At 36.3% G+C, this 144,179-nt stretch overlaps 4 protein-coding genes and 1 pseudogene across 4 annotated transcripts; 2 read left to right on the top strand and 3 right to left on the bottom strand.

Annotated features, from left to right (window-relative positions):
- Window positions 1-19,633: 19,633 nt before the first annotated feature.
- On the top strand, window positions 19,634-20,856 carry LOC149900381 (uncharacterized). The gene is made up of 2 exons (XM_090113232.1): window positions 19,634-19,774; window positions 19,872-20,856. Exon 2 carries the CDS (start codon window positions 19,878-19,880, stop codon window positions 20,547-20,549), a length of 672 nt encoding a protein of 223 aa, XP_089969358.1. The 5' UTR covers window positions 19,634-19,774; window positions 19,872-19,877; the 3' UTR covers window positions 20,550-20,856.
- A 24,397-nt stretch (window positions 20,857-45,253) lies between these two features.
- Window positions 45,254-46,243, bottom strand: LOC149900380 (uncharacterized). Its single transcript, XM_090112893.1, has one exon. The coding sequence runs from the start codon at window positions 46,149-46,151 to the stop codon at window positions 45,387-45,389; it is 765 nt and encodes a 254-aa protein (XP_089969019.1). The 5' UTR covers window positions 46,152-46,243; the 3' UTR covers window positions 45,254-45,386.
- Window positions 46,244-65,427: 19,184 nt separating this feature from the next.
- Window positions 65,428-66,375, bottom strand: LOC149900379 (solute carrier family 25 member 3 pseudogene; annotated as a pseudogene).
- A 1,695-nt stretch (window positions 66,376-68,070) lies between these two features.
- Window positions 68,071-69,570, top strand: LOC149900378 (uncharacterized). Its single transcript, XM_090113381.1, has one exon. The coding sequence runs from the start codon at window positions 68,071-68,073 to the stop codon at window positions 69,568-69,570; it is 1,500 nt and encodes a 499-aa protein (XP_089969507.1).
- Window positions 69,571-73,734: 4,164 nt separating this feature from the next.
- LOC149900377 (fibrillin-1-like) lies at window positions 73,735-143,898 on the bottom strand. The gene is made up of 54 exons (XM_090113063.1): window positions 143,772-143,898; window positions 129,918-130,072; window positions 126,881-126,963; window positions 121,193-121,309; window positions 120,463-120,567; window positions 119,967-120,074; window positions 117,700-117,878; window positions 117,075-117,236; window positions 116,618-116,705; window positions 114,641-114,796; window positions 113,991-114,153; window positions 113,313-113,450; window positions 112,388-112,504; window positions 111,804-112,020; window positions 110,957-111,167; window positions 110,493-110,597; window positions 109,898-110,157; window positions 109,389-109,503; window positions 108,332-108,439; window positions 107,444-107,613; window positions 106,822-106,954; window positions 106,318-106,479; window positions 105,551-105,873; window positions 105,040-105,190; window positions 104,096-104,248; window positions 103,586-103,766; window positions 101,152-101,344; window positions 100,424-100,597; window positions 99,846-100,012; window positions 99,180-99,319; window positions 98,746-98,862; window positions 98,242-98,388; window positions 97,864-97,980; window positions 97,448-97,551; window positions 96,603-96,861; window positions 95,803-96,127; window positions 95,301-95,418; window positions 94,965-95,080; window positions 93,610-93,779; window positions 92,673-92,874; window positions 92,187-92,306; window positions 91,588-91,745; window positions 91,253-91,353; window positions 90,626-90,865; window positions 89,815-90,034; window positions 89,212-89,385; window positions 88,593-88,701; window positions 87,870-88,097; window positions 77,692-77,984; window positions 77,191-77,397; window positions 76,689-76,843; window positions 76,214-76,444; window positions 75,630-75,720; window positions 73,735-75,448 (listed from the first exon to the last, which is right to left on the bottom strand). Exons 1-54 carry the CDS (start codon window positions 143,772-143,774, stop codon window positions 75,087-75,089), a joined length of 8,901 nt encoding a protein of 2,966 aa, XP_089969189.1. The 5' UTR covers window positions 143,775-143,898; the 3' UTR covers window positions 73,735-75,086.
- Between the last annotated feature and the right edge of the window lie 281 nt (window positions 143,899-144,179).

Genomic DNA, 144,179 nt, shown 5'->3' with positions numbered 1-144,179 from the left:
TTATTTAATTTTTTGTGTGTTATTTTATTGTGGATCGATGGCCAAATTCAATTTGTTGTTTGTTGCTTTAAAGGGTCATAGAACTAAGGGAGTAATCTCAAATTAACTTTTATATAATGTTTAAAAAAATATAAAGGTCTGTTCTATTCTATTATACACTAAACAAATTAACAAAATGCTTAATGAAATATGGTGATGAAATATCTGATCATAACTAGCGATCTAAAACATTATTTTTTTCTAATTATAACTCAATTCTAACAGAGAAGCCTTAAAAATATCGGACACTTAAGTGATGTCTGACCTATTTTCGTGTTGTTTTCTATTATTTAGGGAATCCAAGACTTAACTTTTGCCCCGTTTACATCGTGATAGATACTAATATGTTCTTTACTATATTAATATTCATATCTATTAGCATTCATACGTTAAAAAAACTTGTCACCTGCATGTTGTAATACTTTCATTATGATTGATCACTAAAGTAATCCTATCAAGATACTGAAAAATAGAGTGGTGATTATAGTCACTCGATACGTATTATAATATATATAATTAATTATTTAATTGAAAAATAATATAATTAATAATTGATCATTGTTCATGTTCTGCTGCGTAACTAAATTATAATACAACCAGTTTTAGACCACGGCTTCGGCCTTTTGGTTAAAAGAGATTCACCTGCTTCATACCTAACTGCCTCCAGGCACAAAAATCATATCGTAAGATCACTCCGTTGCGACGTGAAAAAAAAAAATAAACAATCATACACGCTCTTATCGTTTCATGCAAAGAAACAATTAATTTTCTCATATTATCACCCTAGCTCGTAATAAACTAGCTTATTTAAGCCAGTACTAAAACCAGTGTAAAGCGAGCACCTCCGAAAATAAGAAAAAATTGTGACACAAAAAGTTAAATTAATCTGAGCGTTCCCACTTTCTAGAAGTTTTAATAAAAATGTTCGCAAACAAGCGACACGTTGCAAAGGAAATGGGATCCAGCTGAGTAAATACGGGACTAAATGTGTATCAGCCTTTATAACTATTTTAATTGACTCAAAACGAGTTCACTTATAACTTATTCTATTTCATATAATGTTTCTAGTTTTCGAAATACAGCGACGAACGAAAACGAGAAAAACAGTTTACAAAATTTACTACTTTATTTCGATGTTTCAAACGCTGTTTGTTTAATGTTTTTATTTAAACTACGACGCTCATTTTGGGCAATGTTATGTTCACGTAGTTTCAGTCAAATCGGTGAAATGTGAATGCAAATAACGGAGGAAACCCGAATTTATTTTATCAGGAATGAATGGTCTTTACATCTTAATATATTAAAATAATTTGGAAAATCCAAAAGTGCACGCCTCATAATTTTTTTTAATAAATATTTATTAATTATTATTTTTGTTTATTTAATAACAATTAAACCACATCGAATCAGACCCTGAAAAATGAAAGGGTTCTATTCCTGAGCATACTCAAGCGTAAGAGAAAAAAAAAGACTCGATTAGTAAAGTATTTCGGTCGCTATCGTGTTAACAAGAAAAAGGATCCGCACATACAGACACACGGACGTCCAAGACAGAACTTTTTTAAACTGTTTTTTAACTAGTTTAAATAACAAAAATGACATCAAAAATATCATGAACGTTAAAAATAGTGTTTTTTCTTAATATGTGTGTGTATGTATTATCTTACAAGTGCAATGTATGATACATAAAGACATTTTAAGTTTGAAAAATCAGATGTTTTGCGCGAAGTGACAGTAGTACCCACCTCAACGCTTCGCTTATGAGGCGTGCAAAATGTAAACAGTGAAACATAGAGTTTCGTCCTTTTTTTTAAGTCGGCTGAAGCCTGAATGTATTTATAAACAAAGATTTGAGATATGATTTTATAATGTGTAAATTCTTATATTCTAATATAATGTATAAATATTTGAATTAATTCTAAATCTTGTTACTGAGTCATTAATTTAATAAACGTTAAATGAAATATCTCTCATCAAGTTACGCCTAACTTTTTAAGCTCATTGCTATAGCAACTATAGTTCCTAAATGTATTTATTTTTATATAACAATATCTAACTTTAATAGAATTATCGGGACTTTACATCAATTGGAAACAGAATCTATTTATAAGTTTTATGTGACGGTACTGACAACCATATTTTATATTAGCTGCGCTCCGCGGTTTCACCCGCGTGGCTCCGCTCCTGTTGGTCTCAGCGTGATCATATTATATAGCCTATAGCCTTCCTCAATGAATGGGCTATCTAACACCCAAATAATTTTTCAAATCGGACCAGTAGTTACTGAGATTAGCGCGTTCAAACAAACAAACTCTTCAGCTTAGAGTTTAGTATAGATTAATGCTGAAATGTGTTTTACATTAAATTATATAATAAGCGAGCGAAGTCACTAATACAATCCTCATTCCAGAACACACTCGAGAAATGTACCAAAAATGTATTATGCAAAAAATTACACATTTCCACATACGTCAGTGATATGTACATCATCTTAATTCGTTCTCATGAATAGTATAATGCAAGTCTGTCACACGGCAGCGATGTGCCAGCCCGTGAGTCACCAAAATGGGGACTAGGTAATCCGCTCGCACATTAGCATTGCTAATCAAATTATATACTCTAGAGAACCGCTTGTAAAATAACTTAGCTCTTGACGTTTGCTCTGCATCTCTATGAACTGCAAATGTATAATTGTACGTGCATTTAATTGCATGCTGGAGCCTGTTTTGTTGGAGTAGTATCCTGATCAGTATCTAGTTTAAAGAGATATTTAGTATTTTATGTAGATCTTTTGTAAGGAATATTCCTTTATTAGGTCACTGTCCCTAAGAATTCCAACCAATACCCGCGGCCCCATCATTAAAGCGGCTCGACGGAACACAGTGGGGTTTTAGTCGGTAAGAATCCGACATAACCCACGGCTCTTTCCCCGGGGGCAGTGGGTATCTTTGGAAGATTTCCCCACTATAAAAAAAGGTCAATGTCCCTTCAATGGGAGCAAAACTGAGCCCTATTGTTGCAAGTTATATATCCGATCGCATAACAATACGTTTTTAAATTTATATTATAATGGATTTTCAGCTTAAAATTTCAATTTATCCGTATTGAATTATGAATATGTTTGAACCAAAACATTCAGTATATTTTGCTCGGAGAGTGAGTAAAGTAATCGATTCTATCAGCCTGCGAGAGTAAATGGAAAAAGATTATAGCTTTGTAGCCTTTTGAAGCTATCTGTAACCAAAATTCAGTATTTATAAACTTTGCTAAAATCACCTTAATATTGTTATCAAATAGTTTTGGTAGTGAAAGTCTAAATGTAATATTTCAATGACATGTTAAGTGAAAATAGTAAATCTACTCGCAAATTAAAAATTATAAGTCTGAGAGAAAAGTTTAATCTATTTTTTATTTTTCATGAGTACGTTACATCTCAATATTATATTTGGATATACCCACGCGTTTTGCGTAAGAAAAACATAAATATTTTATTTTCTGTATGTCATGGTGAGACACTCCCTTACATTAACGATCCGTTAAAAGAATTAGCAGCGTGTTAAACTAACTAACAGAGCATGGTGAAACTGGGTCTTAAATGGCTAAATATTTTATTCAGTTTTCTGTCAAGAATGATCGACTCATGTTCACGCGAGTACCTATTTATGATTTATTTTAGTCCTTTAGCATCTCTTTACAATTACTTTGTTTATTATAATTACTAAGAAGATATATAAAAGTAGTAGTTAGTAAGTAGCCTTGCCTTATACGTTAGTTTATCGGGTTAATTATTATTAATATCAATAGGGTACACAAAATAAAAGTTTCTTATAGTTTGGAGCCATTTTCTTTCATGTAACATAATTTCTTATTCATTTTTTGAAAATGTTAACTTATACTCATATAAATCGATGTTTGGCCATCACCATATTATAAGCATAAGAATCTCTAAATTTACCGCAATTAGTATAGGATTATACTACGTTATGAGAATTCTAAGCTGTGGGAGGGGCGTTAAAAGCATCGGTCTATGTCCTTTGAACTTATTATTATTCCCCAATGACATGGTAGTTAATTTATATGAACTGTAAGTGATGATTAAGAATGATTTATCTAGCCACGAGATAGTAAAACAATATGTTATATCAATCGATTGGTTTACAGAATTTGTTCATCGTGGTTGAGTTGCTACAGGTGTCTACGGTTCTACGGTCTACGATCTACGGAGCTACGAATTTACAATATCTACGCTTACATGAAATCCAGATTTAAATTAAATTAAAAATAGAACAAATTAAAATATGATATAAGATTAACGAAAAGAAAGCATTATAATAATGTATTCCCTCAATTGTACGTTTGTTATACAAACTTCGTTCGTTCGTTCCCAAAATCCTACCTTGAAGCGAATTGTCATAGATTTGTACACAATTGAGAACAAAAACAATTCTACCGCATCAAGTTAACTGCGTATTTGTATTGACAAGTAAATATTTGTCGGAATCCGCGATTTGCTCTCAAAGCTCTCGGTAATAATGTATCGGATCTTTTTATTCATATCGAATACTCGAGGGAAAACATGTTAAGGGGAGGTATTCAATGTTTTACGATTGTCCGCCCTTTGTTTTATGAATTTTATTGTTTTTGTGTGCTGTAATAGATTTATGATGTAAGCGAATGAATTTACTAAGTTGTCGGACAAAAAATACACTAATTTTAATAGACATGGTAAAATAAATACATATGTTTGAATAGTCTTGTTTTATTATGCTCGATTAGGAGCACAGAAACTCTACATGTGTCTTTTTGCCTTCATGAACGTAGAAGCGCCATAACATAATATCTAAAAACATGTTTCGTTAAAAGTATTTATTTAAACCATCCCTTAATAGTTTTCTGGTAAAAACAATGCAGTTATTATTTCTTACAGGTTTTATAAGCTTAATCTAGAGCTTAATCATAACAAATCTATCTTATTATGTTTTGCTGTAATAATTTTAAAACTTAAATAGAAATAACTATGAAATCAAATTTCAAAACGTTCGTCAAACGTTTGTACAACTTGAAGTTAGATTGATTATTATTTCACTTAATGGTTTTATTCAACATTTAACACTTGGAAATATTTATATTTTCGTAGCTTCAAATGGAATGTTTTAATAACTTTAGTTACTAAGTCACACCGAGTAAGTTATTTTAAATTATTTAGTACTATTTGTATTGACGTAGTTATTATTTGTGACTAAATTACTGAAAGCAGTTTAATTCAATACAGTTCTTGATAAATATAAAGATTAATGAAGTTATAGTACATGGCTTGGCCTTAACCAGGTTAGTTAATAGAATATTATTAGATGTAGAACAAACATTAATGTAGTGCCTTTGGATATCAGTTACCTTGTTAAATATATTGAGCTCGGCGTAAACAAAACTATACCAAATTAAATTATTGATATGCTTAATATTATGTAGCCCTTATTAAAAGGGCTTAAGTATCACTTTTGATTAACAGAGTAATTTTGACGTGATTGTTTTAGTTGAATGGTTTGTAAACATATCAATATTAGTTTTAGGACACACTAAGATGTATAAAATAAGAAAATATAGGTACTATTATATTTTATTGTAAGTTTTTTGTAAGTTCTAGATATTAGCGTATCGTTTGCCCGTGAACACGTAACTACTATTAAGTAGCTAAAAATGTTAAACTTTAAAAGAAGAATACTCGTCGACACTTTACCTACTTTAAAAATAAGAGTCGAAATTCCATTAAATATTGATGTAAACTTAAAAAAATCCACTGTATTTCCTTTAATTTGATAAACAATAATATAATTGCTGTAAAGAAAATATTCACCAATTTTAGTCAAAAACTTTCAACCAACTAGCATTTTATTTTACCAATCTATATCGAAGAAGTAAAATATAAAGTAAATGCACCGTTTAAACTCACACCTAGGCCGAGAGACAACAACCGGAAATTGTAAACTACATATTTATTAATTTCAATAAAACCAACTCGCTTAAAAAATCTACTTAAATTAATCCAATAAGGATGTTTGGTCAACTCCAATTCTTTCATGTGGATGTATTCCTTTAAATTATTAATAATAATTATTTATAGTGATACTATAAAGAACTCAGGGATCCCGTACATATCCAACGGTGAATTCATTCTAAGAATTTTTAAATCGATCTTGTGATTTGTATGTTCAAACAAACAAACTCCATGCGCTCGTTTCTGTTTCGCCATACCAAAGCGTGCGCATATCACACCTTACTTGAATAGCCAGAAAATCCTCAAGATGGCGGGTCGTAGGCAGTTACATTTAGCAGGTCTGGTACATAAGCTGGTGCACACGGGGGCTCCTGTCTACCTCTATAAAAAACTAACATGGACTCAAGAGTACCATACGAAAAATACACGAGGTAGAAGCAACAATGCCTTAATCATACCGAAACACCACACGTCAGGTTTTAAGGGTGGATTCAAGTATTCTGCTTCAAAGATCTGGAACGACCTTCCACCACCCTTAAAGCTTAGTATGTCTTATGTATCATTCAAGTGTAAATACAAAAGGATACTCTTGAACAAACAGACAGCAGAATCAACACGCAGGTAAAACAAATTATTGATTACAAATATTCCCATCCATATACATACACATATATATATATTTTTTTTTTCATTCATAAATAAATACACATACATGCCCATTGCCCACATATCTATCTATCTGAATTATTTTTAATATCTATGTAAGTATATCTATATCTATATTGTTTATTTTATAATATTTATATGCATATATTATATGTACAATATGTAGACGTATTTATAAATTTTTACTGTTATTGGTAGGAACAGTTGTGGATGTAATTTTTTTTTAATTTTATAATTAGTATTTATGTAAATGTAGGATCTCGGAAAATACGCGGGCAGACTGAAAATCAGCGCTGTTCGGGTGTTAGCCCACAGCATGGCTGAGTCTGTTCCGATTGCCTAATATATTGTGTTTACTTTTAAGTTAAGATAGTCTAAGTTTTTTGTTGGCAATAAAGCTTTTTTTCTTTCTTTCTTTTTCATATCCATTATATATTTAACGCGTTATCGGTTCACTTTTTGAGCTTCAGTATATTACTTATGTATAGGAAACCTGAAGCCAAGCGTATCGATTATTGTACCTGTTTTCAGAGCGTATTATAGTAAACAACATTGCTTTGAGGTGAACATTCTCGAATCGAGATATTATAATAATTACGCAAATAGTCCAGTTCCGGATAAATTGAACTATAATATGAAAAAGATATATTTTTGTTATTTTATTTTAATACCTATAATTATTTGTATTAATAGTTTTTTTAATTAAAACCAAGGCTTACCAGTTCGCTTACTAAATATCTATTTGACAGGGAAAATTATTTTACCAATTAAATGACTGATAATAATGAGTATCCTGACCAATATGGATCGATTCGATTCTAAATTTCCAAAACTGATTTTACGAACATGTAATGTAACAATATAAGATAATATTCAAATAAAAAAAAAACCTACACAAAAATGTTCATCGTCTCCTGGTCTATAATTCCCTCAACAGATTTTCGATTTGTGAAGTTTAAAATTGCGCTAACTGGCAGCCATAGCGCAGGAGAACGATTTAATATTTTGTTCCAAAGACTCCATGTAAGTTTTCTTCAAGTCGACTCTAACTATGGCGCAGGTGCTTTTAGACATTTTAAATTCCTTTAATCTAAGCTGTAGATAAATTTTTATGTTTAAACTAGTTGAGTTTAACTATAGTTCCGTTTAAGTATTATTACTGAACTTTAAAGTGAATTGCTAAACAGTTCGTAACTTAGGTTATTGAGTCCCGTTTTTATAAGTTTCGTTGTGCTTTTTGTTATTTTCAAAGTTGGGATTAATTTTAACACTGAACTACTTTTGATGCATTCTACAAAGGATTAAAGATCACAATGAATAATTTTAATTAATATAATGATATAAATATTTAGATTTGTGAGTAAAATTCACCCACGCATTGCATTCCTGTGTGTCCTTTTGGTATTTTTTAAGTAAATTAAAAATTAACTTCTTCATGATCCAAGTAAAAGTACAACACTAACCATAACACCAACTTCAAAGGACGTGACCTTAAGCTATTTCCCTGTACATAAATAACAGAAACAATTGAATGCGGAACACGGTTAGAATCCCTGAAAATATCGCAGCGACCCAACACGTAATTATCAGGTAGATATTGGCTTTTTCATTACTCCGATACGCGCACAATTTCTATTAAGATTAGAATGGCTCTAATATTCCGTGAATACCCGACCCGGGCTTGATTTACATACGTTTATTTGTTATGCTCGTTATTTTATTTCCTGTTAAAATAAATAGCTTTATCCGGCTTTTATCAAAATATATTATCATCAATTTGTTACGTGGCTGAGCTTAATCCTAGTTTTGCATTTATAACTATCAATGGAGAATTAAATACTAACTTTATGCGTAGTATCATATTATGAATTTTTAAACAATATATTTTGTTTTTATTTTAATTCGACTGCGTTTTATGTACTTAAAACTACAGGTATAATATTATCTTCTCAAGATTGTTGACAAGCTCGGTTGATATATTTGGAAGTTCAATATTTTTACATGAGCATACAACTTTTTTTTGCTATTTTGATGGACGTGACTACACTAATTATCTCTGCCTAAACTACATAACTACTCGTTTTCTTATCAAACTTTATCAACTTAAACAGCTCTCACCAAAAAATCGATTTCTCCTATAACCTCAAAATTTGTATCACCTTATCTGATAAACGGGTTCGAAATGAATACATTAATATCATTAAATCCATCAGTGATTTCGCAAGTACCATTATCGGAGTTCATCCATCTATTTATCATGAACCAGTTTTTAACCGCACAAGCTAATTCAGGGCAATGTAAATCGGTGGTCGCGATCAGCTGACATGTCACTTCGCACCGTAATCGCGTCTGTTAATTTCCCGACCTATATAAAATACGTGGGAATCTGTCCTCTGGATTTTAGGTGACAGCATTGTGGTGTAAAACCTATGAGTTTAACTAAACGTTGGTTATTTTGTATCAATTTTGTAGTGTCACTGCAGAGATTGATTGAACTTATTGGCTTTAAACGTTATTTACATTTTGATGGTCACAATAATTTTTATAATCACCTTCTTATTAACGATCACCTCTAAAGCGCGTCACACACGGTGAAGATACTATAATATTTTATCTTAAGATACTGTTATATTTTATATTACAGTATCTTAACGCTTCCGGTATCAGCGTTCGGACCATCATTTTTCTTTTTGACATTGCGTACTAAGGCTCCTGTAGAACCGCCATCCTGTTACAAATGACCCACAAAATTTCGCGTCATTTGTAACAGGATGGCGGTTCTACAGGAGTACGCTTACGCTTTTGATGACACTAACAAACTACGGGGTCAAACCAGGTTACAGGTTACAAGCAGGGTTCGAAGCCAGTACCAAATCATTACCCACTACACCAGGCTCCAGTTTTCCATCTGGCAACCAAAATTGCCGCACAATAACGCCTGATTGATCGAGCAATTGTACGAAATTCGAAGCACTGATTAATAGTTAAACGTTGCGTAACAATCAAGTGTTGGATGATTCAAGTGAACATTGACATGGAGGAAATAAGATTTTACGGCCGACTGTTTAATATTTACGTTGACGAGGTTTTCGATTACCGCTTCTTTTAACTCTGGTCCAATTATTGCATGAAGCCATGTGACAAAAGTGAAGGGAATGTTAAACGAATTTGTATTGAGCCTTGTTCTGCGTAATCGAGTATTTAATAAAAGTGTTCATATATTGAAGGATTACTATCATCGATATGTATAGACACGGTAAAATTTAATAGGCCGATGATTTAAAAATAAGCATATCAAATTTACATGAATTATCAACTTGAAAGTTTGAATACAATGACATATATTATAATATAAATAATATTAAGTACCTAATGCTTGTATGTTAGTTGATTGCAGCATTGAAAGCTTTATTATTCTCATTTATTTTGTGTTCCTTAGGATAAGTCTTTCATTTCCTCCCACGGGAAAAAATATAAATGCTGCTGTTCTATAAATAATATATGAACTTTTACCCAACTTTACGTCTTTGTATTGCTTTAACCATTATCCTCTATTAATATGTTAGGTATTAGAGATTAGGCATTACAATCTTATAAATCACTAGCGGTCCGCCCCGGCTTCGCCCGTGGTACATATTTACGTTTTCTCGACATAAAAACCATCCTCGTACTTCAAGGAATATAATAAAAAAAGAATTATCGAAATCGGTTCAGCCGTTCTCGAGTTATGCGCTTACCAACACATTTTGCGATTCATTTTTATATATAAGAAGAAGATTAAGTAGTTGTGATATCTTGAGCATTAAACATGTATGGATAGATATTATCATCTAATACATGAGACATGTTAGAATTTCTATGTATGTAATTATAAAAAAATAATTTATTTATTGCACACTTAATTATTATCGCTCCAGCTCCACACGGGATTATTTTAATAAGTTATTAAAATTTTAGTAAATAAAACTATCCAAATGGAGAAAAATCAGTTATTGTTATTGCTTTTCCTTAAAATAATATTCTATCTATTTTTACGAGAAAGAATTGAGCATTTCATTTTAATCAATCAATAATTTTCATTCATAAATTTCAATGTGTAACAATTTAACCTAAATTTGCTTCATATAAATATCTTTTGTAACAGCAAATAGATTATTAGAACTATCATACAATTAATAAGAATTCACATTAAAAGAAGAAAATATAAATGAAATAATATTAAAATTGTACCAACTGAAAAATATAATATAATTACAGAAATATTTTCACAGTGCAGAGCGTCTGAAGCAATATAAAACAAGGGACGCTTTATTTCGACATTTGTCGCGTATAAATCACAATTTGAAAGAACTATGGCGGTGCTCTGCCAAGAACGTTGCGAGTTGAGTGTTTTCATACAAGTGCAATATAGGGATTTATGTTTTGAACCGGCCCGTTACACTCAAGATAAAGGGATCTTCTATATATTAAAAATGAATCGCAAGATGTGTTGGTAAGCGCAAAACATAAGCGTGCGGCTAAACTGTTTTCGTTAATTATTTTTTTATAATATTCCTTCAAGTACCTCGTACTCGTACCTCGTACCTCGGGTGAAGCCGGGAAGGACCGCTATTTTCATATAAAAAAATTTCGTTCATGATTACATATCCAATAAATTATAAAAGTATGCCCCGCTATTAAGATTATTTAATAATTCAATCATATTTTAATGTATTTGTCATTTAAGCATGTAAAATGCTCAAAGAATACAAAGCTCTTAATACGAAAGCACATAATTTTATTCATTAAAACTATTTGGGTCACATGCCATAAAGATAATCAAGGTCGTACGGTTCATATAACTTTTCCAATGCGTGCGAAACTCAATACATGTCAAAGTCAATGTCTAACTTAATTTCAACAACTTTGAACCGTTGTAAAAACTTATTAACAAAAGGCAAATTTTTCACTGTAATATTGACTGTCAACATCTTCTCCCGATCTTAGCAACATTAAATATAGCAAAAAATCTATCGATTTATGATTATACATGTAAATCTTGCAACAAATCGCCGCGTTTTCAATCCCATTAACACCCCGTATGTTTCTAAGCAACCTGGCCGCGCTCGCATCGCCGATGTTGATATGAACTTTATATTCCTTACATTTACATAACCTATTTTATGAGAGACATTGTTTCCTGCGCTTATGTGTCGCTTCTTATTGCATTATGTGCGCTACATATCATCATTATGTAATTTTAATTTTGCTGAGTATATTCTCTTTGATAGACATTGTTGTTGAAATGTTCACCACAAGTAGAGCCTGTAGTTGCATAAATAGATATCACAATTGTATATTTTTATTTATAACTAGCGGTCCGCCCCGGCTTCGCCCGTGGTACATGTTTACGTTTTCTCTACATAAGAACCATCCTCGTACTTCAAGGAATATAATAAAAAAAGAATTATCGAAATCGGTTCAGCCGTTCTCGAGTTATGCGCTTACCAACACATTTTGCGATTCATTTTTATATATAAGAAGATTATAACGCATGTTAGGAATAACACTTACAAGGTTTCATCAGCGGTATAACCCGCGGGCAGAGATAAGTATTTCGTGTTATGCTAGTACATAAGCTGCAATGTGTGTGCATCATCAAATTATCCATACTAATATTATAAATGCGAAAGTAACTCTGTCTGTCTGTCTGTTACTCAATTACGCCTTAACTACTGAACCAATTTGCATGAAATTTGGTATAGAGATATTTTGATACCCGAGAAAGGACATAGGATAGGTTTTATCCCGGAAATCCTACGGGAACGGGTTTTTCTTTGAAAACGCGGGCGAAGCCGCGGGCGGAAAGCTAGTTATAAAATATATTAATGTACGTTAATGATACGTTAAACAATAGAAACCGTAATATCTTCAAAGTAACAAGATTCCTATTTATATTGTGTTCTATTATCTGCGCTTCAATTTAATTGTTTGCTTTTGTTTTTATAGCGGAAATTATCTTTATCATAAAATTTGTTAGAATAGGTATACTGGAATCTTTACGTCTTATTATATTATGTACGAAGAAAGTTCTATCAAAAGTCAATCATGAATAAAAACATCCAGAAAGAAAATGTATAAAAGTGTGTTCTGTCAAATCAATATATGAATATTATTGTTTAGAAAAGGTTGATTGAATATTATACTATCATATCTCACACCTTCACCTTCTTTCTATTTTGAGAATATTCACCCACTCTTATCGCAAAATAATATTAAGTATAATCTGAATACAGTTTAACACAAATGCCATACAAATACAACGGAAAAATCACAAAACGCGCGACGCGGAAAAGCTCAAATCTTCGCACCTCCAATATTACGCCGCAATTAAATTAAAAATTCACTATGAAGCTTATAAAAACGCAGAACGCACCCATGTCAACAAGAGACGGCCATAATCCGTCCGGGAACGTCATAAAATGTCCGAAATCGTTTATTCATTGCCACATCAAGGGCCCTTATTAAAATTCTATTCGTTTCCCCGGTATATTATCGTGGTCCGCCATGTGGGCTTACCATGTTATTAGTTATTATACATAGATGTTGGGAATCCGTAGGTTTTTTAACGGCCATCTTGCCTATGAGAGTATGAACACAGATATAACAATATACTTTACTAAAGTACAGTCTTTGGCCTTTACATGTATAGTATTAAAAGCTACTCATTCCGGCTCTACTGAAATTTGGGGACTGAATAAACTTTCAATAGCTCTAGAATTACGATTAAAGCTTAAAGGCTACAGCACTACAGGCTATAACTGAGATAAAGTAAAAAGAGTGTCATTATTTTAGTTTGTCAGTTATATTAAGCTATTGCATAGCTTCTATGGGCCTTGAGCGCGGGGACCGATTCCAGAAATTCCGTAACGATAAAAATCTCACGCTTCCACCTCCGACGGGCGCGGAGGTGTGACTTGAAGGAAGAGCATGCAATAGCTTTACCGCGGCAGTCCCCGAATGCCACACGTCTTTTTATTTTTTGAAGTGAAAACTTCTTTAGCGGCGTTGGGTATAAAATCTTATACTCGCGTCAGGACACGTGACCTGATCGAAAAAGCGTAAGACGGATGGATATCAAACATGCTCAACGTTAATAATCAAGTTTTCACTTCTGCCGGCACTCCCGGAGTGCAACCCGTCTTTTTTTTAATTCGACAGCACTCTACCACATCTCAACTTGTAATGGAAATCATTGTGGGACATGGACTCATTAATGTTATATATCTAAAATAATGCAGCATTTAGTTTTCATACGTTTGTATCAAGAACCTTAATACCATAAGTTCTATTCACCCTTACATCTTACTTTTATTACCAATGTCGTCGTTTTTCTATACTTTATGACCAGATAGGTTTGGTGCGTGACTCCAATGATTATTCTGAAGGTTTTATAACGATGCAAACAGAAAATTAGGCTATAGCTTATTGTAACAAAATCATTTTTGAAATAGTGTTAATAATAATTGTAATTGTACATACATTTATTTACTTCTAATTGTATATATTTTATTACCAAAACGTTTATACCTACAGTTTGAGGCAATATAAAACATTAAAATTGAATACAAAAAAGCAATTATTTTTATCAGTCTCGAAGTAAGTTATTCAAAATGATTACAATAACTGTGTATTTCTTATATATTACTAGCGGTCCGCCCCGGCTTCGCCCGTGGTACATTTTTACGTTTTCTCTACATAATAACCATCCTCGTACTTCAAGGAATATAATAAAAAAAGAATTATCGAAATCGGTTCAGCCGTTCTCGAGTTATGCGCTTACCAACACATTTTGCGATTCATTTTTATATATAAGAATAACGATTTCCAAAACGAATGACAAAAGAGCTATTATTTAAATACTCCAAATACCATAGACCTAACGTCCGTACAGACCAGCCAAGTGAGTCGAAAACCACATAGAGCTATAAGCCGGGATACGTTAGAGAAGTCAAACAGACGCCGCCACAAAGGGCTGCATGTTCCTCGCTTGTGTCATTATTTATATGGCTTACTTAATGATCTAAGCTTTAAAGGATTGGGCTATGAATTTTAAATATAATATTGCTTAGATTTATTTAAGACTTTGTTTAATTTGGATTTTCTTACGCTTTGCTTGCTGGAATTCAGTTCATATGTTATCAATTAATCTAATATTATCAATTAATTAATCACCAATTCAATAACTATTACATACTAGATTTCCACCCGCGGCTTCGCCCGCGTTTTCAAAGGAAAACCCGCATAGTTCCCGTTCCCGTGGGATTTCCGGGATAAAACCTATCCTATGTGTTAATCCAAGTTACCCTCTATATGTGTGCTAAATTTCATTGTAATCGGTTCAGTAGTTTTTACGCGAAAGAGTAACAAACATCCATACATCCATACATCCATACAAACTTTCGCCTTTATAATATATAGAAGATTAAGATTATAATATAATCATTATTTGAAGCGCCTTTTTTTATTCCAAACATTTGCTTTATCCCATTTTCCCTCTTCAGTTTAGAATTTATCAACGTGATTCTGAAACTTACATAAACTTTTCAAGGTACGTGCAGTGGTCCAAATTCTGTTACAAAAATTTTATGCTTATTCACTAATAATATCGTATTTGATATCGCAAGCTAAAACCTCTGGCTTGCGATCCTCGGTATCTCAATAGATTCCACGTGTAGCGAGCTCGATAAGCAAATAGGGTATTATTTCGTGAAAAATCTCCACCAGGACTAGCCTACCTGTAGGGTCATTAATCATGAGCTCGAACATTTGTCTTTATTAGCCAGCTTCTACCAGCGATCCTGGATAATGGGATGAAATTCAGACCTTATTAGATGTACCCGTAATCTGCTTTTTTTATTAATGAAAAAAACGGACGCAAGTTTTATAAGTGAAAAAGAAATCATATGGTAAAAAATAATAAAAATTAAAAAGACCTATGTGAACACTGTGATTAACACGAATTCATTCATTTGCGTTTACTCTACAAGTAAAACTATTATATTTAATTAATGAAAAATAAAAACTCAAACTATGTAAAAAGTAGCATATGAAAATGAAAACTAGTGAAAGACCCAAAAAATAAACGATAATACCACAATCACCAAGCTCGATCGTTCGTAACGGATTTAAAAATATAATACAATACAATCACCGTAACACCAGCTAATAAATAATAATAATACAGAAATAGCACAGAGCCAAAACCACTATATTTAAATAATTGTAAATGTTTCGGGGCATTCGTACCGATATCACGATGAAGCGCGGTTTTGTGTCGGTAACTTCGTTCGCACGTTTTCCGGGGCCAAATCAAATTTACAGCCTTGCCGACCTGAATAGCACAGTATTTTGACAAAGGAAATGCCTTTTTTTAATCTCCTCAAAAGAGCCGAGTCTATTCCCGGGTCCATTTTTAAAGAGAAATGGTTTTGAAAATCCCTTTATGGCGTGTGCGGAGCGTTATGTGTTTGTGTGTTTGCCGTAACGAATATAATCCGATTGTATGCTTTTTTGTTATTTCTAGTTACGTGAAAACTGTTAGCTTTATTTTATACTAGATTTTTTTGTATTAATTTTATGTGTGAGTATTTTTCATCTATCTTCTATTTAGTGAAGATAAACCTTACCATTTACCTAAAATTTAACTGATGTCGTCATAGACCCATCACAGAGTGTGTAGGTACGACACAAAATTTTAATCTTAGTTTTAACTAAAACTTGTAAATATCTCATATTATCACACTTTCTGGCTAATCTAAACGTTTCCCTTATTGCTCATAGGTACTACAAACCATAAAAACACATACACATGGTCTCACAAAATTGCGGAGTCGTCCCAAATTTAATAATATTTCTGATCTCGTTATCTTATAGGTTACCTCAATTATTTGCTAGGAAAGCCGCTTAACGATGATAAAATATTAACATACAAACATACAATGATCCCGAAATCAAACTCATATAATATATTTCATTATTTACTTGTGGCGAACCAAGTTTGATTTCCTATAAATAAAGCCAATAAACCCGAAGTATTGGAAGCGGGACAAGTTATAAGAAATATCGACGTATTAAAAGAAATATAAAACTTTCAAATAGCATAAATCATTAATAAAATAAACTATTTTTTAATGTAATTGCATCTACATCTACTTTCAAAACAAAAAATATTTATTCTTGAACAAAAATAAAACAAAATATGAATTTTCATAAACAACGGAAATGTTTTATTAATTCATTTGTTACAAAAAAAACACAACAGATAAAAAGTATACTTTTACTTGTTAATAATGTCTTCCACATTTTCCTTATTTGTTAAAATAAATTAATGAGGCGTAATAATACACAAATAACAATGATTTAAATAAAAAAGACGATCGCCTTCATCATGAAGCACCACACAGGCTAAACGCTGCCTACAGCCCGCGGCAAGGACTCATTGTTAACAGCGACAAATACAATTACACACACAGACACACACATATACATGCATACACACACGATAGTAACTTTTATCTATTTCAAGTATCCGGTAAGTATAATGGAACTTCAGGAAATATACTTATGAAAGAGAATTACTGTAATCGTATGAAATTATCGATACAAATACACCTAATGTTTTACCATAACATAACTAAACATAACGATGTTTTTATTTTACGCGAGTATTATACATTTAGAAATTAAAGACTTTTTAACGGATTTTAAACGCGATTTATTGATTGAATGACCGTCAAGACGTATAACATCTCAGTCTCCCCGTGACCACGCTCGCTGTAAAGTGTTCGAAACGTCGGGAAAATAAAAGAATGAATAAATCGCGTTTAAAATCCGTTAAAAAGTCATTAATTTCTAAACATAACGAATTAAAATTATACCTATATACCCTTTACATACTTCTTAATTATTGTCGTTTAAATATAACACGTCAAAATGCTTAGAAATCATATTTTAATAGAGTCCCAAAAGAAATCTTGCTTTCGTGTAACAAATTCACAGATTTACCTCCTGAAGGCCATTCTGAACAAATTTTTCAGGTGAATTATTTCGTTTGGGTACTGTTAAACACAGATTTATCAAGCACAACGTATCAATATAATATGTAACATATACGGGTTATCAGGATTTTAAGAAAATTGGATGATGAGCAAACAAGATGTATCATTCAGGCCCACACGAGGGGGAGGATGGCGTCATCGCGTAAAGCATCTATGTTACCAATGTTTCATAACTTTTCTATACGGATATAGAGTTTCTGGAAACATTCTGATGGCTTTTTCTTTTGAAGCACAAGTGAGAACATGACATGGATATTTTGAATTGCTGAGAAATAATTATTTTCCTATAACTTTGTAATATTCAAATAATAAAGAAGGTTCTTTCGTGCGAGTTTCGTGTGAGTTGAAAGAAAATTATTCCTGGTATTTTGCTGAGAAGCTTATGATTATTTCCAATATTATTGAACCACTGTCGTACATAAAATGGACAAATAAATTTATTTCATTTCATTTCATTTTCATTTAATTGTATTAGAGGTATTAAGCGAGCGACGCTTCGCTTTGTGTCAATTATTAATACTTTCTTTGATCCGTCCTAATAGGACTTAAAATTAAAATTGAATTAAAATTGTAACAAATAAAAAACATAATAACATTGTTGTTAAATGCTATTTATTTTATTTTATTTTTTGTACACAATAAAAAAAACGTGTTCAAGTTCACAAACACTAACTTAAAGCTCAAATAAAAGTTCACTCATTTTAACCAACCTCTAACCATCTAATCCGCCATACAAATCCACCACTTTCCACGAACGAAACCATTACACTTTCAACAGCTGTATTAACAAACCCTTAAACAATAGTCACTTCTAGAGCAAATAATTCAGTGTTCGCTTGTATGCGAGTCACGTGCGGCGGTCTGGCTGACGGATTGCCGGCGGGCCCGCGGCATTCCGGGCTGCAAGCTTGAGAATCCAACATTTTTGTACTGTGGAGAGCCGAATCTATTTACACTTCCTCACCTATCATTGGAACATGGATTTTTTACATAGTGCAGTATTTTATAGGGATATTGTAGGGGGTTCACTTTGTACTGCAAGAAAAGGAGAGGATTGTATGAAATGTATTTTCAGTCATGAAGTAGACGTTATCGTTTAGAAAATGTTAAATTTTAAATAACCGCTTTTTTGAAATCACAGTTAACACAAGAAATGGATTTCAAAATCTATGTGATAGATAAGTATGTACTTTTTAAACAAATAAATAAATAATTAAGCACTCGTTTACTAATTTAGAATTTTAAAAAAAAAATTAAAAAAAGCTGTCCCGGCAAACGTTGTTCTGCCTTACTCTTATCACTTAGAGGTATGAAAAATAGATGTTGGCCTATTCTCAGACCTACCCGATATCCACAGAAAATTTCAAGAGAATCGATCCAGCCATTTTGGAGTATAGGGACATAGGAATTTTATATATTAGATTGTAAATGTTTGGCTTGAATTCAATCATTTCCCACATGTGAATCAACAGAATTTCAAACTGATTGGAGACCAAATATAACAAAGCTGACTTAACAAAATAAAGTGAGTATATCTCAGAATAAAAGTCATATTGGAACATCTGGCGACCACCAATATCTTAGGAAGTTCCGAAGGTACATGTTTTTCCCTTTCGCAATTTGCCGAGCCCGATGTTGTATTTATTATTATTTGTTTTCAATTGCAAAGTAATCTACGTCTGCAGCTGCTGAGACGCTGCTTCGAAATATTAAACGCGACGTCGATTCTCTTATTGTCGCTTTGATTAAACTGCACTTGAGTTTTAGGTGCCGTTTAATCGGTATTATTGTAATCGTTGTATTGTATTGTTAACCTTTAACTAGTGACGCGGAGTCTCACAGGCGTCGCGTGTTTTACAAATTCTCAGAATTGGTCACTTCCCCCCGCCTGCCGCGACCCCGCTTCTCAGTAGCCTCTATTTTAGTGCTAAAACGATCGGGGAACGAGGCGGACTTGTCGTCGGTTGTAAAACACGTGAGTAAAAACACTTACAAAATCTAAAGGAGTCTGTCAGGCTAAATGTCCCTAGTTGTCATACAAATGTTTTTTAAACCATTTTTTTGTTTTTCAGTGCAAAATGGCGGAAAATCAGAGGAAACGTAAATTGTCTGCCACAAATTCACTGGCTTATGTGGGTACAATGAAAAAAAATATCACGTTTCACGATTTCACGAAAGAAAAGACCCTGTGCTCGTACGTACCCAAAAAAAATAGAACTGTGATATTTGTGTCTTCAATGCATCACAACAACGAAGTTGATGAGGATACTAAAAAGCCTGAAATTATTCTTTATTACAATGCAACCAAAGGTGGTGTAGACGAAGCTGATAAAAAGTGCTCCAATTATTCCAGCAGCCGCCGAACGAGAAGGTGGCCAATGGTTTTATTCTACCGCATTATTGATTTGAGCGGCATGAACGCCTATATATTATACAACATGTATCAACCTAAGGTTGCCGATAGAGGTGATTTTTTGAAGTCATTAGCCCGTTCGCTAGTGATACCACATATGCAAAGACGTGTCATCAGCAGTCAATTACCAAGGGAGTTACGACTAGTGATAAAGCGAGTTCTGGGGGATGATATGATCGAAGAAGGTGACCAAAGTCATGAGCCAAGTCAGGGTAAACGAAGAGCATGTAGGGTTTGTCCACCTAAACTACACAGAATGACAATTTACACGTGTGTCGGGTGTTCTAATCCCGTTTGCTTGCAATGTTCTCGCCCCCTGTGCAAAAATTGCCAGTGATTTATATAAAGTTGAGCGGTTGTCAAATTTTTTATATTTTTGTTTTCAGAAGTGCTGTTTTGTTCTTTCGTTTCTTTATTGATTAGATTTTAAGTAAAAAATGTTAAATTTCAAATGTTACTTGTGTTTTGTCAATTAAAATGCTAAAATGGAGATCTCAAGTCAATTAAGGCTGAATAGTACTAGATAGAGTTAATGACTGTTTTTTCTTTAATTTTATAATAAAAGCTGATTGTATTTAGTTTTGTGTCTTTTATTACATACCGATGGTTAAATATCAACACAATTTTGATACGTACATATTACATTTTATGCCTAAAATTGACTTTGAAAGTAGTAGTCTGTCAGACGTCATGTCCCGTATAGTGTTATACATTTTTCACGTCACTGGTTAAAGGTTAACAGCTTAATGTTTATTCACACATAAAAAGTACTCCTATTATTTATTTTATGATAATGTAGGTAATGACATAAAATGGTTTAGGAGTCCATTTTGATTTTAGTTTTGTAGTTTTGTCAACTTCACTAAGTATATCATTAAACTGACGTATTAAACATGAATTACAGCATAAAATATCTTCACAATAATAAAATCTGCTAATACAACAAATAATCGAGTAGTATGTGCTGATGAATGATGTATATTACCAAAGTAATAAAATCTTTAATTTCCGACATAGCTTTACAAATCAGTATTTATGACATGTTGACAATAGCAACGGTTCAGTGGTTTCAATTAAAAAAGCTTATCTTAACGCTAGTAGGCTAGTCGGTCCCGGAGTTATGGCCATCGTAAAACCAAAGTTGGATGAGGAACACGCATCGTCAGCTTTCTGGCCCACTGATTTTTTCTAAGATCTGGGTTAGACGGTGTTGCTGAAAATGAAAAACAAAGGGAGATATTTCGTATACATTGTAGCAACGACTGATAATAATTGTACATAGTAAAGTTTGATAGTGGACGAATAATAAAGATTGTACCATTTTTGTTTCCGCTCATGACTTTACCTGTGTTGTTGAACACTTAACAAATTAAATACTAAATCATTCCTCAAGAACCACGCTATCTATTGGTGAAAACAAAAAACAAACATGAAGATCTATTAAGTAGTTTTTGAGTTTATCACGAACAAACAGAATAGAAACAGACGAAGCGTAGGATTTTATTTTTATGAATTCTGTGAAAGTGTGTATCATATTTTTGTTTTTAAGATATGTGTTTAAAACCTGATTTTAAATTAACCACTGCAGTTTCTAACGTTAAAACAATAACCAGAATAGCATGTAAATTTAATTCTCCAAAATTAAATCTCTACATTTAAATACACTAACCGTTTCCGAGGAAGTTAGTTGCAGTCATAATCTAATTCAGTATAACTTCATTGTAACCGTTCCTTTATTAGCAATTGGGCGGTTTTCCAAATTGGCTAGTGTGCTTTATCATGCCGGATCGTCGCCATTTTCTTTTTTCCTTACTCATTCGGGTGTCGCGACTTTATAGCACATCATAAGTCGGGAGAATCTTCTTAGAGTTATAGTTCTGGAATTACTAGCGAGTGTCTGTTGAGATTAGAGAGAGGATATATTTTTATGATTATTGTAATATGAAGTGGATTGTGTAAGAAGATGAATTTTAGAAATTGAACACTTTTGAACACTTTACAGTTCCCAGTTTAATCATATTTAATTGAATAGGAAGGTCCCTTCTTACATATAATTCTTCATTTTTAAGCACGCTAGGGTGTGAAAATAGCAGTCCACGTTGACAAGAATTGTGGATCCACAAGGGTATACTGATTTCTTCAATTCAACAATTACAAATTTAATTTGTATTATTATTTATTGCTGAACGGAAGTTACCGTTAAAATATTCAAAAAGCGTTCAAATGTAAATTACTATTATTCAACCGTAAACTGTTGCGGTCATAAAACAAATACAAGGAAATAATTAACATATTCGAATTACTTGTTTTATTACTGCTCCGTAAATATCAAACATGCTTTATCCAATGAAGTAAATTCAGCACAAATACAGAATCCCCACGGCTCGGTAATCCGACGCCGCGCGATCGAATAATAGACTACAGGCCCATGTTGAAAAAATTATGGGTCATTTGACCCACCACCTGACCTATCTAGAATGATATAAGAGTATAAAATAATAAGATTCAGCACTATGACGTCACTCGTAAGCTGTCCAACTGAGTGCAGATGAGAATTCGAAAGTTCAGGTAGAAATTTTCTCCCCTTGTCTCCATGATTTTTGTACGGCGTTGCGGAATAATGGCTTAAAAGCAGTATAGAAATAGTATGACACAGATGCCGTACAAAAATGGTGGTCCACAAAGTCGGAATTTATTTTTATTTTTCGACAGTTGCCGGGGTAAATTTGGTCATTTGATTTTGTACGGCATCTGTGTCATACTATTTCTATACTACTTTTAATCAATTATTCCGCAACGCCGTACAAAAATCATGGAGACAAGGGGAGAAAATCTCTACCTGAACCTTCGAATTCTCACCTGCACTCAGGTGGACAGCTTACAAGTGACGTCATAGTGCTGAATATTATTATTTTATGCTCTTATATCGTTCTAGATAGGTCACCTGGTGGGTCAAATGACCCATAATTTTTTCAACACGGGCCTGTAGTCTATAACCGATAAATAAGAATTTGCAAAAAATTCTTCAGAAGAAAATATAACTTTGCGAATATTATCTGCTTTTATTCCTCTTTAAGTAATGTTTATTGGAATTGAGTGCGTAGATAGACTTGTTATGGCGAGCCATATTTCTTGTAGCATTTGAGGTCCGAAATATTATGTATAGATATCTGCATAAGTTAAATGTTTCTTTTGCGTTCAATAAAAAAGTAAATACATTGTAATTGTATTGTAGTAGTAAATAATTGTAAATAATTGTAGTCCTTTAAATACAATTAAAATCAATATCTCATAGCAACAGTTTGTATCTTACGTTGTTGGAAGAAATTGAATGAGATAAAACTTTCCTACATTATTTTGTACTAGCAACCCGCCCCGGCTTCGCACGGGTGCAATGGCGGCCGGCCGGTACCGCCGCAAAAGCTACGTCCCGCAATTTTTAAATCTGTAATATCTTCGAAAATATTCACTTAAATCATACAGTGTAAAGGGCCATATAGATCTATATTAAACTAGCAGTCCGCCCCGGCTTCGCCCGTGGTACATATTTACGTTTTCTCTACGTAAGAACCATCCTCGTACTTCAAGGAATATAATAAAAAAATAATTATCGAAATCGGTTCAGCCGTTCTCGAGTTATGCGCTTACCAACAAATTTTGCGATTCATTTTTATATATAAGATGAACAATGTATTCAAGGTATTTAATTAGTTAAGGATTAATGCTGTATTGGTTAAAATCGCTTCGAAATATCCATAATAGAAAGACATATACCATCATGGACTTTTCTGTAGATCTTTTCAATGTGTACAATACTTAGTACATTATTTTGATAAAATTCGTAGGGTTCAGCCTGCGTTTGCAATGTAAGCGGAAAAAATGTAATTATTTACGACATCACATTAGAAATCTCAAAAATACTTCTCCACTATTTAATGGATGTTATTATACATGTAAACCTTCCTCTTGAATCACTCTATCTATTAAAAAAAACTGCATCAAAATCCGTTGCGTAGTTTCAAAGATTTAAGCATACAAAGGGACTAGGGACACAGAAAGCGACATGTTAGTGAACTTAGCAGATCATTTTTAACAGATCAAAAAAAAAATGTGAGTTCTTATCGCGTGCAGTTGAGTTCTACAGTTCCTGATACTTTATAGAAATAGTTCTGGCGTTTTTACCTTAAAAACGACATTTGAAAAAATGATCTGCCAACTTCCCGTAGCAGATCATTTTTAGCAGATCCAAAAAAAATGTGAGTTCTTATCGCGTGCAGTTGAGTTCTACAGTTCCTGATACTTTTTAGAAATAGTTCTGGCGTTTTTACCTTAACAAACGACATTTGAAAAAACCCGACCTGGACCCGGCTTAACGTGATGCTAAGACGTAATGCTACGACGTGATGCTACGACGTGATGCTACGACGTGATGCTACGGCGTGATGCTACGCTGTGATGCTACGGCGTGATGCTACGGCGTAATGCTACGGCATGTGTTACGGTGTGATGCTACGGCGTGATGCTACGGTGTGATGCTACGGTGTGATGCTACGGCATGATGCTACGGCATGATGCTACGGCTTGATGCTACGGCATGATGCTACGGCGTGATGCTACGGCATGATGCTACGGCGTGATGCTACGGCGTGAAGCTACGGCGTAATGCTACGGCGCGATGCTACGACATGATGCTACGGCATGATGCTACGGCATGATGCTACGGCATGATACTACAGCGTGATGCTACGGCGTGATGCTACGGCATGATGCTACGGCATGATGCTACGGCATGATGCTATGGCATGGTGCTACGGCGTGATGAAATATGACATAAATAAATTTTCTAGTGTTTCATTTTACGCGAGTATTTCTAAAATGTATCAGGAACTGTAGAACTCAACTGCACGCGATAAGAACTCACATTTTTTTTTGATCTGCTAAAAATGATCTGCTACGGGAAGTTGGCAGATCATTTTTTCAAATGTCGTTTTTTAAGGTAAAAACGCCAGAACTATTTCTAAAAAGTACACAGAAATAGTAACTGGAAATAGTAATAGTAATGTTATAAGCAAGAAGTTTCATTCCTTTAATTTAAGTGAAAATAATAATAAGTTTTTATATAGGTATCACATATCTTTAGGTAACTCACGATTCCACTATAAAGAGACACATTTTCTCCAAAAATTTCTTCTGGACCATGGGCATAATTCGGAAGTAATGAAAGAACTTTCTCCATTAATTTTTTTCTAACCTTAACACGGAAAATTTTGTACATTTCCTTGCGTTGAGATATCTGATAGCCTCAAGGGAGGCTTCGCTTACACCGAACAAGAGTTTTAATATATTACGAATTTATTTATATATATTATATTCATTACTAATTCTATTTGAATAACTTATAACATAAGAAACACGTTAATATTATGTAGTAATTAAGCAGTTGTATCTGTGTATATCAATTATCAGCAAAGCCACGGGCAAGAGTTAGTATATCTATAACTTTTGAGTTATTCTATTAAAATATATACTGCAACACTATCAAGTTTAGTCAAATCTTTAAGTGGTGGTAGTGCTGATAGCGCATCTGACAAACACATAGACTTTGTCATTTCAATCATCGTTATGCATATAATTTTACCTGATCCATGACTAGTGAGGTTAATTTCAATATAACTAGATTAATGATACTAAAAAAATATTTTATTTTCTACAATTTTTCAGTCGTTTATAGGTATTAGTTTCTAAAATAATAAGCAAGCAAAATTCCAAAGTGGATTAGCCACTTCATTTTTCGCAAGGAAAGCCATCCATCATTTTTACACTCTCTCTTTACTATCACTCATAATTATGCCCAAATATAAACTGACGTAAATAGATAAAAATAGCATCTTAATTTGAAACTAAATAATATGCAATTACGTGTATTCAATTGTTCAATCAACTGAAATAAAAAGTATCCAACCGTCTATAAAATTTGATCTCTCAAAATTGCTATCAAAAGCAACGTTAAAAAGATTTTCTGCATAGACTGGATAATAATTTAATACGTGCTAATTGTTCATTAACTATATTATTGAGATTTTTCTTATCTTTCAAAAGCTAAAGCATTGATATCGCTTCATCCCCAGTAATTGGTAATTTGAGCTAGAGGCGATCACTTACAATCAATTTCCTAAAGATATTTTCCTTGTAGCCTTTTTTTGTAGTAAATGGAACAAAATATTTACGTAAAAAATAGATAAATGATTAATCAAGGTACTTAATTATAATACACCATTATTCTGAAGCAAGCCCTATAAACCCCAAAAGGTATCGTTTTTAAGCGTATAATTTGATTATTGTAAGATTATTTTCTCATAATAAAAAACATAACAATTCCATGATTAGTTACTACTCTGGCAAAGGCTAGATATTATAATGTGAAAATGAATATTACGGAAATCAAACCACCATTCAATTGCGTTCAATTTATTTCAAAACACAACATAAAAAACGTTCAAAATATATAATAAAAGCTTATTCTAATAACGATTTTAATTTAACAAGCAAACGTTTAGATAGCGCCTTCATTTAAGATACTATCTTTGATATAATAAATAGGTTACTTCACGAAGTAGCCCTGGAGCCCATTAAGGGGCCCATAAAAATACTTCGACCCATATTTATAAGTCTATTGGAATTTCATTAGCGCTGTAGGGCGTGGAGGTCGCTGCGGATTTGAGTATGTTGAATTTTTAATGAAAACTTTCATTTTATACACTCTTCTTAAGTAATAATGAGTAAGAGTTGATCCGATTTGTGAGAAATATTTATGTATTTGTAATGGCCTTATTTATCGGCAGTAAACAATAGTTATAGTAACAAATGCAGTTTAAGCCGCTCAGAAATAATCTTACTAGTTCGGAAATAATTTTCAAAATCGGCACGACAGTTCCACAGATTCACTTTTATAATTAATAAACTCACAAGTACAAGTTAACTAACTTTGTGAATTTGTATTCAAAAATTTTCCCGCTTCACAATATCAGCATAGATACTATTACCGTAAAGAACCGATTTGTTCGTATCTATTTTAGTTCGAAAGAATATTACTTCCAACAATTGTTAGTAAAAGTCAAGATTAAAAATAAGACAAGCAAGGGGAGTATTCAATGAGATTGCGAAGAACAAGTGAAAGCAAATGTTGTCGGAACGTTCCCGGGATTAGAGTCGTTCCAATCTCAACCTTTTCTTGCACTTGGGAAAATATTAAAAGCAAAATTTCAAACAAGAATAGATAGAAGAAAGTACGACAATTCGCGTATTAACTGTTACAGGCAGAGACTGTAGCGTTTAAGCGATTTCTGTTATTGACAATAAACACGGTGTTATAGTTAATTTGGAAATAGTTAAATGAGACTGATAATAAATCTTTATCGTGTGTGATGTATTCAAGACTTTATTTACAAAATAAATTTGAATACAGATTTATTTCCATGAAGTCAGAAAACAGTTGAGAAAACCATTTACTCAGGCTCATCTTATATAGAGGTTAATTATTTTGACAATAGTCATGGGTATATACAGGTTTTATATTAATGTAGCTTTATATCTTATATATAAAAATGAATCGCAAAATGTGTTGGTAAGCGCATAACTCGAGAACGGCTGAACCGATTTCGATAATTCTTTTTTTATTATATTCCTAGAGAAAACGTAAACATGTACCACGGGCGAAGCCGGGGCGGACCGCTAGTTTTAAATAGAGATAAAGTTTATGTGTGAAATATAAAATAATCTATGTAAAACTGGCCATGTTTATTAAAAATATTTATAAATTCCGCATGGAATCCCATTGTAATATTGACTTTCCATGTAATTTTCCACTACACAAAACATATTAGTGTATCTAAATTTACAAAGCACATAGACAAAGCAGCGAGTCAATACATGCACATATAGACGCTCAGCTAAAAATAGAATCCTCTGAATGGAAACCATGTCTCTGCGGAAGTAATTAAAATGGTTGTTTGAAGGATATTTTCAGCACTCATTATCTCGATTTAAACACATCTGTTGAAAGTCTTTTTTTTTTTTTTTTTTTTTTTTTTATATTATTGGAGGGCAAACGAGCAGACGCAATGCCTGATGTTAATAGCGAAGTGCGTCGCCCATAGACGTCCACAACGTAAGTTGTGAGTGTTGCCTACCAAAGATGGGAATGGGATGGGATAAAAAAGGAACAAAGAGATGGGAGGGGCTGTCCGTGAATTAAGAGGCGGCTTGCTTTCGGCCTTTGAGAAACTGATATGTTCTTTTCTTAAAAGTCCCCAAGTCATAGTTCCTCGGGAACACAGCTGATGGTAGATTGTTCCAAAGCTTACATGTCCGTGGAAGAAAGCTACGGTTGAAACGTACTGTTGTGCTGCGCCAACCATCCAGGTGGTGAGGATGGAATAAGTTTTTGTGGCGGGATGTGCGATGGTGGAATTGAGCTGCCGGAATAAGGTCAAAAAGTTCCTCGGCGCACTCCCCGTGGTACATTCGGTAAAATATGGCAAGACTCCCTAAGTCCCTTCTTAAAGAGAGAGGGTCGAGCCTTTCGGTTAGCCTGTGGTCGTTGATAATTCGAGTTGCTCGACGTTGAATGCGGTCAAGTGGAAGAAGATGGCAGTTTGGGGCGCCAGCCCATAGATGAGAGCAGTACTCCAAGTGGGGTCGCACCTGCGCTTTATATAGCAACAGCAAGTGATTTGGCTCGAAGTACTCTCTCGATCTATTGAGCACACCCAACTTTTTAGAGGCCAGTTTTGCTTTTTCTTCCAAATGACCACGAAATTGGACGTCACTCGAAATATCAACGCCAAGGATACCGATGTAGGGCGAAATACTGAGGGTAGTGCCCTGAAAGCGAGGTGCAGTGCTAAAAGGAGACTTTTTTGCCGAAAACGCGCAGACTTGTGTTTTCTTGGGGTTGAACTTCACGAGGTTTAGTCTACCCCATTCCGAGACCTGTTCCAGGGAAGTCTCAATAGAAGAGACAAGGCTCATTCGATTCTCATCTATAGTTTCCTTGAGGGATTTTGCATGGCCGGAGTAACTCGCATCCACCGTGCTGTCATCCGCATAGCAATGTATGTTGCTGGTATGCAACATATCATTGATGTGCAGGAGGAACAGCGTAGGTGATAGCACGCAGCCTTGGGGTACACCAGCATTTATCGGTAGAAGTGAGGAGCATGAACCGTCTACAACGACCTGGATGCTCCTGCCAGCGAGAAAGCTAGCGACCCATTCGCACAGTCCCCCAGGTAGTCCGTAGGATGGAAGTTTTGAGATAAGTGCCTTGTGCCAGACCCGATCGAAGGCCTTGGCAATGTCCAAACTTATAGCTAACGCCTCCCCCTTGCTCTCGACTGCTTCCGCCCATTTGTGGGTTAAGTAGATGAGGAGGTCTCCAGCAGAACGACCGTGTCGAAAGCCATATTGGCGATCGTTTAATAACTGTTTTTCCTCTAAATAACCCAGGAGCTGGCAGTTTATAATTCCTTCCATTATTTTGGAGAGTATAGAGGTTATGGCGATAGGTCTATAGTTTCCCGGATCTGTGCGATCGCCTTTTTTTGGGATCGGGTGCACCAAGGCAATCTTCCATGAGTTCGGAAAGATACGCTTTGAATACGAGAGCCGAAACAGGCGTGTCAGAATTGGTGTAAGTTCCGGTGCGCACGTTTTCAGCACAGAAGGGGAAATGCCATCAAGCCCACTCGATTTAGAGGTGTCCAAGGAGAGGAGTGCTTTTCGTACAGCTTTTTGCGTAAACCGGATTTCCGACATCGAAGAGTTACACCTTGGGATGGAGGGCGGTGAGAAGCCTTTGTCATCCAGATTAGAGTTCGCTGCGAAAATGGAGCCCAAGAGGTCAGCCTTGTCTTTTGCAGAGTGAGCCAGAGTGTCATCTTTTCTGCGCATGGGTGGATAAGAAGACCGACTAAAGTTATTTTGGATAGCCTTAGCCAGCGACCAAAAAGCCCGGGTTCCTGATGGAAGTTTAGCAAGTTTCTGCCCAAGCCTATTAATATAACCAGCCTTCGCCATGGCTATCTCCTTTTTGTAAGCCCGGGAAGCGGAGTTGTACTGTTTTTTTAAAGTTGTAGTGTTAGGATCAGATGCCGACTGCGCCTGAGCCCAAGCTTGGAATTGTTCCTGTTTGCGATGGGATGCTTTCATGCAGGAGCGGTTAAACCAGGGCTTAGTTTTGCCACCAACGGGAACTACAGAGGATGGAATGAAAAGTTCCATACCCTGCAGAACCACATCGGCAACAGAATTGGCGCAGACGTTCGGATCATCCGTCGAAAAGCAAACTCGACCCCATGGGTAAGACGCGAAGAATGCACGCATCCCATCCCAGTCGGCTGATTTAAAATGCCAAACACGGCGGCAGGCTGCCTGTTCTTGCCGATGGACGATGCTGACGGGAACTTCACTGCGGATCAAGCAATGGTCGGACGATCCGAATGGTGCACCAACGGATACCTGATAGTTACCAGGGTGAGTGGTCAGCAGCAAGTCCAGTAAAGAGGGGCTGTGTTCGTCAATGTCAGGTATACGTGTGGGTGCGGAGACCAGTTGTGTGAGACCATATGACAATGCGAAGTTATATGCTGTCCTCCCTGCGTGATCGGTTACCCGAGATCCAAGCCAGTCTGAGTGGTGAGCATTAAAATCACCCAGCACAATTAGTTCACAAGATGGAAATTGCTGCAATAGCCTATCGGACATCCTCTGGACATGTTCAAAGAGTTGTTCAGTGGCGATATTTCCGCTGTAGGATCTGTAAAGGCAAGCATATATACGGGGATGATCCCTAAATTCAGTATGCAGCCAGATAATGGACAGACCCTTAGCTTCGTGTGTACAGAGACGTCGGCAGCAAATGTCGTTCCTAACATACACACAGACACCAGCGCGTGGAACGAAAGCATGTTCGAGTTTGTAGCTAGGATATGTAAGATAAGCCGTGTCTAGAGGAGAGGAAATCTGAGTTTCTGTTAGAAAGAATAATGCCGGCTTAGCTGTTTCAAGGTGGTGATGAACAGCATTTAAGTTGCTGTGAAGGCCTCGGATATTGCAAAAATCCACGGACAGCGTGTATGATGATGTTTTGCGTCTAATGTTCTTACCCCTAGATGTAAGAGAGTGCGGATTTATGCCCGCCCCAGAGTACGACGGGCTGCCACAGCGCAGACGCTGTGGGAGGGATTCTCCTGCACAGTTTGTGCCGGTACCCTCCTGGGGTAAACAACCTAATAAAGCCGCTTGCATTTTTATTGTAATATTAAGTTCGGATAATTTGAGGGAAAAAGGATTTGGAAAGGATTGGGTGAAAGGACGGGTATGGGAAGGGATTAAGGAAAATGAAAGGAGAGGATGGGAAGGGGAATAGGAAGGGAAATGGGCCTCCGGACCCCTCACTCACCGTACGAAACGCGACAGTAAACTGTCACTATAACGCCGATATTCTGTGAGGGTGTGGTAACTTCCCCGGTGCGAGCGTGGCCCAATTTATGCAAAAGCTTGCTCGACTCCCACTAAAAAATATTATATAATAAAGTCTGGGAAATTACAGCTGCAGAGGTTAATTTTCCATTGAATTACGATATGCTGGTTCCATGAATCTACGAATTAAGGTAACATTTTGCATATAATTGATTTTATGGAGGCAAATGCTTCATTGGGTCACGCTCGCGTACGATCATCAACGATTGATTTTAAAATGAATGCAATGTGCAATTAAGCTACTATTAGCTATGTAATGGCACAGATAATATAATACTAAGTAATGGTTAATTATTAGAGTGACTAGTGGGTATGGGTTAACAACGCGTTAAAAATGTAAATTCATTAATCATTACAATTCTCAGTTGCTAATCCGTTAAACCGATGGAAGCTATTCCTTACTGGAATTAATACTTCTTTAAGATATCATGGTCAGATATCAGGCGGTTTCTTGAGCATAACAGCATTTATAAAGCACTGTCATAACCTAGCCCCAATCAGTCAGCAAAATACATTCCATGCAACGAAACAGCTCAAAACAAACAGGATTAACCTCACAAACACAGCTCCAAATGTCTGTAATTAAAGCTGCACCGTCCACCGTCCATCCTGCACATAAGCCACCACGAAGCGAATTACTTACGTGCCTCAAACAGGAAACAAAACCATTGCAATTGAAAGGACATGACGCAGGAATCGCAACTCCCAACGTATTATAATCCTGAATGGAACAAGTGTGAAGACACGCAAAATGTCGAATGGTATAGGGCTGCCACTTTGAAGTTATAATAATATTTTTATTGACAATAATTTCATTTAGCAATATATTCAACTTATAATATTGTACCAGAAACTAAAAATGACTATTGCTTAGATTATTAAACTTTATTTTGATTTAATAATATTATTTTAAAATGAACCTTAGCAGCCAGAATGTGTTAATGTAAAAAATATGACATGTTAAAAAAGACTCCATATTAAATTTTTATAAAAGCAAGCTACATTTCTAAAAACAAGTAGGTACACTTGATGATTCATCGTGCGTTTTGAAGTATAGCATCACGTGTAAAAATTAAATGTTTATCGTCATATTTACGTGATACTACATACCTATATACTTAGCTTTTTTTCTTTGTTATCTGAAAGTTATTCTCTTTAAATTATTTTGTATCAATGCAGCATTAACAAGTCGATTAAAATCAAATCAAATCAAAGCTGTTTGTGTTATATCAAACATATTAATAGCAAGAACACTATCAGCAGGTTTTTTGCTATAAACATAGAACAGAACACGTACTTTCTTACTAAAACGTGCGGTTCATTCAACGTCACGATGTTCAAATTATACCCCAGGTACAAAACTATCTCGTAATCCGTTGGTTCAACCCTGGAACAAAAAGTAGTGCACTTTAACCGTCCGTTAAAAGGTTCTGTGACATTCCGTATTCACTAGTTACTGGCAACTGACAATTTTATTGCAAAGACTTTGTGTAATGGCTTTTCAGTTAACTGACGTAAAAATTCTTAAAATGCGACTTATGTTTAATGTACCTACATTTTATAAATGTTTTGGAATATTATGTATTAACGTAACTTAGTTGTGTCCTACTTTTTAAAGCGAAGTTTTAGGCCGCATAGGTTTAATTTTAGGTTTTACACTGTACCTTAACTTCCTGAAATTAATAGAGATATATACCCGAAATATGCATAATAATTATACTTACACGTTTTGTTAGAAACTTTTGTAAAGACCATCAGTAAATATACAATGATATTGAATCTTCGCAAGAAATCGAAATGTTCCAGCCTCCCTAATGGCTAACGAGATTTAATAAAACTTGAAATAATTTAGGTTTATTATAAAAGTTATCTTGTTACGGGCTTAATTTTAATGATATTACTCTTAGAGACTACGAAAATGAAAATTCTTCTGGATTATTGCTTATGTTTGTTTGAAATATTATCATTATTAGAATATGTATTATTGCACGCTAAAAAAATATAATTAGACAGAATACATTTATAGTTTAATGACTGACCGGTTTAAGAAGGGATGAACCTTAGGGATGAACATACTTGTATTTTCATTTAGTAATAATACAAAAGCAAATTATTCTAAACTGTCTCTAAATGTAAAATCGTAAAACAGAAAAGAGCGTAAAATGTAAATGGTAATGGGTATTCATTTGAAAGTTCCTCCATCATTAGCTACAAAAAGTGTCACTATAAAACCTTACCCTACCTACTAGAAACACTGATATTTAATTAACTGCATTATCAAAATCCATACCTAAATTTTCACATTCCAAACTGCAAAACAAAATCAGTTTAATTCACACTATGTTAACTCGCAAACTGCATCCAAAATGGATTAAAACGTAAAATTTAAAGGCGTATTCAGGACGTGGCCTCATTAGGACTACTGAGATGCGACGGTGCTAACGGCCCCATTCGCTAATTACTCGAGTAATATTTAAAACATTTACATCACATTCAAAGTGAATAACTCGTATAACTCGGAACACGGTTAACTAGTATTTTAATGCGATTTTGTTTGCCAATTTTCAGTGATGATGAACGTTTAGGTATTGGCACGTATTGGAATCGTAATCTGGACTGAGGAAGTCTCACTTATTGTGCTATATTGTGATTGATATTACATTTATTTTTATAATGTCGATATTCCAACTGCTCTAATTGCTAGCTGTGTTCGATATCTTATAAAGTCTACCAATCTGCATTTCACCAACATAGTGCCTAATACCTAAGCCTATGGGTAGATAAGCTTAAATAATAAGGTCTCTTATGGTCTATAATTAAAATATGCCTGCATGATATTATGATGATAATGTAAATTCTACATTACAAACTATGCATCACGAAGAAAGAATTTTTCATATTGTTCCCTCTTGATGTTGAAGAAATGTTTAGTAATATTAAATTGACGTACATTCGTATACTTTCAAAAGCCTTTCCATTCCTACATTTTGCTCGACTAATAACTGTAGTCTAGTATTACTCAATGCCATACAACAATGTTTATTACATGCGTTGTAATAAAAACGTTTAGAATAAAATATGTAAGATATTTTTATGAAGAACTTCTAGTATTTATATATAAGAAGCAATTTATGTATAGCAAAATAAAAAAAGCAACCTGCGGTTGTTATTTACTAAGAATTATGATTTCAACTTCAGAATGACGAAAATTTTATACTGTTAAAACTTCATAATCGTCAAGTGCAAGTTAAATAAATTTAATTATCAATTCGCAAATTGATTGTCAATGAAAGATCCAGATCGAACTTATTGAACAATAAAAACCTCGCATTCACTGAACAATAAAATTTTAACTATCATTAAAGCGAGACGATCATAAACTATTCCAGTTTACTTTGATTAATGACTTGATTTCAATTGAATAAATTATATTCGTTTCAACTTGAGACAACCTTAATGTATTTACAATCCATTAGCGGAGAGTTGTTTCATTGGAATTTATACTCTATGCTGAAGGTATAGAAATGGGTTTCATTTGAACACAGAGGTGTTTGTAAGTCGATTTTGTGAAGTACATCACAGGACTATTAGCTGTAATACATAATTTAAGGGTTGGCACAAGCGAACGTGTTAATTAGTTATATCATAAAATTCCAAATACACATGTTTTTAGAAGCTTAAGAAATCTATGAAATAAATAATATTAATTAATAATTTACAAAGTTTCTCTTAAAACTCTATGTTTTTTAACGAATCGTTCCAAAGGACGTTGAACTGAAAAAATCAATAAATATTTACTGAAATATACATAAACGATATTCTAATACCACACTGCAATAATTAGTGAATGCAAACATTATCATTAATTTCATAGGACATTTACTTTCAAGCTTGAATCGTAGCGTTTCACCACTTCGTTGATAACAAGCTTTCAAAGTAATACCGAGTCTTAGGTGTTTAGATTTATAGTGTGTAAGGAGTTTTAGTTCTTGTTACAGGCCATAAATTGAGCTGTCTAGAACTGCAGTAATATCGAGAACTTCACTAATGACTGGTGTAAAAACGTGGTGTGGTGATCTCTCTACAGTTTGATGATCTTTGAATGCTTAAAACAAGATAGAGTATTATGATATTGAATAAAAGCTTAAACACGTAGGAATTTTTGCTTAATGTAGAGCCTATATCACTCTGAAAACTTAATATTATGTAGGTAATTATTAACATAACAGTATTCCAAATAAAAAAAAACTGAAATAATCAGCCCTATGTGCTAGTCCTCATAAGAAAGGCACTCTTTTAAACACTTCAAAATAGTAATTTTAGTATTTTTTTTATCTAAAATAAAAACAAAACAAATTGTATTAAACAAAAACCGTAACAAATAACATCGATACAAACGGTGGTCTGAATAAGCTTGCCAAAAATAACAATTGGAGTACATTGGTAGTGAGATGGCTGACCTGTCGTATCTCTGAGACCGCAGCTATTCTAAATTAAACCCTGTCCAGAAACTACCTGGTCGCCTAGATTAAACTTTGAATATGGCTCGCTATTACACCGCCGCGTAACAAATATTCCGACATGAAATACTGAAGTTAAAAATTTTCGATCTCAAGATGTACATCCGTACATGTTTTTAATTACTTAATCATGCATACAAAACTATTTAATGGACTTTGATAAAATTTGGCAGTGTTACAGCTAATGTCTGGTACATAAGCTGCACCATTGCCGATATTATTGCAGAATAACACTTATACTATAGAAATACATATCCATGGATGTCCAGTCATGTTTTTCTTTAAAATATTAAACATTAAAATAGTAAATAGTGATGCAAATTAGAATGTTGCAAATGTGACTTCAGAACTTTTTCACACGTTCCATTAGTTGCCTGGAACAGATCACGTGTAAGTAATACAGCTGCCTTCTTTACGGTTTCTTATTATATTAGGTTTAGCTTTTATTGTACCTATTGTGTGTTAAAGTGGCAGATAAATAAAATATTTTAAATAAATTAAATTTCATTAACAGTATTAGTTACACAGTTTCTCAATACGTTGCAGTTTTAGTTATACAAATATTCTACAGGTTACAGTACGGTGTCACAGTTGGTGTACTTAAATCGAGCTCTTCACCGGCCACTCCTCGTCACTTTAGATTTAATCAGTCGAGCTCCTTGTCTAACGACCGTACTAGCGATATATAGATTATATCTTCATCTATTGATATAACTGGTACATAATCACGCGCCATGTACTGGTGAGTATAAGAGAAGTTAGAAGGATTATAATTTATAACATTTAAGTATTTAAAGTCATCTTCTATTTGATTTTCTCGAGTAGACTAGACTGTCTGTGTTGGTCCAATATTTATATTCATCGGTTTAGGATCATCACGAGCTGCGTCTGACTTTTCAATTTAAATTCTTAAATATCATCATATTAAATTTCAGTCTCGAATATAAATAAATATATATAATATGTATTCTAAAAAATCCGTACAATCTCAATACTATACACGTAAAACAATGAAAAGTACTAAATTGTGTCGTTCGCCATTATAACGTTTCAACGCTCAACACCGTTCCAAATATACGTCTATGTCCTTACGTCGTCCTTTTCTTACGTCAGCCATAAGAAAGAGATAGGAAACTATCGGCAAAGAAATTAAACTCGAACTGAATCGAACGGTCCCATCTCCGTGTCGATAGCGGTCACAAATTATGTTTTACTGTTCGGAGCTCACAACAGAAACATTCCTATTTCCTTGGGTATAGTCTGTAAGATAATGTTAGACTTGCTGCAGCACTTGGCTTGGCTTGCGTGATACCACTTTTTTTTTCGGATTCTTCAAGTGTGTTATCGGAGTGTTAGTTCAATATTTCAGCGTTACTTTCTTGCACATGCATAATAATAAGTATTATTATGCATGTGCAAGAAAGTAACATATAATAATAATAGCATTATAATAAAGAATTAAAAAGGGAAATAAGACTACAAACATGAATAAATAATATACATATTTAACATATGCAAAGGTGTTCTGGTTCCATTAAAATCTATATAGGAGTAATCTTCTACTGCTTTATTGAATGCATAATGCATATATTTATTTTCCCTTGTTGGATACCATCTTAATCACACACTCGATCAGCTATCATTCACGTTCATACTCTTCACTCTTCACTTAGTGACATATCACACTAGCGGATTGCGAGCGGTTTCAAAGCGGAGCGGGTGCGCAACGAATACGTTGCGGTTGCGCAGCGAATTCGTTGCGGACGCGTGGCAGATGCGCAACGTTTACGTCGCAGTCATGTACACTCATTAACAAAATGGAATCCGTGCTGGTTGTTACTTATAACTTGTGATAGTATAATAATTATGAGATCATTATTTTTTACGAGTTTCATAACATGTTAATGTTTAGGGTATTGTTTTATCTATTAAATCTTGGTCGAAATGCAATCAGATAACTTAATTGCTCATTAAGAAAGTTCATTAGTGAAATAAATGTTAAAGCTCCTTAACTAAAACAGGGCTATCTTATTATTAGATAAATAGCAGTGAATAGAAAATTTTATCAAGCAACCAGCAACTCACTATCACTTTGCTCATAATTAGGTTCACAAAATCTCTTTATAACATACGTTGCTATGGGAGAGATTATACTGGTCAGTCGTTACATACTTTTGGAATGTATGGTACATTCTAAAAGTCCTAGTAATTCAATTTTATAGCACCTTTTTTTAACAACTCCAGTTGTTATTACATCTTTAGTTAACTGTTAAGTAAGTGCATTTCCACAGTACGGTTAAAAAATTGAGTGCTACAGAAACGATGGAAATATTGAATGGAAGTTAGGCAAGGCGGAAGGGCTGGCTTTTGTGCGAGAGTATACAAAATGACGCGTCCGCAACGAATTCGCTGCGCAACCGCGGCGTGTTCGTTGCGCGCCCGCAACGTATTCGTTGCGCACCCGCTCCGCTTTGAAACCGCTCGCAATCCGCTAGTGTGATATGGCACTAAATCTATCCAATTTTGTAAGTAGTTTCTGCATGGTAGTGTACACAATCAACCATATTTAGATATTCCATGAAAAACCATATTATTTTATATAGTTCTGTGGTATTTGGTACGTACCACTTAAGTGCAAAATGGTGATTTTTGGGTATGAGCGTTTGAAAGTTTTCACGGTTGCTACCCTGTTGCTACAGATCGGAATAAACACTTGAGTAAAACAAATTTATGATATTTAAATGTCTATTATGTTCAAGTTTTGAACACTTACAAAAAAATAAAAAAAATGTTCTAGTTCAAGAGTAATTGTTACTTAACATGTTTGTACCAAAAGAAAAAATGTGAAAATGATGTGAAAATGTCTAAAACGTGTGTACTTAAGTGGATTAGAGCATATTTATTTGTACTCTTAATTAGTATTTATTCCTATTTTTACCTTAATGGAAAGGATTTTTCTTTTTTTTTTTTGACGGAGACATAAACAGACATTAAAAAAACAAATATTATGGGGAAACGTCTTCCATACAAATAGATTTAACCATATATAAAAACAAAAACGAATATTGAAACGAATTGCCACAAATAAGTACTCATAAAAAAGCCAGGAAATATTGTGATTTTCGTGCAATATGCAATTCTCTGATACTCTCTCTACAAAGTAAAATTCTAAAAGTAGTGTGTGTGGTTCAGAAGTCACGGTAGTTCGCTTGCCTGCCGTGCTAGATGCTGCGGGATCGATCCCATCAACCGATATGTACCAATGTGTCTTTTTCGGATGCATAAGTAGATTCTCTAATAACCAGAGATACATCTTCTATAAAAAGAAAACATCATCATTTCTAATAACAGGAAAACATCGTGATGGCAACCGGGATTATGGTCTGAAATCACCAACCAGCAGTGAGCAAGCGTGGTGATTACTGCTCATGTCTTCTCCTTGTGAGAAGATGTCTTTACCCTGCAAATAGTTACGAGCTGGATCCAGTCAAATAAAATTTGTTTGTAAAACGTACCACTACAACATTAATTCATAGTCGTCATCACTGTCACTGAAAGTCATAAGATTGTTTCTAGTCGGACCATGAGACAATGATTTGAAATAATAATATCATAAATTGGATCACTTATTGGCAGGAGATCTAAGATATCTTTGAATTTCAGAGCATCGATATTGATAGGCTCATTAGAGGCCAATGGCAAAGCCACTTCGGAGAATTCTATCTTTTCTCAGTTCTCTTAAACCAGAAATACAGAAACTCTTCATTTTCACTCAAAGAGTATTTAAAATCTACGTCATTAGACTTTTCATACATCAACCAGAAAATACAGTTCTAACCAAATGTAGTTTTGTCTGTTGCAGTATTTCTTTTGATAAAATGAGTAGGTAGTCAATAGTTTCGAAAATGGAAAGAAGTCAGATTCATTAATTAATTTTACATCATGGCGATAGCTGGTCATTTTCATTTATCTCGGGGAACGGAGATGGTGCTGTTTCTTTTTTGAATGAATCTTTCAATATCTGCTTAACAGGCAAGATATTATACCGTTTTTGACCTGGAAAACACTGAATATAAAATAAGCTACTCTACTTCTTCTGCCAAACGGTTAATAAATTGCCATAAGCATGATGCGATTTCATCCGCACCTCTTTGAGCTATTCCTTCATACATAACATAATGGAATGTTCGTTTTGTAGTAACTTTGCGGATTTTTTAATTAAAAGTCCAAAGTTTCTTTTATAAAAGGCTACAGATGCAGTTAAATTTGGAATCTGTAAACAAACAGCTTTTATCTTTTAGTTTCATAGTGAAATGTTGCCATAAGCTCCGATTTTTCTAAATCTATTCTAATCTGACATGAAAGAATGAATTTGAAGAGACAAAGAATCAAACCTTGTGCATGTAGGTATCGTTATTTGGCTTTTTAAACGTTTACCAATCTTTAAATCGATTTAAAGATTGGTGAACGTTTCTGAACACACTAAGTCTAAGAGATCTTGCATCACATGCATGTTTCTTTATAGATAATAGGCTTGAGACCTAATGTCTGAAGATTTAAATTATGTGCCAAATAAGGTTATATTTAAGTAAGGGAGAACTCAGAGAAGACCTGTTAAGTTCACAAATAATTTTATTTGATTTGGTACAAATAAGTTAAGTGATGATAATAATTATTCAAGTTTGGTCTAATTATGTTAAGTGCTCTTACGTTGTAAATGGCCGTTCGTTGATTGAGTATTCGTTTTACAAGTCTATGTTAAGTTATATTAATATATTTGTATCAAATAAAAATATTTTTTTTTGTACTTAAGTGGTTTTGATACAACCTATTTAAGGTATTTCTACTATCAATAGGCTTATGTGACATAGACCAAACGAAAGAGGACGTTTTTATCAGTATAGATGGCCAAAAAACAAAAAATGGCCATTTTTGCACTTACGAGGTATATACCAAACACCACAGAGTTCTTTACCATCACAATATTATTATACTGATATCCAAATTAGTATTTAACTTATAAATATTAAAACATTTGTTCTAGAAAATTTGATGGGCTTTACGCTAATTATAATCAAAGCAAACCTGTTATCTTTCACCTTACAAAATTATCTTATTTATTTTTATTTTATTTATGACACTTTATTGTACAAGTACCAGTAATAAAAACATAATTTAACAAGAAAACATGAATACGGTAAGTGCACAAAAGGCGGCCTTATTGCTTAAAGCAATCTCTTCCAGGCAACCATATTAATAAAGGACATGTACGATGCTGGTTAAACGCGAAGGCGCAATCATAAAATAAATAAAATCAAGGTTATGAAAACAAAATCAAAAGCTATGGGAAATAAACCTTAATATACAGGGATACAATAATTATATAACATAAATAATTATGTACACAAAACTCAAAAATATCAATATTACATACATACTACATCAATACTTAAAAAATACAATTAAATAAATATAAGACATAAATAAATAAAATATAACATACTATAGATAATATTATTAATATTATTAAACATGATATATACAAATTCATATAAATATATACATATATACATAAGATGAAAAAAAAAGGAAACTAAATAGTGGAAAAAAAGTGCTCTTTTACAAGTGCTTTGAACATATGCAGTGATTTGGCGCGTCTGATGGTCTCAGGGAGAGAATTCCACAGTCGAATTGCTACGACGGTATAGGATGAGTTAAAAAAATTGGAATGGTGAATAGGGGTGGATAGGAGAAGGAGATCAGAAGAACGAAGGGAGAGGGAACTATTGGAATGTAAATATTGGAACTGATTCTTAAGATAGATAGGAGTTTTCGGGTCAAACAGGATAGAGAACAAGAGTTGAAGGATGTGAGTATTCCGGCGAAGACGAATAGGGAGCCAGTGAAGTCTTTTGCGAAAATCAGAAACATGATCGAACTTGCGTAAGCCGAAGATGAATCTGATGCAAAAGTTTTGCAGCCTCTCGAGAGCGTCCAGTTGATATTCGTGAAGATCGGGATAACAGGAGTCGGCATAATCCAGGAAGGGGAGTAGAAGGGATTGAGTCAACGCAATTTTGGTAGAAATCGGAAGAAAGTTGCGCAACCGACGAAGAGAAGAAGCAGAGGCATACACTTTTTTCTGCACTTCCTTTACTTGGTCACACCAGGATAAGTTTTCGTCTAAGTGCAAACCAAGACTTTTCACCGTTTTACTGAAGGGAATCATTGTGCCGTCAACCATAACACTAGGTAGGTCTTCCCAGTTAATTCTACTTGTGAGCTGTCTACTTCCCAAAACAATAACCTTGGTTTTTTCAGGATTTATTTTTAAACCATGGTCTTTACTCCATTTAACGATGGTAGCAAGCTCAGTATTTATGCGAAAAATCTCGTTCGGTAGTTCAGATAAAGAGGCGTGCGAATATAATTGAAAATCGTCTGCATACATATGATAGGGAGAATTAATATTCTTGGAAATAGAGTTAATGAAAATTGAAAATAAGAGAGGAGACAACACGCCACCTTGTGGAACGCCAGCATTTACGTTGCACCAAGAAGAAGACAAGTCTTCAACCATGACACGCTGCCGACGTCCAAACAAGTAACTTTGAAACCAGTCAATAACCGTTGGAGATATGTTGAGCGAGCGAAGCATTGCTAACAAAACATCATGATCGACGGTGTTAAATGCGTTGCTAAAGTCAAGTAGAGAAAGTAATGTTAGCTGCCTGTTGTCAAACCCCCGGCGAATGTCGTCTGTGATTTTAATAAGAGCAGTAGTTGTGCTGTGACCTGGTCGGAAGCCAGATTGAAAAGGATTGAGGAGATCGTGAGTATTGAGGAAGCGACTTAGTTGCTCTTGTACTAAGCGTTCTAAAACTTTAGATAGGAAGGGTAAAATAGCAATAGGACGGAAGTCTGAAAGGGCAGATGGTTTAGGATTTTTGGGGAGAGGAAAAATGTGTGCATTTTTCCAATTATCAGGAAATTGGCCAGAGGAGATGGAAAAATTTAAAATATGAGTGATAATCGGGATAATGATAGGAAGGATGGGAATGATCATGTTCCGACCAATACAGTCACTTCCAACCGCCTTAGAGGTGATTGACATTATACTCTTCTCAACACCACAATCGGTAAACTGACGCAAAACAAACGGAGGAAAATCAGGAGAAGGTAAGGAGTTGAGATAATTTAATGTACGGGATTTCGTGTTAGCGTCAAAGCCCAAAAATGGACTAGAAAAGTGGGAATTTAGATCATCAATATTAACTGATGACGGAAAAGATTTGTGCGTTTTTTTGCCAATACCAAGAGTTTGTAGGAATTTCCAAACTTTAGAGGGGTCGCCGTTTTCGACATTTTGGGATATGTGACGTCGTTGTGCATCCCTACATAATGTATTACAGCGATTTCTAATTTTCTGAAATTTTTCACGATTTGTATCAGAGTCTGTGGAGTTTAATTTTGCCTTAGCACGAGCCTTTTTTTTTAACAACGATTTAAGTTCAGCCGTCATCCAAGGAGCAGGAAGCTGCTTCAACTTGACTGGACGTATTGGAGCATGAATATCAAATAAGTTCAGTAGTAAAGAGTTGAAGAGAGCCACCTTATCGTTAATGGAATTTTCAGAGTAAACAGCCGACCAATCGATCTTAAGAGCATCTTCACGCAGTCGGTCATGATCGATTTTACCAAAATTGCGTTGCATGACAATTTTAGGTTTAGTTTTGGGTGGTTTCACTGTGTAAGAGAGGAAAATAAGGTCATGATAAGAGAACAAGGAACCAGGGCATTGACCATGTTTTGCAACATGCTCAGGAGAGGAAACTATGATTAGATCAAGGAGAGAAGGAGAACAGTTAGGAAGGGAGTGGGTAGCTTGAAGAGGAAGGATGTTAAGGTTATATGAATCAACAACGGATATCAACTTTCTACATCGATGGTCATTTTTGAGAAGGCAAGTGTTGAAGTCACCCATAAGAATTACATGCTTATAAAGAGGAGAAAAAGAGTCAAGAGTACAGTCAAAAGAAGAAAAGAAATCAACATGAAGGTTAGGCGAATAAAAAACTCCTAAAAGAATTTTGGCGTTGGATAAGGTGACTTCAACAAGAAGATGCTCGGCCGCATCAGAAGGCGGGGGTTGGGGAGAACAACTAACAATAGAAAAAGGAATATGATTTCGTAAATAAATTGCTACCCCTCCACCCGGCCGTCCAACGCGGTCGTTACGTATTAACTCAAAACCTGGGAGATTGTAGGCTACAGAAGGTAAACAGGGCTTTAACCAGGTTTCGGAGATTAATATAGCATGTAGTGAGTTAACATCAAACGATGCGAGAAATTCAGGATAGTGTGCCGGAATACTCTGAGCATTAAGGTGAATAACATTAAAGTTTTTTTGTTCGTTAGAGAAAAGGGATGGAATATCGAAGGAAGAGGAAGAGGAGATGCTATGGAAACTGTCATCTCCTGAGGACCTATCAGAACACACGGAGATAAAAGAATCACTATCGGCTGCACTAGAATTCAGAGACATAATAATATACAATATAAAATAAATATGATAGAATAAATATATTTACTAATTAAAAATATATAATGATAAATAAATAAGTACAATAAAATTAATAAGTACAAATAAAATAAAAAAATCGTACATATCCTTTACCACCAGATATTAACAGAGAATCAAACAAACACGTATAATAATTTTAATATTACAACTATATATGGCAAAAGTGCTAGAATCCATGACAACAAAACACAACTTCAACAAACGTCAAACAATAATATGAGTATTGACAGTAAATAAATGACAACTGACAGACTGACATATATATCAAAATAATAATAAAGCAAGCGGGTAAACACTAAAATAATTGTTTGATATTTCTTGGAAGTCCTAAATCTAGTAAAGAACAAGAGTCTACACAAGGAAGTTTATAATTCAATGAAAGATAGACCAGGAAACATTAATTAAACAACAAGAACGATAATTTAACTAAGGAAATTGAGCACAACATTAACATGATTTAGATTTGAAGAGAAAGTAAAGGAAATGATTGAAATTAAAGAATTACAAGAATGAATATATGGAAATATGATCACTTAGCTCTGCCAAAACGTTTTGGCCTCACATTCTGTAACTGTTTGCCGTCCTTGGGTAAAGTTGATGCAGCAGCAGCAGCGCTAGGAGAAGAATTAGAAAGAGGGGCTGAGATGTTATCAAGATCAGACATCAAAGTGACCTTGTGTTTGGAACCATCGTCAGTTTTCACAATTATGCATCCATCTTTGGTCCAACAATTTGTTACTCCGAAACGCGATCTAGCTGCCACAAAAACGTTGTGCCTTTCTTTGATAAGAAATTCTGAAATTGTGTAACCACTTCCTTTTAGTTCCGTTTTTGAAAACCAAATACTGTTTCTCATTGTCATGTCTTTAAATTTGACAACAATGGGTCTGGGCTTATCCTTCTTTGAAAACCCCAAGCGAAGGCAGCGTGAAATGGCATCTTCTTTAAATCCAGGAACCTTCAAGTGTTGATTCACAATATTAGTCACCAAGTTCAAAGGAATTTCTTTAGAAGCCTCTGGAATGCCATGAATCAATAATATTTTCCTGCGACTCCTCATCTCCAAATGATTGTACTGGTTAGAGAGTAATGTGATTTGATCATGTAAGGCTTTAAGGGAAGAGAGTACGAATGACTGAAACGTATTAAATTCAGCAGCCAATTTAGAAGTTGGACTACTTGTAGCAGGTTGCGCGTTGACATTATGAAGACTTTGCAGATCATGCTGAAACTCAGCCATCCGTTTATTGAAAGAAGCTGTCATCTCCATCATGGTTTGTTGGACAGATTCCATAGTGCAGAAGTATAGTTGAAACAGTGAAAATGTGTAAGAAGAACCAGTGATATTATATAGTGTTCTAGAGCTGGAATTATTATACTGGTAGGTAAAGGCACTGTATTAACACACAAATATGTACAAAAACATTGAAAATATTCAGAAATACTATTTTAAAATATTAGAGCTCTTTAGAAAAACGTGGTCCAATTATTAATTACTTGTTAATATTCAAGTAATTTTCGATCCTTATTCCTTATTACCCGAGCCACTGATTGCTAATTATATCATTACATCTGTTTGCTCAGATTATCTTCAATGAAAATAAGCGGTGTTACGCTGAAAAAGAAACTGTGTAATGTAGAAAATAGAGTCGGAATTTCCGTGAAATGCGAATTAAACAAATGAACTCCGACTCGTGGAGAATCTATCGACTTCTTATCTATGGTAAACCACAGAAACGCTAAACAGTTACAGAAATATACTTGTTTAAAAAAATTACCCAGAATTTTTTCCCATTCCAGTTTAAATTATGTTTTTGGTTCTAACCAATACCGATTGCTTCTAGATGTTTTCGTTCACCGTATTACCTATACCTTATTTTCCTTTCGACTATTTTTGTGCCATTGATCCACCGATTACTTAGGTAGGTAGAGCATGTGCTCTATCAATAAATTACATAATAAGAAAATATTTTACACACTAGAAACGATTCTAATTGTCTTTGATAAAACTCTTGAATTACTTACTTACAATTCTTGAATACCTTGATCTAAAATGTCACATATTATGCATTTTATTTCTTGTTTGTGGTGAAAATAGAGTCTGGAATTTTTATTGGTCTTTTAAAGCCTTTAGACCTCTATAAGGTACTGTAAATACAAATGTAAAATGTATTGCAATTGCTTTGTAGTTAAACGTAACGCAAAATTTTAAATCTTTCTACAGAACATGTATTCAAATCCAAATTTACAAAGGTTGGCGTTCCTTCAAGTGATAGTCAAGAAAACTGCTTACAGCGTCCACCAGGCACTGAATAAACACGCGGCGTGACGTATGCCAAACAACTTCGTGGTTTCCAACTTCGAGTGACTTTTCATCCTGTTACCGTTGTTACCTGTACAAGCAAATATATATATGCCTTACTTCGCTTCTCTATAATGGACTCTATGGTATTTATGCAAGTGTAATTACAGATAATTTGTACGCATTATAAAACAAAGCGTGTATCTTTAATGGTAACAGAGTGAAAGTATTGGTTGTGCTTCTTCCGATAAGAATTTTATAAACGTTGTCACCCTCACCCTGAATCAAATGGTGCTTTACAATAAATCATGTAAAGAAATGTCATTGCATATAGAAGTCTGGAAAACAGTAATAAATATACGCATCTTAATACTACAAATAACTTAGACAAATAATAAAGGTTTCGTGATACAATGCATCCTTTTTCCTGTTCCATATTATCTACTTCGGCAACTAAAGGCAACTAAAACTATAAACATCATAAAAATTATTTTGTGTGCCTTGTCTATAAATATATCTTGATTTTATATCACAAATAAAACATTAACCAAAAACAGTTATGAAACTTAAATAAAACCGTAGCTTAATTCGTGAAACTAATATCAGGAATAGCAACAAAAGCTATTTTAAACTACTTAAGAACTGTGTCGCAAACTCCTGCATGCACTCTGTATTATTGGATAGCTAATACACACAATTTAGCCTGTTATAACTTTATCTATAAATGTTTTAGAAGTTATAAAGAAATTAAAGTTTCGTTCGTTCGTTCTTCGTTTATGGAACTAAATTTAAGCTTACACAAAATCAAATTACTATTAAACTCTTATTACTTTAAAGATTATACCCATTAATATTCTACTAAATTTATAAATCTTTCACAGAATACAGCTCTACTATAAATGATGAAAATATAAAACTATTGAAGATAATATACTTACATAGGATATAAATCTATCTGTAACATTTTTTAATCTAAATGACTTTTAAATAAATAATAACATACAAATTTTTAAATTTTAGTATGTAACTATAAATTTAAATTAAAAAATGATATGAAAAAAAATGGCCGCTGACATATACTATCAGCAAATGGCGCCAAATATCTATTCGGTTCGAAAATTCAAAGTGAAATTTAGGCAAAATGCGGCTGCTCGTAAGTTAATTATCGACTTTTACGGTTTCGTTCAACGAAGGCAATTAATTACCACTACACATAATCTTGTTACAGACTCCGCAGTGCACAAGGAATACACGTAAAGCAGGGAACAATTGCTATACAAAATTAACTAATTAATTAAACTGGGTATAGTCTAGTGTTGAAGAATATAAATTCGAACTTTGTGGTAAAGTAATTATTTTGATTTTAATTAAAAGTAATTACTATTTTTAGTAGGTATCGAAATAAATATATAAATTGTTAATTTTAAGTAATACTTGTTAACATTGTCTATTCGACATGTTAATTTGTAAATAAATCGATCGAAGGTACATAAAATATAATCAGTTGTATACCTAAACATTGACTGTGTAGTGTGTTAGGCTATAAAGCAGGCTTAGTTGGATAATACATATTTTATTTCGTAGATGTAAAAATCACATTCGTTTTCAAGTCACGTGACTGTGAGCCAAATACTCTCCATAGGTTTTATAATACTAAGACAAAAGCAAAGTTAAATGATGAATCTTATGGTGTATCATTGTACAATGAAGACATTAAGATTTTGTAAATGGAAAGTGCATAATTCGGTGCATATTCTCATTTCTCCAGAACGCCTAGACCCATTCATGCTACTTGTACTTGCTAATACATTATATATTACGTCTTAATATATTCGTTTACTACTAATTAATATATTGCTATATACCGCGCTCAACGTGGCCCAACACTGTATAAATTAATTTGCTATACTCGTCTTTGTCGCAACGCCGCGATCCAGAAAGAGCTCAGCTAATAAATCGTTTAGACTTACAATTGTAACAATTCACTCCACGTCTAATTTATTTTGAAATTTACATGTAAACGAACGTACTTCGTGTTGTATTGCGAGTGCTTCGAGCAAATATCGCTGTTTATGTTGTGATCGAACTTTCGCTTTGCCATTCTTCGTTCTTTAGCTAGTTTAAAGTTTCGTAGTAAATAGTGTATTTTCTGGACAATGATATCGATTTTGAAATATATATTTAGTCAAACGTCTCTATGAAATGCATTTCATGTAGGTACTAAGTGTGCTTTTCGTGCATCTTCTGTACCTAACCTAGATTTTTTCGACATAAATATAAGTGAAAATAATTTCGCCAGCAATAAATTAACTGCAATCACTAAAATATAAACACTGCATACAAATATGAGTTACGTACGTCGTCATAAATATGTATATAATATACAGCATGCAGGACAATACAGACACAGAGCAGGTGTATAAGCAATTAATTGATCAGAACACCACAAAACACAAAACGTAAAAATAGAATATCGTTTAGGATTTAGTGCGTTTTTATCGGCGTATATATTCACGAGGGGAAATAACTTGGTGAATTCCAAACATTGCGGCCTCCGCGCGATGCCGCGATATTTTAAATGTATGACCGAAAATATTTATTCATTCGTTATATCTACGTTATTGGTTATTTAATAAAGCTCGGTTCTAGTCAAACTGTTAATGGTTTTATTTAATAAAAGTTGTGTTAGGTCTTGTAATATTTCAGTTAAGTTCTTTCATTAAGCAACTAAATAATGGACATGTTACGTTCCGTTTTGTATGTGCAATGTGTCTGAAACATGCTTTAAAGATTATTTTTCAGCTCATTCCTTGCAGTGCTTAAACCTAATCTTAAAGTTCCATAAGGGATACCAAATGAAGTTATTTTTTAAATTTAGCTCAAGGGAGTTTATAAGGCTATCAAATCTATAGAAACGGTATCAACTCGGCACTTTTACGGTAATTGCTCATTAATCACAAGTAGCTATATTATTTATAATTTCACGTGCAGCCATAAAGAAAGTTACTCGTTTGCCTTTATAAAATAATAATTAAGTTAAATGAAATTTGAATTTTATCCCAATCAAAAGTTTCGCTTCGTTATCGCGTGAATGTTGCGAAGTTTATGATTTTATTCATAATACTTCATTTGAATTGTTGATTTCTGCACAGCTCGCACAATCATAATTTGATCATTTTTATTAATTTCTCGTAATTTCAAAAGCAATTTATCAATTTCATTGGCTCTCCGCGCCTCGTTAAAATTTCTAACTTTCAATGCTATGAAATATCTAAAACTTTTAGATTTGCGGTTGGATGAATAAAGCGGGGACTTTTATTACAACTGTTTTTATTTTTATACAGTTACCTACCTAAGTGTACAAAAATAGGTACACTACACTGTGATAATAATAATTTTTCCTATTATTTATTATAAAACTCTCTTGTACACATTAAAATAGTGTAAGTTCTAAAATTAATACAGAAGGGTTAGAGTTTTTCCAAGTAACCATCCTTCCGCCTCATCGATCAAAAGCCAAATAAATTACGCAACAGTAGATGTTTGCGAATTTGTAGACCGAAACTCCTTGATTGATAAATAATCTTCTAATCATTTTGTATTTCAAACAGGATACAATTATTATGGGCAGATTTGTATTAAATACAATATTATACGAATTTTTTTCTATGTCTATGCTTTCGGCTGCGAATGCCTTCAGAACATAGAAGCTCAAATAAATAGTTTTCATTTACATCCCTGAGACAAAAGGTCACTCAAATAGTGTTTTTTTCAGTAACATTTGCAGCGCTATCGTTCAGTACTTTATGTACAACCTAAGGACTTTTCAAGAATTTATTTATTGATTCATGACAAACATAATATTAACTATTCTAGGCGTCTAGATTTTTCTTTGTTTCATTGCATTACTATGATACTTCATAAAGATTGTACAATAATAATATTCTAGTTTAGGTGGCTGAGATAATAAAATAGCTAATTTGCTAATCCAGACTATAATCCATCTTTGTGATAAATTTCTACCAGATCCGAAAAGTTGTTTTTGCGTAAAAGAGTAATTATCATCCATCCATCCTCACAAAATGTTCGCATTTATAATATAAATTATATCATATACATATTTTTAGCTATGACATTAATATTGAAAGAATAAGCACTTACCATTACGAATTCATAATAAAAAATACTTCACCTTTGGTCTTTTATCCTGGAATGAACACCTACGCTCTACGAATGTCGTTCACTCAGCATCTCAACTAAATTGTCACGATTACATAAAATGTAAATATAAGATTATCTATGTATATAAAAATGAAACCCGTTTCGCGTTGTCACGGTATCACATGTGAACGGCTGAACCGATTTCGGTATGATAATGAGCAGTGTGATAATGAGCTTTTACTAAATCAGGCAAATTTCTCAAACGACCTGAAATGTTTATATCGACATATTTGGCTTTTGAATATGCTGTAAAAATATATTAGTTGTATCGTAACTTACAACAGATGATTTTATTTCTTTTGAAATATTTTTTTTTGAAATATTTCTTTTGAAATATTTTGAAATATTTCTTTTGAAATATTAACGAAAAGCCGATACAAGAGAAAATATAGAGTTCGAGAAGTGTGCCTGATTTAGTTAAAGCTCATTATCATACTGTTTGTATGCGTTTCCTGAGAACATTTACTATGGTAATGTTTATTTTTTCTTACATCATATGAAAGTAAAGATTTCAATGAACAAAAAGCTCCCCAAGTTTTTGAAAAAAAGCTGATATTTTGACGGGTGACTTTTCGATTGAAAATTAGGTTGTTTTTTTGGTATTAATTCAAAATAAGGCGAAAAAATAAATATTTTCAATCAAATAAATTACAGTGTATTTGGAACATAATAACGTAAGGTTCCACCAAATTTCGTAGAAAAAACAAAATTTTGAAGTAGATAAAAGACCAAAAACTTGGTTTTTTGAATTTTTCACCAAAATTTTGAGGTTATGTGAAAAAATTGTAAATACAAAAGTTGTAGAACTTTTAATTACCTACAACTTTGCCATTGAACTTTTTTCTGTAAGACTTGTAGTTTTGTCGGAAATCTAGAGAGACCATTTTTTTCTCTTAAAAGCTCCCCGAACTCGGATTGACCGTAATTTATTTTTTCTTTTATTTTCATCATATTCCCCTCCTTTTCTAATGGGTTTCATCCAACTGCGATTTTTTTTTATCTTTTTATTATTTTTATAGGCTTCTACCCCAGTCTAGTAAGCGATTTCTGCCAGACAATCTGAAAAACCAGAAGGATCACATATTTCATGGTAATGGTGCATAAACTTAATAAAAATACTATATACCTACCAACAAGTTGTCAATACTTTTTCTTTGTTTACTATTTAAAACTTATCTCTATCTTCCTTATCATGATAAGAAATTGTAAAAAGTATACAAAAGTTATAACATTTCCAATAGGTACAAGCCCTCAGCCGCTTAATTTCCATTCCACACGCTGCCATTTCGAATTGAATCACATTCAAGGCATGGAAATACGAAAACTTTTCTAATAAACTTATTTGTTCGTTTAAAGTCTTGAACTTTTCACCGTTATCATCTTCTACATGAATAAAAAATAAATTACTATCTATAACTTGAGAACTGGATCGATTGGAGGAAATTATCAAAATAATGATTTACTGATAGCGTAAACACTTAAACATAATAATCAAACTTGATAAATTGCATGATCAAATTACTAACACTGATAATCCTCCTTTAAATTATAAAACCACGTCTTATGCAATACGTAAAAGAATATTATATCTATACTAATATTATAAAGCTGAAGAGTTTGTTTGTTTAAACGCACTTTCTCAGGAACTACTGATGCGATTAGAAAAATTATTTCGGTGTTAGATAGCCCATTTATCGAAAAAGGCTATAAGGCTATATATCATCACGCTAAATATCAACAGAGGCGGAGCAATGCGGGTGAAACCGCGGGGAACAGCTTGTATTATATATTGGTTGAGTAAAATTAATTTTGCTACCCATTCATGTTTTACTACAATATTTGAATTTATAGGTTATCTATAAAGTATACAATAACAATATATTCTATACCTAAACCTCAATCTGCACTCGCCTTGAGGCGGTCCATTCAGTTGACGGCCACAATTCCGATACGGCCGGTCCGAATATACTACACCATTACTCTTGAAGGCACATTGAATAAACAAAGGCTTTGTGCTATTAATTTTAAAACTTAATATTTAGATTGTATATTTTTCATTGCTTTCATAATTCTGTTATTCAGTATAAGTTAAAGGTATACATAGAGAATAGTTTTTTATTAATTATTAACTTTTCTTATCTTAATATTTCTCAGTTTCAGATTATAATTAATCTAGTTAAATACACTTAAAAACTACAGATTTCTAGTTTAAATATTCCTAGAAACGTCATTTCAATTCCCCTCAAAGAGTATAAAAACAGACGCGGCACAAGAACAAAAAGCCGTTTCATCTGCACCTTGAAATGACGTTCCGAACACTTTTTCATTTGACAACAAAGAACGAACCTTTGAGCGGCGATCGATGCCATTCAGTCGCTGAAGAGACAATGGGAATTGTTCGTGGACTCTGAGAGTCATCAATGTTGTAGGCAATAATACTCTTTCGAGGCATTACCATGTTCTCTTTTATACAGAGCACAAAATATTTTGACACAGTTAATACACGCTACAGCATTTGGGTCAGACTGCCTACAGGGAAACTCTATATTCTATTATGATTACTTACTCTTAAGTCTTACCTGATTATGATAGGACCCTTAAATTTTATAAGCACACATTAAAATCCTATCCTACTAATATTATAAATGCAAAAGTTTGTGAGGATATGTGTATATATATGATTTTTACTCTTTAACGCAAATACTATGAAATTTAGTACACATATAGAGAGAGGGTTACTTGTTTTAACACATTGGATAGGTTTTATCCCGGAAATCTCACGGGAACGGGAACTATGCGGGTTTAAGTACATGCGGAAAGTTAGTACATGACATAATTAATGATAATCTTAATAGGCAAGCAACTAAAACTCTAACAAATGAAAGTATAACTATCAATATTTAAATATGTTTTTTAAACTGTGTTATTCAAGAGTATAGAAAAATGAATAAAAATTTTACACTCAGAATAGAATGTTTTTCACGTTGATATGTGTTAGTTATTCAGACTGTGAAGAATCTTACCTACTATACGATAAAATACAATAGGAATGATTTTTGTTTTTGTTTAAATCTCAAATACTCTTTTGGTTCTGTTGTACAAAAGTTCTATAGTCGACAATTCGGTGTCGAATTAAAACTGAAAAAACAACTTTTATTTCGCTCCCCGTATTTACACCACATATAGCTGTAATGAAAAACGTTACAAAATTGCCAGCAACAAGAACTTGATACTTGAGCGAGAATATTCAAATAAAATACTTTAATTTCGCATAACCCAACTTTTTGCAGGGAATTTTTAATTTTTGCGCAAATGTTTCTAAACTCTCACATTTGGCCCGCGCCCCGAATGCTTGGGACGCCGCAGTCTCCGGTTCGGCAAATGTTTTTATTAGTATATGTTTTATTAGAGACGAATATTGTTACGCATTTTATTTGTACATCACAAAAATATCCAACAATTTGCGTACAAAACTAAAAAAAAAGTTTAGAACATTATTTTGCTACAGTAGGTACATTCAGATATTTACCTTTGAGTTTTGACATTTTTTAAAAACTGAATGAAAAATAAATGTATTTACATATTTTGATAGATTAGTGAAGTGTTAGAATAATTATTGTTACTATGTTAGAATGAACATGAATATTATTTTTACATTTATAGATATCCATTAGATTTGATAGAGCAGTGTAGAGAATCGAAGTTTGCGGTTACTCAAATATTGATGTGAATATCTCGGTCAGATAATAATTTTAAGTAAATATTATATAGTTATAATACGAGTACTTACCTACTTACTTACCTACTCCGATAGTAAGAGCCATTTAAATTATGTCATTACTAAATTAATCTTGAACAAATAAAGTAGGGATAGCGTATTAATTAGTGAACATAATTTCATTAAATAGTACTTTTACGTTTAATCGTTGGCATATTATTATATAAAACATATTTGAACCAAAATATATCAGTCGTTTTACAAGCCTTACTCCTCAATATTTGTGAAAGTAATACTTTACAAGTATAATATGTATGTCTGCAGAAAATTGAACAAATATGTCTCCACATCGCGTGTTCCAACTCGTTCCACAAAGGGAATTAAAAGCTAAACGAAATAAGATGTAAGAGGAAAGATATAATGCGTTTACATTGGCCTGACTGTCCGTCCATCAATCATAATGTAAGGGATGAAATCTGCTAAAGAAATTGTTTCTGGACGAAGTTTTACCTTGAGATACGGAAGCGTAATCAGAATAAATAGATTAACTTCGTGATTATGTTAAGGGTCAACAAGAACAGCTAGCTGATATAAATATGTGAGTAAAACTTTATTTGTACTCAATATTTTAACATAACAATATTAACAATAAAGTTAGACGGTCTATTTTGCTATGTAATGGTGACCAGAATGATAATAATCGTTTAGGTTTAGCTAATTCAAATTTTATTTAAGTTTCTTTAGACATCCTTTTGGCCAACTGATGTTTTCCTAATCCATCATGGAGAGATTATACTAGTTTTAAAAGTTATGACAATAATAAAACTTACAAAATAATCTATTATCAAAAGTAAAACACCAATAATTACTTCCTATACAGCATGCTGAAAGCAAATAATACAGTTTTTGATAACCGCGAATCTTCTAAATGTGTCGTTTCAGTAAATACGTCTATATTAATCCAATCACACACCCATGGCCACACGAGGTTATTTTTGTGAAATAAATTCAATTTCACACTTGAATTCTTTTAAAAGGTCCGATCTCTTGAGTAATTCTTTAGAGCCTCTCCCGCGTAGGGGTGGCACACAGTGAAGTAAAATAACTTGCGCTTTTAAAAATAAAAATTTTAAATATTTTACACATTTTCAAGCATATTTACATTATATTTTTTTGCATATTTAATTGTGAGGAAATAGTCTGTAAAATTCCGTTCATTATGTAATATAATATGTCCGTCACACAAATAAACTTTTGAGTCCATTAAAATATTATGTATATTTTATAGAATATTTGTCTTAATCAAACATAATAAATGTTTTTAGCAGTTTCAATTTCTGAAACTATAATCATACTACTTCTTGTAATCATTGTAGATATCAAAGAGATCTGTTGCATCTTCGAAATTTTTGATGTCATAAAGTGTGGTGTAATTTTAATTTGCTAACATTACCACATTACTATCCAAAAATGTTTTTCATATGCTAATGTTAATAATTTATGTTCATTAAGAGATCACAATGTTTTATAAATAAATTACCTCAATGCAATAGGCAATTAATTTTTTGCCAGCCCTACTACCTTTCGACATAAACCGCAGAACTAGGTAGAGTCAACGTCGTTACTCACAGTTTCATGAAGCAGGGAGGTAATGGCTTAATTCTAAATTGTATCCCTAAATAATTGCCGGTCGCATTCTGAATAAAAACATTTCATTAACAGAAATTATGCTTTAATCTGGCATATTATAATAATTATGTTAAAAAGTATGTACTTTTTGTTCATAAACATAACTTATTATTTGCATCCTAAATTCATAGATTTTCTAGATGAATCTTTCTAGTTTTTCTTTTGAATCACGTATTTAAGAAATTTTACAGTTTCAAGAATGTTTGTTTAAACCAAATAAACGTATGTATATTTCCAAAACTGTAATAATATAAACTTAAGTATATTTATGTCCAAAATATAGCAGCAAAATGCAAAGAACATTTCTGTTAAAGGCAGTACCTAAGCTAAAAACAAAACTGACTTTCCCGAAGCGCGCGCTCTGCGGTCGTTAGATTTTTAACCGATGTTTGTTACCGCAGACTAGTTATGTTTCTATTGGTTTCAAATTAACTGAAACTGGCGTAAAATGCAGCAATGCTAAATAGAAGCAATAACTCCGTGGTCACTAACCATCGGAATTTTTGCAGATTCTTGAGATTTTAAATTCAAATGCAGTGCGATTACCTCGTTTTATACCTTAATCAATGTATGTGATATTATCACAGGTGTGTATAATACGTACACGTACGTAATTATGTACGTGATATTATTTAAAAAATAATTTTAAATAGACGTAAATACAATTGTTGAAAGTCAAGAAAAATGTTACCTAAACAATTAAAATTTTCCACTACCATTATTTAATTTGATTCATTTTTGTCATCGTTATTTCCAAATTATTCCCCACAATTATAATTATAATTGTTTCAGATGTTTAATTTTATTTATCAAATAAAATCTTTGCAGGAGCTTTAATTAGTTAATTGGACTTTCATTCATCGTAAACTCGACCGCCTCCTGTTTTTAATACATTTATTAAATCGTTAAGATCCTTGTCATCTTTTGATAATTTTCTTAAAATTTAACATTCGACAAATGATTGCTAAATTACATAATACAGGTATAAGACAAATAAAATGAAATACTGAGATACCTAATATCTCAGTATTTCAATTTTATCTGTCAATGGTCCTTGATTTTATTTTAACTTTATTCAGGTACGTCATGTATTTTAAATTGTTTCTTTTTGTTGTATAATTATTAAACTCAAACTCAAACTCAAATATTCATTTATTCAATTAGACTACTATTTAGTAGCACTTTCGAATCGTCATTACATGAGTATTTTTAACATTTACCACCGATTCGGAAAGCAGTATCTATGGAGAAGAATCGGCAAGAAACTCCATAGTTGCTCTTTTAAATTATGTCAATATTAGATTGTTATCATCTGTTTAAAGAAAGAGAGGTTTATTTTTTACTGTTTTTAATTAGTAGTAGCGTTTCTTTTCGTTAAAATAACCACAAAATATATCAAAGTTTAAACATAATGTCGAGTAGGTTATCAAAGACTTAATAAGTCATGGAACTAGTACATACTTTAACATCTGTCAATTAAGTATACTCAAAATAAAAATCTAACAAATTTATTAAGTATAACAAGGCAACCCGACGTCGGTAACTCGATCGCCCCTAATGGGGACGGTCCCCGATGCACGCGCATCATTATGGGACATGAATAGAATCTGGCGGGTAATTGATATCAGTCTTACATGTTATGTTTGATACATTACATTTAGTAGTAGTATGCAGTTATACATCCTCTGAAATACGTTATTAATTAGTTTAAAATGCAATTAGACCTCATTCACACGAGAGCTTTTTTAACGTCCGTTAAAAAAGCGTCCAAATAGAACAAATGCATTCCCAAGTATATGTTCACACGTCAGCGCTTTTAAAGCGCGACGCTTTTTTATCGCGCAGTGTTCTATTTTCAACGCTCGGCGTTGGGCGTTATATAAAATAGACCATAGGAAACTTCTTACTATTATTCAGACGAGCGCTAAAAAAGCGCCGGCGCTGCGTTCAGTATGCCGCACGCTCGCTCAGCGGTAGCACGTGTTTGTTGTGCTTATAATCATCAGAAAATCGATACGATGTCGTAGATTGTTGATCCCGAACTATTAATTATAGATGTGGAGTCTCGTCCGTTCCTGTATTCAAAATCGTTATAGACATTTGAAAATAATTAAAAAAATTCCGGGGTATTGCCTTAACTCTTCGTACAGTGTCACAAACTGCCCTTTTAAGTATCTCTGTTCATTCAGAGGATGTACCCAGAATGCCTTTTGTTTCCTTTTTCGTCTTTTAATAACACAAATCGCTAGTGCCAATCTTTCTTTCTTTCAAATATACCTAACATATAAAAATTAAAACAGTAGGTTTTTTTATCATATTCCTTTAAGTAACATGTTTATCGATGACGAGTTTGAACAAATACCTAAGTAGGTACCTACAAGTAGTTTATTAAGAACAAACTTTCCGAGGAATTCTAAGCAAATATAATAATATAAATATCATAAAGATATTACGCAACTGACATTACGTAATTATTTTAGCAGAAACCATTTCCACGTCTTACTGAAGCCAGAGACGAGACATGAGTGATTTTAAAGCGTTAGTATGAACAACCACAGAGAGAACGTTTAAAAAGCGCCAACGCCGGGTTTTAACGCAACGCTTTTTTAACTCTCGTGCGAATGAGGTCTTATTTTTTTAAATTTTGTGAATGACAATAGAAATAAAATAATTCATTCTATATCTAACTAGTGTGTACTACCTATATGATTAGAAAAAGTTAGTTGCGATAAACAATTATTGTTTATTAGGTATTATTGAAGCTTATATAAGTACACAATTTGTGTATCCCCATAGCAAAACCAACATGTCATAAAATTAATTTAACTTCCCAAAGCTATTGAAAACTGTAAAGTTTACACAAGACATCTCTACAGTTCTCCAAAAGGCAATGCACGTAACAATCAATTAGCCGTTCCCCCGCTCGTTATAAAAGCGTTGATTTCATAGATAATGGAGTGAATCTAACGAGTGTCTAGTGTCCAATGTCCAGACACTACAGAGTTGCTGGGTAAGCACAATGTCCACTGTTACTGTTTCATTACACATTACTAGGTAGGGCTGGCACGCGTTAGTATGGATATACGAGTTTGTTTCTTATATGGGTATAATAATAATTGTTAACTATTGAGATTATTTAAGATTGTTATTTTAATCCTGCTCGATGGTTAAAAATAACATTATATTATGTACTTATAAATATGAGGTCTTGATTATTTGGAGGAATGTATCATGTGAAATTATGTGACGTAACCGTTCTATAGGACGTTATAATTAATATTGTTATTACTAACCCAGTTTAATCTTGGCTATCGATTTTTATTTTATTTACACCTTGCTCATTCAAAATATTAGCGGTGTGTAATCCAGCGAGCAAGCAATTGCTTGTTCGCTGGATTACAAACCGCTATCGCAATTAAAGTGATTATCAAATTTATCAAAACGTTTGTACACTACCTACAATTGCTAACATAACCTACTACCTATTTATTGGACGAATACTTCTAGAGGAGTCTATTTTGCTAGCTCTAACAGATAAAGAAATGACTTGACGACGGAAATAAAAGACAACAGTATTTAATTAAATTTTATTTTAAAATAAGTGGTAGCCCTAGCAGTGAGTTGCTACACAATTCCGCTCCCATTGTGTCCGCGCCGCTCCGGTGACATGTCCGCCCGCTATCGATGTGTCCCCAAATTCAACCGAACTCGACCAATCATTGCACTACTCTTGTAAACTATTCGGGGATAAACAACAACAAATCATATGGAACTTTCTTGTATTTTATTTACTTTTTAATGCCGTAAAAAGTAGCATAATATAAGGTATTTGATGGAGACAGAGATAAATAATTAATATTATGTACACACTTTTCGCCACTTATGTTTCATTTTTATTATAAATAACATTCTTACTCGTGGATGTATCTCTCGTAAATGTAAATGTGTATCTATGGCCTTTAATTATGAAAATCTGTTATAATCCTCAGTTCACCAGACCAGCCTGCATCATGACGTAGATCTATGATACCAAACTTTAAACAGAACAATGATGATGATGGCTACAAAAATATAAATATCCCGTTTCACAAAAAAGAAGCCAAAGAATACTTTAATGAAAAATTAGATTACATAACGTCATGTTCCTACTACGTAAATGTTTAAACATTTAATGAAACTTGCAAAATAAAAGAAGGAACTGTGATCGATGCGATAACTTTCACAAAAAGCAACTTGTATGGAATGTACGGCATTTTTCCGCTGTAAGGTATTCCTTGATGTTACTGATTTTCCGGAAAGCATCCCTCTCACATTTTTCCGAGTTTTTCTTACCTTTTCCCTGGATTTCTCTGAAGTTGTGAAACATATCCGAAACCCGTGACGATGTATTAAAAAGCTTGTAAGTTGTATTCTTATAAACACTGCAAGTTTTACATGGCATTATAAAAATAATGTATGCATGCATAAAAATAAAATATTTTGGCGTAATTCAATGATACTTGGAAAAATAATAATTATTTCAAAATTATTTCTTAAACTACATGGTAAGCCACGCAAGACCATTAATACTACTCAGGAATTTATCGAACTGCCTATAAGCCTACTTATACAAACCAACCACTTCACCAAAGAGACGTTCGTATTTAAATAATAGCAAGTAATTGGCAATCAATCGAGGTTCAATTCAAATCAACGGAGCGCAACTAATCCCCTCGAACTAACTGCGCGAATATTAAATTTCCAGCTTCAAAGTTACAATCTCATTGCCAACTCAAAATAGCATTCGAAAATAGCTGAGATTTTTTTAAAGAACTTGTAAAGTACGCGGATAATTGAAAAAGTTGTAAGTGCAAGTTCCGACGGTCGCAGCGAGTCGCGGCTGACCGCACGGCGCCGTCCGACATCGGAAGTGAATTAAGACCGGCCTGCAGCGGGCTACATTTGTTCTGGTAATTGGCAAAACTCTGACTGCGAACTGGTAGTCGGCGTGTACTTGCTAATTGTAATTTGTAATTAGAAATGCTTATTGCTTAATGATATTAATTATTGAAGCTCTCGTCGGTTACTAAGTACCGTTGATACTATATGGAATTAAAGCTCCAGTAGTAGAGCTTATAAAAATTAATTAAAATTCTGTATTTCGTTGGTTGGAGAATTTTGCAAATTGGTTAAATAATTAGTATTTTAGTTTGTAATCAACATACATTAAATACTTCTTTATACTCGTGGTGGTAATCGTTCAATAAACTCTACAATTTTATTACACCCAATATTCGCATAATTATTACATACTCTACGTGTCAAATTGTCCATATGAACAGGTATATAAGGCATCTGTTTAGCTGTATGTCTTATAATAAATATATATAATGGTTGATATGTAGCATTTCGCATACATTAAAAAAACAAAATTCACCACGAGTAATGTACGATAATAAAAGTAAATTTTTAATTCAAAGCCCTGCCAGAGGAAATGGATATCGTTAATCATTTTAATATGTCGGTTTGTACACTTTGCGTGCGATTTATTTTGTGACGAAACATGTGACTTTTACATTTACGGCTACTATCAAATTAATTGCACCCGGCTAGAACTCAATTAGCGTTTATATTGACTTGTTATAAATGAAAACATCTAATTTAATTTGTCATCATTAAAAGAATATTAATTATTTAAATTTTTAATTGAAATACATAGTTATATTTACTTTAAAGAATAAGAACGCTTGAATAAATTAACAAAATTTGCGCTACAGTTCATCATAGAGGCATAATGTTATCATACAGTCATATTATGCCATAATATAATATGAGACAAAGGTCTCAAACCAGAATATTTTAATACTATTTTTACTGACCGATACAATAGAATTAATGAAAATGTCTCAGTGACCGGGAAAGGAGAAAGAAAACGCCATTATTTATGACAATTAATTTACTATCCTTTCGAACCATAATCACAATTACACACTAAAAGGAATTTAAACCCCAGAAGATTACTTACTGTTTCTATGTTACACATAACAAGGAAATAATTAAATTCCTTTATTTGTATCGCCCTCCCGGACCGTACACATCGTATTGTCTGAATCTTTAATTACAGCGAGTGATTAAGAGGTGGGAGCAATTAGTTAGCAGAGGCTCTACTTCACAGCTATGTCTGTGAATATTAGTTATAACTTCAACTATCTAATACCCTTTGTATAAGGAGCTGAAAACTGATGTTAATTTTCTCTTTGAGCGTTGTCGACGTGCATTTTAATAAGCAGATTATGAAATATTAAACAGTGTACGTAAAATGTGCTCTTTGATGATGTAACTATCAGTTAGTTTCGTTAATACGGTAATTGTAAAATGGGCTAAAATTTTCAAATGATTTTATAATTAAAGTGCCTTTTTAAATGCAATCCATAAAATACAGTACTTTACTTTTACACCTTGTCAGGTCACATACATTTTATGATTCGTTGTCGAGTTCACTCCATTATTTTTTCAAATCATATTTCAAAAGCTGCATCATAAAGCTGCCACAAATCGGCAACTCCTAAATTCTACAACATTTCAAACTTATCCTAACTTTAACGCAACTTTAATATTCAAAATAAAAATGATGTATAGACGAGATGTGGATAAAAATTCGCATTCAGTTCGTAAAATTTTAACAGTTTGGACTCTGTAAATTGTTGGGCGGTCTGGCTTGTTATTGTGGCCTCAAGTGTAGTTAAATAGACCTTTAGCGTTGGAGATAAGGTTTATTTTCGTAGTGTGGTAGACGGCTGAGAAGTTAGACGTCTGCGGTGCGTGCAATAGCGTGCATTCGATGTTGGGATGAGCTCGTCCAATATTTAGTGTTGCTCAGCGAATACCGATTGCTAGTTATTTGAAAAACTTGATGGATGAAATAAGGCAATAGAAAACATTTCACTTGGAATGTAAAAATATTCAGACTTCATAGAATTCTCAGTAGAATGTCGGGTAAACATGTTTATTGTGCATTCATATTATTGTTGTTGCTGTAAGCTCTGAGAACTACCCTTATTTGTGGATTCGCTCAGCTTCAAACGGCATATAGATTTCTATTTTCTTTTCATTTACGTAGATGTGTTTACAAAATATAATGTTATACATAATTGAACTTTAAAAAATAAATCCAGATATTGATGTAATAGCAAATCTGTGTAATTTCCAACAGATGTATAAAAGCTATGTATCCTCTACAGAATTTGTTTTAAAGTCGATTGAATATTAATAGCCAACAGGAGTATACCCTCCAGTAGGTAAGTTACAAAAATATTATTCAGATTGCGACCGCAGCGATAAAAGATAAGTCTGAAATTTAAATCAGTTACCAGGAAAAAGCAAAAATTATTACCTGGCACCAGTCTGAAAGAGGAAACGTTGATAACATCCTCACGTACAATTTGTTTCTAAGTCTGAACTTTACGAGGAAATGTTTCAACACGCGGTACCACGTTCAACACATAACTTTAAACGTCCAAATTCTATACATCGCTGGTACTCGCATATCTGGCAATCTATATACCGCCGGTATCTTACGTATTTGCTTACAAAGTTCCTGCCTGATTTCCTATTACATTGTTCAATTTCCCCGCAAACATATTAAACCTTATCTATATGTATATGGTTATCCAATATACAAGATTGGATAACGCATTCATTCACAATATCGGCTTAGCTTGCCTTAATGGCGTGATGAATATACAATATTCTATTTCGCTTAAATACAAAGGAATTTAAATACGATTTTATTGTCATTTCAAGGGTCCTAAACCATTTATATCAAGATGTTATCATCCAAGCTATAGGTCGCTTTACTCAATAATAAAACACTTTCTCACAAAATACGCTTAGACAAAAATAAATGCCGAAATGTTACGAATACCCTCATTCCTTATTCATACGAAGCGATACCTGAGAATGACCTCTACTCTATCTCATAAGTTACACGAGCGAAACAAATAAGGCTCTTTAGATAAGTCCGAGATTATGTTAAATGGACAGAATAGTGTCTGCGATCGAGCGGCCACTTATAAAACATAGAGCAACCGTTTGGCCGGGTCTTAACCGGACCCGGATAAAGCCGGTAAGTGCGCCACGATGTTCAGATAAATCCCCATATTATTGTTATTGCGTCCCGGATAGCTCTAACGCTTCTGCCAAATGAAAAACTGGCAGGTCATAATTTTGCTCAGTTTTGAAATAGCAGGGAAACATGTTTAATACATTTGAAATTGTTGTGGTTTATAGTAATTATATTTTTAACAAACTTTAAAATGGATGATCTATCACTTCACTAAATACTAGCTTTGTTCACGTGAATTTTACTTACCTTACATGTTGCGCTACATTTCACCGTACATATTGCAAACCTCTATTTTATTTTTTGCAAGTTTGTTTGTGTAAAAAGCCTGTGTCAAAGGTTTATTCAATTATGGCAATATCATCAAATTTAGTTAATTTATTAAGGACTGAAAGTTTTATAGGGAGACATAGAGATATCCACGGATTCAGTAATAGTTAATTAAAATGTATCTAATTGTGTAAATATCAATAATTTATTGAAAAATGACATGAATAACAAGATACGTTCATGAACCACCAAATATTGAACTGTACAACTCATTTGCCTTGCAACTTTTTTCTAAGCGATTCAGGCATTTCCGCGGGCGGCGGGCGCGGCATGCCCGTGTACACCTTGAAGCCGTCGTACACAAACCACTGCAGACCTGTCAGCGTGCCGATCATCACGATACGCGCGACCAATCCGCGCCATATCCCCACTATACCCACTTCAGATAAAATGCCCCCGATCGACGCACTCGGATCCTTGTTTAACTTTGAAACAATCGTGTCTGAAGGATGCGACACGATGGCGCACAGAACTCCAGCTATGTATCCCGCCGTGAACGTCAGCACTAACTGTTCGACCTTCGTACACTGCTCTCTCGGTTTTGGCACTACATTTGCATAGAGATACTCCAAAACTTTTTCAAACGAAGAAAATTTCATCATTGTATATGGAACTTGTCGTCCCCACAGCGGAACTAAGCCTTTATAGAACACGCCGAACCCTTCCGTCGCCATCATGTGTGGCATCGCCTTTCTCATTTGGGAAGTATAGCCAGGTGTGGTCTGCATCCTCACTTTGGTGGCTTCGAACGGCGCCAGAAACGCATCGGCTACGAGTTCAGCGGAGGCGGATGCGGCCAAATACAAATAGGTTCTATATAAATAAGCGGATTCCTCATCGACCATATTTGCGAATCTATACTTGAAGTATTCATAACCCGAGAATTTGGCGGCACCTTGAAGGGAATAGCCGATCAGCGTGGGCGCCCAGCCCTTGACGAGATTTGCAGCGCCCCCTTCTCTGAACGATATCCCGAAACCTTTGAAGATCGACTTATACTTCCCGGGGTCGACTTGAAGGCGGCACTTGACGAGGTCGAGCGGCGTGACGAAGGTGTGCGTGGTGCCGCACGCCACGGCGCCGCCCGCCCCACACAACATGAAGAATTTGTTGCTGAACATCTCACAAGAAAACTCCTCTTTTTTACCTTTCGACATTTTTTAATTATTTATACTCTACACAGATAGAACGATGAGAAAGAGTATTGGAAAATTAAATTCAAAAATATAGATTCACGTCATGACTTTGATCATTTTGACTTTATGGTGACAGAAAAACATTCGTCCCTAGCATGCGTAGACAATCTAGCCTACATTATTTATTTTGATAAAAAGAAGAGTTTGCTTGCTTTTTGTAGAGTTCACATAATGTTCATACTTAGCAGAAATAAAAAACTAATCAGGAAATAAGCTATTGCTATTTAAATAGATATGAATTAATTAATAATAAATAACACTTACAGCCCTAAAATTAATATTTTGAATTAATAAAAAAAATTCCAAGACCAACAAATTGCGTTTATTTCAGTAAAGCGGGATTCGAACCCACGTCTTTTCACCGTACCATGACGACAAAAAAAGACAATCTTGTAATAATTATGTTATGTTTGGTAAACTAACAATAATTGTAACGTAGTTTCACGACTTGAGCTATCGTACGAGTGGCTCAGTGGAACTAATGTGGAGCGTAGATCCGCGGGTCGTAAGTTCAAATCCACACGAATCTCATGCATTTTTTTATAATTATTAATATTTTTAAGAAACATCTGGAAATCCTTATACGATGTCATTGAAAGGACAGTGGTCGTTGAGCAGTGGATCTCGACACACCGTTTGTCGGTTTAATTTGTTTGAAATAATTGAAGAAATATCATTATTATAAGTGTGATTAAGTACATATTCTAAGTTTGTGCTATTATTTTCGTGCGAGAAGGGGTAAGTTATAATTTTAGAACTATAATGTTAAGATAATTAAAACTCAAAAGTAAATAAAAACTAAAATTATGTCTTGTTTGTAGCCTGTATGAAACGCCTTCAATCTCGCGATCAAAATAATACGCGTTCGATATCCATGCGACTGATTTTTGCTACCTGGAGCTAACTAAAAGGCAGGGATTGGAAGGATCCCGTTCAATAAATAAAATCCTCCTGGCGCCCTCACTAATTTGCTAAGATTACTTAGATAATATAAGTCTTGTTAAAATTAGTTACGTTAGTTACCATACCTACTAGTTATTATCCTCTGGTTAAGTCTAACTGTTTTTTTTTTATAATAAGTATATGTACCTAGTTCTTACTTTTAGTTAAGATTTCTGTTGATTGTGTACGTCAATGAAATAAAACGTTTCCTTCATAATAGCTTAGTTGTTTTGCTTCATATCACCGTGTGCTTAAAAAAAATAACCCATAACAAAATGGCGCCCAACGCTAAAACAATGGGATTATTTATTTATACTCTTAGTATATTAATTTAAAAAAACTATGCTTGTTATTTTAATTAGCTAGCGGGTTAATCTCAATAATAGTTACTTGATTAATTCGTTTAGTTTTAATTTAGTATTTTAAAATAGTTTAAATACATTATTTTTTTTTGAATACATGTAAGTGCTTAATACTTGTCAAAATAAGATTTCTATTTATTACTATTGTGGATTTGGTGTAATAGGTATATTATAATTATGGAATGATTGTTTATAAGAAATTTGTTGATCGAATATAAGATTTAGTGTTACATGGATAGTGATCTTTTTATACACACTTATATGTAAATTATTTGAGGATACAACTTATTCTTTCTTGCACGGTTTTTATACTTAAGCGCATTAGATTTTATAGTATACCTACCTTTTAATTATGGATCCACAGTATTTGTTAAAGGATGAGGTGGAGTTTGAACTCGCGTGCCGTGGATACGTGCATCCAGGGGGCTTAGCCTCAGCATTAAAACTTGTTTTAAAAAAAATGTTACATGTTGAAAATTTAAAACTGGTTTCTTATGAATTAAAAGCACCCAGCCAATGTAGTGAAAATCCTAGTAATGAATTAGATATATGCTCAGATAAATTAGATTGCATTTTACGTTATGTGTCCGAATTAAAAGAAAAACCCGATAAGCAGCTTTATAAACGTTTAGTCTCTCGTTTAATTCATGTGATGAATAGGTTAAAATTCATTGAAGCAGCTGAAACATTAGATAAGGAGAAGCACAAAGCTTTGTCGGATAAGGCTGTTATATTACTTAATGATTTAGAGGCTAAGGATGATATGGAGGATGATGATAAAATTACTAAGGAAATGAAAGAAATTCTACAAAAATCATTGGGTGAAGATAGTCATAAGATACTTAATGAATTGGATGTTGACGTCATTGGGCCGTCGACATCTAAAGTCCCCTGCGAAACGTATTTAAACAAAGAATGCACTTCGAAAGTAGACTTAGAACAAAAGAGAGTTAGCTTTGCTCATGATGATTTAGGAATTCAATATTTTCATGATAAATTACCGGAGAACGTTTTTAATTCGACGTCAGTAAATGATGCTCAAGTGACCCAAATATTAAGACACAAGTTAGTGCCTATTAGCCAATGGGGTGTTCAGTTCTCGGGCGACACTAGTTTTAGTGTTAACGCTTTTATTGAGCGAGTGAATGAATTGAAATATGCTAGAAATGCAACGGATGAAGATCTTTGGAGACACGCTATTGATTTTTTTAAGGGAGATGCTTTAATTTGGTTTCGCGCTAATAGAGAATATATAGAAAACTGGAATGAACTAGTCATCTTATTAAAACGTAATTTTCAGTCGCCGTACTATCAAGAAGAATTGCTGGCTGAAGCGAAATCTAGAACACAGGGTTCTAATGAATCTGTAGTTATTTACGTATCCGTCATGCAAAATTTATTTAATAGACTTCCAAACAAAATTTCGGAAATTGAGAAAATAATGATAATTATAAAAAATCTTCAACCGTACTATCAAAGAGCCGTATGTAGGGACGTATTTTCTTCTATTTCCGATTTGATTAATGTTTTGAGAATTTTGGAAAGAACCAAAATTAATTGTGATAACTTCAAAGAACCTAAATCTTCGTATAGATCTATGGAACCGGATTTAGCCTATAAGTCTAGTATTGAAAATAATCACGAGATACATGAAGTAAAAACTTTAGTTCCAAAGACATATAGTAATAAATCCAGATGTTGGAATTGTCGTGAATCTGGACACTTATTTCGATCTTGTGCAGCGCCCAAGCAACGACTTTTTTGTTATAGATGTGGTCGATTTGGCATTACATCTAAAGAATGTAATTGTATGGGAAACGAGAAAGGGGAAGGGCAAGACACTGCCAACTAACCTTTCCCCTTAGTCGAGACAGTATTGAGTGGCAGAACTGGTTAAATTACGTTCGGCTATTCATGTCACAAGAAGTAATTTCGCCTCTGACCTTTCGGAAGGAGTGTGATAATAGGTCATACGTTTGTATTAACATCCTTGGTAAAAGATTCAGTGGCTTATTGGACTCGGGAGCTACTAGATCCGTGGGTAATTTAAGGTTTATAGAATATTTAAAGGTTGTAAACTTAAAGACGCAGAAACGAGAACCCGTTTACATTTCTACTGCAGATGGAACTAATCACACTCTTTCTGAAATTGTTGATGTACCCATTAAATTTAATAATAAATTTCACGTCATGTCGATATTGGTAATGCCTAATCTATCTCAAGACCTGATTTTAGGCAAGGACTTCTTTGAATTATTTGATATAGGGTTTACATTTAAAGGTTATGATATAAACGAGGGTTTACATATTAATACGGTATCAGATGAAGAACCAGCAATTATAAGTGAAGAAAATTTAAATGAAAATGAGAAAAAGTCTTTATATGAGGTTATTAATTATATTAAGGAAGAAATTGGGTCAGGATTAGGTAGAACAACAATTCTGAAGCATACAATAGATACCGGTGATAGTAAACCGATATACCAAAAGCAATACAATTTTTCTCCAGTTATTAAGAAAATTATTGAACGTGAACTAGATGAAATGTTAGCCAAGGATGTAGTAGAGCCATCTTACAGTCCTTGGTGTTCTCCAATAGTACTGGTTAAAAAACCAAATGGCTCCAATAGACTTTGTTTAGATAGTAGGCAGTTGAATAAGGTCACTAAAAGAGATACATACCCCTTGCCTAGAGTGGCTTCTATATTAGACAACTTGCGACACTCAAAATTTCTTAGTACTCTAGATCTCAAAACTGCTTTTTGGCAAATTGAACTGGATAAGTGTAGTAAAGAGAAGACAGCGTTTGCAGTGCCTGGTCGAGGGTTGTATCATTTTAAAGTAATGCCTTTTGGTCTTGTAAATGCATCACAAACACAACAAAGACTCATGGATATTTTGTTTCATGCCTTAGAGGGCAAAGTTTGGGCTTATCTGGATGACATTGTTATTTGTTCAGAAACGTTAGAGGAACATCTGAACATTCTAAAACAAGTGTGCAGCATATTAAAAGATGCCGGTTTAACAATAAATATAGAAAAATGCAAATTTGCGCGTTCAAGTATGCGTTTTCTGGGATACATTGTAGATAAAGATGGATTGCGTACTGATCCTGAAAAAGTGTCAGCTATTATTAATTACCCAAGACCTAAAAATTTAAGAGATTTAAAGAGATTTATTGGAATTGCAAGTTGGTATCGAAGGTTTGTTAAAAATTTTGCACTCATTGCAGCACCCCTCCATCAGTTGACAAAAGGGAGAAAATCCAAAACATTTAAGTGGACTGATGAGGCAGATAACGCATTTGTTAAAGTAAAGACACTCTTAACCACGACGCCAGTGATTTGTTGTCCTGATTTTAATAAACCTTTTATTATTCAATGCGACGCTTCAAATAAAGGTATAGGAGCAGTCTTATGTCAAAAGGTTGACAACGTCGAGAAACCCATAGCTTTTCTTAGTAGAAAACTTAATGAGCGAGAACAATTATATACGACATCGGAAAGAGAACTTTTGAGCATTGTGTATGCTATAGAAAAATTCAGACCCTACATAGATGGATCGCATTTCGCAGTCGTCACTGATCACAGTGCACTAAAAATGCTTCATAAAATGAAAGACCCACATGGTAGACTTGCGAGATGGGCCATGAAATTGCAACAGTTCAGTTTCGATATAATCCATAGGCCCGGTAAATCTAACGTTGTTCCTGATGTTTTATCACGATCTATTGATGCCCTTGGGGACTGTATAGAAAGTAACTTTCTCAGCAATTTAGAGAAACATAAGGACGAATGGTATAGAAATAAAGTCTTAAAAATTACTAGTGGTAGCGAGGTTCCTAATTGGCAAGTGAGAAATGGGTTATTATATAAGAAAATTCATCTGAAGCAATATCCAGATAAAGTTAACGACTGGAAATTGTACATTCCGCATGCTCTCAAAGGTGATGTTTTGAAGCGTTGCCATGATGATGTTACTGCAGGTCATTTGGGAGTACGGAAAACTTTATTTAGAGTAAAACAACATTATTACTGGCCTGACATATTGAAGGATGTTAAGATGTATGTCGGGAAGTGTGAAGTGTGTGCAAGAGCAAAAGTGTCGCAACAATTACCCTTAGGGCATATGGGTAGTCATCGTACAGTCACTAGACCGTGGCAAGTGATTTCATTAGATCTCATGGGACCGTTTCCTAAAAGTAAAAACTGTAACACTATGTTACTTGTCATTACATGCTTATTCAGTAAATTTGTTCTTCTATTTCCGCTACGAACAGGAAAAGCCGATAAGATTTGTGACATTATTGAAAAACAGTTTTTACTGTTTGGAGTGCCTCAAGCGATTATTTCAGATAATGGGAAACAATTTGAATCTCATTTATTTAAGGATTTGATGTCAAAATACAATACCAGTATTTGGTATACGCCCAGTTACCATCCCCAAAGTAACCCAACAGAACGCGTCAATAGAGTTGTTGGCACTATGATCTCAACATATATTAATAAAAAAAAACATAATGAATGGGATGTACATTTACACAATTTTGGTCATGCCATTAGAACATCGATTCATGAAACAACAGGTTTTACACCATCATACTTATTTCTTGGTAGGGAGACTGCTGTGCCTCCAAAAACCTTAAATTCGAGGGATTCGCAAATTATAGATGTTGACTCTATCGTCATTAAGACCGATAATTATTTGATGGATTTAAAGAGAAGAAGCCAACTTTTTCGCGACGTTGAGCATAAAATTAAGACCTCACATTATAAAAGTTCAAAATTATACAATATTAAACGTAGGCGGGCAAATTTTAACATAGGTGATGTAGTTTGGAAAAGAACTAAGTTGCTTTCTAATGCTAGTAATAAATTTATGGCAAAATTAGCACCTAAATTTGAAAAAGCCATAATAGTAGCTAAGTTATCAGATAACGTCTATCGTCTTAATAATTGTCATGGTAAGTCAATAGGTATTTGGCATGCTAAGGATTTAAAGCCTCTCTGGCGTGAACATAACGCATGAAAGAAATGAGATGCATAAACTATGCCATCTCATTTCTTGTGTTGGTTGGGGGAATGTTATGTTTGGTAAACTAACAATAATTGTAACGTAGTTTCACGACTTGAGCTATCGTACGAGTGGCTCAGTGGAACTAATGTGGAGCGTAGATCCGCGGGTCGTAAGTTCAAATCCACACGAATCTCATGCATTTTTTTATAATTATTAATATTTTTAAGAAACATCTGGAAATCCTTATACGATGTCATTGAAAGGACAGTGGTCGTTGAGCAGTGGATCTCGACACACCGTTTGTCGGTTTAATTTGTTTGAAATAATTGAAGAAATATCATTATTATAAGTGTGATTAAGTACATATTCTAAGTTTGTGCTATTATTTTCGTGCGAGAAGGGGTAAGTTATAATTTTAGAACTATAATGTTAAGATAATTAAAACTCAAAAGTAAATAAAAACTAAAATTATGTCTTGTTTGTAGCCTGTATGAAACGCCTTCAATCTCGCGATCAAAATAATACGCGTTCGATATCCATGCGACTGATTTTTGCTACCTGGAGCTAACTAAAAGGCAGGGATTGGAAGGATCCCGTTCAATAAATAAAATCCTCCTGGCGCCCTCACTAATTTGCTAAGATTACTTAGATAATATAAGTCTTGTTAAAATTAGTTACGTTAGTTACCATACCTACTAGTTATTATCCTCTGGTTAAGTCTAACTGTTTTTTTTTTATAATAAGTATATGTACCTAGTTCTTACTTTTAGTTAAGATTTCTGTTGATTGTGTACGTCAATGAAATAAAACGTTTCCTTCATAATAGCTTAGTTGTTTTGCTTCATATCACCGTGTGCTTAAAAAAAATAACCCATAACAATTATTAAAAATATATCTAGCTTATTTAATTAGTGTCTGACTTTTTCATGATGAATATTTCAAAATAGAATCTAAATTGATTTGTTAGTAGGGTAACAAGATCAATAAAAATTAAACAAAATTTCGTATTATTAAAAATTTATTAATATTTTAAAATTTCCATTTTACCTTAACCTAAGTTAAAATATAACACATTTTCAATATTTCATCGTATGCACATATTTACAAAATAAAACTAGTCTATTGCATTGTGTAACGACTAAATAATGCCAAAAAGCGTTAAAAAAATCTATAAAAATGGCTCTATATAAAAATAAGTAGATGTAAACACTAGATAGACTCAACTTCTGATATCCTATAGATAGTTGCCTGAATTTTTGACAGTTTTCAAAACGAATATAAAGATTTTAGCGCCAAAATATATTTGCAATAAATTTTATTAAAAAAAATCGATATTTTGCAACACAATTAGTGCCATGTTTCTCCATAAAGATAATATTGAATTTGTAACAAAACTGTATTTATACCTTAATTTAAAATTAACTAGATATAAAATTTCCCGCTAAAATCTGTCATTTTTTATGGCAACATTCAAACAACTATCATACGATGCCATATATTTAGACTCCATATTGTTATATAAGTGAAAATAAATAGTTCTCTTAAATATTATACGCCTTACGCTACACTGGCACTAAAGATGGCGGAATAAGTAATTAGTCGTGTTATTTTATATGTAAAGATTACTATCTCCTACACTATGTACCATAACCATACCATGATCCATGAATCCATACTAATTTGTTTATAAAAATAATGTTTATTGCATTTATTCCTTAAAATAATGATTTAAAAGAAGTCGAGTTTTCGAGCGTAATTTTGTCTCTGACAAAAATATCGCTTACGTTATATTTAGTAGATAATAATCGATATGTATCCCTAGTATATTATGCATTCACCTCACACTATTAATACTGCCGAGATCGTCCAGGATTCGTTTAACGACGACCTTACGATTGTCGCATGCGATTTCGTACAAATTCCTTGAATAAAAAAAGTTACTTAAATTTTCCCATAGATGGCGTTGTAATAAATCGCATACATAATGTTAGACTACCCTAAATAAGGTGCAGTGAGACAAACCTTACCAATTTATAAGCTTTTAGCATTTGTAGTACAAATACTTAATGAGAACGAATCATATGGCAGTGCGTATAATGACTGATTTCATGGCAGTGTTTTAGAATTCATATTTACAACCAATTCAATTCCTAGAGTGTACTTTATTATATAATTATATTAACCCGCATTGATAGACCTTTTACAAAAATTTCTAGTACAAAGTTGAAGAACGATATAATGCTGTCTCATTCTAACTTACAATATTAACATAAACTAGAAAGAGTCAATTGTATTCATTCAGCAGGTCTATTAACGCGACTGTCTTGCAAGGAGAGTCTCACGCGTTGCGGCTCAGCGCTTCGTGGGCGCGATATGAACGGACACGTACAGTCTGAGCGGCGCCGGAACATCTTCCACGTGCCGTCTATTTCTCTTCTTACTCGACTGTGGAGTGACGAATCTGGCTTCTAATTCTAATTGTTTTTCCAGTACTTCTTGGGACTTGAGATGTTTTCGTAGTCTAAGTGCCCAGGTGCCATCTTTCTTGTTCAAGATGAAGTCTTTCTGGTCGTCGCCGTACGCGATGCGGTAGTGCGGTCGGCCTTCGCCCTCCGCGGGGATCAGCCGCAGGAGCGGGACTCTGCCCCAAGTTTGCTTTGGTGTGGTACGCAGGACTATCAATTCGGCTTCCGGTTCGAGGAGTGAGCGGCGACCTGAAATCAAAATTAGTATGTAATTACATGAATATAGATAGAAGAGATAAGCAAAGTAAAAAATAAGAAATGAAAAAAAATCCTCCAGTTAATAATGAAATAGATAGAGACGTAGAATGTTAAAAAATAAAAGTTTACAATCCTCTAAATATTATAGAAAAATCTATATTGCAATACTCACGTCTACTGCGTCTCCTGCGCCTCCTAACAAGCGTGGTTCCGTTGGCGTACACGATGCCTTCTTCAGGAGCTCTTCTTCTTCGACCATTCATCTAGAATTTTACATATAAATTTATAAATCGCATAAAATAGTAATTATTTATTCCTTATGACTTACAATTCATCTTTGTTTAGACTTCTAAACAAACAAAAACAAAACAAATTATAATTATTTGGTTAAATGTCCATATAAAGAGCAACGGCCCTAAAACTGAACCCTGCGGGACACCATATTTAATTTGAGCACAAATAGATACAAAGTTACTTATTTTTACTATTTGATCTATTGCTTAGGTAAGAATACATCATTTATTATGGAGACTATCAATTATTATTTCAATGCTTTTTAATTTGTGTGACAGAGTGGAATGATCAACGATATCGAATGCATTTTTGAAAACTATGAATATTTTTATGTTAATATTAATGTTATCAATATTTTTAGTATTACAAAGAAGGTCAATCCTAGCTGATGTCTGTTGGCGTAAACAATGCCGATATTACACTAGATTTATATAATTGGTATTTGTGCAGTATGTGTGTCACCTTGCAGCTGAAGCAGCCCTCAGTGGAGAGCAGGTCGTCGGGCAGCTTGTACTGGTCGCGCACGGGGAACACGGGCGCGGCGCCGATGTCGCCCGGCGCCAGCCCGTCCAGCGCCGACACGCAGTGGCCCGCGCCCACCAGCTCGTAGCCCGCCGGGCAGCCGCACTCGTAGCCCGCGCCAGACGCGCGGCAGCCGAACAGGCAGCTGGCCGTCGCGCACCCGCCCGCCATCTGACACACGACACACGTTATACGTGATCTAACTAATAATGCCCATCCATTCAATGAATACGTATAACAATCAATTATATTATTAGTAAAAAGGTGTATCTTATTATCACTCCGGAAGAAGGACATCGAAATGCGGCTAGTTAGCTACTTTTTGCTTCTCTTTATCGCCCATGATAGTTGAATTATGCCATCTCACTTTGACGTCTCATCGTGTGCGCCTTCTGCTGTAAAGGTGCGTGCTCACCTGCAGACACACCGCGTGCGAGGCGTCCCACCCGTAGCCGCTGGGGCAGCCGCAGCGGAAGGCGGCGCCGAGCGGGAAGCACGGCGCGGCGCCGCACGGGGAGCCTGCACACACGTCCTGCGGCGTGCACAGCCCATTGGCTGAACGGATTTCCCCTGAAAATTAAAAAACAATTGATCAAGTGCATATACTATGAGCTGTAATTTAAAACTGTAAACAAAATAGTATCTTATCAGCTTTTCTGTGTAAAAAATACTTTCCGATCGTAAATTTAATGTGAAACTGTTATGACGATTCAAAAGTGCGTCTAGCAGGAATCGAATTTAATAAATAAATTTTGAAATTGAGGTTGAGTTTGGTTGGCATAGTGATAAAAACAGCGTAGAACTGCGTATTTAATCCACTTTGTAGTTTGTAAAATAAGTACGAACTAAAGATAGAATTTTAGAGACAGATGGAGTAGGTGACTTACTAAAGCTAAAATTTCGAGTGTGTGACTTACCAGGTGGACATTCACACCGATAACCGCCCGCATAGTTGCGGCAGGGCGACTGACAGCGACCGTCCTCACACTCGTCGCGGTCCCGGCACCGCTCGCCGCTCAGGTCGAGCCGGAAGCCGCGCGGGCACACGCAGCGGAACGAGCCCAGCAGGTTCACGCACTTGCCGGGCGGCGGGCATATGCCCTCCTCGTGGCACTCGTTTATGTCTGCGGATATACAATTTAAAAGCATTAAAATAATACGTGATTGTTAATTCTCGGTTTTACATTATTACATTTCAATAAATCATCCAGGTAAGAAAGTAAAATAAAAAAAACAAAATAACAGCAAGAATAGCGTTATATATGAATGTGTCCTCTTTAAACACCTGTATATACAAATGAAAATTAACTTCACTCCTTTCAAACTTCAAAAATTTATGCATTTAACTTAAAAAAAAACTACATATTTCAATAATACGACCTGATAATAATATCTTCCACCAAAATCCAAACACCTACCGACACAAGCATCGCCGCGTTTCTCATAACCCTCTTGGCACGAGCACTCAAACGATCCCTCCGTGTTGGTACACGTCTGCTGGCACGTGTGCGCGCCGATAGCACACTCGTCCACGTCGCGGCAGTTGGCGCCGTCCTCGTCCAGCTCGTAGCCCGCGCGGCACAGGCACTCGTAGGAGCCGTCCGTGTTGCGGCACAGCTGCTCGCACGGGGCGCGCCGCGCGCTGCACTCGTCCACGTCCGCGCACACGTCGCCCGCTGCTTTGTAGCCCAGACCGCACACGCAGCGGAAACTGTAGGAAATAAAGGTGCATAGAAAATTAAGGTTTAATGGGAAAACTAAAAACTAAGAAATAGCTCTCTCTCTTTCACTACGTGATAAAACTACCAAATAATAATAACCTTTTTTTCCGTAATGCAATGTAATAATACAATTAAATAGCAGCAAGATTTAATAAATAAACAAAAATGAAGTTCCTACGAATAATACGTAAAATATAAGTAAACATTGAAGTTAATGTTTACGCTGTAACTCGAACTGCGTGATAACGTTTACAAAATCAATGTGTTTAATTATCATCATCATCAATCATCATCATCAATACATATAATAAAATTCTAGAAAAGTGGTGTCTGTAAAGGACGAGCACACGCAGGCGGTAACGGGGCTCCCCGCGCAGCGGCTCCACGTGTATGAGGCGGAATATTAACGCTGCACGTGGAAGAGAGGCGCACCGCGGTTTCGACGAGGCGCACCGCGGTTTCGCCTAGCGCGCTGTACTCAATACGCCACGTGTATTGCGTTTACACGTGGAGGAGGCGTGGCCTAGGCGGCACATACAAGACAGCCGCCGGCCGCCGCTTTTGGATGCCGCCGCCGCTTTGAGTCTCGCCGCCTTTTGGATGCCGCCGCCGCTTTGTGCCTCGCCGCCGGGCGGCTGCTTTGAATCTCCCCGCCGGCGACGCATATAAATAGCCCGAATTTTTAAATGGAGTTCAGTTCGAGCAAGTGCTTACTCCAGACCAGTAGCGAATAAGTACTAATAGTGATCAGTTCGAGCAAGTGCTTATTACAGACAAGTAGTTAATAAGTAATAGTGATTAGGAATTGTAATTGTAAAGAGAAAATATATGTACTTATGTATGTCGAAGGAAGGGTTTTATTTCGACCACGAACCCCAAAAATTATACAGTCCACAACAACGTGTGGTCCTTCGATCGCCGGATAACAACGTGTGACCCTTCGATCGCCGGATAACAACGTGTGATCCAACGAGCGCCGGATACTTCAAGGAAGAAACGCTGCACGTGGAAGACCAGATCCTGCCGAAGAGAGGTACACATCGGCAACGAGCTCACCTTCGAGGGACGAATATCGGCAAACCGGTAACGTTGGTACTAGCCTGCTGGTGTTTTTGATCGTCACCAGGCGAGTCAGGTACCTACCGACGGGGCCGCGCTGTTGGTACTAGTCCAATAAGGTGAGTCGTAAGGTTTTTTACGGGCAGACACGGGCCGCCAGTGGTGACCTAGTGGTACGCGCCGGGAATCAGGGGTGCTGGTCAGCGGAACGAGTCTGCCAGTATAAGCCTGCGGTGCGTCACCTCTTTAGGCATGGTGGTAACCCGCAGCCAGGGTGACGCTGTGGAAGTTGAAGACCGGAGCCAGGAGACAGAGCGTGTGCGGCAAGAACGAATGCGGCGGCTGGTGCTGGACCCGTTAGCATCGCCGTCTGACGCACGCTTGACGTCAGCCACAGAAACAATGGAGATCCCGCCGCAACCGCGACGGCATTCGCCAGCGAGATCCGCTAGATCGGTGCGGTCGTCGGCGAGTACGGCGCGGCGGATTAAGGCGGCGGAATTAGAAGCGGCAGAGCGACTCGCCGCTATCCAGAGAAAAGAACTACAAATTGAGAAAGAACTAATAAATAAACGCTTACAGTTCGAGGTGTCCGCCATACAGGAAGACGAGGACCTGCCGGAAGATATCGTCACCGCGACAGAAGAACGAAACAAGGTGGACGAGTGGCTCCAGTCACATCCTGTGCCGAAGGATGACAGACACCAGCGATCCGAACAAAGAAGAGGAAGATCGCCGACGCCGACCAGACGAACAGGAATAGAGCAGCTGGCGGCGTCCCTAGAGAAGATGGCGCGACCGCGCCTACGCCACGCGGACCTTCCTATATTTTCAGGTGCGATCGAAGAGTGGCTGCCGTTCCGAGCAGCCTACCGGGACACAAGCAGCATGTACCAAGTGTCCGACGCAGAAAACATCCAGCGGCTGCGTACATGCCTGAAGGGGGAAGCAAGGGACGCCGTGGCAGCGCTGCTTCACACTGCTTCATCGCCTGAAGCAGTCATGAAAACCTTGGAGCAGTGCTTCGGGAGGCCCGAGATAATTATCGACAGGGCCATGGAGGACCTGAGGAAGCTGCCGCGACCTGGAGCAGCGGCCAAGGACATCAACAGCTTCGCTGTGAAGGTACAGAACGTGGTATGCATACTTCAAACCATAGATAGGAAAGGATATTTATACAATCCTATGCTAGCAAGGGAGATATTGGACAAACTAAGTCCGCACCTGCGGTCCAGATGGTGCGACTATGCATATTCACAGGAAGGTACGGCAGATCCGGAAATTGTGGTGCTGTCCCGCTTCCTGATGAGAGAGGCGGACCAGGCGCTCCGCTACACATACGCGCCGACGAGCAGCACTGCGCCAGCGCGCAGAGACACCACGGCAGCAGCGGCAGCAGCGGCAGCGCGACCTGCTCCACCAAGAAGGAAGTCGGCAGTATACGCCATAGTTTCCAGCAGAGGTGATGAAGAGGAGAAGAAAGAAGAGAAGAAAGAAGAGAAGAAAGAAGACTTCTGCCTATGCTGCGGGCGCGACCACACCATGGTTGCCTGCCCGCGCTACGCCAAGCTGTCGGTGGATGAGCGGTGGGCGCTGGTGAGGGAAAAGGGCGCCTGCTTCAAGTGCGCCACGAAGAGACACCGGCGCATCTACTGTCGAGCGAAACCATGCGGCGTGAACCAGTGCCGCCGCCCGCATCATTCATCACTGCACGACGTAAGAAGAGAAGAGCCTGCTGCGTCGACCGAAGAAACCGTCATGGCGGTTGCTGACCGCGCAACCGCACCGCCCCGCGCCGTCCTGCTGAAGATGTGTCCAGTCACCGTCGTCGGCCCACGGGGGGAGGTATCGACGCACGCACTGCTCGATGAGGGCTCCACCATCACCCTCATTGATGAGGACCTGGCGCGACAGATCGGCGCCGAAGGTCCCGCCACGCCGCTCCGCATCCACGGGGCGAACATGGAGCAGATTGAAGAAGGAAGTCGACTGGTGACTGTGCAGCTGCGGGGGCAGAGCGACGGGACACTACACGACCTGCGCGCCCGCACGATGAAGAAGCTACAATTGCATCAGCAGTCCATCCCGGTTTCCCTGCTTCGGTACAGACACCTGCGCGACATACCGGAACATGAGGTATGTTACGAACAAGCACGCGCGGGTGTCCTGGTGGGTACCGACCACTGGGAGCATATCGTGACAAGAGAACTTCGGACGGGCGGCGCCGACGAACCTGCCGCCTCCAAGACAAATCTCGGCTGGGTGATACATGGAACAACGCCGCGTCGAATGATCGTCGAAAGGGACTGCGTGCTTCACGTCCGAGAACAGCAGCAAGCGGACCTACGGCTACACAACCTGGTGGAAGAACACTTCAAGATAGAATCATTGAACATAGCCAGTAGACCGCGCATAGGTGAAGCCGACCGACGAGCAACGTCAATCGTCGAGATGACTACGAAGAAGACGCCGGGCGGGTATGAAATCGGCCTGCCATGGAAAAGAGATAATGTCCGCATGCCGCCGAGCTACAATGCCGCGCTGCGGAGACTTCTGAAGATTGAAGCCAAGATGGACGCCGCGCCGGAATTCGCAGCCGAGTACACCAAGCAGATGAACAACTTATTTGAGAAAAGGTATGCGGTTCCATGCGACGGCAGTGAAGGCGAGAGCAGCGTGTGCTGGTACCTGCCGCATTTCGCTGTGACCAATCCCAACAAGCCAGGGAAGCAGCGATTGGTTTTCGATGCGGCAGCCAAAAGCCACGGGACTTGTTTAAATGACGAACTGCTTGAGGGCCCAGACTTGCTACTATCACTGCCGGGTATATTATTTCGATTCAGGGAAAAGGCAGTGGCAGTCACGGCAGATATAGAGGAGATGTTCCTACAAGTAAAAATAAGACCCGAAGACCAGCCAGCGCAGCAGTTTTTATGGAGGGGGAGCCGACGCGACACGCCGCCACAGCACTACAAGATGACGTCCATGATATTCGGCGCAGCGAGCTCTCCGTTTATGGCGCATTACATCCGTAATCATAATGCGCAGCAGCACGCAGAACAATATCCAATGGCGTTGGAAGCGATAACGAAGAGCCACTACATGGACGATCTGGTGGTGAGCTACGCCGACGCGGAGGAAGCCAGACAAGCAATCGAAGAAATACGGACGGTGCACGCGGCGGCAGGCTTCAAGCTACGAGGATGGAACGCCAGCGATAGGAGCGTGCTGAGGGACGTGCCACGAGAACTGCACGCCAGCACACCGACGCAGCTGGGAGGAGCGCAGCCAGCCCCGAAGATCCTCGGGCTAATTTGGGACGCCGAGCAAGACGCGCTAGGATTCAACACAGCGATGAACAGGGTACCGGTGGAGGTGCGAGATCGCAAGCGCCCGCCAACCAAGCGCGAAGCATTAAGTGCGGTAATGTCAATTTATGACCCACTAGGCCTCTTAAGTTATTTCACCATCCGTGCTAAAATCATATTGCAGAGCCTGTGGCGCCTCCAGATTTCATGGGACGAACCAATACCCGAAGAAGAGGGCGAGCAGTTTGCGGGCTGGCTGGCGCAGCTGGAAGCGGTCGGCGCGCTACGTTTGCCGCGATGCTACGCAACGGACAACGTCGAAGACATCGAGCTGCACGTGCTATGCGACGCCAGTGAACAAGCGTATGCAGCCGTGGCGTACTGGCGTATGCGGCGAACGGACGGCAGCATACAAGTGAAACTCGTCTCGGCGAAAGCAAAGGTGGCACCACGGCGCGCGCAGACAATCCCGCGCCTAGAGCTGCAGGCGGCGGTGATCGGCGCCAGACTCGCCGATCAGATAAGAAGAGAGCACAGGTATGACATATCTCGTACTTGGTTTTGGACAGACTCATCGACGGTGGTGCACTGGGTGCGCAACGATGCAAAGAGATACACGCCGTTCATCGCGCATCGCCTAGGTGAGATTGGAGAACTAACACAAAGGGAAGAGTGGCGGTGGCTGCCGACTCATGAAAACGTTGCCGACGACGCCACCCGCCTAAGTTTCACCACGGGACATGATCGATGGTTCCAGGGTCCAGAATTCCTGACCAAGACGGAGAACCAGTGGCCCACGGAGAAGGAACTTCGAGAAACAACGGACGAGGCTGATGTACTGCATGTAAGCGAGCTGCCACGGAAGATGGAATGGCTGCCGGATCCAGAGCGTTTCTCCAAACTCCGCACACTGGTGGGAGCAACAGCAAGGGTGCTCGCATTCATTGACATACGCATCAGACACACAGCGACGAGACTAGAATGTCGCCACCTGGAGCAAGCCGAACGACTGCTGGTGCAGCGCGCACAGAACGACAGCTTTGGAGAAGACATAAAGCGAATCAAGGACGCGCGCCCCATCAGCAGATCCAGTAGACTGTACAAATTAGACCCGGTAATGGAAGACGGCGTGCTGAGAGTAAGGGGCCGCATAAACGCAGCCACGGCACCCGACACAATGAAGAAGCCGGTAATCCTCGACGGCCGGCACAGAATAACCAGACTAATAGTGTTACAGGAACATTGTGCCGCCGGACACGCCAACCGCGAGCGCGTCACCAACGACCTGAGGCAGCGCTACTGGGTCATCCACCTGCGGCCTACAGTGCGCGCCGTGGAGAAGAACTGCGCGCTGTGCCGAGTACGCCGAGCCATGCCGCAGGTCCCAGCCAAAGGGGACTTGCCGCGCGCTCGCCTCGACCCGTTCCATCGACCCTTCACCAACTGCGGGGTCGACTACTTCGGGCCAATGATGGTCAAGATCGGACGAAGAAGAGAGAAGAGATGGGGCGCGCTGTTCACATGCCTGACATCGCGAGCCGTGCACCTGGAGCTCGTCGCATCTCTGTCAACGGACTCAGCCATCATGGCGCTGAGAAGGATGGCAGCTCGCAGAGGGTGGCCTCGTCTGATGTACTCAGACAACGGTACAAACTTCAGGGGCGCCGATCAAGAACTGAAGAAGGCGTACAACGAGTGGGCGCCGGCGCTACAAGAAGAAGCGCTGCGCCACCGGATGGAGTGGCGCTACATACCGCCGGGTGCACCGCATCAAGGCGGTGCTTGGGAGCGGCTGGTGCGGTCGGTGAAAACCGCGCTCGGCGCGACACTACGGGAGAAGGCGCCGCCAGAAGAGGTGCTGCGGACTCTACTCACCGAGGCGGAGTTCGCGGTGAACGCGAGGCCGCTGACTCACGTGAGCGTGAGCCCAGACGACCCCGAAGCCCTCACGCCCAACCACTTCCTGTTGGGCTCCTCAACGGGACTGCCGACGACGGGGCCGTGCGACGAAGCAGACCGACGGACCTGGCGCGCCAGCCAGGCGCTCGCCGACCACTTCTGGCGCCGATGGATCAAGGAGTACCTACCGACGCTCGTGCCACGGGGGGAGGCGCGAAAGGACACGCGACGCCTCGAGGAAGGTGACGTGGTCATCATCGTGGACCACGTCTTGCCGCGCAACACATGGCCCATGGGGGTCGTGGTGCGCGTTCACGCAGGGCCGGACGACGCTGTGCGGGTAGCCGAAGTGAAGACCAAGAGCGGGATCTTCAGACGCCCCGTCAGCAAGCTCGTCGTGATGAAGGAGGCTACGCAAGCTACGCCGGGGGGAGGACTGTAAAGGACGAGCACACGCAGGCGGTAACGGGGCTCCCCGCGCAGCGGCTCCACGTGTATGAGGCGGAATATTAACGCTGCACGTGGAAGAGAGGCGCACCGCGGTTTCGACGAGGCGCACCGCGGTTTCGCCTAGCGCGCTGTACTCAATACGCCACGTGTATTGCGTTTACACGTGGAGGAGGCGTGGCCTAGGCGGCACATACAAGACAGCCGCCGGCCGCCGCTTTTGGATGCCGCCGCCGCTTTGAGTCTCGCCGCCTTTTGGATGCCGCCGCCGCTTTGTGCCTCGCCGCCGGGCGGCTGCTTTGAATCTCCCCGCCGGCGACGCATATAAATAGCCCGAATTTTTAAATGGAGTTCAGTTCGAGCAAGTGCTTACTCCAGACCAGTAGCGAATAAGTACTAATAGTGATCAGTTCGAGCAAGTGCTTATTACAGACAAGTAGTTAATAAGTAATAGTGATTAGGAATTGTAATTGTAAAGAGAAAATATATGTACTTATGTATGTCGAAGGAAGGGTTTTATTTCGACCACGAACCCCAAAAATTATACAGTCCACAACAGTGTCTGTACAATGAAAATATGTAAAAAAAAAATAGCAGGGGTTATTACTAAATCGATCCCAAACCCAAAACTGTCGTTAAAAAATTTTTTGTCTGTTTGTCTGTTTGTCGGTTTGTCTGTTTGTCTGTATGTTTGAACACGCTAATCTCAGAAACGGCTTATCCGATTTAAATGCGGTTTTCACTAATATATTGTAGTAAGCTTCATTTAACATTTAGTGTTTATTTCATGTCAATCGGTTCATAAATAAAAAAGTTATGACCATTTAAGTAATCACAGCGAACATTTGCTAAGGCATTCTATACATGAATTACTTTATTACGTAAATTATACGCTAAAGTTATTCCTTGACATGTCCAGATGATCATATCGAAAGTTCCCAAGCGTGGGGGGGGGGGTGGTTATGCTGAGGGGGTAGTAGGGGGGTGTCAAAGGAACTTTATTTAGATTTTTGCTCATAAGTCTAAAACCTGCACAAATAGCATTATGGTTACTTCTAGGTAAATTTTCTATATAAAAGGTCTTTGAAATTATGTCGTAGGTATTAGGTATATTTTTAACCCCCGACGCAAAAAGAGGGGTGTTATGTCCGCTATGTGTGTATTGCGTGTCTGTCTGTGCCACCGTAGCTCGCTAACGGGTAATACGAATTAGATGCGTTTTTTTGTTACATTAGTTGTTTATTATATTATATAGGGGTAAGTGGGAATGAAAAAAACGAATGTTAGTTGTTAATGTAGGTTGTAGGTTATACCCAAGTGATTTATCAAATGAAAATAGACGACATGTCAGAAACAATTAGTCAAATTTTATCAAAATCGGTTCATCCATTTATTTGATATAGGGGTAAAAGTGGGAATAAATAAATGAATTTTATCAAATATACTCAAGTGACGTATCTAATGAAAGACATGACGTGTACAGTACAATAAGACATATTTTATCAAAATTGGTTCATCCATTTATTGGATAAAAGTTGTCAAATATACCTAAGTGGCATATGAAATGAAAAGGCATGACCTGACGTGAGAAGTATAATGAGTCATAGGTATTTAATCAATATCGGTTCATCCATTTACTATATAGTAGAGGGGTAAAAGTGGGAATGAAAAAAACGAATGTTGTCTGTTATACCCAAGTGATATATCAAATGAAAAAAGACAACCTGTCAGTAACAACAAATCAAATTATATCAAAATCGGTTCATCAATTTATTTGATATAGGGGTTAAAGTGGGAATAAATAAATTTTATCAAATATACTCAAGTGACGTATCTAATGAAAGACATGACGTGTAAAGTACAATAAGACATAATATTTTATCAAAATTGGTTCATCCATTTATTGGATATAATATGTAGGTATAAAAGTGGGAATAAAAGTTGTCGAATATACCCAAGTGGCATATCAAATGAAAGGGCATGACCTGACGTGAGAAGTATAATGAGGCATATTTAATCAAAATCGGTTCATCCAATAATTATTATATGTAGGGCAAAAGTGGGAATGAGAAAAACGAATGCTGTCTGTTATACCCAAGTGATATCAAATGAAAAAAGACGACCTGTCAGACACAATTAAGTAGTCCAATGTTATCAAAATCGGTTCATCCATTTATTTGATATAGGGGTAAAAGTGGGAAAAAATAAATAAATTTTATCACATATATTCAAGTGACTTATCTAATGAAAGACATGACGTGTAAAGTACAATAAGACATATTTTATCAAAATTGGTTCATCCATTTATTGGATATAGGTATAAAAGTGGGAATAAAAGTTGTCAAATAATATACCCAAGTGGCATATCAAATGAAAGGGCATGACCTGACGTGAGAAGTATGATGAGGCATATTTAATCAAAATCGGTTCATCCATTTATTGATTTATAGCGGTAAAAGTGGGAATGAATAATCGAATGTGGTCAAATAATATTATCAAGCGGCATATCAAATGACGTGTGAATTACAATTAGTCATGTTTTATCAAAATTGGTTAATCTGTTTATTACATATAGGGCACCTTGGGGTGATAGTGGGGATACATAATCCAAATGGAGTACGAAACGAAAGGATATGACATGTACATAATATATAGGTATATGATTAGACATGGTTTAGAATTTAGATCAAAATCGGTTCTGCCATTTACTAGGAATGAAAGGGAAAAGTTGAGTCTGTGAAAGTAGAAGGATATGGGAGCGGGAGAATAACCACATCCTGGAAATTTTGAACTCTTCTGTACCTAAGTTTTACAGCTCAGTTTAGTAATAAATGTTACTAACAGTTATTTTGTGTTATTATTTATTTTATTTCTTAACTTTATAATAATGTGTAAGTACTTATAATTTAGTTGTATATGATAGTACGTGTTTCAAGACGTGTTTACTCAATAATTGTGTGTTAAGTAGTAACTACTATGCAGTCACTATTCCACGCGGACGAAGTCGCGGGTACAGCTAGTAACAAAATAACAAAATAAAATCAATATTGCATATCTATCTAAAGTGATCACAATCCAATATTCATGAAATAAGATAATTTTTTATTTATTTACGATTTAAATTTTTATCAATAATAAATTGTGTCTAAACAAGCAACGCACCTGCCAATAGTATTAACACAGCGCCCCGGCGCGCACAGGCCAGCCATGAGCGCACACTCGTCCACATCCAGCACGTCCCCAACCGCCACCAGCTCGTTGTCTATCAGGTCGGGGCGCGGCAGCAGGTTGGCGCGCGAGCACAGCTCCATGCGGGCGGGTGTGCCCGGGGCAGGGCACAGCTCGCACTCCGGGCCCCACGCCATGCCCAGCGTGCAGCAGCATTGCGCTCTGAAAACGTTTAAATTAGCTTGAGTATGTATGGACGCAGAGTATAGCTCGACATGCCGATCGTGCAGCAGCATTGCGCTCTAGAAAGGTAAACATAAAAATATTTATATAGATACTCGACTAGTAGTAGCCAGCAGACTGATGTGACTATTTTGCATTACTTTTATTTGATACTCCACTCGTATTAATCGCAACTTGGTTATAAAAAATAATCATTCAATTCAAAAATTTTAAATCTATCTGTAAGTATTAATTATAATTTTTTATCGAGAGTTAAACCGGCTTTTTTGTTAAGCAAACAAGCTTTTTCGAAAAATGAAAAATTTTGAAAACAGCCCATTTAACTAATATGTAAAGCTTTTTGAATGTTCAAGTCTTTTAGGATATTGAAGACAATAGGAAGTTAGTAATTATTTTTTTTATTAAAAAATCTAAATCAGCTATAGCCAAGCCATCCTTCAACACAATTACACCGAAATTACAAAGTCAACATACTTGGTAACTTGTGTCGCCGGTACAGGAGTAGAAGCAATAGCTCTGGGCCATGGTTCGGGCACGCAGCGGCCCGACACCAGCGAGCGGTGGCACGTGCCCGTTCTCCGGTCTAGAACATGAATATATAAATAACATATAATAATATTATAACTTGATAAAAAGTAGAGCGATTCAGGCATGAAATGTCGTGAACTGCATTGTGGTTTTAAGATTGCTGTCACGCGTCACCGTGCTTTATGTTTGGGTTAATGCGCGTTATTGCATATTATTGCGTATGATAGGGTGTTAGCGCGTGTGATTACGTGTCATTACGTGTGATTACGTGTCATTACGTGTCATTACGTGTGATAACGTGTTATAGTGTGTTAGCACGTGTGATAACGTGTCATTACGTGTGATTACGTGTGATAGTGTGTTAGCGCGTGTGATTACGTGTCATTACGTGTGATAACGTGTGATAGTGTGTTAGCACGTGTGATAGGGTGTGAGCGCGTGTGATTACGTGTCATTGCGTGTGACTGCATGTGATATAGTATTATTGCGGGTCATCGTATTGAATGCTTATATTACGTGTGATTGCATATTATTGCATATGCGACATGCGTGTATCGTGAATTACCTATACACGCGTGCAGGTCTTCACTCGGCTCGTAACCCGCGTCACAGTCACACGTGTATCCACCGTCCGTGTTGATGCACACGCCGGGCGCACACTTGTCGCTGGTCTCCGCGCACTCGTCGATATCTTCACACGCGTCTTCGGCGTCATGCGGTGCGGATGTGCGTCTGTAGCCTGATAAAGTGAGAAAATGCTTAGTAATAAGATGTTTAGACTATTATTACTGTACTGTATTTCCTTTCTGATAATAAAGAGTTTTGATTAATTTATTTGTTTTATTTAACCTACTAGGCCTATTTTCTCTTTATGGTTGAATTGCACTCTAATTAAAAAAGAGGAATGTAAGCTGTAATTTTCTTATGATGTGTAAAGAAAGAAATATGGCTGCAATGAACAATCGAAATAAGTTGTATTTGGATGTAATGCTTTTATAAAAAGCCCCTGTTTGCACTTAATTTACAAAAATAAAGTTTATGAAGAAAAAATGCATTTTATAATATTTCAAATAAACTAATGAGCATTTTCTTGTCGATCTTTTCCCAAGGACGGCAAACCACTTGAAACCATTATTTTTACATAACACGTTACACTACTAACACTCACCTTCCGGACACTTGCAGATGTACGAGCCGACCACGTTCTCACACGCGTGCGGGCACACGTCCTCGTCGGCCGCGCACTCGTCCACGTCCCGGCAGTGCACGCCGTCGGCCGCCAGCGCGAACCCGAACGGGCACGTGCAGCGGAACGAGCCCAGCGTGTTGTGGCAGCGGAACGAGCAGGACGCGCGACCTTCCGCGCACTCGTCTATGTCCACGCACGTCTGGACACGGATGTGTTAAAAACATGTTAAACGAAGTTTAGTGAAAATTAATGACTGTTTTGTATGTCATTATAAATGCGAAAGTGTTGAAGTGAAAACTTCTTTAGCGGCGTTGAGCACTTTTTCTGTAATGGGTATAAAATCTTAAACTCGCGTCAGGACACGTGACCTGATCGAAAAAGCGTAAGACGGATGGATATCAAACATGCTCAACGTTAATAATCAAGTTTTCACTTCTGCCGGCACTCCCGGAGTGCAACCCGTCTTTCTTTTTAGTTCTTTTACGTCACGTCGTAGAAGGCTAGATAATGTTATAGGTTACTGTTTTGTGATATGATTTGTAAAACATGTTATTCCCGTGGAAAGATCTATTACAATGCGCATTTGAATTTTTCCGAAACCTATTATTGCAATACTTATATGACAGACACTATATTATTAAAAATGTGATATGCATAACAATTGTTAACTTTCTTTGACCGAATGAACAAAATCGTAAGCGCAAAGCTCTCAAAGATAATAATATCTCTGTACCATATAAAAGTTTACAGAATCATAACCAAGTAAACCACTATAAACACTAGAACTGACCTGCTGCGGTCCCTGCGTGAAGCCCATATTGCACCTGCACTCGTACCCGCCGGGCGTGTTGGTACACGTCCCGTTGCCGCACACGCGCGGGTCGGCCGCACACTCGTCCGCGTCCACACAGGCCAGCCCGGTGGGGTCCAGCACGTAGCCCGCACCGCACTCGCAGCGGAACGAGCCGTCCGTGTTCACGCAGCGCCCGCCACGGCACACGTCCGGACGGACTGCGCACTCGTCCAGGTCCTACACAATATTGTGCTCAAATACACACACAGATCGATTAGGGAGATGTGCACGAAGGAACACTCAGACATCAGACTCACGTATATAAATACATAATTATAAAACCAATTTAAGACATTTTAAGAATAGAAAAAAAATTATGACGAAGCGGCATTCGAACTCGTATCTTTCGCTTTGTCGGATAAGAGTAAGAAATAAGGAGTAGAAAATTAAAAAAAAAAATCTCATTTATAAAGCATTTCAATGCTATAAAATTAAAACAAAATATCAAACTGTATAAAACCATTTTGAGTCTATTTTACCGATTTTATGCATGCTGTACTGGTACAATCGTACATAACCACAACTAAATTATTTAAGAAGAGTAGAAATAATTATGTACTTTACCTGTGTAAGATTAGGTCTTCCCATTCCACCTTGACAAATACGTAGGAATTCCGGCGAATCAGGTGTAGGGCAACGTTCACAATATCTACCCCATGCAGCACCTGAAATATTTAATCATTTATTTAACATTACAGCACTATGATCACAAAATATTTTTTCACTTCCATGTGTGTAATGTTTTAATTTTATCTTTCTGGGTGTGTAAGTGTCGATTTACATGTGACTAACATTGAACAATTGAAATGTCTTTGACCTCTATATCTATATGTCTTTCCAAACTTTTTAGTTAATACCCAACCCTCCCCCCTCCCCCTCTCACCCAGTACTATCCATACCTTCAGAACAGCAGCACTCCGGTCGTCCCAGTTGCAGCGGGCGCGCACGATGACACCTCCCGTTGGACCACTCATCATAACATAATTCTTTGCGCTCGTCCACACAAAGAGCAGCCGCTTGATCGAACCGCCAGCCAGCTGGACAGTCGCAACGGTAGCTGGGGATCACATTAATCGGGAATAATTTTAAATTAAAATCATATCTAAAAAATGAAATTTTCTTTTGAGTTCAGTACGACATAATATGTGTTCAGTATTTGCAATATTTACTTTTTTTTATTTCCCTAAATTATTATTATAATTGTCAATGTTGTCAGAATTCATAATGTCAAAGTTTTTAATCGAATCATTTATCTGTAAAACCAAGTATATCATTGATATACAATAAAAACAGAATAGGCCCTTAAACACATCCTTGAGGTACACCACACTAGGTATAATCTAATTTGGAAGTTTATCTCATTGATCTTCTCAGTCCTAGTAATAATGAAGCTCTGTTTCCTATTTTCCCCAACAATTATCTCCGCGAATCAAGTATGTCGAATTTATTCAATAATAAATCATAGTGAACTAGATCGAAAGCTTTTCTTTTATCTCACCCGCCATTAAAGTTGTGGCAGTCCCCGCCGGCGCACACGTACTGCAGCTCGCGGCACTCGTCGCGGTCCACGCAGCGGCGCCCCGCCAGCCGCCAGCCCGCACCGCACGAGCACTCGTATCTGTGCACAGAGATATTATATTTGTTTATTGTTTGGTATTATACATATACACGCACCTCTAATTCATATTACTAATTTCACACGTGTGAAATTAGTAATATGAATTAGAGGTGCGTGTATGGGAGCTCTTTTGAATATTTATTATAAGTGTTTGTTGTTATAGCGGAAAATATATTTTTTCTGAAATTTTGAAATGTTTACCTATCATAGTTCATGATCCTGATCATAAACGAAAGGACAGGATTTTGTGTTTATTGTTTTCCTATTTCCTTCTGTATAATATTGTGTATTTTATCATTATTTGTTGTTAGCTGTTGTATGTATTGTCACTCGCAGCTGCCCCCCCCCCCCCCACCGTGCACTCACCCGCCGTTAGTGTTGGTGCAGGACGGGGAGCCGTCGGGGCCGCAGGGCGCGGGCAGCTCGGTGCACTCGTCCACGTCGCGGCAGTTGCGGCCGTCCGCCGTCAGCGTGTAGCCGCTCGCGCACTCGCAGCGGAACCCGCCCACCGTGTTGCGGCAGCGCCCGTTGCGGCACACCATGCCGCCCTCGCGGCACTCGTTTATGTCTGAAAATTTTAAAAATTCAAATTCAATTTCAATTTCAATTTCAATTTCAATTTCAATTTCAATTTCAATTTCAATTTCAATTTCAATTTCAATTTCAATTTCAATTTCAATTTCAATTTCAATTTCAATTTCAATTTCAATTTCAATTTCAATTTCAATTTCAATTTCAATTTCAATTTCAATTTCAATTTCAATTTCAATTTCAATTTCAATTTCAATTTCAATTTCAATTTCAATTTCAATTTCAATTTCAATTTCAATTTCAATTTCAATTTCAATTTCAATTTCAATTTCAATTTCAATTTCAATTTCAATTTCAATTTCAATTTCAATTTCAATTTCAATTTCAATTTCAATTTCAATTTCAATTTCAATTTCAATTTCAATTTCAATTTCAAATTCAAATTCAAATTCAAATTCAAATTCAAATTCAAATTCAAATTCAAATTCAAATTCAAATTCAAATTCAAATTCAAATTCAAATTCAAATTCAAATTCAAATTCAAATTCAAATTCAAATTCAAATTCAAATTCAAATTCAAATTCAAATTCAAATTCAAATTCAAATTCAAATTCAAATTCAAATTCAAATTCAAATTCAAATTCAAATTCAAATTCAAATTCAAATTTAAATTCATCGGTCATTCGAGTTCATCATTCACGGGTCGCGAATAGACCACTTGGGTCTCATAGGTGATTTACGCACGCCCTGGGTGGAGCACACCCGCACTCACCAATACAGTCGTTATTAGCCCCGGGCTTGAAGCCCTCATCGCAGTGGCACACGTAGGAGCCGGGCCGGTTCTCGCACGTGCCGTTGCGGCAGAGCGGCCGCGGGCGCGAGCACTCGTCCACGTCGCGGCACGCGTTGTCGCGCAGCGTGTAGCCCGGCTTGCACTCGCATCTGGACATGCGAAATTCAATCTAATTGTGCTTGTTTTAGAGGCGATTTTGTATTGAGATAATACATAATTGGCAAATGTACTAAAGATAAAATAATTAAAAGAATTGCAGAAACCAACTAAAGGTAAAGGGGGCAAACAAAGAAGGACGGATTAGTTGTTTCTCGTATCTGAATAATGTACTGAATATAATCATGAAAATGTCAAGTACACTGGTCATTGGAAGAGCAAGATACATTATAATAGCACGTTCTGAATTTCAATATTTAATCAAAATTTTAACCGATTTAATAATTATTAAAATGAAACAAAATACAATAATACAGACTATATAGATATACAGAAAAACAGGACAACCTTTCAGAAATGAACAATATAAGGATAATAACAATTTTAAGTGCCATTGAGCTATCGTAAGCAAAACAAACCGTACACTAAGCGATTCCATAGAAAAATATACACCTGTATAAATAACACATCCTATCCAAGGGTCAATAGGGTTCATCAAAATAGGTCACTTCTATAAGTGATAAGTAACTGTTTAGATTAGAATAAATATTTATGATATTATATTCCATTGAAAATAATTTCCAGCGGCGTTGCATAAAACATATAAACACCTTATTAGAAAACTCTGCCCAATATAAACGTAGGCAGAATTTTGTTACGGACTATTTTTGCGCACAATTGCTAGTCTAATTATAATTAGACTAGCAATTGTTAGTTATTAGTAGTTGCTGTACGTCACGTTTTGTTTTTGAAGTACACAATTTAGTGCTACAATTTACTGGACTACTTTGCTGTCTATTATCTAAAAATACGTCACAATTTTATGTAAAGACAATACGTATACAGGGTGTCTCACAGACGGTATACTAAGCTCAAAGAAGTCGTTTTGTTATCAGCGTATGCAATACTACAAGTCTCTTCGCGCTTAGTACACCATCGGTGGGACACCCTGTATATAACATACTAGTTGTGCCGCGCGGTTTCACCCGCATTACTCCGCTTCTGTTGGCCTTAGCATGATGATAATATATAGCCTATATTACTCCTGGATAATGTAGCTTTCGGATGGTGAAAGAATTTTTAAAATCGGTCCAGAAGTTTATGAGCCTATTCAGTACAATCAAACAAACAAAGTTTCCTCTTTATAATATTAGTGTGTATATATACAGTATACAGACCGATAAGAGCCCACAGTGTTGCGGCAGTCGCCGTGCTCGCACAGGCGCGCGTCATCGCACTCGTCCACGTCCTCGCACTCGTCCAGCGAACTGGTCAGCCGATAGCCCGCAGGGCACTGGGAAATAAATTCATTAAAAAAAATTAAAAAAAAATTGGTACCCAGTTGATGCCGCAAGTCAGTGTCAATCTGTTATCTTATCTATAGTATGCTACGGAAAATAGTTTTAGATAATATGTAAAATAGATGAAATCGTTTAAAATATATTTTATTGCAAGTGAATTAGAAATAATAATCAAAAATTTAGAGATTAAATTTGCATAACATAGCGACAAACCTTGCATTCATAAGCACCAGGCAGGTTGACGCACTGCGCGAGCCCGCGGCACGGCGAGTGGTGCAGGGTGCACTCGTCGATGTCGCGGCACAGGTGCGACGTGTTGTCGTGTTCGTAGCTGGGAAATTATAATAATTCGATATAGGTTAATACAGTGTTGGCATAGTAATTGATATTGCAAAAAACATTTGAATAATATTTTTGAAGTGAAAACTTCTTTAGCGGCGTTGAGCACTTTTTCTGTAATGGGTATAAAATCTTAAACTCGCGTCAGGACACGTGACCTGATCGAAAAAGCGTAAGACGGATACCATTCCAAAATATCAAACATGCTCAACGTTAATAATCAAGTTTTCACTTCTGCCGGCACTCCCGGAGTACAACCCGTCTTTTTTATCAATATAAGTTTATACGCAAAAAGAAACTTGTAAGCACCAAATTTAGTGTTTTACAGCAAGGAAATAAACCAAAGAAAAGAATTAGTAAGCGATGTAGCACCGACCCGTGGTCGCATCCGCACTGGAAGCCGGTGGGCGTGTCGTGGCAGGCGCCGGGCTTGCACAGCTGCGGCATGAGCTCGCACTCGTCGATGGGCCGCGTCTCGTTGGTCCACGGGTTGATGTACTCGCCCGGCTTCTCGCCGCACAGCGCCACGTGCTCGCGGGACCCCCGCGTGGGACACGCCTCGCAGGGCGCGCCCCACGCGCGGCCCACGCTGCAGCAGCACAGGTACTGCGTCTGCGGCACGCCCACGGGCCCGCCGCACGTCCCACGGTCCTCGTCCCACTCCAGGTAGCACTGCCGCTGCCGCACGTCCACGCACTCCTCTGTGGACACAACGAGTGTTACATGGGGCCACACTCCTCCACCGCACTCCAGCATTTATTAATTGAAGTGAAATTTCTTTATTGGGGTTGAAAAAAAATTACTGTAACATTTTTTCGTTACGCGTGATGTTTTTCCGTTATGCGCCATTTTTTTCTTATCCCTACCACGCGTGATTACACTGTAAAGTTGTATATAGTTAATTTTTTTTTGAAAAACAAGGTCATAAAGAAGTTTCACTTCGTACGTGTGTACACTAGTACACGCACACATTTTTTTATTTGTTTTGTGCTTGGTATAAACAATAATATAATAATGGTATAAATGTATACATCGGTTTAAAAATTAATTATCTATCTATAATTTTAAAAAATTGTACGCGCCATGGCCCATGGCAGATCACAGCAGATCACCTCATACAATGTAATAACCCTTACAACCTGTGAATCACAATAAATCATTTAGTTAGTCACTCACTGCCGCTGGGCATGGCGACGTATCCCTCGGGGCACAGGCACACGTAGGAGCCGGGCAGGTTGCGGCACACGCCGGGCCCGCACGCGCCCGCCCCCGCGCACTCGTCCACGTCCTCGCAGCGCAGCGCGTCGGCCAGCCGCCAGCCCGCGCCGCACGTGCACACGAACGAGCCGAACGTGTTCGTGCACGTGCCGTGCGCGCACAGCCCCGCGTGCGCCGCGCACTCGTCGATGTCCGCCAGCGTCACTACGTACGACGGCTGTTGACAAATAAAACACATTAATAAATAGAAGAATTACATTACGACCCAAGTACAGATATAAATTCCACTTCTCAAACTCAAACATTTATCTATTCAATTAGACTTCTTATAGAAGCACTTTTGAAACGTCATTACATATTTTTAACATTTACCACCGATTCGGAAAGCAGAAGAACGGAGAAGAGAAGAACGGCAAGAAACTCCATAGTTGCTCTTTTAAATCATGGCAGTTTTACAATTTAATTTTACAAAATACATACGTAACATCATATTATATTATAATACCTAACATGCCAAAGAACTGTCCTGTGGTTTTTACGCGACAACCCTCCATGGGTTTTTATCATCCATATATTCTGATATCATAATTAAACAATTTAAACTTTCACTTATGAATGCTTGTGAATGAAAGTGACATTAAAATTCAACAAACTACTAACTTACTACCGATATCGATAAAATAATATTATGCACTTGCAAAATCTACTATTTTTCTACTGTAAAAAATACTGTAACATTGTTTTCCAAAAACTGACCAGCTTCTCCAAAAAATTCAACTTCATCAAAAAAAAAATTGACTCACAGGTTCCAAAACAGGTTGATATCCGGGTCCACCGGGGCACAGTTGTCTATATGCCTCAGAACCGGGCTCCGGACATAAGTCACAGTAGTTACCCCATGCAGCACCTGTAGATACAACGAGTTGCACAAAATCATTTAATAAATGACGTTAAAATATAAAAAAACGATATATCGAAAGAGATAAATTTAACTACTAGACTGCTAGTTAAACAGTTTTCAAAAACCGCTGTTTTTTATTTATTACTTTACCACATCTATTCTTAGTATCAAGCGATACATTTTTGTACATAATTCTGCGTTGAAAATGTGATATTATTTTATAACAAAGAAACTATTAACCATGAAATTCAATTACAAAATTAAAAAATATAGTACACAAGTTTTTGAACACAAGCAAAGATAAAACAAGTATCTTACCAACAGAACAGCAGCAGGCGGCCATGGTGCCGTCTTCAGAGAGCTCATCGCTGTCCCGACACTGCTCTGTGCCGGAACGGAGATCCACCTTCGCGTAACAACGAGCTTTGCGCGAATCTGATACAAAATATGCAGCTCAAGCATTTGATTCAGTACAAAACATTATTATGCTATCAAGTTTATATATTAAGTATTTAATAAACCATGTTAAACGCTTTAAAACCTTCAATAATAATAACAGACAATAAAAAATATTCAATTAAGATTTATTTACGCGCAATAAACAAAAATATGTAAATATCTCTAGAGGGGTCTGCCAAGGTTCCATCTTTGGTCCCTTGCTATACATATTACATACAAATAAAGATGTATTCTTACCGTAACAAGCAGTTCCATCAGACACAAGCTCGTAGTTTGGCGGGCAACGGCAGATGTAAGAGCCTTGCGTGTTGATACATTCTCCGTATTGACAGGATTGTGGTGACTTGCACTCGTCCACGTCCGTGCAGTTGAAGCCGGGCATCACTGAAAATTATTTCATTGATTGTAATACAATAATTTATTTGAATAATATTTACATTTTTCGTATTAATATTTTTCTTGACAACATGAATCTTAAACAATCTTAACCTCCAAAAGGTATAGTCACAGATACAACAACGTGCATTGTTAAAAAAAACGTAAAATATTAAAAATTTTACGTTTTATTTAACGTTTTGTAATTAACATTTCCTAACCAACTTCCATTAAATCTTTATTGTAGATAGAAAATAATATAAGATTACACCGTGAATGTATTTAATTTTAAATTATTGTGTCTAAGTGTACATATCAATGTATTGATTTCAATTTGGGAACCAAATAAAAAATAAAAATACTCACAATCATCAATACTATCAGACTGGTAACCCTTGTCACAGATACACTTGAACATTCCGTACGTGTTGACGCACCGACCGAACACGCACACGTTGTCGAACGTCGCGCACTCGTCCATGTCTAAAAGCACATTAAAAAATATCACAATATGGTAAAATACAATTTAATTTAACATAGTAACATTGAAAAGAAAACTTTTAAGAACCAAAACTTTTTAAGGAAAGTAAAACAAAAGCATATTGTTCCGTCAATAACACAATTGAGAAGGAAATTCGACTGTTCACAATTTTGAAATCTTTTTCGAAACTTTTTAAAACAATTGAATTGACATGAAGCTCTACGTTGTTGATTTGAAATAAACAAAAATTACACTGATTTTTTTTTAATAAGAGAATTAGAAATAGAAATAGATTTTCCACTATAAACTTCATACATACCTAGACATTGCTTGCCATCCTGAGACTTAGTAAATCCGACGTCACAATCGCACTCGTAAGCACCAGGCGTGTTAGTACAGTGTCCATTTTCACACAGTGTTGGGTCGTTCGCGCACTCGTCAATATCCACGCATGAATACCTACGGAAATAAATATTAATTATTAATACATGGTATTCCACAGTTGATGTAATAAGGTACACTGAGTACGTAAAAAAATTCTTACAAAATTCCAGACGTATTTTTCTAAAAGATGATTCTTAAAACTCTATGTATACAAGCTTAACTGGCAACCTACCCACGTTTACCACCAGCACGTGCGCTTACTTTTAATATTATGTTTTCTTAGAGCAAATGCTCACATTAGCGAAACGGTATTTGACGGCTGTGCGAAGCTAGGGATGAAAACATAGAATATACGGAAAACTCTACCAAATATTTTTTGACGTCGTTTCGTACTCATCCATGTCCTCGTCCTCATTCTCATCTTCGTCTTCATTTTCGTACCTGTGCGTATTTTTATCTGCGTACACACGTCTTGTACCCTTGCCTTTGTGTGTATAAGCGTGTGTGTGCATATTTCTACATATATTTGAATGTGAATATGTATTTGCGTGGCTGTGTGCACTGTGCATGTGTTTGTATGTGCGTGTGTGTGACAACTCACCCGTCACCCTTATAACCAGTATCACACAGGCACACGAAGGAGCCGTCCGTGTTGCGGCAGGCGGCGCGCGGGTGACAGCCGCCGTTGTTAGTGAGGCACTCGTCGACATCTTCACATGAGGCACCGTCACCGCGCCAACCGTCACGACAGCGGCATTGGAATGAGCCCTAAAAAAAGTAAATCGTATAGGACACTAGCTGTGCTCCGCAGTTTTACCCACAGTGCTCCGCTCCTGGTCTTAGCGATAATATATAGCCTCCTCAATAAATGGGCTATCTAACACTCAAATAAGTTTTCAAATCGGACCAGTAGTTCCCGAGATTAGCGCGTTCAAACAAACAAACTCTTCAGGTTTTTAATATTAGTATAGATTATTGTTCCAATGTAAAACTTATAAAAATTATTACAAACTAATAATTTTTATAATTCAACTCGAAGGACCAATACCAAACAAAATCCTATCCAACCGACACATTAATACAATAAATATTTCAATATGTTTAATAAAAACTTTAACACCATACAAATCATTGCACCAAATTTTAATAACGAATCCAGCTCGAAGGACCAAAACTTACCGGCAAGTTAATACAATCCGCCGACGGGTGACAGTCACAAGTGCCCAGTTCACACTCGTCATCGTCCGTACAAGCGGGTCCCTGTTCCGGCTTCACGCTGTACCCGTCGGGACAGCGGCACACGAAGCTGCCGATTGTGTTGCGGCACTCGCCGGCACCGCAGAGGTCTTCAATCTGTAAAAGTGAGGGTAGTTTTTATCGAAAGTTTGAAATTTTTGTAATGTTGATTTGATTCAATTTATTTTAGTACATTTTAAACGCAATTTATTAATTATTTCAGTCAGTAAAGTGTAATAAACGAAGAGTTAACAAAGTAATTAATAAATCGCGTTTAAAATCCGTTAACTGATTTGACTTTTCAATTTTTATTATTGTTAAGATTTCAATTAAAATGTAGTCCTATAAATGACGAAAACATTTTTCTAGTAACAATAATTATTTATGTCTGTTGCTTTGTCATTATAAAATCAAAAATAAAATGAATAATGTTATTATTTTGATGATACGTGTGTCCCTTTGAAACTTGCGTGTGTTTGAATCGTGTACGCATGCGATATGCTGTATAGTGTGTGTGCTTGTGTATGTGTTTATAGTTATTCTATTCAACTGTGTGTGCGCGTATGTCTATAGTTATGTTATGTATATGTTTAAAGTCGCCTCATATCAGCGCACTCGTCGACATGTGTGTGCTCGTGTCTATAGTTATGCATGTGTATGTGTCGGCTCACATCAGCGCACTCGTCGATGTCGAGGCAGGTGGGTTGCGCGTCAGGCGGTGCAGGCAGCAGCCCGTCGGCGCAGGCGCAGCGGTAGGAGCCGGGCGTGTTGCGGCACTCGCCCCCCCCGCACACCCGCGCGCCGCCCCCGCACTCGTCCACGTCGCGGCACGTGCGCCCGTCCGCGCGCAAGTGCCACCCCTCCCTGCAAACCAACTTTGTTTCATACTAGCCAATGCGTCATTATCCTACAGATATAATGACGCTCTGGCCTGTCAAGCGGCTGCAATATAACATAATTTATCACTAACGGACGCTACATTATTCAAAACATCTATGACCTCGAAGGGTAGCGCTATTACATTGACATTGACATAAATAGGTAGCTTCACGAGCACACTCAACAATTCTCTGAGGCCAAACTCTATGAAATGAGAATCTTCTAATGATCGATGCCCTAGACTTCGGAAATTACTATCAACAAATAAGTTTATAACTATCTATGCATAATAATATATTGACCACCTTTTAATAAGTGATTATGAGTGTTGTTATTAATAATAAACGAGTGGTCTGACCCGGCTTCGCCCGTGGTACATATTTCGCAATAAAAGGTAGCCTATGTCCTTTCTCGGGTATCAAAATATCTCCATACCATTTTCATGTAAATTGGTTCAGTAGTTTAGGCGTGATTGAGTAACAGACAGACAGACAGAGTTACTCAAATTCAAATTCAAATTTCTTTATTTGCAGAATGTAGATTTACAAAGATGTTAGGTAGGTACATATTACATAGGCTCTTAAACATTCTGGCTCTTAATTTCGCATTTATAATATTAGTATGGATTGTTGTGAGCATTTGTTCCCAACGAGTAACACCCTCAAATGTCACACTGTTACTCGATGGGATTTTTTTCTGAAAAAATTCCCAACCGGTCACACTACCAGTCACACTGTTACTCGATGGAAATTTCTTCAGAAAAAAATCCCAACAAGTCACACTGTTACTCGATGGGAACACACTGTTGAACTTAATGAAAATAAGAATTAAATCGGTTTTTTAAATTTTTATTAAAATCAACAAAATAACAACATTGGTAAATACAGTTACTTAATTACGTACGTTACACGTTAACATTCGTCATATTGCTAGAAATGAAAACGAATAAGTATTTAGGACTTTAAGTAGCTTGAAATAAAACAAATCTATAGTTTTATGAAAATAATGCAAAGCATTCATTCACAAATAAACGTATTGATTAACAAACAAACCATAGGTTTATCAGTAAACTTTATTATATAGGTACTTACTTTTATTCTCAAGATTCCTTTGCAAATGTTTCGTTTTGTGCACGCCCAAGTATTTTTACATTAAATGTGCATGGAAAATAACCGCCATTACACACTCGCGATAACTGATGTTGCCGGCTTATCATAACTTTATTTTGCTATACATAATTTTAATTGTCACAACATACTTATGGCTAATTAAATGTATTTGGAAAATTGTTTAAAGTTCAAATTAACATTAGAAATTAGAACTGATAATTGTTGTAAAATGTGATGATTTACTCTGATATATTATATAAAGCTGATTGTATTTAGGTACCTCCCCATTATTTATTAAATGTGCATGGAAAATAACCGCCATTACACACTCGCGATAACTGATGTTGCCGGCTTATCATAACTTTATTTTGCTATACATAATTTTAATTGTCACAACATACTTATGGCTAATTAAATGTATTTGGAAAATTGTTTAAAGTTCAAATTAACATTAGAAATTAGAACTGATAATTGTTGTAAAATGTGATGATTTACTCTGATATATTATATAAAGCTGATTGTATTTAGGTACCTCCCCCCCCTTATTACGTGGGACTTAAATATAGATGGCGAGATGTGGGTGTAATATTACACCTCTGCCTACCCCTTCGGGGATACAGGCGTGAGTCTATGTATGTATGTATGTATTTAGGTATTGTAAGTTTATTTAATTATTTAAGAATAAAACGTTCAAAGGAGAATCACCAGCAATATGACGAATAAATGTTTTTAAAGTAAAAACCGATTTAATTCTTCTTTTCATTAACTACTGTAATATTGTGACTGGTTGGGAAATTACTAATAAGAAGTTCCCATCGAGTAACAGTGTGACTGGTTGGGAAATTAGTAATAAAAAGTTCCCATCGAGTAACAGTGTGACTGGTTGGGAATTTTTTCTTAAAAACATTCCCATCGAGTAACAGTGTGACATTTGAGGGTGTTACTCGTTGGGAACAAATGGTTGTGAGCATGTCTCGTAAATAATCATTCCATAGTGTAAATTTTTAACTTAGTTTCATATGCCACACTTATTACATCAATTTCGCATAACAAAAAAATTGAGTTGCTTTAATTTTACAGCACGAATTTATCTCATTTAATGAAAATCCACACTGACCTGCACACACAATGATACGACCCTGGCGTGTTCACACACTCGTGCTGACACCGTGTAGGGTCCTCCGCACACTCGTCGATGTCCTCGCAGTGCGACTTGACCGTGGACTGCGCGTAGCCCTCGTCGCACACGCACTGGTACGTGCCCATTTGGTTCTCGCACGCGCCGTTGCTGCATATACCTGTGTTACGAATGTTGTTAGAAAAAAAATATTTATGGATGAAATAGTTTTTTTTTTTCACAAAAGCCTCATTTTTTGGTAATGTTTAGGATACTATCAAACATTTAACAGTGAAATGTGTTATCAACAGTCAACACTACAATAAATATAATTAAATTATTAAAATTATTTTATGAACAAGTTCCTCGATCCGGCTTTACCATGATTAATATTTTTTGTTATTTTTTACAAATTTAAAAAAAATTCTCATAATCCAAGTGTTCGTTTAGTCTTACACACATAAATGTTTTTGTGTCCTTAAACAGTTCCCCAACTAATGAACCACTTACCGGAAGTAATAGAGCACTCATCGATATCCTTGCAGGAGAGCCTGTTGGGCGCGAGCTCCATGCCCGCGCCGCACTCGCAGCGGAACGAGCCCGCAGTGTTCACGCAGCGCCCGCCGCGGCACAGCGTGCGGTCCTCCCCGCACTCGTCGATGTCTGCAAGACAAATATTTACTTTAAAATACACACACAAAATAAAAGTTTTTACATTTTTTATCTACTTTTGTTTCATGAAAAACCAATAGTTGATCCAAAATGATAAATAATATTGATGATGAATTTTGTAATATTATTCTACAAGTCAACAATTTCAATACCAGACACTGTTTTATAAAATATGTTCGATATGAAAACGGGAAAACCTAACTTCGTCATCCATAGACATTCACAACAAAGATTATTAACATTGTCTACTACAAAATAATATAGGACATTACGATGAGATGTAGTGATAAATTAAGCTGTAAGTACTAACTATAAGTAATACACGTGTAACCTAATTTTATAGCTATTTAATTTAAGGCATGTTTTATTTCAAATATACGCAGTATTTAATCAGCAGTCGTGTTTCAATCCTCTCCCAAGGCACCACCTTACAACGAGATGAAACACAGACAGTAGAGATTCTACTAAAAATGTGTATTATTTGTTGCCTACCGAAATGAACAAGAAACAGTATGTAATCCAAACACAGATTGCTGCGGGATGTTTGAAATACATATCAATACGAGAACAATAGAGTCAATACCTCCAATCGGTCTTGACAGAATACCAGTGCTGTAGTCGCAGCCTGTTGCGACTACAGCAGAAAGCGTCAGGACCCTTTTCTGGTAATGCAGTGCACACACAATACGAAATTCTCGTCAAAACGTGATGTCCAATTTTATGTATCAACTTTCTTTCAATTTTGAGTCTTTCTAATAAATGTATTCTATTCTAATACTCACCAACACAGATCTTGGACAGCTCATCAGTCCTATACCCGTCCTGACACACGCAGTAGAACCCGCCCTCCGTGTTGTGACACGCGCCCGCGCCGCACACGTTCACCATTATCTCGCACTCGTTCAGGTCCACGCACGAGTGGTTCTTGGAGTCCTGGGGGATTGGGCATTTTGTTTATTGTGTTTTTAAATTTAAACATTATACTTTTAAGCTATTGCATAGCTTCTATTGCGGGCCTTGAGCGCGGGGACCGAATCCAGAAATTGCGTAACGAAAAACCTCACGCACGTGAAACTACACTAAATGAAAATGAAAATGGAAATAAAGACGAAGATGAAAACGAAGATGAATCTCGTATTACTCCCCTACACTATCTAAGAAACATTCATAAATATTAGGCCAAATTTTCGTATTTTGACAATTCAAAAAAACTTCTATGCAAAAGCAAATAAATTATAAAATATTTGAGTTAATATTCGATCAATTATTCAAAATAATAATTGATTCAATTACCTTAACATAACCCGGGAAGCAGTCACACGTGAACGTGCCGACCATGTTCCTGCACCTTCCGTGACCACACAGTCCCGGGAAGGCCGCACACTCATTGACTTCCATTTGACTAGGCGTGACCCCAGGCCCTCCCTGCTGTCCTCCTTGTCCCCACTCGTCGTCCCCAGTGTGGTTGCCCCAGGTCACCACTCGGCCGTCGTCGAAGCCATCACCACCGTCTACTTGGTTCCAAATGCCGGTGCCGTTGGGGCCGCCCGGGCGGGTCCATATACCGGGGCGACCGCTTGATCCGGCCGTGCAGAGGTTGCGGAATGCGTCCGTTCCTGTATATTATTCATAATGAATTAACGAACGCATTGTTCTAAATCTATATAAAATTATTTTAGTTCTATCTTATTATTGCGATTTAAAAAAATCGACGAAAGGATAGTATTGAAAACAAAAGATAAATTTTTAAAATTAAATAATTATTTTTGACATTTATTAAACCGCTTTCAAGTTGGTAGAACAAAAAAAGAATCATCAAAATCCCACCCAGTTCAAAATTTCTGACCAAACCAAAATGAAAAATACAGTCCAATTCAGAAACTTTTTTTTCCGAATTCGTTTGAAAAGTGTTTTAATGTAAAATTTAATCAAATATTTCTACATAATACATATAACACGACATATAAAAATATAACAAGTAAGTCAAGAGGAATCAGGGTGTCCCCCAAGGTTCACCACTAGGTCCAGGTGTCCCCCAAGGCCCACCCCTAGGTCCGCACCTCTCTTGGGGCAGGGCTCGCAGCGCGCGTCCCCCCAAGCCCGCCCCAGCGCGGAGCAGCAGCACACAGCCCGCCGCACCTCCACGGGCAGCGCGCCCGCACAGCGCCCGCCCGAGTACTCCGTGTAGCAGTATTCGCGCCGCGTGTCCACGCAACGGTTGCCTAGCGACCGATTGTTATTGTTATTTATTTATTGAGACATATCAACAGTGTATACATATAAAAATTATAACAATGAAATCTACACATATAAACGCATTCAAAAGTTTCAGCGTTTTGTCTGGTCGTGTTTGTGGGTGTGTATTTGAAGTACACGTGTGTGAGTTTCATTATTCTACAATAGCTAATAAATATCTGGATCAGATTTGATGATGTAAAAGATCTTAATGTGTTTTAAGTTTTTAAACAATAGAAAATTGATAAATCAACTTAGTCAGAATTTCTAAACTGTACCGCCTTTTAACAATTTATGTGTATTAATTAACTAAGTAACAAAATTCATACCTGTAGAATCCAAAGTGAGTCCGTTAGGACAATCGCAACGGTAGCTACCGTCCGTATTCACACACTCTCCGCCGATACACAGATCTGGGTCTAGCATACATTCATCCACATCACGACAAGTCGCACCGTCCAACTGGAAAGAGAAATCAATTTTTTATTTTTTTGCATTAATATTATAAATGTTCTGAACTTATAATCTTGTAATTGATTTTAATTAACACGAACGAAATTGAGTTCAAACAAAACTAAGCTCAGAAAACGAAAATTTTAATGTTTAATCGTCAGCAAACAACTCGTGTAGTATTTAAGCACACTTACACTGTCGTTTTTAAAAATTATATAAAATGATGGCTTCAGATATGAACCTTGCGAAACTCCAGATGTTAAATGCTTTCTCATGAAAAGTAATAGAGTTTTTGGAGTTTTGGAGAAAATATGATGATTTTTAGAGCGCACATATTATTGTAGTATTCAAACCTTAAACTAAAAATCGATAAAGGATATTGGTAAAGACAAAACTGATGTTGAGGATAAAAATGATGATGATAAAAATGAAGATGACGATACCCATGTTAATGACAACGATAATGTTATCAACAGTGAAGACATTAATGAATCTAACCTTAGCGAACCCCTTGGGGCAGGGGCAGTCGGTGGGATCGCAAGGCTCGCAGGGGGAGCCCCAGGCGAGCCCCACGCTGCAGCAGCACTCCTGCCGCAGCAGCGGTGTGGGTGCTGCGCCCTCGCACTGCCCGTCCACCACGCGCCGCCAGCACGAACCGCGCCGGTTGTCTGTATACACATACATTAAAAGATACAATACACCAATGCAGCTATTCAGTTATACATATACTTAAATCAATAAAATCCATTAAACAAAATGTAAAATTTTAATTTTTGAAGTGAAAACTTCTTTAGCGGCGTTGAGCACTTTTTCTGTAATGGGTATAAAATCTTTAACTCGCGTCAGGACACGTGACCTGATCGAAAAAGCGTAAGACGGATGGATATCAAACATGCTCAACGTTAATAATCAAGTTTTCACTTCTGCCGGCACTCCCGGAGTGCAACCCGTCTTTCTTTTATGAAATGCGGTTCCGTTCCTTAACATTAATCAACAAAAAATAAAATAAATGATTCAATAGACTTTAGTCCAAGAAAATAAAAGCTATTAAACCATCATATGACTCGAATTCCAACTGCAAACATAAATCGAAGTATTCATGTAAAATACTTGAAACGATCTTTGAAAAGCGTTTGATTATGTATCACAATATTATCTGGTTCATAGTCACCCTGGCAGACAAAGACGATAATAATATAAGTATTTCATTTTCAACAAAAAGATTGTGAACGTTTACATAGTTTTAAATACTGCTATATTATAAGACATTTCAAAAGTCTTTCCGGGATTATTTTATATATTAAGTTTGCTGATTCCATCAATACACACATCGAAAAATACAGCAATATGTTTTTCTAAACAATATTTTTATCAATCTCTACTCACCTAGACAATGTTGCGCCGTAGCGTCCAACACAAAGCCGTGTTCACACTCGCACTCGTAACTACCGTGCGTGTTGATGCATCTACCGTTGTCGCACGGATTTGTTTGTTCTGCAAATGTTTTGTGGATTATAAGCATTGGTGCGTGATGTGGTGAAAAGAAAAAGTCATAGGGTTGATAGTAATTACTCATTAAAGTATGACTTGAAGGACCTTTTTTTAACAAAATTCTATGTCAGTATGTTCTGGAAATACAAATATTTCATCTCTAAATTTCCTGGGATTAATTTTAAAACATGTATTATTATTATTAATATATTGTTTTAATGAACTTGATTACCAATTATCATTTTGATAAGCAGTGCAGTGAATTCGATTGCGTGAATTATGAATGAATGACATTTTAGTTGAATCATTATATTTTTATAATTTTTTAATGATTATGCCAATGTGGTCGATTCTTAATGATGTCATTCAGATTTGAGTTAAATTGTAATTTTTAATGTCACACTGTTTTCTGATTTCATAAAAAAATAAGTCTTAAAGTTTTTCATACCATGATTGTTTACCTATTCACCATGCAAGATACTTAAAACTAGAGAACGATACCGTTAAGATGGATCATGCCCGCTGGTAGTTAGATGTCGATGGAGAAGGTAGATTTAAGTGGGGCTCTCGCTATACTACCAATACTAATCCTCAAATAAGGCAGATTTTTTATTTAAGTCTGTCGTGTCAAGTTCGAGTCATTAAGTATTTTTTATAATTTACAAAAAAACTACTATTAGTCATAAAACATGTTCTATTTGAACTATAATTAGGTCAAAATTTCCAATCACTATTTTGTTCCTCTACAAGGCCTAAACTGCCCATAACCTCTAAACCCTAACTATAACATTCCCCTGCCACCACTAGGAGCCAGTTTGGGGCAGCGAGAGCGCCACCGTTCCACCGTCCCGCGTGCAGCTCAGCGCAGTGGGGCGAGGGGCACCTGCGGGCGGAATGTCCCCGCGGTGGGGGCCGGGGGGCGGGGCGGGACGCGGGGGCGCGGGGGCCTCACCCTCGCACTCGTCGATGTCGCGGCACAGCTGCTCGGCGGGCTGGTGGCGCGTGCCGGGCGGGCACACGCACGTGAAGCTGCCCGCCGTGTTGCGGCACTGCCCGCCCGTGCAGTACTGCAACGTTCAGTACATTATTAGAACAGTGTTGCTCGTACAGTAATTGTTTTAATTGCGTTCGCATTTAACAATAACCAAAATTGATTAAATATTCAACTACATCTATCTGATAATACGATAGCTAAAAAGCACTAACGGACAAATCATAAAGTTAATAATAAAATTTACAACTCATTGTTATTATTGAAATTATCTAAGAGACCTGTTAAAAATAAAAATAAACATCATGTTAGGAATACACCTTTATAGAACAGAATGAAATTTACTACCAACTAATTTCGATTTGTTAACTGCCCAAAAAATAACAATGAATTTTGTATTTTTTGAAGGATTTTTTTATAGGACAACACAACTGCTGCTTTAAATAATAGCAAATAACAGATATACTCACAGACTGGTACATATCACACTCATCAATGTCCCTGCAAATGCCATCCTTATCGGGATGGTATCCAGGATCACAGATACACTTATAGCCGGGCTCCAGATTCTCGCATGTTCCATGGGGGCAAATGCCCGGGATCATCGTACACTCGTTGATATCTGTACCCCCGTTGTCTTTGCTCGCGCCCTCAGGGCATAGAATATCGTATTCCTTTGTGCCGGCTTTGGGGCACTCTTTGCAAGCGACACCCCAGCCGAGTCGTAATCCTGAAAATTATTCCATTATTGTTGTAGTCATTTTAAATTTAGTTTTGTAGCATTTGTTCTCGTATATTTTGAATAGAATAGAATAGAATAGAATTCATTTAAACGTGGTAAAACAAGAAATACATACAAAACAAAAATATAATAATACAGAAAAGATTTTGGCATCTATATTATGTTACACTTGCATCATTTCTATAATTTTTTGGCACTTTTTTGTAATGTTTAGTTTGCCCGATTAAATCATCTATTTCATCTGTTATTTCCGGAGCTGTCCAACTTTATTAACAAGGTATACATATCTTGAAATCTGGGCACGTTAAATTCGAATATGTTACCTTTGCTAGCACTGCAGCAGCACTGCGAGCGTGTGACGGGCGCGGTACCGGGTCCGCTGCAAGCGCCCTCTTCGTACTTCTCGTAACATAGATCCTGCACTTCGTCTGAAATACACAAATATTTCTGTTTAACAAATTCTTAATTGATTGTCTTAGATAAAATGTAATTTTAAGTGCCATTAAATACTTTTAACATTGGAATGTTGTTTTATTGGTATACTTATATTCTCCGGTTTTTTTTTCATGAAATTAATCCGAATGAACTACTTCGCTAATATGGCATAGTTTTCCGTGTGTCGCTTTGTCACCATTATTGATAGTAGGACTATTAGTGTCGTTCTGTAGCCTTGCCCAGTGTGAGCAGTGTTGACTGTACGAGATCAATTTGCTACAGCGACGCGGCTCCTTGTGAATCTGTAGGCAGCAGCGTGGGCAGCACGCGGGCAACACGTGGGCACACTCACCCAGGCAGGTGCGGCCGTCGCTGCTGAGCGAGAAGCCGGGCAGGCACTCGCAGCGGAAGGAGCCGGGCGCGTTGTGGCAGCGGCCGTTGCGGCAGACGCGCAGCTCGCCGCACTCGTCCACGTCCACGCACGCGTCGCGCGACGGCGTGCCGCGGTAGCCCGCCTCGCACACGCACTGGAACGAGCCCTCGTTGTTCACGCAGCGCCCGCCCTACGACACGACACAATGTTACATCTCGCCCCACTTGAATATACTGCAAAATTTATTTCGGTGATTTTTCTAAAGCTTTCGATAAAGTAGAACACAAAACATTAGTAAGAAAACAATTTATGTTAGATTCAATAATAATTTCTCGAGATCTAGTTATTTATATGATCGAATCCAAAGTTGAAATAAAATGCCACGCCTCACCGGGCACATTAATGCAATGGGTGTCCCACAAGGTTCTATTCTAGGTCCATTTTTATTTTTAATCTAAACTAATGATTATTATTTTCATTTGGCAGACTAATTATATTATTTGGCTATTATTTGTAAAATTATGATCCACCTGAAATTTAAAGATAATTGGAAACCATACAATAAACAAAGTAAAGTCATTAAAAAAAAAATGTTGTGTGGTTTTATGAAACCACGGTAAAAGTGAAACTGTTCGAACGGTTCCAAACACTGCTTTGTGTAGCGCTACACAGACCAAAAAGTTTGAGACGATGTAATAAAATTAAGTTTCACTTTAATAAAAAAAAGAAAAAATTTATTACTATTTGTGCCTGACATCTATATTTTTATCTTTTTTTCATATTTATGCACTTACATGCGTACCATCCGTAAACACACACAACTCACCTGACACAACGACCCGTCAGCACACTCATCCACGTCCGCACAATACCCTGCGGCCGACAGAGCAAAGCCGGGCTCGCACACGCAGTCGTACCCGCCGGGCGTGTTGCGGCAGCGCCCGCGCCGGCACACGCGCGGGTTGTCGCCGCACTCGTCCACGTCGCGGCAAGCATGGCCCGTTTCTGTGGACGCGTAGCCCGGGTTGCACGTGCACACGAACCTGCAGATAATAACATAATAATAATAGACGGGCATTTGTCCGCAACTCAACGTCAAGCGCCTATTTTGCGTGAAAAATAACATACTTTACATTGAATACAGCAACACAACATGCGTTGCTCGATAACGGCAATGCATGGTACATCACAATTTGTGTACTCAAACAGTTGTTCTTAACGGGTATACTATATCTACTCGAACGTATACCAACAACAAAAAAGACATTGTTGCAATAATTTCAGTTACAAAAGTTATTGACGCAATTAAAAAGTCATAGATAACCAGATCAAATAACTAAACAATTATTACAAAAGCTGAAGAAGAATTCTACTCAAGAAAAAATACAAAACTTGAATTAACAAACTTACCTTCCATCGACATTAGTACAAACACCGTTGGTACACATTCCTCCGTTTGTCATTTCGCATTCGTTTTTATCGCTGCATCGTAAACCGTTCTCTACGGGATCGAATCCAGGTGGACATCTGAAAATAGACAATAATTTGTTATGAAATAATTGAGTTTAATAATAATAATAAATAATAAAACACATTTATTGTCAGAATCACATAAAGATATACATTTACAAAGGAAAAACAAAAGAAATAAAAGAAAAATTCTAAAAATAAAAGAATCTTATTCCTGAGAAACATTTGGTAATGTGGCAGTGAGTGACCTGACAAATGGAGCCAGCTCAGTTTATGATGGCAAGGTGATTAATACCTTACCACCACTGATTTTCAGTGAGTTTCTGTATATCTTGTTACATTATGTAAACTTTAAAATTAATATGAAATAATTGAAATTGTCTAACAAATTTTCACCTTCAAACATATGATTAACATAAAACAAAAGCAAAAACGGACCTACAACAGATACTTGAGAAACACCAATATGAATCAATGTAGAGCAAGATCGTTTTGCATAAATAACAATGTTTTGTATTATATTTTGAAGCTATATGCAATGAGATACTAAGCTGAACCTTAAATTCAATCGTAACTCAATTTTCTCAAAATAATGGAACGTTTTACATTGTCAAATGCTTTAGATAAGTCACAAAGTATTTCTGAGGCATTTTTTATTTTGTCTGTGCCGGGTTTATTATATGAGTGAGAACAGCTGCTTTATTTATTCAATGCCGTGTATAGACATTATTCACTATTCAGTTTAGATCACATATGTATTTCGCTAATTATTTAATTGGATTAATATGGATATTGTGTTTGAAATAAAGATCTATTTATTATTAGTTTATTATATATTAATGTTGCATGTATTTTGGAAGCCCACCTGCAGGTGAAGCTGCCGGGCGTGTTGATGCAGGTGCCGCCGGCGCAGTACTGCAGCGCGCACTCGTCGATGTCGATGCAGGTCGGGCTGCCGTCCTGCACCGTGCTCTCCGCGCCCTCCCAGCACTGACACGAGTACCTGCATGTGAACAATATACGTATACGAATGGAAATATTGAAAAAAAATGTTATATAAAATAGAATTGAAAGGATTTTCAAGAAACTAGAGCAAAAAATTTCGTGTGCGAAGTGTCGTGTTTTAGTGTCGCGTGTTAAGTGTCGGGTGTGAAGTGTCATGTGTGAAGTGTCTGTGTGTAGTATGTGCAACTTGAATGATATATTGTACAACAAACATACGTATGCCAACCGTTTCTTAACTTTGATTTTTACACGCTTTATATTCACCTGTATGTTTGTATGTTTGTAACCGACTTCTTTGGGCGCGATTTTGACCCACTTTAAACGGTTAGATTTCGTTCAAACTTTGTAGATTTATTGAGGACCGATGACAATACACTAATTTGATAAAATAAATAATAGTTTAAAAAAAATAAAAAACACGCTTTTTATAGAAAACCGAACTAAAAGCGTGTTTTTTAGTTTTTTTTAACTTTTATTATTTTAATACTTGTTTTACAACATTATCTCTGAAAATGTTGTTCATGACTCCCCTACTCACCCCACGTCCTTGTCCACGCAGTCCCCCAGACCGCAGATGCCGGCGCGCAGCATGCACTCGTTGATCTTGGCGATGGGGTGCGCCACGTCCCCCCCACCGCTCGTGTCGTTGCGGCGCCAGTCCGGGGGGATAGCACCCCCACCGCACAGGTGCGTCCATTCCACTGTTACACACAATTATTTGATACATAATAAAAACAAGAATTAAAATAATGCATGAAATATCACAAGTGAACGATAACGTGACTAGGGTCACGTCATATAGAACATGTAGAACTTGAATGACAAACAAACGTGTTTAATATGAAGTTGATTTCTATTATTTTACTAAAAAAAAATTCACAAATTTACATGTAATAAATTTTTATAATTAATGCAATTAATTCGTTATTTAAGCAAAAAAATACTAAAAAGCAATTTAATGGTCATTCGAGCCGGATATGTCTTCATTCCTAAATTAATGTACAAGACACCGCCTTTACTTTCTTTCAAAATGAAAACTTTCGACATTCTACACAAACGCTTGGTCCTTCGAGCCGGATCCATTGACAAACACAAGCTAGCGAGCATCGTAGGACATTCGACTCAAATGCTTGATCCTTCGAGCCGGATCCATTAACAATTATGGCTAGTATATTGTACGGCACTAACTAGAGCCCCGTGGCGGGCAGGGCGCGCACAGCTCGCCCCAGGCGCGGCCCATGTTGTACCCGCAGCAGCAGTCGCGGTTGGACAGCGCCATCGGCAGCTTGTCGCCGCACTCGCCTGTCTCACTCAGGTACGTGAAGCAGTTGCCCACGCGACCGTCTACGGGGAGACACAATTAAATATTCATGAATTAAAAATTCACTTTTAATGACAGTTTCATTATAAATTAAAAAAAAAACACTCGTTACGAATTAAAATTATTACATTAATGACAAGTAAAATTATGTTTATTAGACTTCGACTTCGCCTCTTAATGTAATGTAAAAATGTCCGTATGGCACGGGTCTATAATGTTATATTGTAAAGTAAGTGTCCTAGTGGCACGGCTCTATAATGTTATATTGTAAAGTAAGTGTCCGTGTGGCACGGCTCTATAATGTTATATTGTAAAGTAAGTGTCCGTGTGGCACGGCTCTATAATGTTATATTGTAATGTAAGTGTCCGTGTGGCACGGCTCTATAATGTTATATTGTAAAGTAAGTGTCCGTGTGGCCAGAGGCGGCTCGTGATAAAATTTTATGGGTGTTCACTTGAAATAAAACACTGAAAATACATGGTGTAAAGCAGTACAATTTATCAAAAAATTACTTATAAAGAAAATGCATACGTGATACGTCTTTCTTTTTGGTGTGCAAAAATATCTATAACTTAAAGCGACAAGACCGATAGACGCCAATTGCAGTTCATTCAACAAATGGTACCGAGATTGTGAATGTTTTTTCATCTTGATTGAAAGATGAGCTAAGTCGTCAACGCCCGTTTCAGTCCAAGCACTCTCACCTCCGCCGGCCGCGCCCGCTTTAAATAAAAGACACGGAAAACAAAATAGTTTGTTGCTTTCATCACAACCACACAACCACGGTGTTTTCACATATTGTTCAGGTTTAAACACACGCGTATATGTTTTCGTTTTTGTCGTACATTTTTGCGTAAGATCAAGTTCAGGCCGTGGCGGTCCCTTAGCTTTACATTCAAGCCGAATTTGTAACGTTTTATCACACTTTTTAATGAACGCCACATTATAATTATTATTGTTCATTTTAACACTCACAAGTAATACTGATAACTACAGGCTATTTCAACACGTATTTTATAATTTTAATTAGAAAATTGCATGAATCGCGCGCGTGCATTGAAGTTGACTCGAGTGTTTGTTTATATTATAGAAGTGGAAACTGGCAACATCGCGCGCAATCGCTGTCCTGCCGGGCGGTAAAAACGAACCGGCAACGTTTGCGGGTGCGGCGCTCCGAATTTTGCTACTTTTCCATAGAAAATCTTTTGTTTCACGCGCAGGGCTCTAGCAAAACCCTCTCTTTCACTCCTATTGGATTTCGTATTAGGAAATGTACTAAATCTTTTTTCATTGGAGCGCAATCGTGAGCGCACCGCTTCGCGCGTTACATAATACAGTAGGTATTATACAGGTGTATGGGATGATGGAATGATGGATATATTCATTGGTATTAACAGTAGTTTTAAAGATTACGATTGATTTTAAATAGTAATAATTAATGTTAATGATTAAATTAAGGAGTATGATTTTATTATAATTATTTATGGGAGTTCACTGCACCAGCGCTCCTTAGGGCGAGCCGCCTCTGCGTGTGGCACGGCTCTATAATGTTATATTGTAAAGTAAGTGTCCGTGTGGCACGGGTCTATAATGTTATATTGTAAAGTAAGTGTCCGTGTGGCACGGGTCTATAATGTTATATTGTAAAGTAAGTGTCCGTGTGGCACGGGTCTATAATGTTATATTGTAAAACGATTATTATTTCAAAAATAAAAAATTCGTTTCGAATCAATTCTAAAATTATCTTTTATAAAGAAAAAGGATAATGTTTATCAACAATTTACAACTCATTATAAAAAAATGACGACGTTGCTGATGTGATGTTATATCTGAAAACTCTTACCTATACAGAATTTCTTGTCCGGACTCGGAATGAAGTGTGGATTACATAAGCAGTAGTAATCACCCTCTGTGTTTACACATTTTCCATTCTGTAATGTAAAATTGAAATCGAATTATTGTGAGGTTTAAATTATTAACATTTTTAAATAACTGTACAAACTAGGAAAATCAAAGTATTGGTTTCTCATAATTTATACATGTTACAGGTACTGAAAATCTGAAAAATGCTATAAGCAGCTTACAACGTCTTATGGTTTAAAAGAAAATGTTCACGACATTGTGAAAATCCCAGAAATACTACATAGCTAAATTTTCACACTAACACTATCACATCGAGACACAAAATAATCACTATGGACAATATTATATTCGACTGGCTTACACAACAACACACATAACAGGCAAGATAAAGATACTCAGGTCGATAAATAAATATGTATATACATATAACAACTCACAGGACAAATATCCGGATCCTCGCACTCGTCAATATCCTCGCAGTTATTAGTGGTCCGGTGCCGGCGCTGTCCGGGCGGACACTCGCACGAGAACGAGCCCACCGAGTTCACGCACTTGCCGCCTTCACACAGCCCTGGGACTGCTAGGCACTCGTCTATGTCCTGGATGGAGATATCAATATTTCAACTTTATTCCTTTTTTTTACAATGTAGCTTATAAATGACGCACACAGCTAATTTTTATTAGTAAAATTTTATTCGTTCGCGTGCTATTGCACTGTTAAAACGCGTCGCTTGAAAAAATGCTTCTTTTTTGCAAATGTAATTTTTAATGTAATATGTTACACAAAAATTCTTGGTGAAAATATCGGTATTGTCACAGTAAATAGAATATTAACAGAAGGCAATTAAGCCTTTTCAATTTATAATTATGGCGTTACCATTAATGCAATACGCAGCAGCCATTCTACGAAGACGTTTCTCGCGCTTTGAAGACGGCACTCGCTACTGACAATTTGACGACTGTATGTCTCGTCGATATGCATGTTTGTTCAAATGAACCGTTTCGAACGTTTTGTGTACCGTTACCATACTGTCCGTGCCCATATACTGTGGTACCACGCACCTGACACTCCTTAGTGGCCAAGTTCCGCAGGTGCCCCGGGGGGCAGTCGAGGTCCCCGCAGCGCTCGCAGGGGTGCCCCCAGGCCACGCCCACGGTCGCGCAGCACAGCTGCTTCGTGCACACCACGCCCTCCAGCGCGCCCGTGCACAGCGCGCCACGAGTGTCCGTGTAGCACGGGCCTACAAATGGATATCGATGTCCCAATAATAAAAAAATACAAAACAAAAATGACATCTTGAAGATTTTAAACAAGAATAAAACTTATAAACTATAATATACGCAGTATTGTAATGTAAGTGTCCATGTAGCATGGAGGACTACCTCATATACTAATATCACAACATGATATAAATGACGTCCCTATACGATCCTATCACTGAAAACACAGTAGAATAAAAATATGTCCATGTAACCTCTATTTTGTATCGTATAGTAAATTTAGTGGACACATGGCATACCCTACGATACTTGTAAAATAAGTAATAGTGTTGCATGGCTCTACGATGTCGTAGAGTAAAACGAGTGTCAATGTTGCATGCATCTACGATGTAGTAGAGTAAAACAAGAGTCATTGTCGCATGGCTCTACGATATATTACAGTAAAACAAGAATTAGTATTGCATGGCTCTACGATATATTACAGTACAACAAGAATTAGTATTGCATGGCTCTACGATGTAGTAGAGTAAAACAAGTATCAGAGTGGCATGGCTCTACGATGTAGTAGAGTAACGAAAATGCCACTGTTTTATGTTTCTACGGCGATCTAGAGTAACATAAGTGCGAGTAAAGCATAGCCAATATATAAGTAAGAAATTAAACTTAAAACCTGTTAAATTATCTAGTGTGATGAAAAATTATTATGCAAAATTTTAAAATGAAAACACCGAATAAACTGTGGTTTATTTTCATAATACGTCGTTAATCGTTTAACGCAAAACGACTTCCTCAATAGCGACAAACATTACGCAATTTCTATTACGCGTTCTTACTATCTTTATTATATTTTATAGACTTATTACTGAATTTCAGAGCAGATATTATTATTATACCCCAAATTTAGAGGACTTATGACGTCACTCAATGACATCATAATGTTTAATTGAGATCACGTAAATCGCCAATCTTATGTCAAGGTTGTAGTTGCAAATTATGACTGCATTTTTAATTGCGAAAATCGCTGATAATAAGAGGAGTGCTAATTTTTGGCAAAAATCTTAATGTAGGTTAGTTAGCGTTTGGAACTGTTAATTATTTTGGTTGAAATTTTATGATTCATCTTAGGTTTAATTTGATTGATTTGCCTAGAGTTTATTGATCGCGTTCTGAAAGAGTTCATAATTTTGAAATTACGATTGTTACAAGAAACTTTACGATCAAAGTAATTGATATTTGTTAGTTTGTAATTGAAACAAATATTGCTCTATATTGTGTCATTATCATCGTGCCATGTGTGAAAAATTGTCCTGACATATTTTTTATAATTTTTTTTTATATTTTTAACACTAATATACGAAATACGAGCGTTGTGCTGTAGTATAGCGCTAAAGTTGAGTACTAGGGTTGTTGAGGATTCCTCTTCCGCTTCCTCATAATGCGGAAGTTCCGCAATATTTTGGGTTCCTCAACCGTTACCGCATCCTCAAAAATAAAAATAAAAAATTCCTCTTCCGCTATCGCTTCCTCAAATTTTTAGGAAATTCATGAGGATGCCGTATCTATGGCAACGCACTCGCTACGCGCAGCGCTATGCCATGCCAGGCCGATTCGATCGGGCGGCGAATTTACAAAGCCTATATGTACCTATATACCTACCTATGTATACTTTTTGAGTCACGAGTCGGACTCTAATAGATGAGCTTTTGTTTATGCATCGACAAAACCTAATCTATCTAAATAAAAAAGTGACTCGACTTGATTATAATTTCCTATCATCCTCATCCTCATCCGCTTCCTCTTCCTCATCCTCTTCCTCAAAAAAATATCCTCATCCTCATCCGCATCCCCTAAATTTGCGTGTGAAAATTCCTCTTCCTCCTCCTCTTCCTCATAATTACTTCCTCAACAACCCAATTGAGTACTACCTGAGCTTAAACAAAAATATTGTGTTTCTAAATATTAAGGGTTGGTAACACAACTTCCTAATATTATGTTCTAGTTAGCTTAAAATTACAAATAATTTATGAAAATAATTCTCAAAAAGTGTTATATCCCTTATCAGGCACACGATCACAAAATTAAAATAAGCAATACAGAATAAATCTCACCAGTCCGTCTGTCGATCTCGCATCTTGTACCAGACAGTCCGTGGAAGCACACGCAGCGGTCGGGCGCGATACAGCGGCCGCCGTGCAAGCATGGCTCGCGGCATATCGCTGCAATATGTTATAAACAATCATATGAAAAAAAAAATATCAAAACCTACATTATAGGTAAAAAGTGTAATTCGATCTTCAAAAACGACACACTAACGCACAAGATTAGTCGACAAAGTGAGATGGAAGAAAAAGGAAGTTATACGGTTTGGTAAATGTTAAATGGCACAATTATAACTTTTATACATAGGAAAGTGTAATTTACCATTATTAATACCGATCAATAGACAACGGTCTATTCTGATAATTCAATACTAACAAAAGAACCAGGTACTTAATTATTTAAATCATTGTAAAAATGTATCTAAATTGTGTATACACTTTCTGGTCAAAAGCATAAAGATCAAACGTGAATTTAGTAAAATTCATATACATAAAAGTAACTCACGTTCAGTACAAAACTCTCCGGACCATCCGAGTGCGCAGGCGCAAGTGCCGTTCGTGCAAGTGCCGCCGTTCATACATATCCTGCGACAACCACCACGCGTTCGAGCTGGGAATATTATTCATTTTTTATAATTATATGTATGGTTGGGTAAATATTTTGCATACAATAAAAATGACATTTTTCTTTCATACATGTGGATTATAGTTATTTGGAAATGTAATGTGCATTTTAATAATTTTAAGTTGGTTATTACACGTGCATTACGTAAATTACAATGCTTGCACAGCTGGAGAATAACATTAAATAAAAATTGCAGACATTTTAAACATGAAATAGATAAGTAAAATATTATGTCTCTTTAATTGTATATTGCACAAAACTTCTGCAATAATTTTTTTCCATTTTCTTTCTAATTATTAATTTTAACATTGCTTGATGGTGTATTTATTTATATAAAAATATTTTTTCACACAAAACGTCAGTAATAATTAACGTGTATGTCCATCACTATTTTGATAAAAAAAAATGAAATTGCATAGCTATAGTATCTTTCTATGCTCTTTCGAAGTGGTTTCACTTTACACGTAATGGTATATAGCCTATAGCTTTCCTCGATAAATGGGCTATCTAACACCGAAAGATTTTTTCAAATCGGACCAGTAGATACTGAGATTAGCGCGTTCAAACAAACAAACTCTTCATCTTTATAATATTAGTATAAATAACCTACCAGGATAGGGATAGAGTCCGCCGCCGGCACAAGATGGCGCCTCGGTCCCGCCGGGACAGCGGCACATGTTGGGAGCTATGCACGCGCCCGGGGACCCGCAGTCCGGGCGACATAGCGCTGTTACAAGTTTTATTATTTAAAAATATAAAAAATGGACAATTGGAAACATTGGTGAAACAAGAGCTATAAAAAAATTAAACAAAAACATAAAAAAGAGCGTGTGTGCCGAGCATATGTGTCAGAAGTGAAACTTCTTTGGCAAGATTCAAAGATACGAAAATTGTCGCCTTACTCCATGGCGTGACGGTATTGCAATGATGCGACCTTGATATTTTACTCTAAACGCGCCTATAAAAGTTTCACTTCAAAGAAGAAGTCCAAAATCATGAAGTGAATTATTTTTATATTTGACAACAATGAATATGTATTCCCAAACACACCAATAAAATTGAAAAGAAGAATCCTTATTACAATAAGGATTTATAGCTAAAACTTATTAACTTATTATTGCCTGGCAGAAATCACTGCATAGTGATAAGGCCGCCCTTTGTGCTTTGTTTATTGTAAATTGTTATTTTATGTACCTGGTTTATTGCACAATAAAGTGTTAAATAAATAAATAAATAACATGCAAACACATAACATCTAAAATCTAGCTATAGATGGGGGCTTTAAGGACGCGTTTACGAATCTGACAAAAATACGCAGTTTTTCGGTGCATTTTGCGGCGAAATAGTACAAAACCAAATTAAACTAATAATTACCATAAATAGATTACTCCTTAATCTTTAAATGGTACTATATTTTAAGTCGAAAATTTTGGTTTATAATATTGAAAAAAATAATTTCCGTTGCCTCTTCACCCAAAATTGACAATATCGTGCTGAATAAACGAACATTTTTCTTGTATTTAATAAAACAAATTGATTTATTTAAAAATATTTTAAGTAAGTAGACATGTCTAACTCAAAAAGGTACTAGATAAAACTATCAAAATGTTACAAATAGGCTGAGAAAAAAATTAAAATCAAATCTTATTTTTTCACATATTTAGCTGTAACGCGTGATACTTATTGCATTGAAATAAGGGTTATTTTATTTGTCACTACCTTGAATTATTGCAACACAATTTGTAATGAAATATTTTAGTAATTTAGTCTGCGCTCAGCCGCCGTTGTGAGTAGACACTGTGACGCTTGTAAGCAGCTCCTCGTTTACGAAAAGATCGCTGTACGTATACAAAATAGTTGACATAGTCAAACTTGATCCTTCACGCATTCTGCACCGACAACCAAGGCACAACAAGGTAAGATTTTATTTATAGTATTTTATACTTATGGGATTATAAACTAGAGTTTCTGACTTGACGGAGTGACCTGCAGGTGTACTTCGAAGACTGCTACTGGAACTAATAGACGAGTAGAGCTAGGTATGCCGAGTTTGGGCTCGTTTTGTTAGTTATGTCGAGACCTTACCTCCGGACTTGATGGAGTGACCTGCAGGTGTACTTCGAAGACTGCTACTGGAACTAATAGACGAGTAAAGCTAGTTATGCCGAGTTTGGGCTCGTTTTGTTAGTTATGTTGAGACCTTGCCTCCGGACTTGATGGAGTGACCTGCAGGTGTACTTCGAAGACTGCTACTGGAACTAATAGACGAGTAGCGCTAGGTATGCCGAGTTTGGGTTCTTTTTGTTAGTTATGTTGAGACCTTACCTCCGGACTTGATGGAGTGACCTGCACGTGTACTTCGAAGACTGCTACTGGAACTACTAGACGAGTAGAGCTAGGTATGCCGAGTTTGGGCTCGTTTTGTTAGTTATGTCGAGACCTTACCTCCGGACTTGATGGAGTGACCTGCAGGTGTACTTCGAAGACTGCTACTGGAACTAATAGACGAGTAGCGCTAGGTATGCCGAGTTTGGGCTCTTTTTGTTAGTTATGTTGAGACCTTACCTCCGGGCTTGATGGAGTGACCTGCAGGTGTACTTCGAAGACTGCTACTGGAACTAATAGACGAGTAGCGCTAGGTATGCCGAGTTTGGGCTCGTTTTGTTGGTTACGTCGAGACCTTACCTCCGGACTTGATGGAGTGACCTGCAGGTGTACTTCGAAGACTGCTACTGGAACTAATAGACGAGTAAAGCTAGTTATGCCGAGTTTGGGCTCGTTTTGTTAGTTATGTTGAGACCTTGCCTCCGGACTTGATGGAGTGACCTGCAGGTGTACTTCGAAGACTGCTACTGGAACTAATAGACGAGTAGCGCTAGGTATGCCGAGTTTGGGTTCTTTTTGTTAGTTATGTTGAGACCTTACCTCTGGACTTGATGGAGTGACCTGCAGGTGTACTTCGAAGACTGCTACTGGAACTAATAGACGAGTAGAGCTAGGTATGTCGAGTTTGGGCTCGTTTTGTTAGTTATGTCGAGACCTTACCTCCGGACTTGATGGAGTGACCTGCAGGTGTACTTCGAAGACTGCTACTGGAACTAATAGACGAGTAGAGCTGGGTGTGCCGAGTTTGGGCTCGTTTTGTTAGTTATGTTGAGACCTTACCTCCGGACTTGATGGAGTGACCTGCAGGTGTACTTCGAAGACTACTACTGGAACTAATAGACGAGTAGAGCTGGGTGTGCCGAGTTTGGGCTCGTTTTGTTAGTTATGTCGAGACCTTACCTCCGGACTTGATGGAGTGACCTGCAGGTGTACTTCGAAGACTGCTACTGGAACTAACAGACGAGTAAAGCTAGTTATGCCGAGTTTGGGCTCGTTTTGTTAGTTATGTTGAGACCTTGCCTCCGGACTTGATGGAGTGACCTGCAGGTGTACTTCGAAGACTGCTACTGGAACTAATAGACGAGTAGAGCTAGGTATGCCGAGTTTGGGCTCGTTTTGTTAGTTATGTCGAGACCTTACCTCCGGACTTGATGGAGTGACCTGCAGGTGTACTTCGAAGACTGCTACTGGAACTAATAAATGATTATAGACTGTAACTAATAAACGAGTAAAGCTATCTTATAAGAGTGATATAGTCTATAGCTCTTATAACACAATTTTTGTTTTAGATGCCAAGGCCGTTCGGGAAAACGTAGTTCAATAATTTTTCTCTGGCACGTGTATGAAGTAAATAGGGAAGCGCTTGACCACAATCTCGCCTGATGTTAAGCTGAGATGTGGTCCAAGATGGAACGCGCTTCCCTAGAAGGTACCTGTTCACTCTACGCTTGAAGACCCCCATATTGTACTCGTCGGGGAACACAGATAGTAGTCTAATTATTGTTTTATTTTTATTCTATTTACCTATACCTATGTGTTATTCATCGAAATAAAATACTGTTATATATATCTATATTTATTTTGTATCATTGTATTCCATTCATTAAAGCCTAAATTAGTTCCGCGCTAGCGGTACAAAGTTCGCCGGGCCAGCTACTAGTAATAATGGAAACTAAGAATTAATAAAAAAATATATTTTTGGTGAGTATTATCCATTTTTTTATCTTATACCCTACTCTTCCCTACCCTATCATACTCTATCCTACCTTACACTACTCTACACTACTCTACACTACTTCACCCTATTCTACCCTACTTTACCCTACTCTACCTTACCAAACTTCACATAAACCATCTACTAAATTGTCCGGAAAAAGCCTTAACATTTTGTTTGGATAGGTGAGCCCTTTCTTGAGTTATAAAATGTTTCAGTATATTTGAACCTAAAAAGTTTTTGTAAGTACCTATCAGTAGTATATGCATGTACAAAATAAACGTTTTGTCTTTCTAGTTTTCGAAAACCCACTTACATTTGATACCACAAAAAAATTATATACTAACAAAACGAGCCCGAACTCGGCACACCTAGCTCTACTCGTCTATTAGTTCCAGTAGCAGTCTTCGAAATACACCTTCAGGTCACTCCATCAAGTCCGGAGGTAAGGTCTCAACATAACTAACAAAACGAGCCCAAACTCGGCATACCTAGCTCTAATCGTCTATTAGTTCCAGTAGCAGTCTTCGAAGTACACCTTCAGGTCACTCCATCAAGTCCGGAGGTAAGGTCTCAACATAACTAACAAGACGAGCCCAAACTCGGCATACCTAGCTCAAATCGTCTAGGAGTTCCAGTAGCAGTCTTCGAAGTACACCTTCAGGTCACTCCATCAAGTCCGGAGGTAAGGTCTCAACATAACTAACAAAACGAGCCCAAACTCGGCATACCTAGCTCTAATCGTCTAGTAGTTCCAGTAGCAGTCTTCGAAGTACACCTTCAGGTCACTCCATCAAGCCCGGAGGTAAGGTCTCAACATAACTAACAAAACGAGCCCAAACTCGGCATACCTAGCTCTAATCGTCTAGTTGTTCCAGTAGCAGTCTTCGAAGTACACCTTCAGGTCACTCCATCAAGTCCGGAGGTAAGGTCTCAACATAACTAACAAAACGAGCCCAAACTCGGCATACCTAGCTCTTATCGTCTAGTAGTTCCAGTAGCAGTCTTCGAAGTACACCTTCAGGTCACTCCATCAAGTCCGGAGGTAAGGTCTCAACATAACTAACAAAACGAGCCCAAACTCGGCATACCTAGCTCTAATCGTCTAGTAGTTCCAGTAGCAGTCTTCGAAGTACACCTTCAGGTCACTCCATCAAGTCCGGAGGTAAGGTCTCAACATAACTAACAAAACGAGCCCAAACTCGGCATACCTAGCTCTAATCGTCTAGTAGTTCCAGTAGCAGTCTTCGAAGTACACCTTCAGGTCACTCCATCAAGTCCGGAGGTAAGGTCTCGACATAACTAACAAAACGAGCCTAAACTCGACACATCTAGTTCTACTCGTATAATAGTTCCAGAAGAATAATAGTTCCGAAGTACACTTTGGCATGTACTTGTTTACCAATCAATCACTGTCCCATGAAATTAGGTAAATGGTATCTACTTTTGTGACCATTCAACGTTACAAACAAATCAAAGTAAATTATAAAAAAAAAAATATTGCAATAAAAATAAGTTCAATTATCAAGTCGTGTCAGTTTAGTCATAATTTCGTCGTTTCTCGCATTTCGCTGTGTGTGTGAGCCGTGCACGTGTAGTAGTAAGACTCAAAACGTAAAATTGATTCGCGTCAATTTGTATATGCGTCCTTAACTTTTAACAAAACATATCGTAAATACATACTGAATGAAATTTATGAGACTTTTGAGATATTTACTTTCCTAGAAAGAAGCTGATTTAATATTCAAAATTTAAGGAAGCCATTTATTTAATTAGACATCAATACACAAACAGTTTGCTGCACTTGCCTATGTTTATTTTCTCAACAATGTAAAACAGGCCATGTTAATTTATGAAACAATATATAATTCTATTATTGCAATAATTTTTAAAATCGGTTCACCAGATTCAACGGATACATTTTACAAACAAACGATTCGTATTTATTGTAAAATAACTATAGGTATCTATTTCTTACAAATCTAATCGAAATGATAAAAATATGTATTTTTTGAAAGTTTTAAAGAAATAAATGCCTATTATGAGGACTATAAAGCTATACTCACTTATAACAATAATCATGCCAAATTGTTTTCAAAATTAGCAACTTAAGAAGCTATCTACAAGTTAGCACTAGAAAAAACTTTTATTCTTGAATCTTTAGGTTTAAATTTATTAACATATGAAAGGTATACTTACGAACTACACAAAGTAAAGAGTTGGGTCTGGAGGTCCACCCCGGACAGCAATGCGTGCTGTTTCGACTCCGACACACGTGTGGGCTGCGGACAAATGTTAAATTATAAACAAATATTTCTATTTGATTTATAAATTTGATAAAGAACAAGAAGTACGTCCTATTCTTTGTAGAATTCTGGGCTTTTCTTTATTTACTTTGTGACTCTACATCTCTACAAAAAAGTAATGTATATTTTTATTAGTGCAATAGATATTTGAATTCCGATTAACTCCTTCGCCTCGTTACCACATTCATTCATCACGTAGATTTAATCATATCATAATTTATATCTTTTAATTTACTTTTTAAAAAGGTATCAAGGACGACCAACAACATATTATCTTCCCCATCCATCACAAGTACAATTTCAAAAATAATCAATTTTCTAAAAATTAGATATCTAATAAAAAAAACATCATCCATACAAGACAGAAACCTTATAACTCATGGTACGAAAGCTCGCTCTACAAAGCCTAATGTCCTAATTAAGGCTGGATCGGAGTTACCGACGCGTCTCTAATGTGGCCCGTGACCGCACCGGCCTGTCGCAATATCACTACCGTATCACAGGCCTAACTTAACTGTGTTGATAGACTAGCGGTTAGAAATACCTTACAAATATACCATAATATATTTAGACTAACACAACATGTAATAAACAAATAATGCAGTGAAAATTTTAAATCTGATGTCTGTAACATAGATTAGCTCTTGCTACGAACGCGATTACTAGAAGGAATCACGTTTTTCTGCTGTATTGATAAAAGAGTAAGAACCGTATTTCACGTACAAATAAAATAAAAAATTTCTACGAATATTATAGATTCCATTGCATTGTAAATACCTCTTCCTATCTGTAGTCTATTTTATACATGGTTTAGTTTTAAGTTCTTTTCATTTTGTTTTATATTTTTTAAATTGTTAACTGTATAAATAAATGTTTATTCTATCTTTCTTTATATCTAACACTAGCTGCGCTTCGCGGTTTCACCCGCATTGCTCCACTCCTTTGGTCTTAGCATGATGATATATAGAACACCGAAAGAATTTTTCAAATCAGACCTCTAACAAACTCTTCAGCTTTATAATATTAAGTATAGATTGTTCGTGTACGGTCATCGTATAACTCTATCACCTGTCTTTCCTCATAACTTTTTCTAAGATTGCATCCCCGTGGCACCAGACTGACCCACAAATACAACAAGTGTGAAACAACTAATGATCAGTACAACCTTGTAATTGTCGGTCTCACGTCCATATCAAAGGCGAGCGATTCGCCATGCCTGTTGATGTTCAACTAATTGCATTTGGGTCAGAGGGTCACACATCCTATTATTTTATGCTGAGTAATTGTTTCGTTATTACGATGTTTTATGTAAATTGTAAACAATAAGATTGTATAGTTCTTGTGGGGTTGAGCGTTAAAGAATCGATTTACGTAAGATCTGAACGAGCAATCAGCGTTAAGGTAGACCGTAGAAAGAAGTCAACATACGTTAGAAAAAAATGTTTATACTTAATTATCTCCCATATTCAAATACGTAAACATCTCTAAGCAGTAAAGCATGAGACAAACACTTGTCAAATTGAACAGGAAAGCCAGATTAACATAATAATGCCAAATAGAACAGCACATTACTGAAATACTGCTATTTCACAACACAACAGAGATCATCAAATAATTTCGTGACAAAATTTTCTCCTCAGTAAATTCGAAGCAGCTCCCACATTAGCAAACAAAGCCGGGGCTCCGCAGAGGACACGGGCGGTTAGGTTTCACGGCGAGACGCGGAACGACCCCGGGTTCACTGGGACATTCCATTTGGGCCTAATTCAAGGACAAACCTGACATAGTATAATTGCCTTTTCAGAACTAGTTACGACACCGTGTGAATTAGTGTACTTAGGAGTATTTTATACTTTACGTATGTTATTTTCAGCAGGAGTAAGGTCAAAAGGTTTAGTCTATTATCAAACTTAGATTAATGACATCACAATTTGGTGTCTATTGACCCAAAACAAAATATTGCATATTTATTATTTACGGTAATGTAAATGTAATTATCTTCTGCTTGAATAGAGTAACAAGTTATGATTTAACAAACACATACTTAAACACGACAAGCATCTCAAAAGAAACCCTACAACGGTGTCATTAAAATAGGTTTACACTAATTACATATTCCTGGGCACACCTGAAATACTACTTAAGGCTGACGCTTATAAGATTACCAAATAAGGACATAATCTGTACGATTGCTGAGGTTTTTTCTTATAAGCTTGTGCTTAAATCTCATTTTCTAAAAGTGAAAATATTACCATAAGCTAATAATTGGATATTGAGAATTTGATGTTTTCAAAAGAAAAATTAATCGTATATCGATTGAGTTATGTACTGTATCTTAAGTAAATGATGTCTGAATTAAATACATCTTTTTGTCACAACAACACAACATAAACCTCATAAAAGCCGCCTCTAGCAACAAGACAATCTGAATAGCATCATTTAGCATTACATATTATCACGTAAACAGGAGATTCCATCAAGTGTCAATATGCGGAGCGGGACCGATGCACTCGCACGAGCTGCTACATTCCTGCACTCATTGAGTGACTCACGATTGATTTCATGCTAGATGACATCCAGCTTTGTTTTTGCTCAAAAAACAACTAGGAAGCAATATAGCTGGAAGAAAAGTACTTCGTAAGCGGAAAGTTTGTTTCAATCGATTACTTCTTGTAATATGCGTTTACATAATATGTGTAAATCCCATGTTCATTGTGCATACTAGTTGGCATGGGATATTAGAAGATAATTTTGTGCCTAGCTGATAACGTGCAAGACTGTTTGCAACTAATTGCTTGACTTTAGGTTTTCAATAGCCTAGAGTCAGATTAGTGAGGCATATAATTCGTAAATTCAGGATTCTTCTACATGTAAATTTATTCAATTTAGTCTTAATTTCAATTCAAATTGTGTAGTCCACCGATACTCACCCAACAAACTGTGTGGGCGATCGATCAGAGAGGGTCCGCGCGCCCCGCTGCCAGTGGCGCGGGCGCGGCGTGCTCTGCAGGCGAGGCTCGGCCGCCGCCGCGCACACCAGCAGCGCCAGCGTCGCCAGCCGCAAGCTCATTGCGACACCATCACCCTGCAACAATTACAAGAGAACTATTACGAACTTTGACTTTAAATATATCCAGGCATTTGTTCCCTGGACTTAACACCAAACAAATTACGAGTATAGTATCTGTTGTCGTCATAATTTAACATTATAAGTATGATAGTATAAAAATCGCCTCATAAGTTACACGAGCAGTATTGTTTTATGTTAATGCTGCTTGTTAAACAATCCCTTTAGTTATTGTTTAAACGATTAAACTATTTATTTAATACAATAATGAATATATGAATAAATCATCATCATTGCTACACAATGAAATGCTAAGGGTATCCATAACATAAATTCAACTTGTTAACCGCTAACCGGTCCATACTAATTAAGCCATTTAAGCTGCGAGTTTATCTTGCGAGACAATAATCAAAGAACAATCACGAAACAAAACAATAGTGAAGAGACCTAGAGCTGGGGGAGTGGGCGCCGCGGGACGAATCCGTGCCGAAATGATAAGAAGGGCCGACGACCCGATCCAATACTATATTACATATTCTATATTTAGTAAACAATCTCATTTTTACGACGGTCCTGCATATGGGATCTCGAATCATTAAAGAGACACCGTTACGGAGACATCAAATTGATGAATTTATGGCAGGTCATCTCCAAGCAAAATTTATTGCTTCTATTTTAGTGGATAAACTTCCTTTAAGACTTTCTAATGCTACTTAAAAATCCTTATACGATACCTATTTTACGATATTTAATTACTCTAAATTTGGTAGAAAGTACATCTTAAAATTATCAGCATCATCCTTGATAATAAGTCTTTACATTTTCCAGTCTTCTGCACTTATAGCTTCAGATTTATAAAGGGGTGCTACAAATGATGATATTTAGGGCCAAGGTCGCGTGATACTGTGCTGGCGATATTACTAGATGCTCTGTCACAACGGTAGTAAGGAAGGCGATGTGGGCGGGCTGCTGCTGACTCACTGTCCAATGCCCGCCACGCGCGGCCAAGTGATTTTATATCTACACGCTTTATCTCCTGGCTTTCGCTATCATTGGATTTTTTGCCAATTTGTACTTTAAAACTTGAACTCTACATTTTTACGTTATCATAGATGAAGAATAAAATACAAAGATTATAAACCCGGTTTTTTTATTAAATTATCATCGATTTCGCAAAGATAAGCATAATAGAACATCTACGAATAATAAATGCAATTTTTTTAATAAAACAGTGCTTTTATATGGCGGCATACCGTTTTAGAAGTTGGTAAAAAGATATATAATACCATAATAAAGCAGTACCGTTGCTTGACCCTAAAACAGCATTAGAATCCTTTACATTCCCGAATCAAGTTCATTACAATGCATTCATTTGATGCAGGACGCTGTTGAGAGAGTCGAGCCAAGTGCTTTTCGAAGCATTTTTAGATAAATATCGAAGAAAATTATCCTGCGTTTGTGTTCATTCATGATCATCATACAATGGGTGGCAGTTAAATAAATTTAAAACCACATACATACTAAGTTATCAATAGCTTAGATAATATTTTCAATTTACTCTATCTCTTAATTCATTGATACAAATTCAGTCATATTATGTTTTTTAATTTCTCACACACATGACTACCATTCACTTTATATTACCCGTAGAATTACGATACAAAACAGAATTTAATGAGATAGCAAATTAAACTTTAAAAATAAGTGTTTGCACCAAGTTTGTACCGAGCATATCATAGCGGATCTCAGCGACGTAATACATAATTTCAATAAAAAAATAATAAATGTAACAATAAAAGGCCGATAGTAGTGACAATGTCTCGTAACAGTGACCTTAGATAAGGATATACGAGTTATAAACACTCACGATGTTCCAAGATTCACTAAATAGGGCACCGGAGTTTATTAAACGTTCATAAGAAACCCATCAAGGTACGGCACTAAAACTAAAACAGCACCTATAGAGATAGTGTAAGAGATTCACGATAAATTTTAGATAGTAGCAGTACTTATACCTTATTTGAAAGACATATTGTTGTTTTGTTACTAGCTTAGTGTATAGAAAAGGTGTTTATACATGATATTTTAATGCAAACCGCAAAACCTCTCGTAGGCTTTTGATTAAAATTCATATCACGAATTTATGACACACTCGTACTTTATAAGGGGCTATTTATAAATCTATGTATGTTTATATGTAGCCGAAGCACACTGTTTAAAAATGATAATAATAGTAAGCAATTCTTATCTTATATATTTGCTATCCAAATATAAAAAAATGTTTATTATTATGTATGATAGTGTTGTAGTGGACAGAATTAGCAATCAACGTGCCAACAATTTTATCTCTACACTTAAAAGTGTACGATCTTTAAGAAAAAATGTAGCAAAATAGAATCAACATATATGGAGCAGAGAGTGCAACATGTGTGGGCATTGGCTCGTTAACTAAAACGGAGCATATCCGAAGTGCGTGCGCTGCTAATGTCTAATCGCTGGAGTGGTGCGCGCGCGCATACACCGCCGCGGCCGTTTGATCTAGGGACTAGGACGCGTCACGCGAGTCGATTGTCTTTTTGCTGTTTAGGTAATACATATTGAGAATAGATGGTGCCATAACTAGTTTCCTTATCCATATTAGATAAATTTTAGTTTTGGCAATTGTTATGGTGCCGTTATATGAATATTAATTCATGTTTTGTGTAGGTTTTCAATTACAGCAAAATTTACAAACGTGAATATGTGCATAATTTTTTTTAATTAAAAATTAAAAATTATAAAATCATGCACACTAAATCACTCAATTTTACGTCAAAATACAATCATAGTAAATTATCCATGCAAAGTTACTCTACGATTAAACAGCATACAAAAACATTGTCATTACACACACACTACAGCAAACCTAGACTGCTAGCTCAAGCTAGATATTAAACTGAGCTAGCCGGCAATGATACTCAATTGATCGGTTAATAACGATGCGCCGGCTACACGCCGCGACCGCATTCGTACAGCGCAACCCTGACTGCGATACACTTTATATGACAGCTCATTTAATATTAATAAAAAAAATTGTGTTCGTCTATAATTATTATACTTGTAGAGTATTCAATACACTAATTATAGAAGTTAATATGTACAAGCAAATCAATTAACAATTGTTGAAAAAGTTGATAATGCGACACTTCTTAAATTAGAATAATTATTATTTACAAAATTAGTAAGTACGACATTTGTTTCAAACTATTTCTATTTTAAGTTACTAAATATACTACTTAGATGAAAAACATTGATGAAGTACCACTAGATTTAAATCTAAAATAATTAATTGATAATTACAACCATAAGTATAATTATATGCAATCCAATTATAATTCCTTGAATCAAACTCTAACCCTAAACTTCGAGCTCAAGCCTCAAGCTCCACAGGACCCGACAAATTAATTAAATTCCACTAGAAAGCTATTAATAACAGTTCTTTTATTTTTCAAGTGCATTCATTATTGTAACAAAATTTATTGACACCCATTTGTCCAGTTAGATAATCACTTCGAGAACTAGATTATTCGATCGGCCTCTTTACTTTTGTATTTGTTTTATTTTTTAGTTCCCGAAGTATTATAATGGCTACATGTATGTTTTGAATAATAAGTAATGCGTTTAAATTCTAGTCAAGAACATGATAATAAATATAGAGCCAAGCTTTACAGTTTACATATTGTATAATACTCGGAGATAAATTTTCGTGGTACAAAAACAATATTTATTTGTTTCGTTCTTCTCCACAAATAGGTCTGTATGAAAATATTGGCAATATCGAGACATGCATCTTCGTGGAACCGACCTTTAACTTTGTCAATAATAAGTTTCCTGTTATTTGTTAATAGGGCAGAGCTGCATCATTTGCACGTGTAACCATGAAAAATGTGCCTTATTCGATTCTCTTAAGAACATTGAAAAGTTGAAATACGTACTAGAAATGTGCAGTTTGAAAGACGAAGTAACTATTTAATAAACTATGGTAAAAACATGAATCTCAAACAGATCTAAAATAAGTGCTAAACTATAATTTGAATTATTTCTTAGATTGTCCGGTCATAAGCAGGCAATACTTATTCAAATGAATTCAGTTGACGATCCAACTTTAACATATATGACGGATTCACTAAAATAAACGTGAGTGGTTTTAATTTAAACAATTCGTAGAAATAAATTCAAATAGTTTGGAAAATCCAAAAGTGCACGCCTCATAATTTTTTTTTAATAATTATTTATTAATTATTATTTTTGTTTCTTTAATAACAATTAAACCACATCGAATCAGACCCTGAAAAATGAAAGGGTTCTATTCCTGAGCATACTCAAGCGTAAGAGAAAAAAAAAGACTCGATTAGTAAAGTGTTTCGGTCGCTATCATGTTAACAAGAAAATCCTCCGCACATACAGACACACGGACGTCCAAGACAGAACTTTTTTAAACTGTTTTTTAACTAGTTTAAATAACAAAAATGACATCAAAAATATCATGAATGTTAAAAATAGTGTTTTTTCTTAATATGTGTGTGTATGTATTATCTTACAAGTGCAATGTATGATACATAAAGACATTTTAAGTTTGAATAAAACCGGCCAAGTGCGAGTCGGGCTCGCGCACAAAGGGTTCCGTAGCAGCAAATATAATAAATTACAGTTAAATCAACCTATCTCAAAAACTATAAGAGATACTTTGATCAAACCAAAAATCGTTGAAAGAGTTAATTAGCATGCATCACCTCTATTTTTTTTAGAATTTTATACCCCGTAGTTATAAAAATAGAGGGGGGGGGACATACTTTTTACGACTTTGAGAGCTGATATCTCAAAAACCGTTCACTTTAAGAAAAATGTTTTTTAGAAAACTTTATATCATTTTAAAAGACCTTTCCATTGATACCCCACACGGGTATGTACATCGAAAAAAAAAATTTCATCCCTCAGTTACATGTATGGGGGGCCCCACCCCCAATTCTTTTTTTTACTATTTAGTGTCATATTTTTGTAGCGGTTCATACAACACATATTCCCATCAAATTTCATCACTGTAGTACTTATAGTTTCCGAGTAAATCGGCTGTGACAGACGGACAGACGGACAGACGGACAGACGGACATGACGAAACTATAAGGGTTCCGTTTTTGCCATTTTGGCTACGGAACCCTAAAAATCAGATGTTTTGCGCGAAGTGACAGTAGTACCCACCTCAACGCTTCGCTTATGAGGCGTGCAATTGCAGTATGTAAGCAGAATAAATCTCAACTCTACATCCTAAGCAGAGCTTTTCACCACCACACTTATCCGACGAAAGGCTTGACTATAGACTCCCAAAAATGTTGATCATAGTTCAAAAGTCATCGAACTCACAGACGGTAAGGCGCCAGCGCATCGACGTAATGATTGATGGTCCGATAATCCGATCGTCTCTGAGCCGATAAACCGGCCGACCCTTTGTATCCGCTACGAATTGTGTAAGGCCGATGCAACGGACGTTTTTCTTTGAGATAAAGTAATTAATCGATGCGCACTTGCAGCGTGTCGATAGTACGTACTAATAAATGGTTTTAATGATTAAACTAATCAGTGAAATTTGTTTTATAACTTGTATAATGACACTCATTTTCTAGATACAAAACTATCGGAAAATTTGTTATTCGAAATTTCATTAAAATGAAATTTAGGTAGAAATATCGGTGTAGGATACTCTTACAATTACACACACACCAAAGTAACATTATAGTTTAAATTTATTCACGATTTAGATTGAGGCAAGAAGGATCCAGATGTAACCCACAAACCGAATCTAAAGATGACCTCATCTAAAATGTAAAACTTAATATAAATAATCAGCGTCCATTTATATTTAACTGCGTAATCTTAATGATACCAGAAACATGAATGAGTTCTTTATTGTAATATTTTTTAGTTCCGCACCATTCCACAATTAGGAATAACTTTATACTGTAAAATCATGGAGGAAGCATTAAGACAACAAAATAAAAGATTAGAACAATATCAAGATACTACGAAACAGCCGTCTGAAGATATAAAGATAGTTTTAACTATGGCGAAGAGAAGATATCTACGAGCTGCGTAATTATATTTATATAACAAGTGATTATTCAGACACATTCTTATCAGAAACTGATTATGTTTTCTAGAGTCCTGAACATGCCGTCAAATAGGTCTAAAACTACACATGAGGATAAATAATTATAACAAAAACTATCAGTACTAGCGCCACCGGCCTCATTAAATTGCGAATTAAAAAAGCATCGGAACGCAGCATCAATCAAGATGATTGATAACCCTTATCTCACACAAACACTAACGTACGACGACCCCGATTCTGATTATAGGTTAGGAACATCTGACGTAAACCTTTTACTGGGACAAGGTGATTGGGACATATTTTGAACAATAGAGCTAAGAAAACTTATATCTATACTAGAAACATGCTGAATTTGATTCTAAAGATAGAAGAAACATACGGTGGCAATAGAGCTTTTGATTGCATAAAAAATTCAGTATATATGAACAAAATATTAAGTTTGCAAACAAAAACTGCTGTTTCTGTAGTCTTGTCTTTGTTATATGTATTTATGTATATATTTTCAAAGAAAAAAGTATTTTCATTCATTTCATTTCAAAAACTGTTCTTATCATTGTCACAAGACAAACATATTAATTACACGTTATTTTTTAGTTTTGCTACTTCATTAGTGGTGAAATGCCTTTCTAGATGTCATGTTTTTCTCGAGAAAAATTCTTTAACAACTTTCTACCACTGAACTTATTTCAAATAAAAAATTAAATTCTTATATATTTGGTTAAGTAGTTATGTGTACATTTTGCAAAGTGGCCGTGACATAATTGTGCATTATGGCTTTGATAAATATTAGAACTAGACCGAATTCAGTCGCCTATTATTCGGCTAGAGATAACCTCACTTTTTAGGTTCATTTGATAGATAAATTAATTGATTGCGTATTCTAGATATGTTCAAATTCTGTTAAAACGAGGCATGTTACATTTAAATTTGAAAAAAAAATGATTTGTTTTGTTAGGATAGAGTTGATTTCCCTCAACAAGCGTTAGAAAAACAATTGGGAAAACAAAAAAAACTGCTTAATCAAAAAGCGAAGAACTACTTGATATTTTAACGACCAAAAAATTTAAAATTCAACAAAAAAACAGACAACATAATATTGTATATTTTAATGCACTTACATTATACCTGTGAACACAGCACATCGCCGAAAACGAAATAATTCCAATTAGGTACTTTGTACGGATTCACTGACGGCCTCACGGGCGACCAAACTCCAACTAAGGCGACTTCAAGAGGACTATAGAGGGCACACTCGTACCTACAAATCCCTCTTAATTAGTGGCCGTAATCACAAGGGTTACCTACGAAAATGTAGACTGTTGCTAAATTTATTTTGTAATATAATTTTTGGGAGACGGTCAAACTAGGAGACTATTACTGAGATGATATTTTTGTAAATCCTACATAAGGATCCTACATAAGGATTGTTCAGAAATTGAACCGCGATCGCACTATATCGTATGTATAGATTCGATAGAGCTGATTAGCATGGCTACCCAGATAGACCGAGCCATGCAAATGCTATTGGGAGCTAAATATAATAATATAATGATTTAGCAGAAAACTTTTGTAAGAGTAGAATACCGATTGACTCAGGCATAGTTTACAGAAGCACGAATAATTTAAGTTAGGTATTTTATGGAAAAATAATTTCACATTCATATTCAAAAACTCGATCTAACAACACGAGCAACAACACGACAGGAAATAAACTCTCATAAAATTTTAATTAAATTGTTCTTATGAGAAATGTTTTACCATCTAAAATATATCACATTTCGCTTATTCCTGTAATCGTACGGAGATATCTGAGCTTCACATTAATTGATAACACGTGTCGGCTTCAAACAAAATGCGTTCACGAATTTTATACGCAACTATCTCGGTGTCAGGATTTCATACAATTACTTGTTACATATACCTACTTGTTTTTAATTATTATCATGATTGAAAGCTGTATGCTAACACCATCATAATCACTTAAACTCTTTCAATATTATGAACACATGAAAAACTGTTGTAAAAAAGATAAAACGGCAGCTAAAAATAGCACTCGAGGAATGTCCACTGAACTAATATTTGTATTGACAGGTGAAATAAATGACGTGTGAATCTTGCTGAATACCAGCTAAGTAGTATCGAGTTACATTTGGACACATATTTGAGCTCAATCGTCGACTTGTTTGAAGCTGATATTATACAACTGTCATTACAGAATTTATTCACATTGGTTACGCACAAAAAATGGGAACAACTTGTAATCAACATTGCTATAAAATGATTATTTAAATTGTCGTCTCCGTAACAAGTGCGGTTTAGCAAATATCACATGTTCCTCGCGATGTTTACCCTAACCAATAAATGTAGTGCCTACCTTATCTATAGTAGGCAAAATACTAACAAAGGGCCATAATCCACCTACATAAGATAATTTAAATCAAAGAAACTAATCGGCACCCTTGCCCCCGTACACATAAACAGACAACAATGCTAGACTGGCAGCCCGCCGCAACCCGCAGCCCGCCGCAGTCCAAGCACACGCGGGATAACGGAATCCATACAATATTAGATATCATAACAGCGATGATAGAAGCCATTGATAGCGAGTAGGAAGTGCAAGCGGTTGTGTTTCAGTGATCAAAGGCCTACTTAGCGTGATTTGAGATGCACGCGAACGTGGCGCTACCCGCTCGAAACTTGTGGATGTGCTCATTAATTATGATTAATGACTAGGAAGAATTAATGATATATGTTTATCTTTTACTGCAAAGTATTCAAAAGTTTTAATATGCTTTTATGTATCTTTTACTGCAAGTTAAATATAGTCATAAAAATGCAGTATAAATATCCCCGTGAAAATTAAGTACGTCTTTCACAATCATTTTCCTAAGTACAATCTAAAGAAAGTTCTGAACAATATAAGCATATTTATAAATGTAAAATTACACACCAATCTTTAAGTACCGGCTAAAAATAGCGCTATGTCTCGTTGATTAAAGATGTGAACGACATAAATCTTGCAATGAGCATATCCACGCAAAGCTTTCGTCGCAACACGAGCTTTCGTTATGAAGTGCTTTGTTTATTGGTATGTGGCGTATCAACGAGTTCCATTCGGACTTCGGTGCGCTTATATCGGCTAACAACTTGCATTTAATTGTATGTTTCCCGCTTTATAATATTACAAGGTACGCGAATGAAGTCGCCATATTGGATTTATGATTATGTTGTAATTGATTTAGTGTTATATCTCGTTGGCTGTATCATCTTCATTATTTTAATTAGTGATTATGGGTTCATAGGACAGAACCTGTTCTGGCCGTTTGTTGTGGTGTTTGGTTGTAGCGAGGTTATTATTGGATAACGACGTGTTAGTAAATGTAATCTGTACAAATAGATAAAATTTAAGTTCTGTTTGTTATGACAAAATAATATTGAAGAAATCCATATGAACCTGAATACCTAAAAATCGTCTGTACAGTCTATTTTCGAAAAAGCTGGCCAGATGATTCTCATTTTTTTAATAATAATAAAAAAGTACATTATTTCGATGATATAATATAATATTGAGTGGCATAGCATCAATAAAAATTATTTCATTAATTCAATTAGGTAATTTAAATCTGAGTGCAGAGTGAAAAATGCATCTTATCTAATCGATGTTACCTTGAAAATTACAATAACATTTAAAAATATTTTGCACAAATGTGTTATCTGAGACCCTGATGCCATGTGCTTAAATTTTTAAGAGGAAGCTTATTATTACCAACGAGGACCTACCTATTAAATTAATACAAAGTTTAGAAAAAAATAAACGTTGTATTTTAAACAATATTAATTAAATTAAAATAAGTAATAATATTATGTTTCAAAGAATCGTCTGAAGAGACTTTAAGATTAGAATTGAATAGAGTCATAAAATATTTAAACCAAAAACCTGATTTCTAATCAAAGCCTAAAACTGAAAAAGAGGATAAGCATGTTATATTATTCGGAATCTTAACAAACTAAAACTGGGCAACAGAACACTGGAATTATTTATGTTCAACAATATAGAGCAGAACCTCTGTATATCAGAAGATATTAAGTAGACAATGCCAGAGCATACTACTGCTGTTTAAGTACTCAAAATTATATGCTCTAGTCATCCAAGCAATTAGCCTACACTAGCTATATTTTTATGAGTTGTCTGTAAATATATTCGCCACTTTCACATAAATACTTTGTATGATAAAGGAAAATCCACTATGCGATATAGACGCGAAACTTTAAGGCTTAATAGACAGACCCTACGAAGAAAAAAATATATTTTTACTAGCTTTCCGCACGCGGCTTTGCCCGCTTTGAAAAAATTTGACAAATTATATACCTTCCTCAAGAACCACTCTTTCTATTAAAAAACCCCATCAACATCTGTTGCGTAATTTTAAAGATCTGAGCATACAGAGACACAGACGGCGGAACGAGACTTTGTTTTATATTATGTAGTGATATATTTTGATTATTACCTGTCTAATTACCAAGTTAAATAACTAAAACAGGCAAGCAAATTAGTTAACACTTACATAACGATACACATACAAACGCAAATAGAGGAGGAATGTGGAGGACGTGAAATAGTAACGTTGATGATCGAACAAACAACGATAGCACAATTATCTTACATGTTTGCCTTGCTACACCGAGGAGCTTTAACGAGCACACGCCGGGCAAATACGAACTAAATTTGTGATAAAATTTCGTATATAACTACTGAAAAATAAAACTTGCTACACCAAAACTTAATATTTCTGGATAAACTCCTGAAAACAATCGTCAATTAATGAAAACAAAAGTAAATTCCATTTACGAAGGCTACCTGAAAAACTTGTCACACTCAAGTTTCATGATAAATCACCTGACAAAGTAGCTTCGAAGTAATAAAATTAAAACTGCTTTTTAACCATCAATTCTTGTGGTATTGTACACCCGACACACTAACGCAATAGCAATTTTGTCCCAACACTTTATATCACTGTGACAATAGACCCAATGACACTGTTAACTTGTAATTCATAACGACTCCAACTTTAACACCTGAAAACTTCAACACAATCGAAACTAAGCCTTACAATCATGATGTAAACCTCAATTCTAATGTCCGAGCGACGGGTTGTTAGATCCTTTTATGAATACGAAAAGCAATAAAATCATGCATACAATAGCGAATTATCTTCGGAAAGGTGTAGGGCCAATGACAACATCTCTGTTAATGTTAATAATAATGTAAATATTTAGTGTTAGAATGTAGAGCTTGCGAAGCAATGGAAATGTGTCAAAGTCCAGTTCTTGCTGGAAGTATACTGATTACTGATTATTTCGTACTGTATTTTATTTTCATTCTCGCGGTTGATATAAAGGTTACAGAAGATTGGGGGATCTGGAACCTCAATGTACCACCTAATATGTAAATTATGTAATGCAAATCGAGGTTTTGATTGTCTCGTGTTACCTACTAATAACCGCTGTATCAATAGCTCTCTCGTCTCATTATTATTTTTAAGTATACGTCAATTTGATCTAAATTTAAATCAGATCTGAATCCTTGAATTTTCACAAAGGAAAGGGGTTTTACTACAATATTCACTATTAAATGTCGTCTCTCACATCATCTCAGCACATTTTTATGGCCTAGATTAGGCTAATTGGAGGAATTCTTTAAGTAATATTCTTTAGAATCCGATACATACATTCAGAATTATTCAGTTATAAATCTGCGATGCTCCAGCAAGGCTTCAGTGAAACAGTGGAGCTTTGCAGTGGAATCTGAACGTGATAATTACATGAATCATTTAGATAATGTACATCACACGCTAATACAGGAAGCTGATAGACAAATTGAATAATTGTTACAGCAGATATAACGGTATCGGATTAAATATTATAATTAATATGAGGGATGATTCAACTATGTACCTAATTGTTAATAATTCTCCTGAAAGTGACTTTTTTGTAACCAAGTATGAAGCTACACGTTTTATAAGGTATTTAATTTGGATATATTGAATGTTAAGAATCGGTCTTTAACAACCGTATAGTCCCATAAGAAATACCGTTTTCGCTCGCTTCGCTTATATATGCTAAGCAAGTCGTTATCTATCTGTCTATTAACAATACAAATTATTACTAATAGGTGAAGATCGTAAAATATCCAGAGTATTTTTCTAAAGTCACAAAGTTGGTGAAAATTAATAATTCCATGCATGAAAACTCTATTCTTTTATTACAGAAATAAATATGAATTGATTTATGCATATCTATGTATATTTGCAAACATTATCATATTTTGTTGCAACCGTTTAAATAATAGCAAATTTGATATTCACTCGACTTTATGTAGATGCGTCGTTAGCCAAAATTGGATCACACCAAAAAAGTTAAAATAGACCCATTCAACGACTTTTTTGGATTTCGCAAATGTTTGCGACGATCTTATAAAATATTCTGTTTCAACAATAGCTTTTTTACATCGCTGCTTTAAATTAAAAGTCACCTTCAAAGAAAAGGAGATTTAAATTTAAATTCTAATGCCTTATTGTTGTTAACTATGATTACAATTTATTTTGCAATAATAGTCAAGTACACACATGAGAAATGATATTTCTTATAACCTTTAACATTGTCTATAAGTGTTTGCAGATAGAGTCAGTAAGTAATAAGTACTTACTAGAATCTAGACATAAAAGCTTTTCTTTAACTTAAAACGTGCTGAAATTTTCAGCCACAAAGGACAAAGTACCTTTAAATTAAATGATATAAGATGAAAATTCCCACACAACTGAATTTAGCGGACGCGATACGTACGATTGCGCAAAACATTAGCCTTCTGCTGTTCCTACTGATAACATGACAAACCAGACATAACCCTGGCCCTATTTACTGAGGATGTACCACTAATTATTGTTATATATTTGCTAAAATATTCCAAACTTTGCGCTCTACCACAGACTCTACCCTCTACAATCAAGTAACGATATTTTTCTGCCGTCAATTATGTAGAGACAAAACACGTAATAGCACTTGTAGGAGTTATCATCGTCATTTAATTTAAGTATAGGAATTCTGTATGCTAATAAATTTAGTGTTCTTGACAGTTCGAAAATAATTTATTCTAAAAAAATATTTATATATGAAAACACCCTCTCACACATAGATAGAGTCGAGGTATGTAAAACAGGGCTCTAATAAATTAACTTGTACAATATTGTTTGATTTTAACAAATATTGTTATTTGAAGTGTGTGTAAAGATAATTTGCGAAAGCTGTCTGAGATAAGAGCAAATAGTTAACTTGTCGTTTACGCTCGCGTCATAAGTTCACACTTTGCTTTTGTTTGATTTGATTGCCTATTAGATAAGAACCTACTCTTATAAGATTATTAAAAAACTTCTAACATGGACCAAATAAATTTTAAAACTGCTTAATTTATCAAGTTTAGCAAAATATTAGAACCACACAATAAATTCAATTTTTTTAAATTTAACACATTGCAATACCAGAAAAGTCCAAAAAATTAAAATAAACACTAATTACCATGCCACTCCGTTGTTCTGTCGATCCGGGTATAAATTCTTAGTGCACGAAAACAGAGGGTAGGCCGCGTTAGAACGCGGAGGTAACGCGAGGCGAGCGTCTGCGACCGCGACTCGCTCTCGACTGGCAGAAATTGCGAGCTTTATCAATGGAATGGGCAAACAGCGCGCGCGCACGTATGTACCCAACCACTTAGATCTTGGGCTTCCGTTACGCTATTACAGTTTTACCTAATGTTTGTTTATTGCGACCGATCTCGATCGATGATGCATTTGTTTTCTTGATAAGTTAGATTAAGTTGATTGATGATATGGGTCAAGTAAAACAGGTTTTGGGAGTAACTTCTATAAACTCTACTGATATGTTTTAGCTATTAGAACATAGAGACATATGTTTGCTCTACAAATC

The sequence above is a fragment of the Colias eurytheme genome, chromosome 19 (assembly GCF_061535395.1).
Source record: "Colias eurytheme isolate Ceu_HAF_F1 chromosome 19, ilColEury1 Martin Lab GWU primary, whole genome shotgun sequence".
Lineage (NCBI taxonomy): Eukaryota > Metazoa > Arthropoda > Insecta > Lepidoptera > Pieridae > Colias > Colias eurytheme.
The sequence above is the reverse complement of the archived record's forward strand: the minus strand, read 5'-3'. Positions and strand labels throughout refer to the sequence as shown.

Excerpts from the sequence above, each read along its gene's own strand:
- LOC149900381 (XM_090113232.1), top strand. The coding sequence starts at position 19,878 with ATGGCGGAAAATCAGAGGAAACGTAAATTGTCTGCCACAAATTCACTG.
- LOC149900380 (XM_090112893.1), bottom strand. The coding sequence starts at position 46,151 with ATGGAATCTGTCCAACAAACCATGATGGAGATGACAGCTTCTTTCAAT.
- LOC149900378 (XM_090113381.1), top strand. The coding sequence starts at position 68,071 with ATGGATCCACAGTATTTGTTAAAGGATGAGGTGGAGTTTGAACTCGCG.
- LOC149900377 (XM_090113063.1), bottom strand. Across the intron at positions 101,345-103,585 it reads TCGTATCATTGTGTGTGCAG|GGAGGGGTGGCACTTGCGCG; the intron begins GTCAGTGTGGAT and ends GTTGGTTTGCAG. Across the intron at positions 98,863-99,179 it reads GGATGGCAAGCAATGTCTAG|ACATGGACGAGTGCGCGACG; the intron begins GTATGTATGAAG and ends ATGTGCTTTTAG.